This window comes from Amaranthus tricolor, chromosome 13 (assembly GCF_026212465.1).
Source record: "Amaranthus tricolor cultivar Red isolate AtriRed21 chromosome 13, ASM2621246v1, whole genome shotgun sequence".
Lineage (NCBI taxonomy): Eukaryota > Viridiplantae > Streptophyta > Magnoliopsida > Caryophyllales > Amaranthaceae > Amaranthus > Amaranthus tricolor.
In genome coordinates this window covers 7,030,691-7,173,426 of record NC_080059.1, presented here as the reverse complement: position 1 = coordinate 7,173,426, position 142,736 = coordinate 7,030,691, and the positions used below count along the sequence as shown (strand labels likewise).

At 31.3% G+C, this 142,736-nt stretch overlaps 15 protein-coding genes across 35 annotated transcripts; 6 read left to right on the top strand and 9 right to left on the bottom strand.

The window, feature by feature from the left end:
* The first annotated feature begins 2,334 nt into the window (after positions 1-2,334).
* LOC130797620 (F-box protein CPR1-like) lies at positions 2,335-9,168 on the top strand. Of its 15 annotated transcripts, none has more exons than XR_009038913.1 (5): positions 2,336-4,477; positions 4,712-4,796; positions 6,990-7,074; positions 7,241-7,275; positions 8,972-9,168. XR_009038913.1 is itself a non-coding variant. In XM_057660282.1 (4 exons), exons 1-3 carry the CDS (start codon positions 2,532-2,534, stop codon positions 7,244-7,246), a joined length of 1,281 nt encoding a protein of 426 aa, XP_057516265.1. In that variant the 5' UTR covers positions 2,335-2,531; the 3' UTR covers positions 7,247-7,275; positions 8,972-9,168. The 15 variants fall into 15 exon arrangements, 2 of the variants coding, with proteins under 2 accessions (XP_057516265.1, XP_057516264.1); XR_009038910.1 differs by having other exon boundaries at positions 2,337-3,721; positions 7,050-7,074; XR_009038909.1 differs by having other exon boundaries at positions 2,337-3,721; positions 7,050-7,115.
* Positions 9,169-10,775: 1,607 nt separating this feature from the next.
* On the top strand, positions 10,776-12,279 carry LOC130797938 (basic blue protein). The gene is made up of 2 exons (XM_057660737.1): positions 10,776-11,065; positions 11,703-12,279. Exons 1-2 carry the CDS (start codon positions 10,894-10,896, stop codon positions 12,065-12,067), a joined length of 537 nt encoding a protein of 178 aa, XP_057516720.1. The 5' UTR covers positions 10,776-10,893; the 3' UTR covers positions 12,068-12,279.
* A 6,917-nt stretch (positions 12,280-19,196) lies between these two features.
* Positions 19,197-22,463, bottom strand: LOC130798331 (heavy metal-associated isoprenylated plant protein 7-like). The gene is made up of 5 exons (XM_057661267.1): positions 22,131-22,463; positions 21,760-22,021; positions 21,477-21,685; positions 20,450-20,537; positions 19,197-19,737 (listed from the first exon to the last, which is right to left on the bottom strand). Exons 1-5 carry the CDS (start codon positions 22,137-22,139, stop codon positions 19,271-19,273), a joined length of 1,035 nt encoding a protein of 344 aa, XP_057517250.1. The 5' UTR covers positions 22,140-22,463; the 3' UTR covers positions 19,197-19,270.
* A 13,955-nt stretch (positions 22,464-36,418) lies between these two features.
* LOC130798316 (DEK domain-containing chromatin-associated protein 1-like) lies at positions 36,419-47,200 on the bottom strand. Of its 3 annotated transcripts, none has more exons than XM_057661251.1 (11): positions 46,240-47,200; positions 46,095-46,128; positions 45,774-45,853; positions 45,583-45,642; positions 44,332-44,442; positions 44,171-44,251; positions 44,007-44,078; positions 40,961-41,417; positions 40,313-40,410; positions 40,193-40,223; positions 36,419-36,832 (listed from the first exon to the last, which is right to left on the bottom strand). In XM_057661251.1, exons 1-11 carry the CDS (start codon positions 46,897-46,899, stop codon positions 36,696-36,698), a joined length of 1,821 nt encoding a protein of 606 aa, XP_057517234.1. In that variant the 5' UTR covers positions 46,900-47,200; the 3' UTR covers positions 36,419-36,695. The 3 variants fall into 3 exon arrangements, with proteins under 3 accessions (XP_057517234.1, XP_057517235.1, XP_057517236.1); XM_057661252.1 differs by having other exon boundaries at positions 40,961-41,414; positions 46,240-47,199; XM_057661253.1 differs by lacking the exon at positions 45,583-45,642.
* Positions 47,201-52,307: 5,107 nt separating this feature from the next.
* Positions 52,308-56,085, top strand: LOC130798634 (omega-hydroxypalmitate O-feruloyl transferase-like). Its single transcript, XM_057661701.1, has 3 exons — positions 52,308-52,403; positions 53,191-53,660; positions 54,885-56,085. The coding sequence occupies exons 2-3, from the start codon at positions 53,217-53,219 to the stop codon at positions 55,746-55,748; spliced, it is 1,308 nt and encodes a 435-aa protein (XP_057517684.1). The 5' UTR covers positions 52,308-52,403; positions 53,191-53,216; the 3' UTR covers positions 55,749-56,085.
* On the bottom strand, positions 55,977-57,752 carry LOC130798635 (auxin-responsive protein SAUR72-like). The gene has a single exon (XM_057661702.1). The coding sequence runs from the start codon at positions 57,420-57,422 to the stop codon at positions 56,937-56,939; it is 486 nt and encodes a 161-aa protein (XP_057517685.1). The 5' UTR covers positions 57,423-57,752; the 3' UTR covers positions 55,977-56,936.
* Positions 57,753-63,284: 5,532 nt separating this feature from the next.
* On the top strand, positions 63,285-77,406 carry LOC130797854 (protein MICRORCHIDIA 7-like). The gene is made up of 20 exons (XM_057660640.1): positions 63,285-63,722; positions 64,552-64,626; positions 64,960-64,994; positions 65,104-65,182; positions 65,680-65,772; positions 65,875-65,959; positions 67,214-67,289; positions 70,038-70,166; positions 70,627-70,725; positions 70,816-70,917; positions 71,608-71,769; positions 71,845-71,940; positions 72,067-72,118; positions 72,199-72,310; positions 72,393-72,463; positions 73,353-73,777; positions 75,891-76,084; positions 76,340-76,427; positions 76,606-76,728; positions 76,827-77,406. The coding sequence occupies exons 1-20, from the start codon at positions 63,365-63,367 to the stop codon at positions 76,908-76,910; spliced, it is 2,538 nt and encodes an 845-aa protein (XP_057516623.1). The 5' UTR covers positions 63,285-63,364; the 3' UTR covers positions 76,911-77,406.
* A 396-nt stretch (positions 77,407-77,802) lies between these two features.
* On the bottom strand, positions 77,803-82,432 carry LOC130797855 (TPD1 protein homolog 1-like). 2 transcript variants are annotated; one of them, XM_057660641.1, is made up of 4 exons: positions 82,257-82,432; positions 81,545-81,739; positions 81,232-81,324; positions 77,803-79,148 (listed from the first exon to the last, which is right to left on the bottom strand). In XM_057660641.1, the coding sequence occupies exons 2-4, from the start codon at positions 81,648-81,650 to the stop codon at positions 78,793-78,795; spliced, it is 555 nt and encodes a 184-aa protein (XP_057516624.1). In that variant the 5' UTR covers positions 81,651-81,739; positions 82,257-82,432; the 3' UTR covers positions 77,803-78,792. The 2 variants fall into 2 exon arrangements, with proteins under 2 accessions (XP_057516624.1, XP_057516625.1); XM_057660642.1 differs by lacking the exon at positions 81,545-81,739.
* A 1,151-nt stretch (positions 82,433-83,583) lies between these two features.
* LOC130798760 (uncharacterized) lies at positions 83,584-86,939 on the bottom strand. The gene is made up of 3 exons (XM_057661859.1): positions 86,327-86,939; positions 85,122-85,458; positions 83,584-83,614 (listed from the first exon to the last, which is right to left on the bottom strand). The coding sequence occupies exons 1-3, from the start codon at positions 86,937-86,939 to the stop codon at positions 83,584-83,586; spliced, it is 981 nt and encodes a 326-aa protein (XP_057517842.1).
* A 1,208-nt stretch (positions 86,940-88,147) lies between these two features.
* On the bottom strand, positions 88,148-92,871 carry LOC130798288 (membrane-anchored ubiquitin-fold protein 3-like). Of its 2 annotated transcripts, XM_057661211.1 has the most exons (4): positions 92,545-92,866; positions 92,229-92,443; positions 89,535-89,705; positions 88,148-88,490 (listed from the first exon to the last, which is right to left on the bottom strand). In XM_057661211.1, exons 2-4 carry the CDS (start codon positions 92,356-92,358, stop codon positions 88,438-88,440), a joined length of 354 nt encoding a protein of 117 aa, XP_057517194.1. In that variant the 5' UTR covers positions 92,359-92,443; positions 92,545-92,866; the 3' UTR covers positions 88,148-88,437. The 2 variants fall into 2 exon arrangements, with proteins under 2 accessions (XP_057517194.1, XP_057517193.1); XM_057661210.1 differs by having other exon boundaries at positions 88,148-89,705; positions 92,545-92,871.
* Positions 92,872-93,699: 828 nt separating this feature from the next.
* LOC130797652 (RNA pseudouridine synthase 7) lies at positions 93,700-102,400 on the top strand. Of its 3 annotated transcripts, XM_057660350.1 has the most exons (12): positions 93,700-93,999; positions 94,090-94,133; positions 94,243-94,320; positions 95,571-95,671; positions 95,907-95,994; positions 96,323-96,401; positions 96,664-96,746; positions 97,651-97,716; positions 98,663-98,716; positions 100,527-100,652; positions 101,170-101,405; positions 102,056-102,400. In XM_057660350.1, the coding sequence occupies exons 1-12, from the start codon at positions 93,843-93,845 to the stop codon at positions 102,156-102,158; spliced, it is 1,215 nt and encodes a 404-aa protein (XP_057516333.1). In that variant the 5' UTR covers positions 93,700-93,842; the 3' UTR covers positions 102,159-102,400. The 3 variants fall into 3 exon arrangements, with proteins under 3 accessions (XP_057516333.1, XP_057516334.1, XP_057516335.1); XM_057660351.1 differs by lacking the exon at positions 97,651-97,716 and having other exon boundaries at positions 93,723-93,999; XM_057660352.1 differs by lacking the exons at positions 96,323-96,401; positions 96,664-96,746; positions 97,651-97,716 and having other exon boundaries at positions 93,723-93,999.
* A 982-nt stretch (positions 102,401-103,382) lies between these two features.
* LOC130798338 (pentatricopeptide repeat-containing protein At2g17033) lies at positions 103,383-106,232 on the bottom strand. Its single transcript, XM_057661276.1, has 2 exons — positions 105,804-106,232; positions 103,383-105,012 (listed from the first exon to the last, which is right to left on the bottom strand). The coding sequence occupies exons 1-2, from the start codon at positions 106,110-106,112 to the stop codon at positions 103,942-103,944; spliced, it is 1,380 nt and encodes a 459-aa protein (XP_057517259.1). The 5' UTR covers positions 106,113-106,232; the 3' UTR covers positions 103,383-103,941.
* Positions 106,233-117,464: 11,232 nt separating this feature from the next.
* Positions 117,465-120,032, bottom strand: LOC130798358 (bidirectional sugar transporter SWEET13-like). The gene is made up of 6 exons (XM_057661299.1): positions 119,770-120,032; positions 119,247-119,283; positions 118,941-119,151; positions 118,579-118,743; positions 118,314-118,433; positions 117,465-118,042 (listed from the first exon to the last, which is right to left on the bottom strand). The coding sequence occupies exons 1-6, from the start codon at positions 119,825-119,827 to the stop codon at positions 117,719-117,721; spliced, it is 915 nt and encodes a 304-aa protein (XP_057517282.1). The 5' UTR covers positions 119,828-120,032; the 3' UTR covers positions 117,465-117,718.
* A 2,501-nt stretch (positions 120,033-122,533) lies between these two features.
* On the top strand, positions 122,534-123,060 carry LOC130798759 (uncharacterized mitochondrial protein AtMg00810-like). Its single transcript, XM_057661858.1, has 2 exons — positions 122,534-122,537; positions 122,726-123,060. Exons 1-2 carry the CDS (start codon positions 122,534-122,536, stop codon positions 123,058-123,060), a joined length of 339 nt encoding a protein of 112 aa, XP_057517841.1.
* A 13,079-nt stretch (positions 123,061-136,139) lies between these two features.
* Positions 136,140-141,911, bottom strand: LOC130798340 (bidirectional sugar transporter N3-like). The gene is made up of 6 exons (XM_057661277.1): positions 141,646-141,911; positions 140,823-140,859; positions 140,518-140,728; positions 139,260-139,421; positions 138,105-138,224; positions 136,140-136,830 (listed from the first exon to the last, which is right to left on the bottom strand). The coding sequence occupies exons 1-6, from the start codon at positions 141,689-141,691 to the stop codon at positions 136,444-136,446; spliced, it is 963 nt and encodes a 320-aa protein (XP_057517260.1). The 5' UTR covers positions 141,692-141,911; the 3' UTR covers positions 136,140-136,443.
* Between the last annotated feature and the right edge of the window lie 825 nt (positions 141,912-142,736).

Sequence of the window (142,736 nt, the reverse complement as noted above, 5' to 3'; positions counted from 1 at the left end):
ATTTATTTAATATTAGTAAAGGATTGTTTTCCTATAGTCCCGATGGATCGTTATTATTTGTCTACCCTTGATCTTGAGTTAAGTGATTTACTTTTTACTTTACGGAAGTAATATTCTTTTTAGAAAGTAGAATAATTTTAAGAAACTTAATTATTATTTTTGAATAATGTTTACTTAGATCGACGTTAGTAGTAGCCTAGTAGGTGTTGTTGTTTAGTTATTTTATTATAATTTCGGATTCTAAAATTAATTTATGCTTTTTTGGGAATAATGATTTCATTTGAAAATACAGATTTGACAAATAAAAAAATTTAAATTTAGATTTAAGTTAAATTCACCATTGTTATAAAAGTGGTTAAAGATGAGAATTTAAAAATGATTTTCAAAACTTTATCATTCTCAAATTCTTCATTAATTGATTTCGTAATTGAAATTTATAATTTGAAATAAAATATTTATCTACAAACACAACCTTATGAAATTCTGTATTCTTTCCCTTTCTTTGAGCCCAATTCTGAGGCCATGAAGCAAGAGCACCCTTCATTCCAACACAACTTCTAGAATAGGTAACTGGGATACACGACCCCCTTTGCCTTTCTATGAGTATGTTGATACAGTTTTTTTTTAGAGAAACTATAGATCCCGCCTTTTATTTGTTGTTGCTTTTTTCAATATATTGTCACCAAGGGTGAATTTAGGATTCAAGAGATAGGGTTGCGCAATTTAAATTAATAAACGTTTTAATATTTTCTTAATTGGAATTTTTATTTACTCCTTTTGTTTTTTTTTTTTTCTTCCTATCTACTTTTTATACAGTTTTTAATGTAAATTTTAAACCTTAATATCTCTAAATATACATAATAAAACATTATAAAAAATACATAATTAAAAAGTATATATTAAGACGAATCTAACGAGATCTCACATAGATATATTTTATCTTCTAAATATGTATAAAAAATATTAATTAAATTTATTTTTCTTTAAAATGGAATATTCCAAATATAAAAAACATTAAAGAACGGAAAAGGGTATGTTTCACCCAATTTTTATTGAAACAAAACAAAGGTTAAATTCCCTTTAACATATTACAATGAGCATCTTAAACGAAAGCAAGTGTAGAGTTTTAGTCTTGATATGAACATCTCAAATTTCGATTTAAGAATTTTGTCCTTCTTTTTAAAAAATAATGTAAAGTTAAATTCAATATTTCATTCACTATATTCTTTAAGTGCATAGTTATGAACTACAGTAAATCAATTATCTATTAATGGTGTTGGCATTGAGAAAACCAAAAAATAATTACAAAAATGATGGAATACGAAGCATTTTGATGATTAACTACTAGAATTGTTATATATATGTGTTGGACTTAATTGCTATCAAACGTGTCTTTAATTTATTCAATTTTCATGCAATTAAAGTTTTTGAAATTATATTATACTTGGTTGTATTTAAGGTTATGCATACATATTAAATTAATAACTAGCATATATGGTTTAATGCAATTTGCTCATCAAATGATAAATCCATAATATTATGAAGTTAGATTGACCATAATTAATTTGGAAACCATAAAAATAACTTTATAGTGGTATTAATAAATATTAATATTCTAATATCATATATAGTAAAGTAAAATTATGATGGTTGTAATTTATTTGTCGATTAAACTTGGACCTTTATAATTAATATAAATGTTTATTTATTGGAGAAAACTTATGATTTTTTGTATATTTATTTTCTTATTAATTTAGATTTGGTTTTAAAAGTTTTATTATTAGTGGATAAACAACTTTTAACATATTACCAAAAAAATCATAAATGTTGCTCTTTAAAAGGTACCAACTTAATTTTTTCCACATATTACGTTTGGTCAACTTTTATTCGTATTGGGTCCAATTTGATTTGGGTTATTTTCTATTTCATTCGATTTGGATATACTCAACAAGTCAAGGGTTTTTAATAAATATTTACTTATCACATTTTTTAATATTTTATTTGTTTTTTATTTTTCATAAAAAGGCCTAATACCACTTTTAGGCTCCTACAAATAAAATATATTACAAAATGACTAGATATAAGGATATTGTGGAACTCAAACAATGGCAAACTTTAGAAACGAATTAAAATAATTGGGTTTTAGTTACCATCGAATTCGGGTTTTTCAATTTTACGGTTTTGATCATTTTTGGTATCAAAATTTAAAGGTTATAACCGATGATACTCAGTTGAACACACGGATTTTTAGTCAATTTTAAGTCGAATAAAAAATTAATAAATGTAATGAGCCTATATCTATTTTTAGGCGAGTATCTCACTTTGCGCTTTTTCATTCTCTCTAAAGGAAAGTATGAATATGATATGTTTGTTACCCACCTTCTTCCTCAGACCTAAGACTTGTGAGTTGTGGAATACTGGATTCATCATTATCATTATGATTAATTAGTAAGCCTACATATTTTAATTTTTTAATTTCACTCATATAATTTTCATTACTCGAAAGATAAGAGGTGTGAGCTTGAGAAAAAATGGCGGCTCTCCCCAAAGAAATAATCACTGAAATACTCTCTCGACTACCAGTTAAATCCCTTCTTCGCTTTACATCAGTTTGCAAATCCTGGTATTTCTTAATCAAAAACCCTAATTTTGCTAAACTTCATCTTAATCAATCCCTGATTTCCCAATCTAATCGTCATCTCATCCTTTTTCATCACTCTCTTTACTTTTCCCAAATTGATCTCGACTCTAATCATCTCTCTTTCTTGAAGATCAATCACCCTTTAGATCACCAAAAAACAATAGTTCTAGGTTCCTGTAATGGCGTCACTTGCATCTCCAATTTCTCTAAATCCGAATTTTTCTTATTCAATCCCCTTACTAAATCACATCGTAAACTCCCCAGTATTCCAATTCAAGATCCGAAAGATGAGGTTATATTTGGATTTGGGTATGATAGCAAGAATGACGATTACAAGGTTTTGAGGATGCTAGAGGGTTATAATTATAAAACTGACGAGATTTTTTACAATGAGGCAAAAGTTTATAGCCTCAACAATCACTCATGGAAAACGGTTGATGCTCTCCCGTATTATCTGTTTTACAAAAATTTTTATGGTGCTCTTGTTAATGAGAATCTGCATTACAGTGTATTAGTTGAACAGATATTGGATTCTGAATATATGTCTATTGCTAGGTTTGATCTTCAGACTGAAAGGTTCTCACTTATGAGCTATCCAATTGATATTTATGGTGATATATTTAAGAGCGGTTTGATGCTTGTTTTGGGTCAATTAGATGGTTGTTTGTGTTTAATGGTTAATTATCAAACCATTGATCTTGGTGGTCTTCTTCCATTGCCTACTAATGAGGTACAAGGTCCTTTACTCAAACGGGTCGATTTGTGGGTGATGAAGGAGTATGGAAAGGAAGATTCATGGGTTAGATTGTTTAGTATATGCCAACCTGAATCTATTGGGTGTTATATACATGTTCTCCCTCTTGTTTATTCTGGGGATGGGAGAAGAATTTTGTTAGATCTTGATGCTCTAAGATTTGGGTGGTATGATTTGGTGTCAAATAGTGTTGACGAAATAATAGCTGATGGGTTGCCCTTGGGATATTTGGAATCAAGTTTCTTTGTTGGCAGCCTTGTTTGTGTTTCACTTCAAGATAAGCTGTCTCTTAAAAAGAAAACCTTGCCAAAGAAGAACAAAAAGAAGTATTTTCTTTTACCATCATCTTGATTGCCTTTCATTTCTCCAAATACAAATACATATGTTTTGCTCATTATGTGTATCTTTGTGTGGCTGGTTTGGTTTATGTCAGGAGTGTATATTATTGTTGAGATACTTGTTAAACTTTTATTAATGCATTTCAACTGCAATAATAGTGTTTTATTTACATTGTTTAAATGTGAGTTATGTTTTCCGGCAAAGACTATCACCAATGTTGCCTCAGTTTCAGCTAAGTGGAGATTTATTTTTGTTGAATGTTGTTCAGGCTATGATCATATAGTCACTTTATCTAGGGTATGATAGTATATCTTTATTGAAGATTGAGTGTTTGGACACTTAGTTGGGCAAGCAATGGCTTGCATTGATGAAGGCTTGAATGGACAAGTAAAGGCTACTTGAGCCATGATGATGAAACTGACAAGCACGATGCTTGCAGAGATGTGGGCAAGTGCATGGGCGAGAAAGGGCATAATATGATGAGGGAGCTCTGCTTGGGGGTGAGCATTTAAGTAGAACTAAGGCAGTAGCTGCATGTGGTGACTGCTAGCAGATAAAAGCGAGCACTTGGGAGAGCTTCTCGCTTGCTCAGAGAGCATGTTGTGTCAGGACCTCATTTTGGCGATTTACAGGCCAATGATTTTGGGACTCCGAAGTTTTGCAAGGGGAAGAGTACAAACATTCTCATATTGGTTGTTTAACAATATACATAGAGAGCTTGTATTGCAAGAAAACTTCATTTGGTATGCCACCAAAGTCCAAACACTTAAAGAGTGTGTTTATGAGTGAATACTTAACATAATTTATTGAATTATAATTGAGTAATATAAATCATTTATTTTTGTGTTTGTGTGTGTTGGCTTTATATCTTCAACCTCTCCATCTTCCTTGGTCTTGAAAACACCATTTTGCGTATGTAATGGAGGTAGTGTGAACTCTAAACTATTGAGTGCTAAAGATATACCTTCTTTTTTTAGGAATGATTTGGACCATTTTCTTTCTGTGGGGTTCAAGCTGAGGTTGTGATCTTATGACCAGTCTTGAAGCTGCTACTTTTGCATCGTAAGTTGCTTTAATAAACTATACAGGATTGTGCTTACCTTATTTCTTCACCTTATTTCTTCAAAATCATACGTATTAACTCTTCCTTTTAAAAAACTTTGTTGTCTTTTGCTGCTTTTTGCCCTCTTGATCTGAGAGAATACCTCTGTGGTTATGATGTTAACAATTTTAAACTGTGCATCTTCAATTATTTAAAGCAATTTAATAACGATTATAAGCTACTATCCGTTGCCCTCCCCTCGACACGTCCCTTAATAATGTACAAAAAGAAAAGAAATTACACAGAGAAGAAGAATTTGGGGGGGATCAGACTAATAGTCATAGTGAAATGAGGATGGGAAGATAGTTAAGAATCATATTCTGTAGAGAAGGAAGACTGTGGTTTTTAAAATTGTTCAAGAGATGCATTGCAAGGGTTTCTATCCTAGTTTTTTATATTTCAATAGTAATCAATGTTTCTTGTAAATCCTATTTATCATCAAATCGTGCTTGCCACGTGACCTGTTGAAGTATAGTAGATTGACTCAAATCGTGCTTGCCACGTGACCTGTTGATGAAATTATAGTAGATTGATTCAAATCGTGCTTGCCATGTGACCTGTTGTAATTATAGTAGATTGACTGACAATTATTGTGTCTGTTTTGCTTACGCTCTAAGGTTTGATGTGCTTGACTTGATTGTCTTACTAGTTAGTAGCACATCGTAGTGATTAATGTATGCATATGATGCTTTCTTGCTGAACCAGTATGTATACGAAGTGTTTATGAATGTGTTTAAGTGTATAAAATGTGTGTTTTCGTGTTGTTTCATGCTTAGGACTTGGGGATCCACTAGCTGTACAGCTTGTAATGAAGAAAATTATAGTTATCCAGGAGTTAAGCTGTATTTTATTGCTCGAGGGAAGTTAACCTTATGCTAGGTGATAATGATTAGGTCACTAGTAAAAAAAAGGTCATTTGCAACGCCCTATTAGTATTGGTTTTTAATACAAAAGATACAAATAAGACTTTTTGTATCATTGGTTTTAACTGAAAGATACAAATAATGGTCATTTGTATCTTGTGTTTAAACAAACGATACAAATACTAGTTATTTGTATCATGTGTTTAAACCCTCGATACATATACTAGTTATTTGTATCTTGTGTTTCAACCCACAATACAAATACTGCTTTCACTAAAACATATTGTTCAGTCAGCCCAAAAGTCTTCATTGAAAAACCTAATCCAAACCAATCGCCAAACCCTTTCTCCTTCTCTGATCCTCTCACCACCCACAATCCTTCAGTGATCCTTTCACTGAAATCTTCAAATTTGTTTAAGAAGAACAACCCATGGCCATGGCGTGGAATCGTCATCCTACTGGTGGGTTTCATACCCTCGTTGATTTGAATCGTCGCTCGAGCCCTAATTCTAATAATGACTCTGATAATGCTCCTCAGTGATATTAAAATAGTGGCGAGAAAAGGTTCTCTTTTTCATTTTTTTTGCTTTTTATTTGTGAACACATGACATTTTATTGTCTAACTTTGATTTTTTGGTTATGATTTTCATATACTTTGGGGTTTTAAGGATTGCCCATTTTGATTAATCTCATTTTGTGGTGATTTAGTTGTGAAAATTATAGCCCTTTTGTGAGTTTTGTGATTGTTCCATTGAATTTTGATGTAGATTTTGGTGATTCAGATCTTATTATTTAGGGAAAATTGTTAAAATAAACCAATCTTTACTCGATCTACTAAAAATAAACCCAACTATTGATTATTTTTAGATAAATCCACCTATTTAGTATAATTGCTGAAAATAAACTCAACTATTGTTTATTCATAATTGCTTGATCACAAAGAAACTTTGAAGATGCTTATAAACGATAGATGAGTTTTAGCAAATATATCTAATAGGTGGGTTTATTTAAAACTAAATAATATGTGAGTTTATTTTCAGCGGATCAAGCAAAGGTTGGTTTATTATTAACAATTTTCTCTATTATTTAATACTAATTTTTTTTGCCAAATTGAAGATTGGAAATTTAGGAATTGGTGTGATAATAGTTGGAAAATTGTTTAAAAGCAACAAATCAATTAGTATGACCATTTTTTCGCCATCTTATTCATCCATTTGCTTACGATTTTCCTCTTTACTCGAGGATTTCTTCTCACTCGAAGTGAACTTCCTCATTTTACCAAATGTTCAGATGTTTCTCAGGCTCCTTGATTTATTACTTCATCAGCATTTTCTTTGAATTCTTTGCAAGGAAAAATTCAGCTTGTTGGGCTAAGGTAATGGATTGACTTGTTATTATTGCTTTTGATGCATTAAGGTAATTTATTGACTAATTTGTAGTGTTATTATCTTTATAGAACTTAGAAGCTAAGTATTTGAATTTATGGCCTTGCCAAAGTTTTGATTTTGGAGAACAATTTTCTTTGTTTTGATTGGTTTCAGGTTTGATTTTGCAGCTCCAAGTAGCTTCTTTTTAGGTTAGTAGTTTATGATTGTAATTTCAGTAAGGATGCAAGATTTGAATGGATATTGATACTAATATGAACTCATTAAAACTCAACTGATTAGAAGTGAGCATAATTGAACGAACTAAACTTGTTAAAATGGAGATGAAGTGAACGTATTAGACTTAAACTGGACTTATTAGATTAGAACCAATATGAATTGAACTTATTGGAATTAAATTGTAGTGTAAGTTTAGAATATATTTAAAGTAAAGTGAAGTGAATTTATTAGAATTAAGCTGAGTTGTACTTATTTTCTCCCTTACCTCACCTCCAACACGGTACACTTCCGAGTGTCTATTTTCGCTAAAAAATAAGACGATTTTGGTCCAAAATAAAGTGTTCAAGTGTCTAACCATGTACAAGTGACAAGTATGCGACACAATTGATGTAAAATGGAAGTGTCAACCATGTTCAAGTGTCTAACCATGGATGGATAGATTACCAGTACCACAAAAGTTGGCAGCTGATTAGTGTTTCTAATCTGATGATATGATGCAATCATATATAAGGAGCACAGAGTACCTTATATAATTAGGAGTTCTATAAAATATTAATTACCATGTCTCTGTACATTATAATGTAAGGTTAGTATAACTTGTATCTTTGGTTTACAAAAGATACAAATAATGTGTTATTACAAATTGTTGTGAGAGACGCACTATATATAGGGTAAGTAGCCCAATTAATACAAATTAAAGAGGAAATAAGAATGTGGGCTTCTTATTTTGAGGTCGTCTCTCTGAGAGACGGTCTCTCACAAGAATAACTGATGTGTTATTTGTAACTCTCTTATTAGTAACCCCAATACAAGATACAAATAACCTTAAAACCAAGATACTAATAAGGATTATTCTACTAGTGGGTCTTGTTAAGAGTGTTTATAGCTTAAGAAATGAACTTTGATAGTGAAAGTGTGGATATGACATAGTTCTATAACATGAATATAAGTGAATGACAAGATACCTTAAATCAATATATATGCTGTTCTCAAACAGATTAAATTAGAAATGAGATACAAATGGCTTACCATACAGACAAAAGTAAAAACTTAAAAAGTTATGCAAGATAAATGATCTTTCTAGATTAGTGTCATGAAATCAAACATTTAAACTATATGAAAATGTATTAAAGTTTTTAGCTGAGAAGGTAGCCTGACTTTTTGTAAACTGGTGAGGTAACGAACAGTTCCCTTAGGACGGAATATTCCTTAGAGTTTCCGTTGGGAGTATTGATTGTGTATCAGAAAGTAGTTTTGAAAAATCTGGCCCAAAAGTAAAATAATAACCCCCGCAATCAAAGATAAAGGCTATATGGTTCTTCTGTGTTATCTTTTTGAATCAGTGTAACATAATTCGTCAGCTAATTCGCTTTTTAAATTCGCGATTCACTCAAAATCACCTTAAAATAGCCCAAAACAGACCATGATTCGCTATTTTGATTTGCAGTTCGCATGATTAGTGAATCATGTGACAGTGTTTTGAATGCTTTATTAACGTTTGTGAATATTTTTCATGTATTTGTGTGTTGTCGATGTTATTGGACAGACAAATTGATTTTATTTGAGAACAGTTTATTATTTTTTAAGTAAATGGATACTTTGCTACTTTTTATTATATGAATCGATTCTTAATGAGGATCATATCGGTTATATACTTCTACAATGCAGGTAAAAAGATGGAAGGGGTTAGCTTTTGAAGATGTACCTTGTTCGTGTTATGTGTGTGTATGTAAAATAGCACGAGAACTTATGTAAAGTGTGCATGTACTACACCTACATGATTGTATTTTTGTAATTACAAGAACTTAGCACTTGTAATGGAATACAGAATACTAGATTGGGTATTGTATTGAGGTTTGGTTTAATTATCTTGTCTTTCGTTGGATATTTTCTAGTTTACATTTGAAGATATGATGATTAAACAGGTGAAATAGGCAAGGGCTTTTTCGAGGGTCAAATCTAGTCCAAACGGGTCTGGCTTTATATAAGCTCTTATTTTCATAAATAGGGTAAATGTGATGTACAAAATCGACATGCTTTAAAAAAGGCTTTAGCTTATTGTGGAGAAGTAGATGTACACGGTTTGGGCAGGATTTGGTTTGGTTCAATGAATCTTGGATTTGTCATGATCGATTTTGGAACAGATTCACCGAATCTAGTAATAAACACTAACTTTTTCATCCTTCGGATTTGGGTGTTTTGTTCTCAATCGGTTCAGGTTTGATAGTAATAGTCTTATCTCTTATACGGTTATGGATTAGAATTAGGATTAGGAATGAGACATTAAAGGTATAGTACGGTGTGTCCTTTCTTTGAGACTGGTAGATAAAGATGCAAGTGCCCTAGGGCTTGCATGTGTCATGGCCTACCATTACTGAGAGAATGTAAAGGCGGATTTTGGGCGGACCATGAACAACAAATTTGGAATAAGGGCAAGCCATGATCAATGGCACGAAAATAACTTGTGAACAATCATGCGGGTTGCCTCACTTCAACACGACCTGTGGGCTGTGGCACAAATTAGCCCATGATTTGGCTCATGTTTCACTATTTCTAAATTTTTATATCATTATGAGGTATATGCTAATATTGAATTTGTAAACGTCAACAAGAATGAAACTGAGACAGGACTTCGGTTTTTGAATTAGTTCTTGCTTATTAATATTTTTCAAAGCAAATTTCCATTTATAATAAATAAATAAATCAATAAGTCTTGTATGAGACTATTTCACCATGAAACAATCTCATATAATTAGTTAATTTCTCTAATTGATCACTTTATGATTGTAAGTAATCAATTATTTACAATAAGACTGAACTTAAAATAACACCAGTAGTAAAATTTAGCGAGAATTCATTTGCTAAGGCCTAATTACTTAAGATTGTAAGATGAATAGTGTGGTGTTAAAATAAGAGTCTAAATTTTAATACTTTGTTCATGATCTCTAAAATGTCAAAAACAACATTAGATGTACTCATATGTTGGAATAGTTTATCTCGTACCGACAAATAAAAGATGTTGTCCTGTGCATACTTTACAAGTTATCGGAGCCCTTCTTCTCATTGCCATATGTTTTATTAGGCTGGACTTGTTATGAATGTCAGCATATTAACAAGGAAACCCGATGTGAACACACTTCATAAGCTAAGGATATACATCATCTCAAAACCATATGGCAATGAAAAGAAGGGTTCTAATAATTTATAAAGTATGCACACCATCTTTAATTTATCGGTATCGGATAAACTATCCCAACATCATAAAATTAAAAGCAGCAACTTCAACCCAGAAAGTTCATACGAACAACCAGTGACAGAGACCGAGTACCCAAGTTTCCGCAAGTATAGTCAATATCTTTAATAATATAGGAGTATAATACCAAAAGTATGTTAAAGTTACTATTCAAAGATGTAATTATCACAGCAACAAATAAAATCCCTTTGTTGCAAAGCAAAGCTTTTAGCCACCTGTGTTGTTGTAACTTGAGGAACACTAAATGTTTTCTTGAGTGCTATAAATAGCATGGAAACTAAAAAGTGGGAAGTGGGTACCAACTAAATTTAAGCTATAGCTGGTAGAAGAAGTAACAATGGAAGTTTCAAAGAGAAGATTGTTGGCAATGGTGGTGGTTTTAATGGTTTGCAACATTAAAGAAGGGTCTGCAACCAAACATATTGTAGGTGGAAGTGATGGATGGGATGAGTCTACTGATTATGATTCATGGGCTAAAACCCAAACTTTTGCTGTTGGTGATACACTTGGTAATACCCTCTTATTGTTTTACTTTTATTTAATGAAATTTTTTATAATGCGGTTTGTTAGTTGTAGGCGCCTTTGCGAGCAAAATGTATGTTACTAACTTTTTCTTTGTAGAGTCCATTCCTTTGGAGATTATTTGAGCGTATGCATTTCTCTTTGCCCTCTTCTTAGAGAAAGTAGGAGTATCGGGTATTTGGATGTTGGCTTTTACATTGACTTTATGGTTGATTTTTATCTTCTTGGTTGGTTAAATAGCCAAAGAAAATGTTTGGCAAATGACTTAAGCCAAAATAAAAAAGCTACTCCAATTAGCTTTTTTGTTGGCTTTCGGTTTCCACTTTCTTTTTAATAAACAGTTAACAAACATCTCCATAAATAGCTTGCTTTTTTAGCTAGCTTATAAGCCAACAAAAAAGCCAATATTTTCAACTAGTCAAACAAGCCAACGAAAAAGACCAACGACCAACAGACGACAGTCAATTGGCAAACACCCCTGTAATATGTCCGATACCTTCTTCGACTTGTATAATATAGTGGGTTGATGATTATGACAATAACTAATAACATTTTTTTTACCACAATCAGACCTCACCCATGAATTTAGTAAACTAAAATGATATAATTTATTTCACTTGTCAGTGTTCAAATACACACCAGGACTACACAATGTGGCAGAACTTGGAAGTGAAAATGAATACAAATCATGTGACACAAGCAATGCAGCAAATTCAATGAGCACAGGCAATGATGTTGTAAAGCTAGATAAAGTTGGGACTCGTTATTTTGCTTGTGGAACTTCTGGACATTGCAGTGCAGGAATGAAACTCAAGGTTAATGTTGTTGCTGCCGATAAACAATCTTCATCATCGTCTCCAACTTCAGATTCATCGTCATCTTCTTCTTCTTCTTCGCCTACGTCTTCATCTTCGACTTTTGGTGTTCTTTCTGGTCTTTATTTCTTTCCGTTAATTGTTTCTGCTGTTTTGCCAATGTTTGGCCTGTAAATTGCTTCTTTTACAAGAGCCTTTTTTTTGGAGTTCTATGTATGTTGCTTTGTACTACTATTTGTTATTCATTTTATAAATTTTGAATATTACCCATTTACTAACCCGGGGTCTTTTGAGGGTGATCGACTGTACATGACCTCTTTTTCTCCCTATATGAAGAGTTTATAAAAATAAATATGTTAAATTATTAATAAAATAAATATATTTACTATAAATAAAACACAAAATAATAATTTCGTGCAAACCTTTAAATTTTTCAAGACGGCTCTGTTACTAACTAGATTACTATTTATCAAAACATTGCTTTGGTTGTTGAGAAGTGGAATATAATACAATAATAGTCGGTAAATGATAAAGATCAAAAACAAAATCAAACTCCAAACATTAACAATCTTCTTCTAAAGATGATAGTTCAACCCTGAAATTCCTAAATTTTTTGACAAAATCCTAAAATTGAATTTGGAAAGTTACTCCTAAACATGGTAGTACTAATAGGAGTTGCGGCTGTGGTGATCGAAAGGGGTGCGGTGACGCGGTTACGAATCAATTGTCACAACTATGGGGTTTTCAAGTGGCGGACCTTTATTTTGAGCCCTTAGTCAGGTCGTTTTTACACGGGTTTTGTGATTGTCGTGTCGAAATGGGCTCTACTATAATTAAAATGAAGCGAGTTAAAAAAGGTCAATAAAAGTTGAACACAGGCCTATTTAAATAATATAATTAACGTATAATTTAAATATTATAAATGACAATTTCAATCCAGATTCAGATTATTAAAATAATTTTTAGTAATAAAAATGAGATAGGTTAGGGCAGGCCGAACTTTTTAAAGCTCTAAGATTAAAAAGTTCTCATTCAATCCGATCTATATATTTACTTAAGCCCAGTCTAACCGTTATCTAACCTATTCAACACCTCTAAAACAAACTCATAATAACCAATGGCTATAGACCTATAGTAACAAAAACTAAAGTGTGCTATGAGGAGCAAAAGGGCCTAAAGGGGTATTTATTGTGTATCGGAAAGTATTTTCGAAAAATCCGACCTTAAAAAAAGATAATCTACTACTACTTATTCTATGAACCGATTCTCATTGAGGATTGAGGAGCAGATGGATTACAAACTTCTACAATGCAGGTAAGAAATAGGTGCCGAAAATTTGAAATAAGTAAGCAAAAGTATATAAAAAAAATTATATTATAGTCAATGTTTAAACTATTTTTCAAGTTAAACATATTTTTCCAGACCTAAAGTTTGGGGCTGTTCGCACTTAATAACAGCGAACAAAGACAAAGGGTTAAAGAAAAGCAAAGGGTGTATTTGCTGTTACTAACAACGAACAAAGTTAAAACCTGGTCAAACTGGGGCATCTGTTGTTTTTAGCTCGCACCTGTAACAGCGAACAAAGACTTTGACAATTTTTGACCTCCAGTCTTTGTTCGCTGTTACTAATAGTAATAGGGAACAGTCCCAAACCATAGCTTTAGGAAAAAATTACTTATCTTGAAAATTATTTTGCAAAGTTTGCTATTGTATGAATTTTTTATATTTTTTTGCTCACCTATTTAAATTTTTCATTGATGCCCACGGTTTGGGCCGCTTTTGGTTTAGTTCAATGAATCTTGAATTTGTCATGATTGATATTGGAATGGATTCATCAAATTTAGAAATATAAATTCTTGTGAGAGACGGTTTTTTTGAAAGACAACCTCTAAATGGGTCAGCCCATTATATGTTTTTTTGAAATATTGTAAGTAGGCTTTAAAAATAATGCAAGTAGACATTTAAGATATTGTAAGTAAACATCAAGGATATGATAAATAGGCATCAAAAATAATGTAAGTAGGCATTAAAAATACGATAAGTAGAAATTAAGTTTTAACGGGCTGGGACTTAAGAGACGTCTCTCAAAAAAGGGTCTCTCAAGAAACTAGCTGATTTAGAAATAGTACTAGTTCCACGTACCTTTTTTGGGTTACAATAATTCGGTCAATTTCTTATTAAGCTTTATTTTTTATTTCTAGAAAATTTTAGTTGTAATATAATAGTATTGGTGCAAGTATTAGTATAGCTACTAACAATAGTATCACTGACTCACAGTATCATTAGTAATGGTAATAGTAATAGTAATATATCATTACTAGAATTAAATAGCTACTAATATAAAGAATCTAAATTTAATTAATGATGAAATTTTGTATTATCGTTATCTTATTTAAATGGTTTTTTTATTATTAATCAACAAATAACCATGTATGTAATTCAATCAAGATAAATTTTGAATACTATGTCTGCAAAAAATTCAAAGTGCTGATTTTTTTTACCATTTATTGCAAATTAATACTCCCTCCTATTCAGCCTAATTGTCCCATTTATTTTTGGGCACTATCCACTTATCACTCTTAATTTGTATTTTACTCTTAATCTATAAGCTAAAACATGGTCACGTGAGATCTTGTATGATTTGTCTCAATACAAGGAAGATTAATATTAAATTTTTATAATTTTTAGTTAAAAATAATTTGAGATATTAAAGACTATAATGTTGTCTCGGCAAGTGTGAAAAACTAAATGGGATAAGTAGGCGAGGTAGTATTAAATTACAAAATTATTGTTGGATTTTAATGCATCAATTACAAAATTTTTTCAAATCCATCATATAATTTCCTTATTTAATGTACAATTATTCCTGGATTTTAATGTATCAATTACAAAATTATTAGTATCTCCTTATTTAATGTAAGATTACATTTTATTTTTAAATTGCTAAGTCAACAACCTATTCCACACAAAAATCTAAATATTAGAATTATTTTTATCGCAATATTTATCATTTTGTTTCAGCTTTATGATGGCGGAGTTAGAAATGAGACATTTAATATTTAGTACGGTATGCCCTTCCTATTGAGACTTGTAATTAAAGATGGAAGTGGGCTAGAGTTGGCATATGTCTTGCTCAGCATGACTCGAGAGTCGAGAACATAAAGGTGGACTTTAGGCGGACCATGGACAATTAAATTAACGAAATCCTTAAATATTGCTATTTTTTTTATTTTATCGCCACTTCTCAAATAAAATTATGAATTTGTCCCTAGATTTTAAAAAATCATTATTTTGTCACTGAACTTAAAATTTCCTATATATACTCCAATCTCACTAAATAACTCTCTTATCACACTCAAAAAACAAAATTACAACATAAAATTTTTGGAGCAAAAAACTAAGAAATTCAATCCGCAAACAATTAATCGAGGTAATTTTTTTTCGAATCATATTATTTTAAATTTAAAAAAAATTATAGGGAGTCGCAGGAAAACCGCGAGCCAACCGCGGTTCAGTCGCAGGTAAACCGCGGCTGGAAATTATAATTTACTTAAATAATTAATATTAATATAATAACAATACAAAAAATATAATAAAATAATTGTAATAATAATAAAACAAATTAATATTAAATAATAAGAAAATAATAATAATAACATATAATTATAAATTATTTAAAAAATAATAAAAAAATAATAGAAATGTTAATAATATAAATTACTTACATTAATAATAATAATAATAATAATAATAATAATAATAATAATAATAACAAAAATTAATAATAATAATAATAATAATAATAATAAAATTAATAATAATATTAATAATAATATTAATAATAATATTAATAATAATAATCTAAATAATAATGTAAATTAAATTAAAAATAATTATAAATAAATAAACCAGTCGTACAAAACGTGCGACTGGACCACCTTACCATATGGTAATTGGAGAATTAGAGTTGAAAATGTGTAAAATCTTGCCATGTGAACTCCTTACAAAGAAATTTTAAAAAAAATTCTAAAACTTCTTGAAACTAAAATAGTTATGATTATTAGTGTTTGGCTAAGCTTTTATAACAAATTCTGCAACAGAATAGCCAAAATTTAACCAAACACTGTGTTTTTTAGAAGTTAAAATTTTTTTGAAAAAAGCTAAAAATAACTTCTACAAGGGGTCAAGAGAAGAAGTTACAAACTTCTCAAAGAGCTCTATACTTTTCTCATTTTATGTTAAAAAAATTCCTATATTTTCTCCAACTAAATATGAAAATTTTTTTCATTGCCTTTTCTTTCTTTCCCCATATATTCCTCCAAAATTCAAAATTTTCTACTTCATTGCATAATTATTCATTTGTTATCACAACCAACATCCCAATTATTTTAAGTAACTCCATGCTTATTGAATATTATGCGATCAAATTACATCAAAATTTCATATATGTTTAATCTTTAAATTTATTAACACATTTATATATGTTTTTCTATATTGTAAATTGTCAAATTTGGGATTTATTTTCATTTTCAATTACTTTAGTGTATTTGAATGTTTTTATTCTAACATTATAGTGATTATTTTTTAATGTATGCAGTATGCTATATGTTTTTCCATCATATAACAACACTAACTTTAGGTAAACATAAGGAAAAAAAGGCCAAACACACAAATTGTTTTTGTTTTCCAAAAGCTCTTTTAAAAAATATGAGGTCAAACACATTTGTTTCTAAAAAGTGTCTCTTGCAATAATTTCTACAGAATTACTTTTGGGGAACAAAAGTTGATTTCCAAAAGTTAGGCCAAACATAATTATATAATAAACACATTCTAATTAAATGTCCAAAACTTCCCTAGGAAGCTAATTAAAATACTTCTGGTTATTAATTAAGTATTTTATTAAACACATTTTATTTTATACAAAAATTACTAAATACTTTATCATCTTTTAAATCAATTTATTAATATTTATTTCTCATTTTCGCGGTTCAAACATACAATTTTTCATTTCTTATGTATATATATTCAACGACTTTGCACAAGAATTTGAATCGACAACATTGTTGCTAAATTCAAAACAGGATAGAGTTATTTAGATATTATATCGTTTACAATATACTAGAATTTTACTTATGATTCATGTGGGATTTATACCAAATTATCAATAACTTATAATATAATATTTAATATCTACTTTGATTCAGTTTGTGATTTTTTTTTAATATGATGATTTAATGTATTTCTTTATCTGTATAATTATTAATTGCGCTAAAAAAACATTATCAAAATAGTTAATTACTATATATATGAAAATTTTAAAAATCACGTGAATTGCATGGGCATTACACTGGTACTGAAATAAATAATAAATCTACAAGTGTAGTATGAGAGCGTATCATCATGAGATGAGCCCATACAATTAGCCCATTTTTCTAATTGATCACTTTAAGTTTATAAGTCATCATTTTAAGGTTATAAGTCATCACTTTAACTATGAAAAGTAAGTAACCATTTTAAGGTATCAATGAGTTTCATGGGAGACGGTCTAAGTTAAGCGACTGGTACAAGGCAAGTAAAAAAATTATTAATTTTTAAAATTCTGACCAATTTCATGACTTAAAAGTCAAAGTTTAAAGTTTTTAATACCAATTTTAATACCTCCTCCTATTCACCTTAGGTGTCCCATTTACTTTTGAGACACTATTTATTTATCACTCTTAAATTGCATTTTATTATTAATCTATAAGTTAAAACATAATCATGTGGGATCTTATTTGATTCGTTTTGATGTAAAGATTATAAATATCAACTTTTTATAATTTTTAATTATATATAACTCGATATATTAAGGATTAAATAAGTACATTGGATAGAATGTATAAAATAAATGGGACACTTAAGATGAATAGGGGGAGTATTTAAGTCATTTTACTTTAAAATTGTAATGAGAATCTTAAACCAAGAATTAATATTTTAAGCTAGTCTTAATGGAGTTTTTTGAGTTGAATTTAGAATTGATTTTATAAAATTTTAAAATTATTTTTTTTAAGCTTTACTTTTTAACCTTAAAAAAAATTATATCGGTCTAGTAATAAATGAAAAAATAAAGGTAGGCACTAGGCAGTTGCGACTTGCGAACCTAGGTACGATTTGACCCCACTACGCTACCACAAATTTAATTCTCAAAGAATTTTTTCACTCCAAAAATTAACTTAACTAAAACCAACGGCTATCCTAATGCTTAGGATTCCTAATAGTCACCAAATTAGGATTCCTCTGTGCTTACTGCTCTATGTATCATTGCTTCCGCTTACTTATGTTTCAGATCACAATGGGTCAAACTCGAATCTAATTATACATATTTTGAGACTTCATAAAATCTTATACTAGAAAAATTTGCATTATATAAAATATAAAAATTTATATAAAATAAACTGTATAATTAAATATTAGGACAAAGTCAGTGTTGAATGTCAGGTCCAATCAGAGTTACGGTAGGATCGAAGTAGATTTCGAGTCAGATTTTCCGGCAATCCACCTCCGATCTGACTCAGATCGGAAGTCGAATTATATTGTCAAATTCTTCATCGTCGGATTTGAATCTAACTTTCATTCTATTTGCCGGTGCATGCAATTAATAGAAGAGTTTTTAAATCATATAATTATCGTAGACTCGCAGTAGAAGAGTATAATAACAAATTCAACAAGTAGTAGAAGAGATATATAATCATTCTCAAATCACATAGAAAGTTCAAAATTGATTTAGATATTCATTTCTTTTGTGTCTATTTAATTTACTTTATTTTTTTTACATTTTGTTCATGAAATAAAGACCTAAAGTATTTAAATCATTATACACAACTTTTTGTGAATGTCCAATTGATAATGAAGACAAAAAATAAAGTTGGCAAAAACAAAAAATGTGGGCTTCAAAGTTCAAAGTATTAGCACTATAATATATATTTATATATACTTAATTATTAATTCTACATGATTATTCCCTAATAGTTTATTGTTTCTACCCTGCCAAAAGTACTACTACAAAACTATAACAAAAAGGTAATTAGATCCTCACCAAAATTTTTATTCTAGCTAGGACTTCTCTGCATGGATTTTATAGTAAACTAACCAAAGAGCACATGTAAAGAGACAAAAAGAAAAGCAATATATGATTGACATAATTACCCTTCCTAGAACTCCTTCCCGCTCCTTGAAAAGGGTACGGGTATGATTTGCCTGCCATCCTTCTTCCCCGAACTCTAACTTGTGCGGAATAATGAGTTGCTGACTTTGACCCTTTCTAATAGAACAATTATACAACTAATAAAATAAACCAAATATATTTTTTTGTCCCCACAAATGTTTTAAAGTAAAAATTTACATGATAGAACAAGCATTAGGATTCTCATCACTAAAGATTTGAGGAGGATATGCATACATTTCCATTGCATACCTAGGAGGGTAATAGTAAAACTCATTTCTCTTTATTTCTACTATCTTAGGTCCCTCCTCCACCGTTGTTGCTGCCCCGTCGCCACTTTCAATAGCGGGTTTTCCTTCTTGCCCTCCGCCTCCACCACCGCCTTCCTCTTTTTTGTCGCTCTTTCCTTCCTCCCCTTTTTGTTCAGCCTTTTTCCCTTCTTGATCTCCAGCTGCTTCTTCTTTCTTATCCTCTTTTCCTTCTTTACCTGCTTCCTCTTTTTTCTCCTCAGGGGGATCTTGTTGAATTATGGTTGCATGTTTTCCGGTGCGTTTGTATACATATTCTACTAGTTTTGTTGGGGAAAATGTTCCCTTCACTGTCACTTGTGAGTTCTTTAGATCTGGCATTGCTTCTTCCACCTCTGAAAATTAATTAAGTCTTGTAATTATTGTGATTTAGAAGAAACAATTTGAACTAATCATAAAAAAGGAACATGGGTGGGGGAATCTAAGTCCAAATCGGCCTGTCTTTTGAGATACGCCTCTCAGGCCCATCCCATTAAAACTTAATGCCTACTTTTACGTTACATTTCCTTTATGGACAACCCAATTATTTGATTAAAAATCCGATTAATATTGAATTGGGTAACATATAACACAAAAAATGATGGACACACGATAAACGGGGAATCTAAGCTCGAGGTTGCCTAGGTCATGGCACGATTCATTTGATCAAAAACCAAATCCATACATGACAAACATGTAAAGATGAATATTCGCCCTGTATTTTAGTGTCCTTTAGGAAGATGAGTTTAGTTGGGAGAATTAAGTATGAAACTTTTTCAACTACCATGAAGTTGATGGATTAGTTATAGTTCTACTAAAATAATACTTGTTCGAATGAAGAATGTCCTGATTTTGATGAACAGAATAGAAAATCACATCATTACCCCATTGAGAAACATGGAAATTTATTTTATATTTAATACACTTCATTTAGAAAATTTATTATAGCCCAACAACAAAAAGTAGACTAGACTAGGAATATGCTTAAAAAAATTTATATTTATAATTAAATATACTGAAAATTTGAAAATAATAAAAAAAAAGATAATTAAAGAAAAAGAGAATTACCTTTAATTCTCTCGATGCGTTTTTTGATCTCTAAAGAACATGCCTCACAATGCATGTGAACTTTGAGCACCACAGTAATGACTTTTGGCTGCATAATTACAAATTTATACACTTTCAAATAACAAATTAATTTAAAACAAAAGTAGTATGAACAACACAAAAGTCATTTATAACGGTTCATCATACTCCCTCCATTTCTTACATTTTTAACATTTTTTTTTTACGGTAATTAGACATTTCAATTGAGTTAGACCAAAACTATTACAAATAAAAAAACTACTTTATGAGAAAATCACAAAACACACTTTATTCAAGATTTTAAATTAAAATTCAAGATTATTCAACTATTTTTTTAATTTATATTTTATTTTAATCTATAAAATAAACATAATCATATAAAGATCTATTGAATATACTTCTCTATTTTATTGTATTTATTATACTTGTTATGATACTAATATTGAAAAATAAACATGTCACTTTAATGTCACTAATGAAGTATTTCAAACGGAGGAGGTATGCATTAACAAATGTCTAATAAAGATCAAATTGAAGAATAAATGTTCTTAAATTTATACTCTTGTTATATTCATTATAGAGACGGAATAAAATTAAATTGGGACCCAGAAAAATAGAAAAACTAAACACAAAAACTTGGACAAGACTGTCCTAAGTTAAGATGAAGTCCTAAGTTAAGATAAAGTGTGAGTTGGCCTACAACAACTAGGTATCAATTAATTTTGAAAATTAGAAGTTAAAATTAATATCTTTAACATCAAAATTGAAAAATATTCAAAAAAAAATAAAAAAAATGCCTAGAAATTGAGCCGGCTCAAATTAACAGCCGTCTTGTACAAGATTAGACTCGCTGAAAACTAAATTCAATTTTAAGAATCTCAGCTTTAAATTGTGGGCTTATAATTTTCCATCTTTCTTTTATATAAAAAATAATCCAAACATCGGATTTTTCTCATATTAAAAAAAGAAAATCACCACATAAAAGAAAAAAAAAAGAAAAGAAAAACACCTCTTCTTTAATCTCTTCTGGTTTAGGGGGCTGTTTTTCCTCCGATTTAACAGCTTCTTCTGCAGCCGGAGGTTTAGGGATTGGAGAGAGTAATTCAACTTGACGATGTGTTTTTTTCTGAAGCCTATCCAACACTTTCAACGGATCTGCTTTCTCTCCTTTCACCACTACTTTATGCGTTTTGCAATCTGTCATTACATCTTCCACACCTGTAAATCCATTCATTTCAGTCATTATTATACAGTGCAAATTCAAATATTACTAAAATACCAGAAAAACTTACCGTTAAAACCTTTAAGAGATCTTCTAACTTTACGAGCACATCCTTCACAATGCATGAAAACTCGCAAGATTATCTCCTGCGGTGGTGGTGGAGGCGGCGGCGCCTGTTCTACTTTTGATTCTTTCTTATTCTCCTCTGATTTATTTTCCTCAACTTTTGGTTTCTCGCCTTCTGCTGGTTTTTCAACTTTCTCTGTTTCTGGGTTTTTAGCTTCTGTTTTTTTCTCCTCAGATTTCTTCTCACCTTCTGGTTTTTTCTTCTCCTAAAAAATAAATAAAAACAACAAAAATTAGCATAAAAAATCAACAAAAGATTGAAATAAAAAATGGGTTTTGCTGAAGATGAATCAAGAAGAGAAGATTAGTGGAGACCTCTCCCATTTTTAAGTGGGTTTTTTTCTCTCTCCTAATTTAGGTAGATGGGTAGTAATTTTGTTGTGAGTGGAGTATAGGAAAGAAGGGAGATAATGAGATTTGTGAGTCAGTTTTTAGTGACACAGTGTGCGGCTCACTTCTCAAGACTGAAGGGGTGAGTGAGTGAGTAAGCAGAAATCAGAATAGAGTAGAGAGGCAGATCTGTAGCCACTCATCCTCATCATCATCAGCCTCCAATGACGTGGCTTTTTATAGGAGAGCACGTGCACTGCAGGTTGGGACCCACACTTGACACATGCTCCACCTTATTCCCTCTCCCAACCCCACTTTGGCTTATTTCTTCCTACAATCCACCTTCCTCATATAACCATTAATTGCCTATTGGTACTAATACTATTACATGGTGGGTAATGGGTATTAGGGTATACCCAAAGTCTCAGCTAGACATGGGCAACGGGCCATACCGTGCTGCCGCTGGTCATGTCTGTGGGCCGGTTGAGTGGTGAGTGTGTCTAAGTGGAATAATATGAGCGTCAAGGTACGAGTATGCATGCCAACAGACTATATTGGTCTGTCATTGTTGAAAAAATTATGAACATGCTACGCCTGTAACCGGTGTGACGATTGAAAGCTTATGCTCGTGGGTCTTGTCTAACCTCAATGTTATATACTTTTGATGATTTATGTCAAGGAATCAAAAATCTAAGTTGACTAAGAGCTCAAGATATACAATATAAATTATTTTTGTATTTGGTGTTAAATATTTAACTTAAAACTAGAAATGTAAAGAGTCTCATCTATAGTATTTTCATCATATTGGTTCTAATAGATACTTCTATTTTGTCAATATACCAACAAACTATTGACTTAAATGTTAGTTTGATCATTATTATTTTATTTATTTACATGTAATTAAAAAGACGATAAAGAAATTTACATTAAATTAAAGCATTGAATTCAATATTACTAAAGATGACTATGATTAAATTTTTCAAGTTTGATGAGACACATAATTAGTGTTTAAATAGTGAAACGTTGAAGATCAATTAAAATTTAAGACAAAAATAAAGATAATGATCTCACAGTGTAATCATCTAATATAATAATTTGTATTTTTTAATTTGCACACAACTTGTACTTAGGTTAAATTTTATGAGATTGAGGAGTCTAAACCATTAATAATTCAAAGTAAAGTATTTTTCAATAAATTTTATAAAATCCCTATAAGATAGTTGTAGATAGACTAGAGATTTGACCTATAAGATAGTTGTAGATAGACTAGAGATTTGAGAAGCGATAGGGATGAATTTTGCTGTAGTTAGAAAGTACCAAAAATGAATGCAGTACTCTTGCTGTGGCGGTTCTGGAGCCATCTGAGGTGTTCAATCGTACAGAGCTTCAAATTTAAAGGGCCATATATTAAAAATTTATATTAAAATAACATACTATTGTAGTAGAGTTGTTGATAAGAGTTTTACTTAATATGTTCAAAACCTATTGATTATATTTTTTCTCTCCTTTTATATCTCTTTTCAAAATAACTGTTTATCTTTCAAATATTTTTCTTACCTCATTTAATGTTTGCACATTTATCAAATATCAATTATCACTAACTTAATTCATAAAAATAATCAAAAATTTATTTTAAAATTTTTCAACCCTTTAAACTTTTACTCTTTCTATTATTGGTCATCAATCTATTACTATTTTTTCTCTCTCATTTTAACATTAAAAAAAAATTTAATTTTTAACAACTTAATTTAAGTTTAAAATAATCTTTTTTTATTTTAAATATAAAAGGCCCAATTTAAAAACTTTATGAAAAATAAACAGTTTCAAAATTACTTACTCCACTCTTGTTATCTTGTTGCAGCCTAACTTTGAAAAGCCATTCGGAAAAGCCATTTACAGATGGGAATTAAAGGACCATCAAGGCCTTCTTGAAATTTGTTTCTTTTATTGTAATTTTTGATCTCTTTAAAATTGCTACTAATAATATTAAAATAAAAATATTCACGTAATTAAATGTACGGTGTACCCAAACCCAGCTAAGATAGAGTATTGTTTATTTTTTTTAATGAAAATGGCCGTAAAATTATAAATTTTCTGTTTCATGTACTGACATTTAAATTGAATGCCATGTGTGTGATGAAAACTGTATTCATCTTACAACCAGAAAATTACGTGTCAGTCGGCATTATCTCATCTTCATCGAATCCCCTAATTGCAACTTTGTAATCATGCAAACGTAAACTTCTTTGGGGTAATTTTATCAAGATTCAACATTTGCCTATGCTATACTATATATATAGGATGGTTTATAGTTCGTCTTGAATCAGATTATACATGTTCTGGTTGAGGGTGTTTTGCAAATTAACTTATTGAGTAATTTTAGTTTATTTTGATATTAATAGAGGATTGGGTGGTCAAACCAGCAAACGCTAATGTTTGGTGAAATAGCTAGTTGAGACAGCTTATTGATACAAAAAAGCTGTTTTTGAACAAACTACTTATAGCAGCAGGTTTAAAATCAGCTGGTCAAACAAGTCAATAAAATCAGCTGATCAAATCAGCCTCTATAATCAGCTATCAGTTATTTACCAAACACCTTTAAAATTTTGAATAAAAGTGGGATTTTAAATTCACATCAGACTCGAATCTGAATTTTATATCCACTAATTTTGCTCAGACTCAAGTTCTCAGACCTCTATTAATTGTTGTAATACTTGATAGATCGAACTTGATCAACTATATAAGAGTCTATAATCTACTCACTTATTAATAGGGGAGACTTAATAAAATCATATAATAAAAATTTGCTTAACATAAGTGCATTAATATGTCTCTATCAATATTAAAATATAAATTTGTATAAGATAAACTATACACTCGTATATTGCAACAAAGTTGGAGTCGGAATGGGAGTCGGACGTCGGGTCAAGTCGAAGTCTGAATAGGGTCATAGTCGAATTCGAGTCGGATTATTGAATTATCTTTGAGATCAACCTAGATTAGGGATCAGATCTGAACCTGATTCAGGTGGACCCAAATTCAAATCTATTTTCTAAGGAAGGACGAAGATTTAGATTCGGATCTTAGGTCTAAATTATAAGGATTCAAATCTGTATCCATGGATTTTACAAATTCATGTTCGGATCCTAATAAGTGCAACTTATTTTCATGATTTATACATTTTTATGATAGTGGTTGTTAGTCATTTTGTGTATATATTGGAAGAAGTATGCGATTTTAATTATTTTGATTATTTATGCTAATTTTTGAGAGGTTTTAGGTATAATTTCTTCATATAATTTGTTTCTTATCGCGCAACAATTAAAATAAGCAAATCATAATAAATTAGCTTTTTTAAGACGACCCATAAATTAAACTTTCACCATACGCTTGCAGTTAAATAAAAATCCATATAAGACCTCAAAGATATCAATTTTTTTTTTCATTTATCTTGTGTATGTAAACTGTACATACCTTCTATAAGTATGTGGTCTATAGTGATTATATTGTTTTCTTTGCTTTACTAATAACTTGATAAATATTGATAAGATAATTTTGATTTTGAGATAATTGACGATAAAACTTAAATTTTTATTAATTTATGTTAAAAACTAATATTTTTACAAGTCATCTGTTTTTTTAATATTTTAAATATATTTTAATTATTTTTAATTTTAATCAGTAAAAAATAAAACAAAGACTCAGATTTTATACTAGAAAAATTAGTATTTGAGATTTTATACTACTATAAATTGCTGAATCACCCTATTCAATAGGAGTACTCACTTATCCTAGTGTTTACTAAATAATAATGAATTACATACGTATTAAAGAGGAATTTCGTTGTTAAGTATAAATAAAAAAAAAATTTAATAGTATATATAGATAATCTTAAAAGAGAGATATAGGGATATAATGCTTGAGAAACAAAAGTTTAAATATTTATCTTAAAAAAAAAAATTAAAATATTTGAACTTTTATACTTAGAGTGTTTGGTAAATAATTTGGTGTGATAAGGGATTTTTAGCTTGTTAGTCGATCAAAAACTAAAAAATTATTTAATAAATAACTTGTAAAACAAAATATAAAAAACTACTTTAATTTACTTAATCTAATGATTTTTTTTTTAATTACTACTTCTCAACATGATACTAACATTAATTGTAGCAAAAATAAAAAAAATCAGAATCAACAACTCAACATCCCATACAATAACACAAGTTAGAGTATGGAGAGACATATACACAAGTTAGAGTATGGAGAGACATATTATATCATACCAAAAAAAATGATGATTCGTTAGCATAAGTAGAAGCAAATTGCTTAAATAAATGGTAGGCAGACGATTGGTTACAAAACACAGCTTACTCTATCTTTTTGGCATAGTCAATAATTTATCATTCGATATGTCTTAGAAAAGCCTATCGTCTATAGAAGTCTATGTGTTTGGCAATGAATGTGAACATGGATTAATTGTATACTTCTATATGAATACCCTACTCTTCATTGCTTTTCTTTCTTCCTCATTTTCATTTTTAAGCTTCTCAAAAATTTGATTTATTTCATTTGAATATGAATTATTTTTCTAAAAAAAATGTTTAAAATTTAGTTTTTCGCTCCTCAGTCTACTATATCCTAATTAAAATAATTTAATTGTTATGCAACAGCGAAAGCAAGGTCGATAAACAATAATGAAACAATAAGAAATTCAATGCAAACAATAAGAAAATGGTACAAGAGATTTAACGTAGTTCACTATCAATGTGATAGCTACGTCCACCGATACCGAGATAAAATAATTTTACTATGATCGCAAAGAATTTACAAGATGAATTACAATTACACTCACAAATTATAATGGTTCTCTTGTGATCTCTCTCAATTTGTGAATCATCATGTATTTACCCTAAAATGGAAGTTTATATACTAATGCCCAATAAAAGGAAGTAATTACATAATAAACACAAAGTAACCGGCCCTAAAGACACCTCCCCTGAAAAGAAACCGCCATTTCGCGAGCCGTGTACAACTATGCGAGCTGTGAAATGAAGACAAAACGCACTCCGCGACCCCGGACCTGGACAGCAGCCCCTCCGTGCCCCGCGGACTACCTTTTTGACCCATATTCATTTTTCAATGGTGCTTGCTAGTTTGAGTCACCATTAACGACATTAATTTAGAGCTTAGACAAACATCTCACATAGGCTCAACTTTAACCTTATTCCGGTTCAACCACTAAATAATAGTTCTCCATAGAACCAGCCACTACCCCTTAAACCCCACATAAATGCCGCAAAACCCTTCCTAGCCTTAAAAACACCTCAACCCTCTAAATGGCCCAAAAACCTAAATTACTCCTATAATTCAATATCTTGGTATGGGTTGATTTTATAGGTTGTGAGAGTGATTATTGATCTACAGACTACAATAACTTATGAGTTTAGAGAAGTCTTTTGCGCTTCAGAGAAATACTTGTGAATGATATGACATGTGATGGGTATGCATTTTTTGTAGATGAAAAATGTTGAATTAAAAAAAAAAAAAAAAAAAAAAAGAAACTTAATATAAAGTATATTTTCTATCGAAAATTTATATATTCTCATAACTTATTTTTTGGTAGGAAACCCTTAGCTAAAGCAAGGTGTAATTAAGATCAATTATACGAAACAATCCCCTTGCAATCACTAGATGATTCTCAAGTCTTAACATACTCGGCCTTTTAGTAATATTTCTTCTATTTTTTTGAATTTGTACCATATAATTTAAATATGTGAAAGTTTTTAAATCAAATGGTGTAAACATAAGAAACAGAGGGAGTAATTACTGGTAAATTATCGGGTACTCCGATATATTATCGGTAAATATCTCTCAAAGTTTGAATTATTTATAATTAATTAATAATTGAGATTATTATATGAAAATGAAGTAAAAATTAAATTATTTACCTTCTTAATTTATATTCTTGCAGAACTATTTTACCTCTTTTTTTAATGGGTTTACAACCAATGGCAATGAGGGCCCAAATAATGTTTCATAACGCTCCAAGAACAGGATATGATCACTATGAAGATTAAGCAAGATGTGACAAAAGTAATTTTCATGGATTTGTGACCATTAAAGACCAAACCTCAAATAATACAAACAGGAATTTTATGGACCCTCCAATTTGCTGTATTTTTTAGTTTTGACATATTGAAGGTATTTGGCAAATCGTCGATTATTGATTAGAGTGGATAACTAAATTAATCAAATTAATTAACTGATGTTGAGCATGTTGGTAGGAGCAAATTGTTGTGAATTACTCCTTAATTCATGAAAAAAATTTATTTCATTTTGCTAATAGACCAAACACTAGCAATAGATGGTTTGACCACCAAAATATATAATTATATCTAAATAAGTTAAAATTGTCCAATAAACTATTCAGACGAACCTCATTTACATTCTTATTCTAAATGAGTACCTTAGTAATTGCTTGACTCTATATACTTTCTTCGTTTCAATTTACTTGCAACATTGAAAATATTTACACTATTCATTTAACTCCCTTAATTGGTGATTAATTTTTAATCTATAAGTTATAGCATAGTCAAGTGAGATCTTGCTTAATTTGTCTCGATGTAAATATTATTAATATCAAATTTTGATAATTTTTTATTATACATAATTAGAGATATTATAAATTGAATTAATGCATTGGATCGCATGAAAAAAAAAATATTCAAAATATTTTAGATTGTACAAGCTAAGATTATGGTCATACAAAAATTTTCACATAAAAATGATGATTTATATAGCATTATATTCCTCCAAACAATCAATCAATAGTCTCATATCAAGTCCATCATCTCATTAGTTGATACACCATTGGAGTTCCATATTCCATGTGCCTAAGTTCTTACACCCTATATTATCCTATTATTATAGTCTAAATTGATTTTGTTGTTGAACTTATATTTGTACATTTTTCAACTAGGAACATAATTGTTTTTATTTTCCAAACTTGGAGATCAATAATTTAAGTTGCAATCAAAATAATGTTTGGATCAATTATATGTTTAAAAAATTAAATATCTTATGAATTATATTTTATATTGATTTATGGTTAACAATCATATATATTATTAGGTATCTTTTGATTACGGCTTTTTACATTTCAAGTGTACAAAATCCACTTAAATGTATAGTCAATCTGTCCATAATTAGTTTTTATTACCTACAAAAATAATATATTAGCCAAAACTCAAATAATGCAAATTCTTTTTAATTAAACTCACATTCATATTCAAATAGTTTTTTTTTATTAATACTAATGATAAATAAATAAATAAGTATTACAAATATTCATAAATTAATTAGCTATGGAATATAAAAAAAAAATTAAAGAGCTTTAAAAGATTGATAGTACTATTTATATTAAGAAGATTTAATTGCTAAAAGCTCAAACAATTAGCATTTTTCGTGTAGAGAAGATCAAATAAGATCAATTGCTTTGTTCCATTGAGTTTGTTACACTCTATTATCTCTGTTATATTATTTTTACTTTTCTCCGCAAAAGTTTTCACATAGAGATAAATAATGTCGCAATCTCAATGAGACAAATAAATATCTTAAAAATCTCTTACTTCAATTTGTGTAAAATAAATGAGTAAATATTTATATTAGTAATTATTCAAAATACTTTATTTTTTAAGTGAAAATACTTGATACATCAACATTGATTCAGTCTAGTATATAACTGATAAAATAAGAACTACACTATAGTTATTCACACATACTACACTTTTCATTCTTTTGAATTAGCACTATATAACACAAAAATCTCTACCAACATGTACGATTCTATTTATGTTAACATTTACTAGGAGTAGTTTTCTTGTCTTTGATTTAAAATAAAAGTTTGAACAATTATTGAAATGGCAGTACTACAATTTATAATTATGCTCATTTTTTTGAAGTTGAAAGCACACACCATGACCACATCACAACATGACATTTATGAACCACAAGGTAACTATGTCCTTATTGTAGTGGTATTATTTCCCCTCTACCTCTTGTTTAATATTAATTCATGAATTAATTTAGAGAATAATACAAAAAATAAATATTTAACAAAAATGATTAGTTTAGACAGAAAGGAAATAAGTTTCTAAATAAAATTAGAAAAAAGAAAGTAAAACCATTATTAAAAAAAGAAAAAAAAATGAAAAATTAGTTGTACAAATAAAATGAAAAGCTGCTTAAACTAAGAGAGACAAAGTGAGTATTTACAAACACTGTAAAGGCCTCGCCCTCCCTCCTTAATATTAATTAGATCTTATTAGGAAAGTATAACATTAACAGACCATTTAATTTTCGGTAATAAATGATAAGAATGATAATAAAAAATTAATATAATTTTGTTGAAAAGTGTAATTTTTTTAGTTGAATATCATGTTACAAACATTTATTGAGTTGAACTTTAATGATCATTTCTTAATCAAAATTCAAAAGTTAAAAAGCCTTAAATTCAAGTATTCAGTAGTTATTCAGTTTATATAATCAACCTTGTACGCACAAAATAGGAATGAGTTGTTAATTGATATACTACTATATATTTTCCTCAACTATTAAGAAAATTTGAAATGCCTAAGCTAAAAAAAAATAATTAAATTAATTAAGAGTCAAAAAATTTCCAAAAGTAAGCGTGAAAATCTCAAATCTATGGTTTGGTGCTGTTCGCAGTTAGTAACTGCGAATAGCAAATAAGACAAAATAGCTGCTTGCAGTTAGTAACTGCGAACAGTTAATTTGTCTTATTTGCTGTTCGCAGTTACTAACTGCGAACAACTAATTAAATATTTTTTTCCTTTATTTTCTTGTTTTTTGTTGTATTTGCACTAGAGACATCAGAATAAGTCAAAGCTTGGAGGTTATGATAAAGTAATTAAATATATATATACAACAAAATATATACAAATGTTTGAAATATACAACTCAATAAAAATATATATATATATATATGTACATAGTCGATCCAAATACACAAAACTTAAACGTTAACGCTCACGACCCTCATCTACCCTATCCAACTAAGTTGGTCTCCTACGCCTCCTACGGTAGTAAGAGGCGTTCGGGTGTCGCTCTGGCAGTGGAGGGGACTGGTACTGTGATGGCTGTGATGGACCAGCCTGCGAGGTCTCCGCAACGTCAACGGGGTATGAATGGTCCATCTCCTCCAAATGGTAGTCATAAGCAGGAGATGAGACGTGCGTATGGGCGGTAGTCGATGAGGACTCTGCAGCGACTTCCGGTATGAAGTGCTGGACTGCGAGCCGACGAGCATGCCATGCGCAATCTCCCTCACCGGCTCCTCGTGGCTGTACCGCTTCACGTCTGTCGTACCTTGTGCCTGCAATTAATATTTAGTTAATGTAACATTATATTATTTAATCGGCAACTTAATCATATAAATGCAAATGAAGACTTACAAATTGGGTCATCACAGGCGCAGCAGGTGCATAATATGCTGCAGCGAAGATGACACGTGATGTCATCCATCGGCGCGTGATGGAGAGGAACCACGATATGGAGTCTAGTGTAGTAGGTGCGCCATGAACATCGATCGGCGCACCTTGTGCCAGCAGCTCAAGTCTACCATCCCAACGAGCGATGTGACGCCAGTTGATCTCCATCCAGTTTGCCCCAGTCTGATTTTTGCGCGAAATTAGGTGCAGTTGCGTTTCAATGTCACAAGGCGGTGGAATGCTCTGTACCAACCCATATTAGCGCATTACGCGCTCTGGTAGATGTACTTCGACAATGTCGAAGCAAATGAATGGCACAGATCCCTCCACGCACTTGAATGAATCCCCGAGTGTTCGGGTACAGCTGCGTAGGCTTCCACAGGGTATGGGTCCCACAAAAACTAAAATACATGTTATGAAAAGGTAAGTGATATGTTAATTAAATTGTACTAATGTTAATGAGTAGTAAAATGTTTACCTAGTTGGGTCATAGCAGGTCTAACTGATCTCGGTAGAATCTGAGACCGCTGTCAGTGTGCTTGCGCGTCCGGTGTGCAAAATTCCACCTTGAACCGTAACGCAACATCTGGTGGGGGTTGTGGTGGAGGAGCAATATCACCACGACCAACGGTTCTGTAAGGTTGGCCGATAAGAATATGCTCCCACGCCCACAGCTAACGATCGCAAATGTAATTAGTATGTAACTCACCAAATGTGGATTAGAATTAAATGTTATCGTTATTACCTGTAATATGACTAGTGGTCCTGCAATCTCTTTAACGTTCTTTTGGGCAACACCACATAGCCTCCTGTACAAGTATCCTAGGGCTGCAGAGCCCCAGCTATACTCGGCGATGCGCTCACACGGGTCGTCAAGTAAAGTTAAGCATAGGAGCTGTATTTGGTTGCTTGTTTTATCGGCAAACAAGACAGCTCCTATCAAATATAGGAGGTACGCCTTGGCGTACCTAGAAATGGTGCCTTCATAAGCACCTTCGGGGAGATGCGAGAAGGTATGAACCAACCATGTGCATCGCAACCCGCTCCCTCTGATCACTTCCAATGGAGGGCGCTCTCCCAATATGTGATACACATGAAAGGTGTCGTTTGATGCAAACAGCAAGTATATGTGAACAAGGAAGGTGGTATATCTCAAGTTTGTTACATGTGCACTTAATTTGATTCAAGTCAACATGTTGAATCTTACCCCCATTGGACGATCCTCTAGTACCCCTCCCAGTCTTAACTTCGAATACACCACTTCTGTAATCAAATGCGATTATATCAAGGAAATTTTTCTTCTCAGTATTTCTATTGATAATCCTAGTGGCATGCGCTGTGTACATGTGTCCTCCAAGTAACCATGCACTAGCACGTTCACGTCTTTGAACAAAGTAGTCGTTTACCCGATAGAAGGTGAATTCAACAAGTGTTGTCAAAGGTAAGAAACGTACACCCTTCATCACAAAGTTGAAAACTTCAGCTAAGTTCGTATTAGTAACGCCATACCTATGTCCTCCATCATGACACAACGACCACTTAGACATATCACCCACGTCATCAATCCAGAAAATTGCCTCTCGTTTTGCAGTCACAATTGCCTTTAAACCATTCATTACCTTAACTTGTTGTCTTTGCTCAGCTGTTTTACCAAACAACTTTTTTAACTGAACATTATCCATAGCATGATTGAAGTTGCTAAGCAAATGGCGTAAGCAAAACCTATGATAAGCATTAGGTGGTTGCTACTCCGGCTCTTCCATGGTTGCAAAAATACCAGCGTGTCTATCAGTATTAACGCATAAACCCATCCTCTGTGTGACATGCTTACGAATACAAGCCATGAACCAGGACCATGCACTTATATTCTCCTTCTCTACTAAGGCAAAGGCCAATGGAAAGATTACCTTATCACCATCTTGGGCAATGGCAGTCAATAAGGTATGACGATATTTACCATACAAGTGTGTGCTGTCAATGGCAATAAGAGGTTTACAATAATTGAAGCCTTCAATGCAAGGTTTAAAGGCTCAAAAGACACGTTGGAAGGTCCTAATATTAGGTCTCACATATACGCCCGTGTCATTGTCCTCCTTAAAATACCACTCAAGTGCTAACCCCGGATTGGAATGTTGCAACGCTTTTAAAAAGCGTGGAAGGAGTGAGTAAGAACCTTCCCAGGTCCCGTAAATGGACAACAATGCTTGTTGCTTTGTACACCACTCTCTCTTATAATTCACATCCACACCAAAACGATCTTTAACCATCTGCCGTACGACAAATACCTTAATGGATGGGTCTTTAGCAACATAATTTCTAATAACATTGTTAATGATAGAAGATGTCAGGTGAATGTGTCCAGCCGAAACAATGTCACTACCCAATACACAAGAACCATACTTACCCTTATAGGTAACAATACGCCATGAAGATAAATAAGAATCAAACGTAGCCCTAAGTTTCCATGAACAACCCCGCTTGCACTTCAAGGTAAGGACAGTTTGGTTCGAGGTCTCCGTTCTGTACTCCACATTTCTGCGAATTTGATACACTCTGATAGCTTCCAACAACGATTCCTTGCTATCAAACATCATACCCTTCTCAAACTCTCCCTCTTGGGTGTATATGGTATCACAAGTCCAAGTCCTCCATGAGTTGTCCTCCTCATTCTCGTCTAAAGGTGGACAGAGGGCATAAGGTGTAGGAGGAATGATTGTAGTTCTGCTAGCGCATCCTTATCAACATCCACATCGTCCTCAGAAGGATCGTCAATGAGCACATTACTCTCATTGAGTCATTTCCATCATCCAAAAGTCCCATCTCAGCAATTTCTCCAAAGTTAACCATTGAATCAATTGGAACTTGATTCGTAGGGGTTTGAGATAAAGTACAAAATGCAAAAGAAACGACGGGACTTACAGTTTCCTGAGTTAATATAGACATAGGGGTAGAAGTAGGATTAGAAGCAACTACATTCCCTAATGGTACTTCTTCTACGTATAACACCAAAGAGGGAATTTGGGTGGACTTTGAATGCTCCCACATGGCAGCTATAGCCTCATCATCCTCAACAGGAAAGGCAAGCAATTCTCCACTCATGTCATATTTAAAGCTTATATTTACGGTACTTCTAGTAGGGTCCAAACCAATCTTGGAACATATAAAATGTTTAAAGTGGTTCAAATCCATGTTCGAATTGCAAGCAAACAACTTACGTCTTCCCCCAACATAATGAACTTTGCCACTATTTTCTCGAATACAACCATTCCAAAAACATACTATAGTTACGCGAAATGATACCATTTTCTACAGTAATACAAAGAAAATCAACATCAACATCAACTCATGGTCATACAAGTACATTACATTCATTCGATTATAATCTTTTTTGATCTAAAAATTATTAAAATTCAAAATATAACTAAGCTCATACATATATAATACACATAAAATCTAAATAATTAATCAATTCATAAGTAATATTTCTAATACCAACATTTCTAATAATATTATCAACATTGAATTCCACTAATTCACAAACATTGATTCATAAAACAACATAAAGCTATAAAAACAATTAAAAATTACCTTCAATACTTATGGATGATTAAGAATAGTTTTGATTTAACAACTAGTAACCTAAATTTGAAATAATAAACAAATTTGGTTAAAACCCTAAAAAACTACATATACACCAAAAAAACACAAAAAAATTTACCTTTGAGCAAGCTAGAGTATCCCACACTAATTTTGAAGTGTCAAATCGAAAGAGGAATGCAAAACTTGATGGATTGAATCAATGGTTTTTGTAATACACTAAATTTAGCTTGAAAAAGAATTAGTAGACTACTCATACCAACAAGATGAATCTTTTTTTCTAGGGAGCCCATTTGCTAAGAACTCCACAGTTAAGCGTGCTTGGTGGGGAGCAATCTTAGGATGGGTGACCTCCTAGGAAGTGTTCTCGGGTGCGCACGAGTGAGGCTAAAGTGCGCTGGAAAGACTTGTGTTGGTTTGTGGGGCCAGTCTACAGTCTCCATGAGTAATCACCAGCGATCCGAGGGGCCGGGGTGTTACAAATGGCATGAGAGCAATCCTGCGACCGTGACTGATAGTGCTCAGTGCACCTAGCGAGGGAAAAGATCCGAAGTTACGGTCCCACGAGGACGTTGTATTCTTAAGTTGGGGTGAGTGTAATACCCTAGATTTAGCTTGAAAAAGGATTGATAGACTACTCATACCAACAAGATGTATCTTTTTTTCTAAGGAGCCTATTTGCTAAGAAGTCCACAGTTAAGCGTGCTTAGTGAGGAGCAATTTTAGGATGGGTGACCTCCTGGGAAGTGTTCCCGGGTGCGCACGAGTGAAGCTAAAGTTCCCTGGAAAGACTTGTGTTGGTTTATGGGGCCAGTCTACAGTCTCTATGAGTAGTCACCAGCGATCCTAGGGGCCGGGATGTTACAATTTTAGAGGGAGAATGTCGAATGAAGTTAGGGTTTTAAGAAATTAGGTAAAATGCGAAAAACAGAAACTGACTTGCGTTTTTGTAGAGCAGTTCTGTTCGCAGTTAGTAACAGCAAACAGCCCCAAACCATAAGTTTAAGATTTTCACGCTTACTTATGAAAATTTTGTAAAACTTAATTTATTTAATTAATTTTTTTTTTTTAGCTTAGGTATTTCAAATTTTCAACTATTAAAGTATGAATGAATTCATCGTGCAAATCTACTTCAAAACCTAGCTATCAAGTTCCAATAAACACTCAGTATAACTGCAAAACTCCATTCAAACTGAGCTACTTAGTCATCCTACAAAACTGTGCTTGTCAAATACAAAAATAGGATGTTAAGAGACACCCTAATCCTAATATTGAGTAAAAAAGAGTTATTTATGACTATAATACACAAAGATCAGAAATATTTATGGCGCAGACTCTTTAATTTACAAGTCTACAACCTCTTATGGTATTAAGAATAGAACTTCACAATTAAAACGCTTTAATCAAACCCAATTGTAAAATAAGCCGAAGCCAAGAACATCCTTATTTAATCCTTTCCAGAGTCCTCTGCATCCTCACCATTATCATTGTCAACTTCCTCATTGGCCATATTTTCAATTAATTCAATAATAAGGGCTTTAAACTCTACCTTCCTATGCATCAAGTCCATGCCAAAGTGAGTACCTGAAAACACATTACAACCATATTACTAAAATGCATCAATAGAATGACACCAGCATTCACGATTGCTTTTAAAATAAGTGACTGCAAAGTGCAGATGCATAGTCCTGAATAAAAATAGTGTCTGATGCTAAAAGGTTAGTATGCATATTTTAGTTGCGTATCCAATGAATCCAATTCATCCTAACTTAATAACCAACAATGCTTGAACAATCCAATTTATTCAGTAAAAACTGTGACGTCATTCTTTCAGCATATGTTAATTTAAAAAGCAAACGAAGTTTCTACTTCTAGGGTAAAGCACAATGCATCAGAACAGTATTTTCTTATCATTGTTCATAACTCACCCTAATCCTTATTCTTTGCTGTGTCCCTGCAAAATATGGCATAAATCTGCATACCTTCTGTGTGCTTACAAAGGATGAACACAATAATATTTGAGCTTTGAAATAAATAAGAGTTGTTAGGTGTCCCCTAATTTGGTACGCAAACATACTGATCACCTAGCATCTTTTATTCCCGTCTCTAAGCAAACCTGATACCACCTATCACAGTATAAAAAGTTGCAAAAAACACCAAGGTGATTACGGTCACATCATTTATGTCCCTGAATTTTCTTTCCCCATAATCCAACCTGCAATTAGCGAAATGTTGGTTTATCTTTGCCTCCAAAATCCCAAGCACCATATACGCCCCCAAACAAATAACTCTATGACCTAGTACTAAAACAAAAGTGAAGTCCTAATATTGCGGTCATTCAAATCCTGGCTTTACAACAAAAATCATAAATGAAAATTAGTCCCGTATCCCTTAAGCATAAGTTTAGATAGAATCTTCAAAGAGAAGGGGAACGGAGGGTAAGGGAGGAAATCAAGTTTACTATTGCTTTGTTAGAGAAGAGGGAAGGGAGACAGGACAATTATACAGCCGCATACACTATCCTAACAAACGCTCCACCTGCTACTGTTGCAAAATTAAAATCCACAAAATAAAGGAAGTAATGAGGGACCACCTATGGGAATATGAGAGGGAGAGAGAAAAGAATGAGGGGAAATAAAGTGAGGTTAAGAAAAACAGAGAGGAGAGAAAAATATGAACTGAATGTAATGAAGATAAAAGGGTGAAAGAAAGAAAAAAGAGCCATGAGCCTATGTCAAACAATATTTAGGGGAAAGGAGGGTGTGGAACCATAAAATAGAGATTAAGCAATGATAAATGTGTTATCAAATCAAAGGAAAACATACCTCTCATTTACATATACTCATGCTGCCATTTGAGTTGGACCTCTTAGAGAAAAAATATCTCCCAAAAAAGTGGGAGTAAAACTCAAAGGGGCAAGAGAATAAGCTGTAAATGTTTTCACATTTGGATAGAATGTTTTACTTATTAAAGGCTGTTAAGAAAATAGAAATATGACATTTAATTAAAGAAAAAATAACCAAGAGCCATTTTGGAGTTGAAGAGACATGTTGCAAGGGAGTATAGGGATAAAAAAAATTTTTACATGAAACAGAAGTGTGAAAATAATATTGGTACCTTACAGGAAAGCATGTAAACATCGAGGAATAAATATAACAGAAAGCTTTAATCAGTGTCAAATAAAACAGCTCCTACTTCATATGATAACGTAAATCAAGATGATCTTCTGTTATGATCTAAACAGATAGAAGTGAAGAAGAGGTCCAATGACGATCAATCAAAGAGAGAATGAGATATGTAGACGACAGAAAATAAACAAATGTAATATTCATTGGATAGTACAGTACAGTGTAACATAATTTGCTCGCTAATTTGCTTTTTGAATTCACAACTCGCTGAAACTTGCCCAATAATAGCCCAATACCGAACATAATTCGCTATTTTCAATTCGCGAGGAAACTAGAGAATCATTTGACATTGTTACAGTACATCACTGATCACTCTAACCAATAGTTATACATAACAGAAAAAACAAGAACAAACCCATAACAGCATTTCCTGCCAAAACAAACAAGATAGCAGTACTATTTTGACTAGTATTGGCCTCTATATCATCCTATGACCTGAAGTATGTCCTTTCTAGTTCTTTTAAAGATAAACTCACTTCTAATGTATCGGATTGTTATTGTATGCTCCTGGGCCCTATGGATCTAGGCCCCTTATTAGATGCTTAGCAAAAAGATCATCTTCAATATTGTAAAGATGTAGAATTAAATGCATGGGCGTCCAGAACAGTACAGCATAATAGGAATGGTAGCTTGTGTGAAAGAACAAAGGCATACTTTTTCAGAAAAAGTGTAGTAACTTCCACAAAATGGGCGAAAGATTAACTATGTACTAAATGTCCTACTGCACATCCAATGAGAAGTTATCACGTCAAAAAAACAGCTTATTCTACTCAGAAAGCTAAAGAAAAGGTGTAAACCACATAGAACGAACTAACAGTACACATGAAGATCAAAAAGGACATTACTTAGTGATTTGAAATCAACTCCTACTCACTTATTACGCTCAATCATAGGATAACTATTCCCTCTCTTAGCATTTACCCTCATGATAAATAATATTAATCAAGGCCTCACACAACAAGGAAACCGTAGCTAAGTTCCTCCAAGCTAAAGTGACAGTGCACTTGAGATTGAGCTTCCTAATCCCAGGTACTCCTTTTACATAATAATTGGCTTGAGCGTCGAAGCAAATCGCCAGAGGCAACCTATGGGCCCCTCTAAAAATTTAATCATAATTTATACTCTAAGCTATTTCCTTCCCTTCAAATTCAAAATATTTAGTTTCCCTGTGAACTTTAGAGAATAATGGAACAACGTTAAAAAAGACCGCAGGTATCCTATAGAGACCAAGCCTTTACAACATATATAGGCCACAAAAATACTGAATTGCAAGTCCTTGTAATTCCTTCCATACTCATCAGAGGTTGAGACCCATGCATGGACTGTTGCATAGCTAAGGTGCAGAAACTGCCATCACATTTCCATCACTGTTCCCAACATTGAGTTCAATTCTCTTATAACCTTTGCTACAGCCAAGCAAAGTGCATAGCTAAGGTTGAGACCCATCCTTGAATTTAATGTTTTTTATTTAGTAGCAGCTAAGCTACAGCCAAGCCAAATTGATCTTAACAAAAATGTATTATTAAGTATATACTGATGATTGATGGGTGAGCTTAAGGTTTTCTTTTTTGATAAAAAAGCATAGAATGCTATTTTACGAACCTTGGTCTCATTTCCCTAAAAGAATTATCTAAAACAAGCAAGTTCATATACAAGCACTTGTGGGCTTGATCACTAGTAACCAAGGGAACAATCAATAATGCATCAAAAATCACAAGACGAGATTGAAACTAGAAAAGAGTTAAAGGTAGCATACCAAGACGTTGAAGTATATCTGATAGGGTTGCCTACAGATAAATTTTAAATAAGGCAGAAGGTTAATAAACTATTTAAAAAAAAGACTTATTACAGAACCATAGAGATCAAGATTTCTTACAGTATCAAAGTCCACTTCTTTCAGAAGAATTTCTGTCTGAGCACGTATTTCATCATTTGTTGGCTCTGATTTTGCTTCTTCCTTTGATTTTCCTTTACCTATAAGGCAGAAAGCAAAAGAAAATAAATAAATGTCAACACACTGCTATAATAGAATAATGAATACATGGATGAGAAATCACAAGAAGGAAATGTTTTAAAATACTCAGAATAGCTTAAGAAAGCCAACCAAACAGTTGAAATATACTAATTGGGCTGCCATTGGGTGGATCAGGTTCATTTCAGGTGTACATTATGTACAAGTCCTACAGTTGATGAAAAACTGGGTTATAACGGTTTAGGTTCTCTCATCTTGGCTCTGAATTGATCTTGGGCTTCTTTGAATTGGCATTATTACGAATAGTCAAGCATTTAATTTTGGGTTCAGAAAATACCACTCTAGTAATTCAAATAATTTACAGAATCTGTCATCTTCATTCTAGGCAAAAATCAGGTCAGTATAAATCAGCACTAATACACTCATGTTATCTAAGAACATTTCACAAATAATCAAGGAGGTTAGGCCCTTACGTAGCCACTATCCAGTAACAAGCAAAAGACACTCTAAACTCTCAAAATATACATTTGAAGATAATACAGTTAAATTTACCTTGATCTTTGATAGCAGATTTAGCTGCGGAATTACTTCTTTGTTTCTTGCCGGAGGACTTATCCTCAACTGGAATAGGCTTCTCTTTATTGGTTTCCTCCTCAACCTGTTTCTTCTTACTTGAAGATCCCTTTGCTTTGAAGCATGAGGCAGAGGCTCCAGCAGCAGCCAAGGATTTATCTGGTGCACTTGTGGTTTTCTTGGCAGATTTTGCAGGTCTTTTGGTCGTTTTCTCAGACCTACTCCTTTTAGTCTTTGTAGACTTATTCCCATCTTCAGCTTCAGAGTTACCCTTGGTCAAACTACCTTCGTTAATCATCATTTCTATAGCGCCCTCTTCCTCTTGGTCTGAATCAATATCCTGACCACTATCCTCATTATCATCTATGTCATCAGCATCAACATATTCATCCTCTTTTTCCCTCCTTTTCCATTTTTTCCCAGTTAGAGTATTCTGCTTTGGAAATTTAGATGTAAGATTTGTTAGGCAGTGTATGAGGAGAGATAATCATGTCATTAAAACTTCAACAAAACTGCAAAAGAAAATTAGTAATCTATATTTGAGAAATAATTAACAATGGTATTAACACTCCATCTTGATCAAACACTCCATCTATAGACCCTGGAGTCTCTTTTACTAAAAAAAAGGGTTTACCATTAGCAATTTCAAAAAATTTCCAACCCCCAATGAAAGCCTTACTTTTTTTTTTGAAGTGCAAACTTGTTTTTTTTTTTTTTAGTTTACCAAAAATGAACTGAATATTAAAACTTTCCATTAAACTACTAGAATTTCATTATCGTAAATCCATTACCGTCTAGCCTCAGTAAATTGGCCCAACAATCTGATCTTCACTTTGTACTTTATATCTTAAAATTTTGGATCTAGGGTTTAATCTCTATAAATTTCCATTAAATGTAGCATTTCTTTTTCCTGGCAAAAGATCAAACTGTGGTTTAAAATTTACACCTAGCATCTAATTTCATCATTGCAGTTTCTGCACTATGAAAAAACACTAACAAACCACAGTTTGGAACAGATATCATGGAGATGTGAAAGAAAACTAGACAGCAGTATCACCAACTATGTGAAGTTTAATAAATCGGTCTTGCAAAAATATACTGATAGCTTTGTCAAAACCAATAGGATCAAACAAACGGCAGCCAGACCTAGCCAATATTTGTCATAAGGCATGTTCACTAACAGGCCCAAACCACCTTACCAGTCCTTTCTTTAAAATTGAACCATAAGAGAAGATAGAAATAATCGATGGACATGACCACACCTTACCGAGTCTAGGCCACCATGATCCTATCTAACACCCAAACCCCCTCAAGATCAAATTTGGTCATGGCATTGAAGACCTTACAATGCAGCGCATTGGCTTTGTCCTAACTGATACAATTTTTTCTTGTTAACAAAGCTTGGAAAAGCATTTTAAATGAGACTATTAAGTATCTTCTTAATCAAAGAGAACAAAAGGGTATATTTCTTCCAACAGAACTAGGAATAATGTCAAATATATATGAAGTTCAATGAAAATGAACTATCTTTTAAAAGGAGTAAAATTATGATTAAAAGTTGATTATTACATTGCTTTACTATCTTATCTATTGGTTTGATGTGATGTCGAAGATGATAAGACTCTAGAAAAAGGAAAAAAAAATTGGCCAGTGGTCTAGGATTGAGCATTTCACAATTCAACAGAGCTCAAATAAGCAAGCTTAGTGCTCCAACAAGCAACCAAGAAGAGGTGAGGTAGATATGCTGGAGGACAGGCTATGCTCAAACAAGCACACCCCGTCCTTAGATGAGTAGTCCTCAAATGAGCACCCTACAACTCAAACGAGCAATTTGTGTGAGGCCTTTGCCTTGTTTTGGTGCTCGTACAAGCAAATAAGATACTTGTCTAAGCATGTGCATTTGTGGGAAATATGAAAAGGATTTGTCAAAAAATCTAGTCATTGAGAGGCCTAAAGAAGGCTAAGTGTAGAGAGAAATGGTGGATTATTGGCCATCTCAACACTTTTTGGACAAAGCATAAAGAAAGGACTATGACTATAGAGATTTGAGAGTAGCTCACATAAGAGCTAGTTGAATGATTGAAATCGTGAGGATTAAAAATAGCAAACAACGAAGTACTAAGTGAGCTTAAAAACAAAAAATAGTGTTTGCAATATTAATGGTGAATGTAAATTTTGAATTACATCAATAAGTTATATTAGTTGAGCAATGATAACAAAGTTAATCATAATTTTGGTCTGTAAATGTTGTGGTAGACATTTTACTACTACTCTAATTGTTGTTAATGTGTGTTCCCTCTCAACCCTAATTTTTCTCCAATTTTATACCACACAGAAAAGAAAAGAAAAGAAAAAGGAAAAAAAACAACTTTAATTATAATTCAACATTAATTCAATGTTTTTTACTAGTTAAACAATCAAAGAATGAGAAACTAATGCTTAATATGTGATTCTAGCAACAATACTTTTATAAGGATTGTCGCTAAAGCTTTAAAGGTATTTCAAAATGACATTTTTTTACATAGGTAGCAATTGGTCTCCTTATCACCCTATAATAAGTTCTTCTAACTGCCATTCCACATTTGTTTCATCAAGCATTACAAACCTTACACAGTAGATATCAAGAAAGAATCAATGATGAGTTTTTGAAGAGCTTTGGAATATGACGTCCTATCCAAATTCAACTACAAAAACATTCATACGCAACTATGTATAATAAGCAAATAAGAAAAGAGTCTTCGAACAACAGTGCAAAAACAAGGTCGCACCATATCGTAATTGTAGAGTTTTTCAAATTAACCAAATTAATGTCACTAAAAACTCTTCTAATTCATCTATGGCCAGGGATAATTGTGGCATATGAGCACATTGGTATCATCACTAGACACCATATGTTAACAAAAGCACAAGGCTAATTCCCTTATATTTAGTGAAATTTACCTGACCAAAATACTATGGACACTTATCCAAGCATTATTTCAGAGAAAGTTAAGCAGATTAGATGGTCAAGAAAGGTACAACAAACCTTAGCAGAGTTTTTAGCAAAAGAAGCTTTTGAACTCTCAGGTGTTGCCTTTTTTTTCTTCTTTTTTGTGTCCTACAAATCACGGAAAAACATTAAACCAAGTTTTTCAGTAAAGCTAAACATAAAAATACCTCATGTAAAAGAATAAAGAGGTTACTAAAGACCTGCTCTTTATCAGCAAGCAAAACATCAGTTGTAGCTTGTGGTGACTCCAAAAATTCCAACAGCTTCACAGATAGATATTCCTAAGAGATAATTAAGATGAAAAATAATTTCAAACTCAAAAAACAATGGAATGGAAAGATTTTTCTATACTAATATCTACCTTTTTAGTAGAAGATTTATTTATAGGAATATTGAGCAGGTCACAAAAATCCAACAATTTTTCTTTGACGCATTTGTCAAGCTTCTCCTTTGTTTTAGCTCGTTGCTTTTCCTGCCAACATGGAAACAATTATTTGTTGATAAACATCAGGAGAAATAAATAAAGGCTCTCATACTTTTATAAGATTCAAAGACACTACAACCAATACTAATCATTTGGGACAAACTCAAGGGAGCATTGTGGGTAGCAAATGTCAAAAGACATATAAAGAAGCAATTCAAACCAATAAATTTGTAACACTTGTTCAAGACACATTATCACTCTTTTCCAACCATACACCACAAAACCGACAAGAATGGTATAATGGAAAGAGATAAATAAAGGTCCTATTCTTTGCAACTTATTAAAACTATTTGAACTATATTGAAATTACTGGAATTGAAGTGAACATAAAAATGTGAGTAGGAAAGTAATAGATATACCTAACATTAACCAGATTAAAATAATAAGAAAAATGAAAGTAAGGGAACAAGTTTAATCCTCTTCAAATTTTAAGAAAAAGAACATAAATTAGCTCTAGGACCTTAGCTAGACAATTGCATTTTTGTCCCCATAAAAATCTTGACGCATTCAAAGAATTTTTGCTCTTGAAATTTATAATCGACAATAGCTATATGCAACATAAAACTCCATCAACAAAAATGTTTACATAGATCTTGTTCAATTGCTTTTCAAGTAAAGTGAAAGAAGAAACACAAAATCAATCAATATCACGAGCACAACAATGCTCAATTAAGGAACCTACGAGCCCCCTTCCCTTTGACCAAAAAAAAAAAAGATAATTCACTTTGCCAGCCAAAACATATCCTTGACATAACACCTTTTTATTGAATCTTGACATAATACCTTAACATTACAAGTTTGTAAACAAATCATACTTACTCTTTCAAAAACCTCAAGACACATGAAACATAACTCTCAACAAATTGAGAGTTATTGTTCATGTGTCTTACTATTGATTTCTAATCAAAAACTAATCTTGATCTACTTATAGAAACACCAAACTTCATTCATTGTATATGTACAACATCAACAACCAAGAGATGATGGAAAGGTCCATGAGTGTTCTTAGTTCTAGAAGTTGTTGATCGGTTTACTTCTCAAATAACTACATAAAGTTATCACTTCCTGGCAAACAAAAAAAATGATAATATGATTGACTTTCAGCAAAAAAAAACATTAACAGCCTACCTCATTGTCAACCCACACAAAACCTGAAAATTGACCAATATCTTTCTTCAGATTATGTGCCTACAAAAGGCAAATGGAATTAACCTAAATGCTTATCAGATTCATAATTACCTTCCTAAGACATGAATAGACATTTTTAAATATTTTGTTGGGAAAAATTTCACAAACAATAAAAAAAGAATGCAGCAAACCTTTGCTTTCTTTCCAAAAAGAATCGTGTGCAGCATTTGCAGATTGTCATCAGGTTTCCTCTTTGAGAGCTTATAAGCCACTGGAATAGTTCAAAATCAATGATAAAGCACATTTGCAAAATGAATCTATGATTAATGACACTATGAACAGCAGAGGTAGTTGCTCGATCCATCAGGCAAAAACTTCGCCCCTAGTAGTGCAGCAGCACCTTAACACATCTCCAAATAAATTGAAACTTACTCAAAACCCTTAAGACACAACAAGATGAACATATTTGCAAAATGAAAACAAGATAGATAAAAAGAAAAATAAACACAAACCATTAGGAATATCCTTGAGATGCCTTCCACTGCCCTAAAATTTGTCAAAAAACCTAAATTTAGAACAAAAATTAAACATATCTCCATACACGAACAACAAATCTTTGCTTAAATTACTGAAAGAATAATAACAACAAAAACTCACCTTAGCAATAGACAATGGTGTAACAGGAGAACGACTAAGAGGAGCACTTAAATACCTATCAACAGATTTTCGCTCTCTTGTTGGCCTATCAACTATGGGCGTAGTAGCTTCTTTGGGACCAGACGGAGGAGTTGGCTTCATCTTCTTCGAGAACTTTTTTTCCTCACGATCTTCTTGTTCTTGAACTTCCAGTTCTTCATCAGCTTTTTTGCGATCTCTCTTACCATTATTAACCTTCTTCTCTTCCTCTTCGTCTTCTTTATCCTCAATCTTTTCCTTCACATCATCTTTATCCTTATTCTCTTTCTTCACATCATCTTTACCCTTTTTCTCTTCCTTCGCATCATCTTTCACCTCAACATCTTTCTTGCAGTCTACTTGTTGCTTTTGTTCTTCACCTTTAATTTCTTCTTCAAGTTCTTTTCCTCCTCCACTTTCCAACTCGTTTTCCGGCTTCTCGTCGTCTACTTCATCCTCCTGTTCTTTGCCTTTAACTTTCTCTTCAAGTTCTTTCCCTCCTCCACTTTCCAGCTCGTTTTCCGGCTTCTCGTCGTCTACTTGTTCCTGTTGCTCTTTACCTAAAACATCCTCTTCAAGTTCCTTCACTCCTCCACTTTCCAGCTCGTTTTCCGGTTGCTTGTCTACATCTTCCGTAGCCATTGATGATTTTAGCAGAACTGGAGTTGAATTTTAAAGGAAAAAACCCTAGCGAAGCAGAAAATGGAAACCGTAAAAACAATGGAAATGGAAGTATTGATCGGACAGCAAAAGAAGGGAGAATAGATTCGGTGCGAAAAAAGTTTGATGAAGGAAAATTGAGGAAAAGAGTTATTTTGGAAATTTGAGAAGGAATTGTGATTTTTGGGACTCAATTTGTTAGCGAAGGGCGGGCTGTGTTTTTTGATTTTGCGGGTTCAAATGTTTCGTAGAACTCCACTTCGCGGGTACTGACCTAACGGGTATTCCTAGTTTTCCTTATTTCTCGCGGTTGCGTGATTTTTGCTGATTTTAACGATCCCACCCCGAAGCTTTGTTCTTGAAAGTAGGATCGTTGGGATCGTTACTCCAGCCGATCCTAGTCAACAATTCCACTTGATTTCCATTCCATTAACGATTCTAGTCATTGAATCCTAGAATTATACGAATTTACGATCCAAATCGGTGATTTTAACAATAATGGTTGTAGTAGACAAGTAGTCCCTTCGTCTCTTTTATTTTGCAAAAGTTATAAAAAGTGGGAATTAAATTGAAGAATAAAACAAAAAAAAAAGTAAATGATTAACATAGGAAAATATTAGTTTGTGGATAAGATTAAAAAAAGAAAATGTGACTATTGTCGACAAAGAAAATGATGCAAATTGAGAATGACAATTGACTAATAACTTGTATTTTTAGTATAAAAAATGTGATTTTAAATAAAAATAAAAGATTGAATTGTGTTGATGATATTAATTAAAAGTAGATAATAAAGTTTAATTTCAAATAAGAAAAGAATGCAAATTAAGACAATCCGAAATAGATTTAGGATTCTAGTAATGCAAAAAGAGATAATAAATTTAAAATTGTAAATGATCTTTAAAATTATAAGTGTATATATAGTCTCATCGTAAAACTGTTTCATTTGAGAATTTATCGATTAATTAAAACTCCATCAATTTTTTAAATAGGTACTCCCAAAATCTTAATCAAGGCTCCAACGTCTTTCATTAATTTCCAAAATCAAATAGGCTATACAATAGACTATGCTAAATGAAGTGACTCGTGGAATTTAGCTTATCTTCTCTGCAAGCAAATAAATGACTAGTAATATCACAAATTTAAGGAGATGCATCAATTTTACTACATATTTCAAAATAAGATAATAGAGCAAATAACTCGAACAAAATATATAGAAATTACAACAAAATATATAGATACAGGTAAAAAAAAGTGATGTTAATATTTTAAAATAAAAAATTATAATCACCATTGAATAAAATTAAAGCAAAACGCGCTTCATAAGTTTTAAAATTTAAACCCTAATCACTCATGTGGAAAATAATACATTAACTAGTTCATATAAGATATATTTACATATATTACATGATGTTATTTTGAATTTAAGTGATGTCAACTAAATTCTATAACTACATGATAGCCGGGTTTCTAGCACGTTGTTAATACTAAAAGCCTAGTTATACAAACAATATTTATAATCACCCTGATACTTCTACAACGAGTGTAATGGTAAGTCAGGGGTCGAACCACAAGGACAAGGGATACTACACTAAAGACTTGGTGTGGGAAGGTTATATGGAAGGTTGGTTGGTGGGTGAACTTAACTAATAACAAGAATAAGAAGCGAAACTCAACAATGAAAGACAAGCGGGGAGTAGACTACGTCCACCCTAGGATGTTCTATTAGAAATAAAGATAAGTTAGGTCAAGGGAGTTCGAATGATAATCAATCAAGACATTCTAGGTATCGAGAGGAAGTTGGTAACGCGAACAACCTTTAATCGCCCTATGTCTCTCTAAGAGTGGCAGGACAAGATTCGAATCGAATATCTATCAATAAACATCATCAACCTCAACCCTAATCCTAAACATTGAAGACAAGACCAAACCTAGGGTTTCTCTAACCTAAAACCCCTAAGGAAACTACTCTAACATACTAGAGACAAAAGCAATGAACAAAGAAAGCATTAAAGGAATTGAAGAACATGAAAGCATTAAATCTAAACTAAGAAAGCATTAAATCTAAACTAAGAAAGCATTAAATGAAAGCATTAAAGAAAAGCAATAGAGGAAAGCAATAGAGACATCAAAGCATTAATGAAATAAACTTACATAAATGAAGTGACATGAAAGTAGATAGAGACATAAATGAAGAACAATAAATCTACATTAGGGCAAAAAGTAAAGAAGAGCAATGAAAGAATGATGTTATAGAGTGAGGCACAAAGGCACTCATACTAGGCATCCCCCCATGCATTCTCGGGGTTTTACAGAAATGAGGGGTATTTATAAACTATGAAACAAATGGGGTAAAAAGCCCTAAAAACCCTCGAAGTTTGGTTTGCGAAGAAAAGAAGTCGCACAGTCAAGGGCTTGAATTCGGCCGAATTGAAGGTGCATTCGCCCGAATGGGCACCCATTCGACCGAATGGGGCACCATTCGAGATTTCCAGCAAGTCCAAGCACATTTCCATGGAGTTTTGAAGCCATTCGCCTGAATGTGCTTATGGTTCGCCCGAATGGAGCAAGCATTCGACCGAATGCTTTCCTTCTTGGCCTGTTTTCGTCTTTTGAAGCTTTAGATGCCTTCCGGAATTTGCGGGGACCTTGAGGAAGACTTGGAATGCTTGGGAAAGCTTTGGTACGCGTGGCTAATCTTCGATCAAAGCATCTAAGTCTCGTACGCAATGTAAAATACCTTTAAATCTCCGAAAATACCTGAAATTACCTCAAAACACCAAGGAGTCAAGAACAAGGTAAAATCATGCGTAAAGTGTGTAAAAAGCATTCTAAAACGCGAGACTCGACACTACAATAATGAGATAAATGTACTCTAAAAACGAGCACATCACTACACCGTACCCTAGAATTTACATATATAAGATCCGCCATTGGTGTTACAAAACATAGTTGTTAAAGTATTCTAATATACGAATGATTGAATATGAAATGATTAACAGCTTTTCAATTAAATTTAAAGTACGTATAATTTAATGAATTGATTAATTTAATATAATCCATATTAATTACCATAAACCAAACAATTGTAAGATGTTGGAGATAATGGACAACAAAGGGTGTATTTGATGTTACACAAGTCAATAACTTGTGATCAAAAATAGGTTCTCTAATATTAAAATTAATCACTTATTTGATGAAATTGAATAAGCATGCATATGATTGCTCAGATGATGTTAAAACTTGTTGGCAACTATTAAACTGTCCAATTACTTAATTAATCATATAGCGGTGCTCATTTTAGAGCTTTCTTAGTAATGATCTAATTTTAAAGTCCATCACAATTATTTATGAGTTGTTCATCTTTCAACCTATCATTATAACGATATCTTTTAAAAATTCATCATCGGCTCTTATTCTTTTTCTACTCCATCATAATTTATCTCTCATTTACTAAGACTTATCGTGTGTTGCCTCCTATCACCGTTTTTTTTATTGTAAGTTAAAATAATATGGTTCTCTTAGACTATTATTTAAAATTTGTGATTTGAAATTTTAGATCAATATGTAAATTATTATTTGATCTGGTGGCTTTCAAACCTATAGCAAAAAAAATTCTTAACATCACCTATGCAAAAAGTGTTGTATATAACAATCCGCCCATAAAGAAATGGGCCACTTACATCAAATATTGTCTTTTAAGCTGAATTAGTTCTCAGTGAGATGAAAATCAGAGTTCTTAATAAGATGACCTTGAAGCACATATAATAGTGACGGACTAATATAATAGTTTATGAAAAGAAATTGCAGATTTGCACTCTTTCTTGAACCTATCCTTAGAGCCTAGAGATAGCTAGATTTGCTTAGGAATTATATGTATTTTGGTGAAAATAATATAAATCATAATATAGCAAAAAATGTATTATAATGTGAAAAAAGCAGGATAGTATAATTTCACTATCAGCTATAGGGTGTAATGCCACTTAAACCATTTATGTGGGCAACTTCACACATGCCAAGACAAATTGTACATGAAGCAAAGCAATGCAATGTCAAACTGCTCAATACAAGTAACTACCACTCCTACATGAGCTATAGTAAAGATTAGGTAGGGAACACAACTATATAGTATAACAATATGGTTGTTTAATATTGTTCAACAAAATCATATCTTCAGACCCAAATTATTAATATTTTTTATATTACATCTTAAAACAAGTACGGTTATCCAACACATAGTAATCTATATACCATGCATAAAATGTATAAATTTGTTGGGTCGATTTTTGTTGGTTTATGTGTTGAGTATTAGAAATGTCAACGGATGTTAAACAGGATGATTAGGATTGAATATAAACCTAATAAAATACACAATACAATTTTGAGCTTATTTTACATGATATTTTTCAAAACTTTTGAGCCTAGAACAAGTAATTGAATAAAAAATAAAGTCTAAATAAAAGATAACAATTATGAATAAGAGCCAATAAATTCAAATAAGGTTAAATAAGAAATTTAAATGATGTACTGATATCACATATTGATATATTAACTTATTTATGATTAATAGTTCACACAAGTTCAATTCAAGGCTAAAGTGTTTAAATAAAAGCTAATGGTATTGAATTAGAACTATTAAATTTAAGTAAGTTCAGATAAATTATATACGATCAATTATTAAAAGTGGCTATACCCCATTGCTTGGGTTTTGGCATTCATGGCAATATACCCTTTTATTTGGTAGGTTAAGGGAAGAAAAAGGTTAGATTAGCATCAAGAAAGCAAAATTAGAATCGAACGCAAAATTTTTACTGAAAAGTAATACTTACTTTCCAACTGAAATAACATATGATTGGCGATGACAATTAGCAGTTTAGCAATTAGCACATATATCCGGATGAGATTTGGGGTTGTTTTGTTGGTTGGATTGCTTCATAAAACCTGTCCAAAAGTTTGGTCCAAAGGTGCAACTAATGTGTATCACTACGTGCCATTAACTCTAACTGGCGTTGAACTAAGTTTTAAGTTGTAGGTAACCTATGCAAGCCTACATTGAGCGACGTCTAATACATATACTAATACTTTCCCCTTTTTAAATGTCTGTCACCTTTTTATTATATCATTACCTTTTTTTAAATGAAATTATAAAAACAATCTCAAATCTATTTTTAATTATAAAATAAAAAATTATTATTATTAAACTTAAATTATCAATAATAATTAAATTAATAAATAAATAAATAAAAAGAACATTGACCTGCTCCGTTAGTAAAGAGGTTTCTTGCAAGACTGCAAGCAGAGAGCAATTACTGCACAACGCGTGTGCTATTTCAGCTACTACCATTACCTGCTGCTGTTCTCTCTATATAAACATCACAATTCACCTAATACTCATATTTAGCTCCATTTGTTCATGCATATCAAAGCTTACTTTTATGTATCTTATGTTAATATTTTCAAGATTTAAGTCTTAAATCCTACTTATTAAGGTACCACTTTTCTGCATTTCATGCATATTTTATTTCATAATATGATACGGGATATAACTTTCGATGTAAAACTTTTTGTTGAAATTCCGAACAAATGTTACTAGCTTGAATTTCTCATTCACCCTTATTTGAAGTGAAATTTTAGCTCAGTGTATGTAGTGCATTTACTCTTTAAACTTAAATAGGGACAGGGCAAAAAGTAATAAATATTTTTATGAGCATACACGCTTTTTTATATTTGAGGTTATATACTGTTTATTTTCATACCTTGTACCATCCGCTTTATCTTAATACATACGAGCATCCTATCACCTATATATCTTTTAATGTCAAAGCTCTTATTTTTTGGCCCTGAGGTATATTCAAATGTTGAATATGTCCAAAACCTCTAGGAAGCCCAAAGAACTCTCAAAGAAGCATGGTGCAAAAACATGGTAACAATCGCGTTTTCAATAACGGACACAATAATACAGTAATGGGATGTTACGGTTATTTTGTTGCCGGCCAAAACAATAAAATATCGCTTGACATGGCCTAAAATGTGGTATATTTACTCCTTCACGATACAAATATTATCAATTCGGTAGATTTAAAAATCTAAACAATACGGCCTTATTTTAGACTATGTAAGAAAGTGTGATATGATATCGGAGTATTTATAAGGGGCTAAAACCTTCAACATAATATACTTAATTGAGTTGATTATATTAACTATTTATATGTATTCTGATGAATTATGAAACTGATGTTATCGTACATTTTTTCCTTCAAAATGCATGAAACACAGGTACGTGACCCATAAATAGCAACAAAATGGATCAGACTGCATGTAATGGTAAGTTAAAGCTAGAACTAAAGCAAAAGGACCCAATAAGAGTGGCACCAGAGGAGGAAACAGAGAAGGGGCATTACTTGTTATGCAATTTGGATCAAAACATAGCTGTTATCATGAGGACAATATACTTATACAAGTCACAGCAGAAAGGGAATGAAGATGCTGTAAAAGTTGTAAAAGAATCATTGGCTAAGGTTCTGGTGCCCTTTTATCCTCTTGCCGGGAGGTTGACTATTAGTCCAGAGGGAAAGTTGATTGTTGATTGCACAGGAGAAGGGCCTTTGTTTGTTGAGGCAGAGAATAATTGCTCCTTGTTGCAGATACTTGGCTTAGCTAGTGCTGATCCTATGGTGCTCAAGAACCTTGTTTATGATTTCCCTGGTGCCAAAAATATCATTGAGACTCCTCTTTTTACTGTTCAGGTATCATTACTGATAGATTTTATAGTGGAGTATGTCAATGAACCAACTCAATCAAAGGTTAAGCTGATGGTTGAGGCCTCAGTGTGGGTGGTTGAGATCGAGCCAATGACCATTGTCATGCTTGCTCAGATACCATGTCATGAACCAACTCAATCATTAGCTTAAGCTTATGGTTGAGGTCCCAGGATATGCGATATACTCTAACAGAGTACACAAGCTTAATCATTGTCTATAATAGGAGTAATCTATCAAGTTTATATGTTAGTCGACCTCTTTTTAACTCTTTGCGGTGTAATCACATGTTATGTGGGTTATGTTACTGTGACACTTGATGGTTATTTTACTAGATTTAGGCCATGTTCACCTGAATTAACATGATAGTATTTAGTATTTACGACCCTATGACAAGGTTGTTTGATCATGCTTTGCCCTAATCATTTTTGTCTCACAAATTTTATTTCGATTTATTATTAAATGGGAGACACATGTTTGAAGATGTTCGTTAACATTTTATGAAAATCACTAAAACTCATTATCGATTCCAATGTTTATGACTGAATATCAAATGAAGCCTTGACAATAATCAGTTTGATCAGTAAAGATTATAAGTTTTAACTTGCAATGAAGATATTAAACATGAATAAATTTTATTGTAAAAATCAATTTTAGCCGGTTTAAATATATAATTTGAAATTTAAGCAATAGCACCAGAATTCGTTTTATCTATTTCCCAAAAACGTGCAGGGGAAGTCAAAAGATGAGATATTCATATTAGTGTCATGTCCTTAAAAATTTTTTAATTAATGAGATGACAAGTATTTTCAAAATGTTGATTAAAATGGAAGATTATGTTTCTAGTAGAGTAGGCTTACCTACTAGTCTTGACTTGAGTGCTTCATTTTCATTGTTTATGCCACCAAAGATTTTTAGTTCTTTAGTTCTTTAGTTCTGGATTATAATAGATCATAGTAAAATGACTCACTAAATCATGTTCACTATCCATGTATAGCTGCACATGATATCTGTTGGATCAATTGAAAATAACCTCTTTGTTATCACTAACAAGAATAAGGTTGCGTACATCTAATCCTTCAAACCACGTTTAGATGCGAGGCAATTAATCTCATTTGGGTAATGAAATGTTGAATCATGATAGGTTTGTAACTATGAATGTAAACAGATGATAAAGATATTCCTGTGTTTTTCATGTTTTCCAAAAAACAGGTCACAAAATTCAGCTGTGGAGCCTTTGCAGTAGGTATAGCCATGAACCACTGCATGGCAGATGGGTTATCAGCAGTAGAGTTCATGAATTCATGGGGCGAAACAGCGCGAGGATTACCCCTAAGCATCCCTCCCTACATAGACCGAACACTCCTCAAGGCACGCGATCCACCCATAATCGAATTCCCTCACAACGAGTTTCTTGATATACCGGACATATCAAACACCCACGAGCTGTACGAGGAAGAAGAAATGGTGTACCGATCATTCTATTTCAACACAGAGAAGCTAGGACGATTGAAGAATACATCATTGGTAGACGGAGGTTTAACCAAGTGCACTACTTTTGAGTCTTTAACCGCCTTGGTTTGGAGATCTCGATGCAAAGCCTTGAGAATGCATCCTGATCAACAAACAAAGCTACTCTTTGCAGTTGATGGACGGTCTAGATTTGATCCGAATTTGCCCAAGGGATTCTTTGGAAACGGAATTGTTCTGACTAACGCACTTAGCACAGCAGGCGAGCTTCTTGAGAACCCTTTATCATACGCGGTGGAGTTAGTTCAAGGAGCGATTAAGTTGGTTACCGACAGTTACATGAGATCGGCTATAGACTACTTTGAAGTGACTAGAGCTAGGCCTTCTCTGAATGGTACACTATTGGTAACAGCTTGGTCTAGGTTGCCGTTTCATTCCCCCGATTTTGGATGGGGAGAAACGATTTACACTGGCCCTGTGGGCTTGCCGGAGAAAGAGGTTGCGTTGTTTCTCCCTGGAGGAGACGATAGGAAAGGCATAAATGTTCATCTTGGAATGCCGGTCTCAGCAATGAAAATCTTCGAGGAAGAAATCGAGCAAATATAACAAGCACAACAAATATCGGTCTATAGTGTCTAGTCTCCGACTACAAAGGAGGGGAGCTTTCGAGTTGTTTTCCTTCGTGTCGGTCTATCAGTTCTGCCTTACTGTTTGGATTTGAGATTGAAGATGAAGTATTAAACTTGGATGAAATGTACGTTTATGTTGTGAATTAATTGTGGAAGAAATAAAAATGAAATTCATGTTGATATACCAAGTATATATTGACATATCATTGTGGTAATAGTTGTTGCTCTAGATCACTTAAGAGTATCTAACTGTCTATGACTTAGTTTTTCTACTAAGAAACACAGGTGAATCCTAAACTGACCTTACCCCTCAATCCAACTTTGTGATTAGCATTTTGCATACTTTACTCGAACACTTTCACTTTATCTCAAATACTCGTGTCAGATCCTTGACACTTAAGTATGTGAACGACACATAGATACTTCAATGTTGGTTCAAAATATTGAAACTTTTTCTTGAAACAGTCAAGTCTGACGCTTAGATATGTATATGATAGGGTATATAATATAATTGTTAATGAATCCACACAACTAAAAGCTTAAGCTAATAGTTTATGTCCCATTATATGTTATATATCACAAATTTTTGTCTGAGATAGTATCATTGTGAGACGTTCTCCATATATGTGTTGTATAGCCCAATTAATATTCTACCATTCCCCTCACACGAGAGCCTTTTGGGCTAGAAGTGTGGATGCGGCGCGGGTCCTCCTCATCCTGACACTCACGAGAGCATTTGGGCTAGAAGTGTGGATGCATCACTTATCTATGTCCATCCAAAAGCTAAATATCCTACTTTAAATGAGGGGTAGTGGAGATTTGAGGTCATGACGTCTTGTCACATTGACTTCTAATACCATGTCAAGAAACCAACTCAACCAAAAGCTTAAGCAAATAATCGAGACCCTAGAATATATCATATACTCTAACAATACCTAATAAAGTTTGTAACTCCAAGATATATTATATACTCTATCAATACATGAGTTAGACATATCCAATTTACTAAACCACACAAAATTATAGGTACATTCAATCCAAACCCCAAGTAACATCAAAAAATGTAAATTTTAAACACAATACTTCAAGACTAATAACTTCTAAACCAAATCAACTTACAAAACTGCAAACAAACCAAATCAGCTGATATACATATATAAACTTCTTAAAATTGGTTCATCTTAAGCAATTTAGAAGGACTAAGAAGAGAATAAGACCCATATGAACCACACCCATAAGAATGAATAATATGATCAGTACTATCACAATCCATCTCAGCCAACACTTTATAAAACAAATCAACATCACAAGGAAGCAAAATAGGCCCTTCACTACTATACCCATATTGCTGTTCAGCATCATCCAACAACATCTTAAACAAAGGATGGTTAACATACTTAGTCTTGATCACAAACCTCTGTCTTTCTGTTCCTACATACACTGAAAAACACCCTCCTGGTGTCATCGGTCGCTTCGCCTTTGCCTTTGTAGATGGGGATGATGGGCTAGGACTAGGACTACACCATGGTGGTGGGTATGACTTGCATTTTGGCAATGTGTTGAGGTTGTTGCTTATTGTTTTTTGGGGTTTTTCTTTGGTTGACTTGCATCTTGTTAGTATGTTCTTCTTCCATTTTTTGAACATATCCATTTTTGATCTTTTCTTCTTAGTCTAAGACTAGAAGGGTGTTGAGAATCATGAGCATGTAACACTAAATTTCCCGAGTGAGGTCCAGAGTTCTATTCTCTCTAAAGACTAGATGATTAATGGATTAACCATGGGTTTAGTTTCCATTATTAATAGAATGAAGAATAGGTTTAAAGGAAATTGTTTGATGTTGATTCATGATAATGGGTTTTAATCAGAAATTTGAAGTCAATGTATTGAACTAGTTTTGATTTGAGGAAGTTGGTAATTGGATCAGAGCAGATTTGATGGTCATAGATGAAGCCTATAGGGATTTTTATTTATTTTTTCTTTTCCCCTCTAATCATCCTATTATTGCATTTTTCAAACTCCTTTTTTTTATTAATTTGTTATTGATATTGTACACAATAAGACCCACATATGAGCAGAGTATTAATTATTAGAGTATTAATTCTAAAACCAATTGGTATTAGGAGGAGTAGTCTAGTAAGTATATATGTTAGTTAACCCCTTTCTAATTTTTTGATGTGAGATCAAATGTGAATTATTTTTAAATAGTTTTAGGCATGTGGTAGGTATTTGACTGTACACGACTCTTATATTAAAAACTTCATATATTAGTTTAAAGTTATTACATTATTTTAGTTTAAGTATTCGTTTTTAGGCACCAGTAAAATAAATACGATTTAAAATAAAATATTATTATGTATTTTTAATGTTCGTCAATAATATTTGAGAGGTTGTTTTTGAGTGCCTGTAACATGTTTGGGCTGATTGGGTGCAGGCTTAATTGTTTTAATAGCTGGCTTTGGTAGATTTGAAAAATCTGGAAATTTATTACTTCTAACAAATGGCCAAATGGCCAAATGGGTTTAAGAATATGAAATGGGATTTAAATGATTTTAAATGAGAGCCTTAAAAAGTCAAGCATTGGCGAGAGTTTTTCGTGAGAAAATTAATTAGAGTAAAAATTTTGTACAAATTCAATTTACCCTGTTTAACAACTTAAAACTAATAAATATTTTACAATAATTATACTTGTATAGTGGAAAAACATACTAATTTTATGTCTTCAAATACTGATATAAATTATATTAATGTAGATTAAATTTATACAATACTTTTTCTCTTTATAAGATTGCTAAGTTAGAACTTATTTTTCTTCTTTTAAAAGTAGCCAATTTTATCAATTATTACAAACCAACAATTTTTACCTTAGTAATGGCTACTTTATGAGCCGTTGCAATTGCAACAACAAAAAAAAAGTATAGCTCAACATAAAACATGAAAAACATGTCTTCATCGACCTTAGTTGACCATTAGAGAAGATGCTATTGTATAAGATGTTATTGTATAAACATTAAATACAGAGTAGTATCAATGATTTATTGTAGTGACGAGATTAATGAAGATGTAATGCACATAATTTAAGTTGAGTGACTTAAATAAAAAACAAACACTAATTCAAATTTTAAATATTACATTTAAAATTAAAAGGCCAAACAATTCGATACAGGTCTTTAAACGAAAAATCTAATGTTACTCTAGAAACATTTAGGGTTTTATTTTAAAAACAAAACAAAAATTGCGGAGGAAGCATGTACTAGGAGGGCCCAAATCCAAGTCTAGCGTGTGAACTAGTGAAATCTACCTAGCTTTCTTGCAACTGTAGATGCTTTACAATATTTAAGCGATGTTTTAGTTGTCAAGGACAAACAACTCAAAATATCTGATCCATGTAAATCTCTACTTCTAATAGATTATAAAGGCATGTGAGGTATTATTATATTAATTTGTGAGACTATTTTGTGTGTTTCGACCTATATTAATCTGGATTCATATAACTAACTTAGTAAGACTAAATATTAGTCATAATCTTGGATTTTAAATACTCCCTCCGATCTTATGAATTAGTCCCATTTGCTTGGGCACGGATATTAAGGATTGTGTGGGGTCCATTAAAAAGGGTAAATAGTAAAGGGTAAGTAGTGAAGGATAAATAGTGAAGGGTAGTTGGGTAAGTAAGGTATATGGGGGTATATTCGTAATACTTGTGTGAACTAAGGGTATTTAAGTAAAAAAGGATTACCAAAAATAAAAATGGGACTAATTCAAAGGTTTTGCCAAATAAGGAAATGAGACTAATTCATAAGATCGGAGGGAGTAATAGTTATATTAATTTGTTTAAAATAGTAGTGTAATTCTTACATTTATTATGGCTTATTATGTGGTGAGCTTAATAAGGGCATTAATTCTCATGTTGTAACTTTAAGATTGAAAATATGAATAGTCATATTTTTCGTTATCATGGTATTATTGCATTGGTCATAAAAACAAAATGTTGTTAACTTGTTATATATAGTTGGTGAAAAAAAGGGGATGTGCATACATGAGACATGTGATTACATATTTTACTTAGATTCTGCGCGCTCATGCATACAAAATACTTGTTATATTTTTCTACCAATATCTCTTTGAGTGACGTATTTTAAGTCCAGTCCAATAAATGATTAATATCTATTTACGTATTCTTAATACTACTTACATTATCCATAATGCTTAGTTACCATATCTTTAATGCTTACTTTTAATATCTTAAATATCTACTTATATTATTTTTAATGTCTACTTACAATATTTTTAAAAATTTATAATAGATTGGCCCAATTATAAATAGTATCTCAAAAAGACCGTCTCTCACGAAAATTTGTGATATTTTTCATCATAGCTTTTCAATTTTAAGTCTCGAAAAACTTACGTGGTGTTAGCAAAGTATTATTGACGTGAAGTATAATAGTTGTATTGCATACAATTAGTTTAAGAAAGATTCTTAAACGGAGTATTAGGATAGGGAGTCTTATAAGATAATGTTAGTGTACTTCATCGTATCAACAACTTCATTTGCGATTCTTATCTAGTGATTATATTTTAATCAAACAAATATGTCTATTATATTATACTTCTATCACTTAAGTTTTAAGAGAATTATAGTAGTGTAAGTTATTTTAACTAACTCTAGTAAACAAAATCAATTAAAATTCATATACTTAATTCATAAAAGAAAACTAAAATTAGTCTTCTCTCTCAAAAAAAAAAAAAATGTTTTGTCAAACACAAAAACTTACAAACTCTCATCAAAGGCTATTAAATTAGGATGAGAGAGGATTAAAACTTAAAAACAAAGTTTCACTATTGCAACCTAAAGACTTTCATCAACTATTCTTTTTTTCTCCCTTTGGCATTGCTTTGTATTTGTTCTTTGGCATTCAAAGTCTTAACAGACTTTCATCAATAAAAGCTTTTTCATTTTTTTACTGCATTATGACGTACAACTTTTCCTTTTTCTATCATCAATTTGATGAGCTTTTCAATTTTGAAAGGACACACAAAGTTAATCCTCCTTGATTGAATGCAAAGTAATTCTCCTTTATTGAATGCTTTGATTAATTGTAATAGTTTAAAATATCACCTACAATCTCTTAATATATAAAGCACACATCATTTTATTTGCTCAATCAAACAAACAATGGCTAATCACTACAATTTACTCGATGTACTAGCTACAGCTGATGATATCGGATTTCTGAAAATAAAGTGTCAAGTGATCTACAGAAAGAATGAAAATGATCAACAAAAGAGTTCAATTCATTTGATTTTAATGGATGAAACTTTATAATGTAATTATATAATATCACTTTTTATAAAATACTAACTTTAAACATATTGTTTGCAGTCAAGTACTATCATATATATATATATATTGGGAATGATTTATATACTTGGACATTTTATATTTTATGAAAACAACAGGGATTACCAAAGCAACATTCCACAAATTAAATTCAACATTTTATAATTCAACCACACGATTGAATGCTTTGATAATTGAAACCTTTGATATGTTTTCAACAATATTTAAAGTCCTAAATGAATTTTATTTTCATGTTCATCATACAATTGTAAATTGTGTTTGATTCCATTAAAATACTTTACATAGTTACATTACATTCAAAATTTTAAAACATTGGTTAATAAATTAAAATTACTAACATTAAACTTTTATTGTATATAATATTTTTCAAGGTAAAAAATTACATATTTTGTGCATAGTACGGGTAAATAACTAGTTTTGCATAATTGAAAACAATAAACTTGGTAATTTGCATTGATGAGGGCATTTGATCAATAAAAGAAAAAGATAGTAAATTCAATTGAAAATACCAAATACTATGTTATCTTAATTTTCTATGGTTTCTATTTTTACTTATCCCAATCAAATTCATACATTTTACACAGAAAAACGACCTTCTCTGTTCTCAATTCTCTCAGGATATTTTTCTCACTTTTAAGACTCACCATTTAAATTTTTTATCAACAAATCTGGAGTACTGCTGGCATCTTTTTTTTGGTTGATCTTTAAAAATTAAAATCATCAACTTATTAAAAAGACTATAATATGACAAATATCATTCTCACAATAACCCTGCTAAATGGATTGATTTTATTGATATGTATGCCCACTAGACGATATTTTTGCTTACATGGCGATATTTTTGCCAATATGATAATTTTTACACTAAATTAAGCGATCATACACCCTGAATTAAGCAATAAATATTGATTGAAATATTAATATATTGATGAACTATTGATTTCTATTATTAGTCCTTGATTGATGCTATAATATGGTAAATAATAAATCATCTATTTTACATTCAAGAATAATATCTTGATTTATATGATTCCTCATTGATAGATAGTAAAAATATGGTAGATAATATTGATTGAGATATTAATATATAAATAAACTACTAATTTATATTAATTTGCCTTAACTAATGCAATAATATGATAAATAATGATCTGATTTTCATTAAAAAAAAATAGTATTTTGATTTATATAATTCAACATTGATTGCAAAAGTATGTTATATAATATATCATATAATTTCCATTTAAAAAATAATATTTCAATTTTCATCAAGTTGCCTTACTTGATGCAATATTATTGATTTACATATTTATATAATTTTGCCATGATTAATGTAATATTTTGGTAAATAATCAATCAACCTAAAAAATTATATTATTTATATTAATTCGTACTAGAAAAATTTCGTACCAGTTTATATACTAGTGTTCTATAAACTTTCAAGACTACGATACATTTGGCCCTTAAAAAGATTCGCCAATGCAAAAAATGTCAATATCTTTAAATTTTAATATCAATTACTTTTTCCATTCCTTAATGAAGTTTTTACAAGAAATGTTCACAAAAATTAAGAATAATAGAATCTTTTAGATAAAGGATATATTTTTTATTAAATTATAATTTTGATGGAGGAAAAGTGGTGACTATAAACATTAAAAAAATATTAATAGAAAGTTAGTGAAAAAAATATAAAGACCACAACTAATTAAAAATTATTTTATAAACTTAGTGGGAAACATTTAGAAATAATAAGAAACATAAAAATATTAAATGAAGATCGTATAATTATATAGAGATCATAAACATTATTAAAATATTAAAATGAGAATGAATAATGTTAATTTTATTCAAAATTAATGATACAAATAAAATATTTTTCGTAAGAACAACAAGTAATTTATATGGAAATAAAGTAACTTCCGTAAAATTTAAATGACAAATGACACACCAGACAAATGAAAGTCTGAATGCAAGAGTATAATTTTTATGTGCTACCAAAATTACACATCTACCCTTACTAAGAATTTATATATGGAAATAAAGTAACTTCCATAAAATTTAAAATTTACATGGAAATTTACTTAATTACACATCTACCCTTATTAGTAATAACACCTTTTTTTTTTTTTTTTTTTTTTTTTTCCATCTTCCTTCTCTTCAATTATAGAAATATTTTGTCAGACAGCTCCTTTTTTTTCTCTCCCTCTTTTGATCTCACCTTTTTATTTTCTCCATGCAAACTAATTCAGCCATGGAAAAGGTATCAGTGAAGCTAGAATTCGAGGAAACCCTACTGCCCAGAAGATTAGGATGTTTCACCAATGCAACTCCACCTTCACCTAGTGATTTGATTGAACTAAGCGATACTGACGATGATGAAGATGAAGATTATTTTAGGGCTAAGAAGCAGAAATTTAATGGTTCTATTCCACCAGGGTTTCTGGACCCGATTCCGCCATTGCCGGATTCTTCTTTGCTTTTACCTCCACCGTCGTCTTCTACTGCTATTGCTAGTGTTCCGGGTTCTAAACAGTTTTGGAAGGCCGGCGATTATGAGGGTGCTCCCTGTGGAAATTGGGAAAACTATACAGGTTTTTTTTTTTTTTTTTCATATTTATTGTGGGGTTTTTTAATTCGTGTCTAGAATATAATTTATTTGTTAGTGGATTTTAATTTTTATTAGTGTTGCCCTTTTTTTTGAGTGAATTGATGTGTAGATGTTGGTAATTATAACTTGAGTTTGTGGCCGTTGGGTGAATGTTTTTAGTGAGATTGGTAGTGGGAAGTTAATTGATTTTCTGATTTCATATCTGCATTGTGTTTTAAAGGAATTTAAAGTACAAAAAAATATGGTAATGGGCTCTCATTTTGAACATGTGTTTATCTTCACAATTTTCCATTAAGGCCTAATAACATAAGCTACATTTGATAATGAATTGATTTGTAGTTTGTGATTGTAGTGGAACTTAAGCTTTTGACATTGTTTTTGATGACGTTTGTAGGGTTGTTTGATGGTAAATTCGATGAGAGCTTATCAAATTTGTAATAGAAAGGTTTTGCTTTAGTTATATGGTGAAAGAAATCTAATCTACAATAGAAGATTGAGCTTGTAAATTCTGCAAACTTCTTTGGCACCTATTGCTTAATTAGTGGTGTTTTATTCTAAATATTGGGCAAGGGAAAAGAAAGATGTTTCTTGTGGCATAATGTTAGGTAGCCACATGCTCCCATTAGTGATGGAGTGTGAGGTTTGAAGTTGTGAGTTGTGACGAGACATGTTTGAGCGGGTGGATGAGGTGCTTGTTGAAAAGTATTGTTCAACAGAAGTCATCATAGATCTTTGCATTTTCTATTAAACTTGTCTTTTAATAGTTTGATTATGTGCTGTGTATGATCACATTCTGTTTGTATCTTTTGCAGGTGGAATGGACCATGTTAGGGTTCATCCCAAGTTTCTGCATTCTAATGCCACAAGTCATAAATGGGCTCTTGGAGGTTAGACCATGTTTTTCACCCAAAAATACTCCCTCTGATCTTTGACAACATCTCTATCTTAATATGTCCCTTTTACTTTGCAACATTTTTATTTTGGGTACTGTCCCCACAACTTTCTTTGATTTTATCTGCGCATCTTCTCTCATTTTCTCTCATATTTTAACTCTCACCACCATTTTCATAATTCTCGTGCAATTGTGGGATGTTGCAAACTCATGGGACTGTGGGAGTATGTTAATTCTATCTATGCATTTGCCTTAAAATTTTTTTTTCAAGCTGCTGTACCTTTTTCTGCTAGTCCTAATATGTAGCATTGTTTTATTGTCTATGCAGCTTTTGCGGAGCTCCTGGACAATTCATTGGATGAGGTACTTGACATCTTCTGTGCATCATTTCCCAGTGAAGCTTTGTCTCATTTTCTGAATATTATTTTATCTTAATCTGCAATGTGATCAAGACTGATATTGTCGATATTAGGTTTTCAATGGAGCAACCTATGTCAACATAGATATGCTTGTAAACAAGAAAGATCAGAGTAAAATGTTGTTGATAGAAGGTACTGATCATGTGAACTGCATTCATTTTTTAAGTTTAAGTTGTTGTATGCTGTTTTGTCTATAATTATTAATGTTTCTTCAGTCTTCATCAAGTGTGAGGCATAAACCAAATATTACTTTTACCTCTTCATAGTTTGAAACAGTTTTCTGTTTTCTGTACTCCAAACTTACTACTATTACTTTTTTTTCCTGCATGTCTTAAAATCTGAATTTCTGAACCATCACATTCTATAAAACAAAATAGTGCACATAGATCGAAGGGCGTTCAGAATCCTATCCTATAGAGTAAACAGTGTCCTTTGGCCCCATACAATATTGTTATTAACCTAGAACTTTTCTGGCATGTAATTGTTATGAAGTGTGAGGAACCTTCATTGCCTTTCTTTTGTGGTAAATAATAAATTTTAGTTGAATAAAATAATTGTGTTTTTTATTTCATTGCAAAGGATTCTACTATCAAATGTCTTAAAATTTTTTTGATAACATTTTCATCTAGATAATGGTGGTGGTATGAATCCTGACAAGATGCGTCAATGCATGTCCTTGGGGTACTCTGCAAAGAGCAAATTAGCGAATACCATTGGGCAGTGTAAGTTTTCAACTGTTATATGTTTAGTTTCCATTTATTGTCGATTTCTCCTTCCTTTGAAATTAAATTTTGATTGTGCACATCTTTTTTGTTATTTTAAAGATGGAAATGGTTTTAAAACAAGTACGATGAGGCTTGGAGCAGATGTTATTGTCTTCTCTCGTTATCGTGGAAAAGATGGTAAAAGGTTTGTAATTTTATTATTGTGAATCTATCTTGTGTGGTGTTTCTTTTTCGTGTCGTGGATTCTGTTATTAAGTGTTGAACAAAGATGCATTTGCCAAGCTATGGAAGTAGTTGACTCTTTATGTTATAACCCATGCTCGAGTCAAATCAAATAAACCCGAGCCAAATCATTACCAGATTTGATTCGAAATTGATTAGAATCCAAAGTCCTAAGCTAAATGAGAAACTATAAGCTACCACTCTAATAGTCTGATGTCACCAAAAAATTGAAATTTCTACATTCTAGTCTAATATGATATGACCTTACTCGAACTTCAGTGGCGAAGTAGAAATCCTAGACCCAACCCTAGCGACCCAATTGCATCGTCTAGGCGAAAGTGCTTGTCAACTTAGTATGATAGATTCTTTCCTTATAAGATATGCACTAAAATAGACAGGAAGCCCGACTACAATTTAAAATTTCTTTTTTATATAATACAAGTCTATGGTTATAAGTAGGGGTGTGCATAATAATCTGATTTAAACTATCTGATCCGGTTTCAATAACTGATAATTTATCGGGCTTTTGAAAACCAGATAGTTAGGATTTGATATTCGGTTTATAAACTTCATATTGATTCCCAAATCCAGAACACTATTTTTTTGAAACCATATTGCCAAAATAAATTTTTTTTTTTTCAAATCATAAAAATAATTTTGATTAAAGAAAGATATAATTAATTTACGCTTAAAATATTTTGATGTACACACAAACATTTGAAATTGGTGATTAAGATTTTCTTTAAACAATAGATAAATAAATAAATAATAAAATCGAATATCTGTTATGCGATGTGAGGTAAACTTAATATTCGGTTTATCCGGATCTTGATTTGACTATCAAAAAAATCAAATATCTAGATTTCCGAATTCGTATAGATCAATATCCATTTTTGAACACCCTTAATTTTTTTGCTTTTTGCCTATTGGTATTTAAATGTACAATTGTAAATAATCAAATGCCTATACTCCAAATGTTGGAAACTTTGAACGGTCAAGGATTTCTGAATGGTGTAGTAAATGAGATTATTGATGAATTTCCTTGCCCGAGGCTTGTGCTGATGGGATGTATTATGTATTCTACTAAAATGATTTAGACTAAGTCATCTTAGGGTGTGAGCATTGGATTTCTGATGGATGTATAATGTATTCTACTAAGATGATTTAAATGTACAAGAAAATGACGCCTTCTAATTTTAGTTCTTCTTCATTTCAGCGTCACACAAAGTATTGGATTATTGTCATACACATTTTTGAGGAGCACCGCGAAAGAAGACATCGTAGTTCCTATTGTAATGTCAAGATTCTCTTGCTCTTTATGTCAAATTATATCATCATGCTCAATTTGTTGCTCCTTTGGCTTTGATGATGTTATAATCTAAAGATGCATAATGAGCGATTATTTGATTATGAATTTACCCATGATCTACTTGAGATATTTTCTTGTTTTATGTTTGTTTTATTGACTTTTTGGTGCATGCTAGGCACAGTGTGTGCGTGTGTGTTGATATTGAAATCTTCCTAAGTTCATATGTAGTGTGAGAAAGTGGTATTCATACATATCTAATAACATGAAGCATGCAACACATTTTTATAACATGTGAGCTTTTGGGAGGAAGGTTTGCATAATTTTAGTATTAAGTGACAAAGGAAGTATAATTTTTCATTTTATTAGTCCGATGTCCGGAGGGCGCTGGCTATAATCTGAATAATCTATTGTCCATATAGCTCAAGAATCAGTGCTGTGGGTTAGCCAGCATGAAAGCCTCAGGAATCTAAGGTTTTGAAATTAATCTTACAGTCATATCCTGTTGCTGCTTACCCTTTGTGGTTTTGCTTGGAATTGAAAGAAATCCGTAGTTTACCTATAGTGTAACTGTAAGATCATGAATTTCAATGTGCATTGCGCTAGTGAGAGCTGAGTGCTTCCTGAATTCCATGGTACTCAATGTTTTTTTCTTGTGTGACTTGTTCTTTTGATTATCAAAATGTGATCTAACTCGAAATCTACTTGAATCCTGATCGGAAATTAATGGGTCTTAAATCCAGAAATTTTGATTCATAACTTGAAAATGACCCAACCCGAAAATGCCGGGAAAACTAGGTGAAACCCAACCAAAACTCAAACTCAACTGTTTTGACCCATTTTCAGTTTCACGTCATCAATTTTAGTTATATGTCATCATTTTTAGTCGAGACCTACTATATTTATAGTAAATTTTAATATTTTGAGTGAACATCTCTTTATCGTTAAAGTTTTCTTCAAAATAACAAATTATTATGTATTGAAATGAATATTAATGATTAAATATTTTTTTTAAAATCCTTGACTGTTGGTTCGACCCAAACTCAGGTTTGGTCAAGATAGGTTGAGAGAGGGGAAGTGCTAGGTAAGAATTGAACCAAGGAACTTACCTCAGAAAGTGGTACTTGCTCTCCGATTGAGATAAAATCCGATTTTTAGTTTTTTATTGTTTTATATAGAATTTAATCTGCTATCATCAACTTGGAGCACTTTTATTCTTCATATTATATCCAATGTTTGAAAATTTTGGTTAGAGATGGATGCATTAATATGTGAAAGCAGGTAGTGGCTGTGGAGGGAAAGCTCTTGATTGAATAAACATTTGCTGCAAATAATTGAAATGATTCTTTTTTGATTGGACAGGATTCAAGTAAAAAGCTTATTAGATAGTAGTACCCCTTTTTAGAATTGCCTTTGATGGGACCGTTCTTTCTCCACATTGATATGAATAGAACCTTTCAGTTACACAACCATTGCTAGACACATCATAGGTGCTGAAATACTTTTATTAACATGCTAAATGAACATAAAAACAACATTCTATTACTCCTATGACATTGGGTGAGAGAGAATCAAATGTACCCAACCTTACCTTTATTAGTGATAGCAAAATGCTTGTTTCCGATTGACCATTAATAGCAAACATCATTATTTGCAAACGTTAATAAGAAGTCCATATGATTTATTGAACTATTTTAATATAGTCCATTATAATTCAAAACCAAAGAACTAGAAATCTTTGGCCCTATCTAAATAAGGGAAATGATGTATGACCAAAAGAGTTTTAATTTTTGAGTTTTGAAAGAATTGACTTTATGGAGTCTTCGTGTCTGATAGTTGTGGTGAGGCTCTACTTCACCTATCTATAAAAAATATGTTTGGATGAGGGTTGATTAGGCCACTAAACTCATATAATTCTAATAAAGGATGCAGAGTTAAATCAACAACTCAGGTAAGTTTTGATTAGCTATAGAGATCACATGCTTGGTATCTTCTTGATTAAATTTTTCATTTTTTCTTTTTGTTTATTTTGAGGTTGTGCTTTTGTTGTTAAGCGAATCCAGTGTGCTGCTCCCTGAACTATTTTTTCATTGCCATATTTTTAGTATGGATTTATGCCTACTTTAATACATTGTCCTGTATGTGAGATATGTAGTCTTGAAATATCTCTGACCCTTGTCTAAGAAATCTTGTGTTTTTCCACCTTAGTTTTTTTTTTAATATGTACTAGAAGACTAACCAAAACTTTGTCAGACTGCCATTTCATTCTCTAAATAAATGTAGCACTTGCTTTTCAGTTTAGTCTGAAAAAGAAAAATGGTGAGTGAAGGATAGTACTATTTTTTCATTTCCCTATCTCCCTCCACTCCCCTACCAAGCAAGAAATGTAAGCAGTTGAACCATGTTTAGGGCTTTGGTTAATCGTTAATCGTTAATCGTTGTGATTGTAGTTGTTTTTTAAATATTTGTTATTAGAAAGAGACACATATTCATTTGACACTTTTATCAAATATTTATTGATTGTTTTCCTTGACACATAGTTTTAGAATCCTTAACCGGAGGAAGTATTTAAAGCAGCTGATGCCTGATAATGTTTCCGTTGCTAGTTCTAGAATACGTGAAATCTGTTCATGATGTTGCTTTCCCGAAATCGAATAAAATATGATCTGTTATTGTTGTCCATGTGTTATGATTATGACTTTTGTCCGTCGCTGCTTTTCTGTTGGATTTGAAGCTCGACTATGAATTGAGGGAGAAGGAATGGTGTAAGCTGATGCGATCCTCTGCTAACGATTGGAGTAGAAACGTTGATACAATTATAAACTGGTCACCTTATGCAAGTGAAACTGAACTTCTCCAACAGGTATTCTTTTGCTATTTTTGCAATGAGAATCTTAAGGTTGCATTTTGATTATGGAGTGTTTTTTGGCTCTCATACTTGTTGGGTTCAACACCATATAGGATATGCCCTCACAATTAATTTTTGGAGTAATATAATTTAATACATTCTTTATAATTGTTGTGTCTCTGATTCCATATCCTCATTTAGGACACTTTAAAATGAGTCCTTGAGTCCTAAAAATAAAAATTAGGACATAATGATCCAACACTCATATCCATACCCGAGCATTACACCTGTACCTGAGGTTGAGCATCACAAGTTTAGAACCCCTCATTTATTTCCATCTAAAGATCCATAGGCCAATTATATTCTATATTTATCCATCAGCAGTTTTGCTTTACCTTGATCCTCTAGGTAGATAGCTATTTTGAACTTCTTACATCTTAATCTTCATTGCACTTTATACCTTTTGTTGTTGCAGTTTAATCTAATGAAAGATCATGGTACACGTATAGTCATTTACAACCTCTGGGAAGATGATCAAGGACAATTAGAACTTGATTTCAGCTCTGATCGACATGTGGGTTTCTTATTTCATTAAGTTCTTTCTTCCTAGAAACTTTTCCTATTTGCTTGCTACAGTTATGAACTAGTATTGATGTGATGACAGGACATTCAAATTAGGGGTGTTAACAGAGATGAAAAGAACATTCAAATGGCAAAGGAGTATCCTAATTCTAGACATTTTTTGACTTACCGGCATTCACTGAGGGTAACAAACTGCTTTTGATATTTATTTAGGGGTCAATGTTTATGTGATTGCCCATTTCTTAAGAGTAGTTTTCTGATCTTAGTGATTAATTTGAACATTCTCATAGGTTTTTATGTGAAAGCATGGGATGTGAAAGTTGAATGTGGATAATTGAAGTGAATCATGTTACTTTCTGTAACATTTGATTCTATTATTGCTTGTATTATGCGCTTGTTTATCTTTTATCTGTTGGAATTGGCTTTTGGAGGATGATATAAGCTACCTTCATCTCTCCACAAGATATCTGAAAGTGTGTTTCTGCATTGACATTGTTTTATGTGTTACGAAATGGTTCAATATAATGTTTTGTAATGTGGAGATATATTTCTCCTCTATCCTTGCATGTCTCTGCTGTGCTATCAGCTATGTGTTGTTTATGCAACTTTTGTCCTTGTGATGATTGGGTGAATAAGAAAGGAGCTAGGGGGTGGAGCTTCTTGTTTTTATATGACTTTTACCCTTGTGGTGTAGCTAATTTGGTTAGTTATTATGTAAGTCTTTACATGTTTTTAGATTTCCTTTCTATTCATGATGTTCTAGGTTTACTTTTTTGATTCCCCTTCAAATGGATTAATCAGTTATGTGAATTTTTGGTGATCTTAGAATGCTAGTTAATCCCTTCTGACTACACATCTGATTTTTAATTTTCAGAGCTATGCATCTATTCTATATCTTAGACTTCCACCTCGTTTTCGGATTATCCTTCGTGGAAAAGATGTTGAACACCACAATGTTGTAAATGACATGATGATGAGACAGGAGGTCACGTACCGTCCCCAGCCTGGAGCTGATGGTATTCCCAGGAATTCTGAGGTAATCATTGCATAACTTTTTTTCCTTCTATTTTTAATGTTAGCTAATGTTAATTAACTTCATGTGTCATTGCAGATGATTGCTATTGTCACTATTGGATTTGTGAAAGATGCGACCGCTCATATTGATGTTCAGGGATTTAATGTTTATCACAAGAATCGTCTTATCAAAGTTAGTTTCATACATGTTCGTCTCCCCTAATTTTTTATGAATTTGGGTGTTGAGTATAGCCGTTGATTCATAAATACAATATCAGCATTTGATGTGAGCTTTCTCTTGGTAACTTTGTTGCATTAGCCTTTCTGGAGAGTCTGGAATGCTGCAGGAAGTGATGGTCGAGGCGTCATAGGTGCTTCTTTTTGTTTGATTACTATATTTTTAACACAAGTTGATCTAGCACAAGATGATGACCCTTGGTTTGTCTTATAGGTGTGCTAGAAGCAAATTTTGTAGAGCCAGCTCATGATAAACAGGGGTTTGAGCGAACGACAGTTCTTGCCAGACTAGAAAGCAAACTGGTGAACATGCAGAAAAACTATTGGTGTGTTATCTTGCCAACACTCGCTTATTCCTTGAAATTTGCATTACTATAGTTGGGTTTAAAATGATCTTCTATTCTTCAGGTCTTCAAACTGTCATTTGATCGGCTATGCACCTAGACGGAACAAGAAACAATTTGAATCCAGGGATAGAGGTATCTGATTTTCATACAATATGATGTGAATGCAAGTGAATATAGATGGATTATAGTTTCTGGTTATGAGGGGATTGCTTTCCTTCTGTTACTTATGTTTAGCATTTGAGTGAGTGTAAATCCTGAAATTATCACAGCAATTACTCATTCTCATTTGATGCTTGTAGGGTATGATTTTTAACTTTCTCTTTTGGTGTATTCTTGCAGTTTTTCTGCCTTCTCAGGGTAGTGCAATTACCTGTTATCTTTTTAATGTGTGTGTGTGTATGCATACATATATACATGTCAACTATTTTGTCCCAATGGGTTTGCATCAATGTGGTATTTCCACTTTTTAGTTTTGGTATTAAATTAAGAGAGAGATTGTATTGTGTGGATGGTATCAAAAGAGAGTTGAAATGTGTAGATGAGATTAAATGAAAGTGGGGGGTTCATTTCCAATTAAGGAGAGTTTGCTTGAGATCTACTCCACTTTTGCTAAGTACAATTTGTGAGCAACCCAAGGCAAGAGAGGAAAATATATACTCCATATTTTATGGAAGTGGAAGAAATTTGAGGATGAGATTAAAAGGTAAGTTAAGTTAAATCTGTGGATGAGAATTGAAGAAAAAGTGTATAAAGGAAAATGTAGCAAAACCCCACACGGGGAGTAATATTACTTTGCCTTCCTATTGGATCCCAGATATACTACTACTACCCTTCCTATTGGATTCCTTATATATTATTACTACTACTGCTGCTATTTAGTATCTTTTTGATACACTTTGCCTGATTACATTCCCTCATCTCGCGCGCACACACACACACAAACTGTTCTTAGACAATACTAAACGAAGGGTTAGCTTGAGTTCTGATATTTATCTTCCTTCTTTTGAACTGCTATCTGCAGATTCTTCCCCTGAGTATACTCCGACACCATCACGTGCTAAAAGCAAAGGAAAAGGATCAGATTATGATAAGTTCAACTCTCTTTCATCGGCCAAGCATGGAGGGAAACCAGTAGGAAAATATACTTTGCTAAATGATAATTTTGGGAATGGCCACACACACAATGATAGAGTTAGAGAAAATTCTGACAATGTTGGGGTTAGAGGAAATTCTGACACTGTTCATGTGAGAGGAAATACCGACTATGCTAGATTTAGAGACAGTTCTGAAGAGCCATTATCACAATCTGCAGAAGATACATCTGATGAGCAATATACGGTGCATAAGAAAAGAGTCAATGGCACTACTCATTCTATACCAAAGACCTCTGGCAAAGCCCAGCAAGAAAAAGCTCCTCCTGGAAAACCAAGTAGTACGATGATACAGGTATCTTCACTTTAAAATACAATTTATCAGATCTTTGAATAATTCTCCTTAAATGCATGCTACGTTTGTTGTATTTACAAATAGATAATTTTAAATGTTAGGAGTATACCATGGCTATTATCATTCATTTTTTTCGAACTCTTATTGTTTTTGATACTATTGTTAAATTGAAAGCTCTGTCAAAGTTTTCCCTCCATTCTCTAATGTTTTTTTCATTTAGAGTATTTCACCTTAAGAATAGATAAATCTAAATAAGGTTTTGGAGAGAATTATTATCATCATCATCTTACTCAGTGTATCCCGCTCATAGGAATATGAACAGGGTTTGGGGAGGAAAGGACTGTGGCAATGCATACCTATAAAGGATAGCGCTGCCAAAGAAGTCTCTCGGCTCGAGAAAGACAAAGAGACGTAACTACACGGGAAAGATAAATTAAATGTTAAGTACAACCAACTACAAAATAAAAGAAAACAAAAAACTAATAAAAAAAGAAACGAGAAAAGCAAGAGGGCAAGAACACCAAAAGGTAATCTAAGAGAACATCAGTAGTTTAAAACACGGATATGGCGCCTCCAACTACCCCTATTCCTTATCAGGCCCTTAGAGAGGTTTAAGCTTTTATTTGCTCATCCCAAGTTCTCCTGGGTCTTCCTCGACTCCTCTTACCCTCTACTATAATGTTTTCGACCCTCCTCACAAGGGTGTCGAAAGTCTTTCTCTGCACATGTCCAAACCACCTTAATTTATTTTCGCGCATTTTTCCAGAAATAAGGGGCTACCCTTAGTTTCTCCCTAAACTCTTGGTTTATCCATCAATGTGTGCCCACACATCCTCCTCAGCATATGCATTTCTGTAACTTCCATCTTTTGTTCAAAAGTCTTCTTTACAGGCCAACATTCGGTCTCATATAGCAGAGCAGGTCTGATTGCCGCCTGGTAGAATTTTCCTTTTAACTTGCTTGGGACTTTCCTATCACATAGCACTGTGTTGGCTACACGCCACTTGAGCCAACCCGCATATATACGATGATTTACATCTCCGTCTATCTCTCCATGCCTTTGAATGATCGATCCAAAATACTTGTACTTGGTCGTACTTTTAACAACTGCTTCATCAAATGGACATCTCTGGTTCACCTATCGCAAATACTCGGTTTTCGTATGACTAATGCGCAACCCTTTACCTTCTAATTCAATTTATTACTAACCTCAACTTGCTTGGGACTTTCCTATCACATAGCACTGTGTTGGCTACACGCCACTTGAGCCAACCCGCATATATACGATGATTTACATCTCCGTCTATCTCTCCATGCCTTTGAATGATCGATCCAAAATACTTGTACTTGGTCGTACTTTTAACAACTGCTTCATCAAATGGACATCTCTGGTTCACCTATCGCAAATACTCGGTTTTCGTATGACTAATGCACAACCCTTTACCTTCTAATTCAATTTATTACTAACCTCCTCTCTAGTTTCTGCTACCAGCACTATGTCGTCAGCGAATAGCATGCACTACGGTACCGTCTCCCAAATAGATTTAGAAATCTCTTTCATAATGGCAGTAAAAATAAAAGGGCTTAGAGCCTCTCTAGTTTCTACTACCAGCACTATGTCGTCAGCGAATAGCATGCACTACAGTACCGTCTCCCAAATAGATTTAGAAATCTCTTTCATAATGGCAGTAAAAATAAAAGGGCTTAGAGCCGATCTCTGATGTAGTCCAACTTTAACCGGAAAAGGCTTTATTATCCTCTTTGGAGAGAATTATGAGGTAAAATATATCCATATGAGATTTATTAGATACGTATCATGTATAGTTTTTTATTTTTACACTTTTCAAAAATAAAAGAGATATAAAAGTGAAAATTGTGCTATAAGTAAAAGAGAAGAACAAAAAAGAACGGAGGGAGTAATCTGACTTATAACTAATTGAAAGTAAGAATGTTAATTTTTCTAGAAGATGAGACTTGCCATGAGAACTATGTTGGTTAGGAGCTCTTAGTTTTTGTTATCATGTTAAGCCTGAGCTACAAAGAGTTGTTTTTTCCATGTTAAAAGATTGCCTCTCTAATGTGTTTTCTTCTCTTTTTCGAATTACTTTGATAGGAAACAAGTGCAAGTGATGGTATGGAATCCCCTTCCGCAAATTTGCAAGCTTTGGATCGGTTAAGAAAGGAGAATCTTGTATTGAAAGAGAGGTTGGAGGCTCTGAAAAATTTGAAAGACGAGAATCGTTTATTGAAAGAAAAGTTGCAAGGTCTGGATCAGTTGAAAGACGAGAATCGTTTATTGAAAGAAAGGTAGGAAAGATCATGGAAAACTTGGCTACCATTCCGGATCTTCGATCTCATGTGATGCTCATGTGTCGTCTTTTGTCATTCCACACCACAACTATTGTGTTAGTGTTGCCGTAATTGGTGGGAGGTTGCAACGTCATATGAGACACCAAATGGGATGGAAGATCCTTAGTGTTACTCAATATTGTTTACAAGCTTCATTTTTTGCTTATAAATACCCAGTTCCTTAATTTGGACGTTCTATGTTATTTTCCTTAGGTTGAAGGCAAGGAATGATGAGAAGTTGGATACTATGGAACGTGACCTCCAACTCGAAAGAGACAAATGCAAATCACTTGAGACAAAGGTAATATTAATTCTAGTTGGTGGAACCTGTTTTTTCTTTCAACTTGTTGCAGCTCATTTAATGTTTTTAATATTAGATCCCGTTGAGTTTCCTTGTATTGTTTCCCTTGTATTTGATTTTGTTGCCACACAATAAGTTCAATTTTTATTTTTTTTTTACTTTATGGTACTTTCGACAGCTCCTTGAAGCCAAAAGTAAAATCGAAGAACTTAACAAGGAACAGGAGAGTTTAATTGACATTTTTTCAGAAGAGCGAGACAGACGAGACGGTGAAGAAGAAAACCTGAGAAAGAGACTACGGGTATGTTCATTTACTAATCAGGCTTGTTCTTTAACTTTTTTTTACTGCATGTCAATGCATTAACTAAGCCATGCAAAATTGCTCGTTAACCCTGGCAGGATGCTTCCAACACAATCGAAGAGTTGCGAGAAAGAGTGATGGCACTGGACAAAATGACTTCTTCTAATGGCAGGCGTAGATAATTTGCTGCAATCATAATCTTGTAATAGTCTGATGAAGGAGAAGTATCTGTCGGTTTGTGGGATTTTATTCAGCCACCACTATGTATATGTTGAAAGAACCTTGACCGGAAACTGTAGCTCATTTCGTCTGGCCTGTAAATTTGTGTTGAAGAGTCTTGCTAAGCAACTTGTAGGTAGCAGTGTAAGATAGATGGTGAATGAGTAGGGGTTGCTTATGCCTGTATTTTAGAATTTGTTTTCACTACTAAATCTAACCTTTGAGCATAAAATCTAGTGGTATCTAGACTAGGAGAATCATGCATGAAATCCTCATTGTTGCTAGGAATTTGGGACGAAAATAAAGTTTAAAAAGAGTACCTCAGTCGTGCCATGCCTGGCGTCCAGCCTAGGCATGCACGCTGTGTGTCAAGTTATGCTTGCCTCGTCTTGCTCTCATGGATTTACCATTGATTTATTTTGATAAAGGTTGTGATTGCCTAGGGCCTGTTTGTTATTGTTTTTTGTTTTCTTCCAAACTAAAATTAGGAAATCAAAATATGTGATTTTCATTAATTTTCAAATCTTCATGTTCTTACATTTGACTAATTTTATATTCATTGCAGAATATATACTATAAGATTTTCAAATCTTCATGTTAATCGTACATTTGACTAATTTTATATTCATTGATTGTTTATTGTAATATATTGATTTTTAGTTTGTTAGTTGATCAAAATATTTAAAATATAACTTTTAAACTAAAATAAGTAAAGCTTTTAGCTAATTTAAAAGTTAACAAAAAAAAAAATAGGAAGATGGTGAAACAAAGTGACTATAAGAGCAAACTAAGTTAAGACCATTTGGTATAAACACCATAAAAACGAAAGTAGGAGTAGATGATTAGTGAGCAAGCTTAAGGACGGTGAAACAAAAGTCAGTGAGAGGTTAAGAGACAATGAGACATAAACAGAAAAAGAGAATTAGACAAACATGTTGGGAGTTTCTTCCACTGCGCCTGGCGGCGATAGAATGAGTAATGACAGTATGACAATGATACAAACCCCAATACTTAAGACTTTATTAAGCCTACCCAAACACCCTCACCCTTTACTGTCCCCTCCTACTCTACTCTCCATTCTCTACCTACCAAAGAATCAGTATTCAGTAACGGCTTGAAGTTAGCCTTTTTTTAGATCCCCAATCTCATTCAAAATACTCATAATTATAAATAAACAATTAGGAAGGCTAATTTATTAACAACTAGTATCCTGCCATGTGGAAAGAGAGTAGAAGTAAGAAACTAGGATGAGTCGTATGAAATTTTAGGGTTCTTTACCAAATACCTTAGTTTTTTCAAGGAAGTAGGCTTCGATCGTCAAGAAAGTTCTTGCAATTTTTATTGGTTTTTAAGTTAACTGTATAAGTCTGTTATTTAAGGAAATTTCTAACAAGCAATATTAAAAAAAATCATAGAATAGCTAAATTTTTCTTAATTAATTCATGCGATTTTAAAAATAAAAGTCCAAAAAGACGAATAAAACTGCCATTCATACTTCATTTCAATACTCAATAGTATAGTAGGATTCAATTGGCTTTACAATATGAAGTAATACTTTTTACTCCATTTTTAGAGTGTGTCAGTGTGTGCTCGCAAAAATTTCATTAGAATACTACTCGTATATACATCAACATGAATACTAGGCCAAGATTCAACTCACCTCTAGTCTAATTACACCACCAAATCCCCAAAACTCTCTTTGACTTCACGCAAATCCTAATCCTAGCTCGAATTTCAAAACTATACCAAAATGAACGCTTCCAAACCTAGATCAAAATATACCCGGCCTATAAAACTAGGTGCTAATTAAACACCTAAAAGTCCAAAAACTGTATCAAAATCTACCTAGAAGCTGCATCTCATGGAAAAAACTGAAAGAGGGTAACTGTATGAGTTTGCATACTGAAACGAAATGGACGTCCCATGCTTCAGTGTTCCGCCACCATTTAGGAGGCAGTCATTGAATCGGACCCGCATGAAGATCAGTGGGTCAATGGTGTGGGCAGAGCTGAACCATCCACAGCGAATGTGAATGTGGGAGATGTCACAACCCGAGAGACAGGCATTTGCGATTTCAACTGTGTAAGTGGGTATACCTGAGGGCAAAGGTGCACCTGGTCCTTGGTTAATCTGAATATCGGATTCAGTGCACTTGTTAGTGTCATCCCAGAATCTGGTAGGCTTGTCAACACTCTTTGAAGCTGTCAAAAAGTAGAAGCCAAAAACAAGGGTTTGATTAGCGGAGACAAAAAGGTGCATGTAATCAATTTATATCTACTGCACTTCGTAAACCCTCAGTATTAATTAGTATGTTAAACTACATACAACAATGAGAAAGCAATTAAGCTTTAGTGTAGCAATCTTAATGAAACAGCGAGGATTTATCAATAATGCTAAACAGAATCAACTATGCAACAAGTAAACAGAAGTAAGGCACCAGAGACAAATTAAACTTATTCTGAATGTGAACCGCAAAGATGGGTAAGAGACCTGAATGTGGGGGCTAAAAGCCAAGTAGCCAACATAAAAGTGTACAAGGATTCAATAAGGTCCCATAATTCATGAGAACTGAGAGGAGGTCCCTCCCTTCATCTAGTTTATAAGGAAGTGCTTGACCTAAAATAGGCTATAGCTAGGCATCTTTTTCCATAATGTGGGAAACTCGGTTCAAATCCATAAATTATTACTGCTAATCCTAGACTACTAGTTAGTTATGGAGTACTACAAAATTGCAAACTACCACAGGAGTATATTTGTAAAGTAGCAGAGATGAACAATCCACCGCCCCCTTCCAAAGGATAACCCAGTGTGAAATGTTTGGACTTGGCTAACAGCTCACTAATAAAATAGAAGTGCCGAATCAAGCATGTATAATCCACGTGTAACATTTGTCCATTTAAGCTAAGCAAAACAGCAGTTAGACCATATGTTAAATAACAAGTTCACCAAGTACATTAAAACACTAATACACATCCAATTATTCAAACAATCAATTCAGGCAGAGCCAACGGACGTAAATGGCCAACAAAGATAGAGATAATGTCTTTTGTTGGAAAATAAATGAAATTTTTACAATTGTGTAGTAGTAGTTAAAACCCTAAATAGCTAACAATATTAGTCTTTCTAAACTCAAAATGGATAAATAAATCAAATATCTATTGAGAAATTAAAAGTCTAGGCAAATTTGAAAATTTTTTAAAAACGGTTGGGAAAAAATTCACTATAGGAGAGTAAAATTGTTCATGATTGAGAATTAGAAGAAAGCTGAAGCTAAATCAACAAAAAAACTGCATTTGCTAGGCAATTAAGCACTAACAAGCACACACCCTGCCGGCAACAAGTGTGCGCACTTCACAATTGCCCATTAAAAACGACTCATGTGGTCCCCTACTCGAAATTTTGTTTTTCAAACCCATATTGAAAAGAAATAAATCTGAACGTAGAAGAAAAATTGCAAAACAAAAACAAAAATCAGTTCTTAAAAAGGCAAATGATGAAATATTCCATCCTATCTGGCAAATGTAACATTTGTTTGGACTTATAATCCATGCTAAATACATGGAGGAGTAAATTCAACAATGCCAAAAAATAATAGTCTTTACGGCTTGATATCTTTGTCTTTATACCTTTTTTATAACTGTGTTTTAATATCTTTACAAATATTTCGTTAGAAATTATAAAAACTAAATAATAAAATTATTTACAGTAAGATAAATCTAGTAAGAACTACTCCTACTACATTACATATATATATATATATATATATATATATATATATATATATATATATATATATTTTTACTCATATCTTACCAAAAAATCATATTTAATAAGTTTCTCTTTAAATAAAATATTTAAATATAGATAAACTTCTATAGAGTATAGTTAAGTACATAATTGTAAAAATATATAGGAAATCATGTCTAAACAGGCAAATTATGAATCATCCTATACAAGGCGGCAAATGTTGGCATGAAAGTAGAAACGATCACAAAATAATTGAAAATCTGAAAAAAAAAAAAAGAAGATATTAAGCAAAAAATTAAGAATTATCCCTTTTTAAAGGAAAAATTATCCAAAATTAGTTGGTGCATGTTAAGATTTCTTAACACACAAAAACACTTCCTGAAAAAAACATTTAATTAAATGTGACAAAAAAACTGTACTCGATCTGAACAGCATCATTTATATGCGTTTCCACTACCTATTAGCAAATACCCCCATTTTCAGGCCTTAAACCAACAGACATTTAGTGACATAGGAGTACCGTTAGGGAGAGATTACCTAAGAGCTTGCGGTGAGGTGAAGGAAGGACTTCGTTAACGGCGGAAGAAATCAAGCTCTCCAATCGAAAACCATGAATTTTGGACAGCATTCCTTCAAATAAAAAGTAACCAAAAAATTAGTTAAAATTTGCAATAATCATATTTCTCTACGAGCATACAAAAAACGGAACGTACGACTGATAGATATTTATATGTTGCAAAGAGAAACGGAAAACTCATAATAACCAAAAATAACAAGTAAAAAGTTTTCATGATGAACTAAATGTAGACTATTTCATAAATGAATCTATGATCAAAAAGAGAAAAAGTACCAGTACGAGGTAGAACCATGATCAAAACAAGAATCCAAAAAAACGCCACTAAAACCGCGATTCTCCGTCTCACAGCAGAAAATGAAGTAGACGTCGTGGTACACATCGTTGATGTAGTAGTGCGAAAGCAGAGAACATCAACAACCAAATGAACGAACAACTCGTATCTCGGATCGAGTTAACTCAGCAAAAAACCTTCAAAAAGGGAGAAAAGCTTGATGAGTAAAGAAGCGACGATGATGGAGAAAGAAAGTAGACATAAGTACAGAGGGAAAAAAAGGAGAGGTTGAAATGAATATATAAAACCTCGAAAAAATAAAAGCAAAGCAATGAAGATTTGTAATACTCCTACCTCGAGAAACGAGGTCGGAAATCACATCAAAAATTTACTGTAGAAAAAAATGATTTGACTTAAGACGAAGTACGAAAAATCTCACAATCGACGGCGTATTTTTGGAAAACTAAAAGTTGAAAACAGAAAAACAACAAAGTTCAACACCTCATGGAAGACAGCAACAAATCAACGAATACAGAAAGTTTACGAAACCCTAAACAAGAGAAAAAAAGGATTTCATCGAGATTTTTGAATACTCTAAAAACATAAAGCTAACGTCAAAAAGTAAGGTAAAAACGAAGAAAACAAAAGCAATTTTGGAAACAGAAATGCGATTATGCCATGCTTAAATCAGAAAAACCTCAAAGAAGGACATACCCGACAATACAATGCAGAGGGTGAGACTGAGTTGCAGAAGCAGTAGCAAAAAAGAGGGTAAGAATCAAGGGAGAAAGACAAGTATATAAGAAAGTTGTTTTTGCAGATGATTTGTTTGTGTTTCTAGAGAGAATAAATTCTAGCAAGCCATAAATGCAGAAAGAGAGAGATAAGTATGGTTTATAGATGGAGAGTTACACGGACAATATGAAATAATGAATACCCAAGAATTTTGTTTTTATTTGTCCATACTACACCTTTTAAATTTTAAGTTTAATATCTGTAAGTAGGTATTATAAAAAATTGTAAAAAGAATTTTTTGTATTTAGATAAATCTAACAAGATTTTATATGAATATATTTTTATTTCATTATACACTCCAAAAATTAAATTTAAATTTATGTCTTCAAAAATGAAAAACTTAAAATGAACAAATAAAAAGAAAGGAATAAATTGATTGATTATTATAATAATAATTATTATTCTTTATTCGTTCTGAAATACTCAGTACACTAGACTTAAGAGTACATTAATTTTTCAAGCTTATTTTATATATAACGGTTTAGATGTAAGAAAAGATATAATATAACAAATATAATAAAACATATACCTCCTATTTAGCTTAAATGTCCTATTTGATTTTTGGCACTATTCACTTATCACTCTTAATTCGTATTTTACTTTTAATCTATAAGTTAAAACATAGTCATGTGGGATCTTGTTTGATTCGTCTCAATATAAGGATTATTAATATCAACTTTTTATAATTTTTAGTTAAGAATAATTTAAGATATTAAGGGTTAAAATATTACCTCGACAAGTGTGAAAAGTCAAATGGGACATTTAAGCTGAATAGGAGGGAGTAACAAATATAATGAAACAATAACTTTGTTTATGGATTTGATTTATTTAATTTGATTGGAAAGAGATAGCAAAATGCCTAAAAAGATTTAGAAATGATTGATGATTGCGCCATTTTACTCGCTTTTTCATTCTCTTATTTTATTTACTGGATTGTTTAATGTTACACGTGGGTCATCTACTTCTATTAATACTACTTCACGAAGTAAATTTATATTTTGCTCAGTGTAATGAAAAACAATAGTCATCTATCTCAATCATTTTGCTCCATATATTTGGAGATAAAGGGGCATTATTATTTTACCATATTTTTTCATTGTTATGTAACTTTTTTTTTTTCTAAATTTTTAATTTACTTATATCTCATAAAAAAAATCTCTAAATTCAATTATTTTTTCAAATCTAACAAATAAACGCTTATCTTACGTAAACGCAATATATAAGTTTTTGTTTTTATTAATTTTGATTAACGAAAACGAATAGAAGTCAAATATAAACTGTCAATTTATTTATTTCATTTTATATTACTTAAATAAATAATTATATGTAATTAAATTTCGTTTTAGTTAAGTTCAACACAATCTAAATACAAATTTGAAACGTCCATCAAATTAAATTTCAATCAATTATTAAAAAAGATTAATTTTGGTTAAATCAATGTAAGCGCATTATTAAAAAAGCTGAAATCGATCGATTGATTTTAAATTATTTAAAAAATAAATTAATATAACTTGTTTTTAATTAACGTTATCGCAATGTAAGAGCAACTATATAAATGTTGACTTATTTAATTTTAAATTAACTTTGAAAAATTAAAATAGTAAAATGGCTATGTCAAAACAACATGAAGACTTGGCCAATTTTTTAAAAAAATATTCAAAATTAAAACAATCGACATTTTTAAATTTATGACTAAATTGCGATTCTGTTAAATAAAAATAGATCAGTATTTTTCAATTTTTTAAATAAGTTAAAACATAGTTATGCAGAATATTTCTTTTTCATCTCAATGTAAATTTGATTAATATTATCAACTTTTAATAATTTTTTATTCAGTCTTTCCTCACATTGTGATTGAAATTGCAATTCCAATATGCTATCCTACGATCTAAAAATAAACGATCGATCTGAATTATAAGTGGAATTGTAAATTTGTTTGAAAATCTATGATTTTAATTAGTATAAAATTATAGGTAGAATTATAACCCATTTTACGATTTTATGAAAAATCCAATTATACAATTCCTGGATTTTAACTAATAATTAAAAATTTCCTATTTCATTCTTAAAATTAAAGTCAAAAGTTGTTTAAAACATTAAAATACTTTTCTATTGTTTTATCATGGTTTTAGAGCCATAAAGTTTCTATTTGATTTCTTTCTTAAAAAGACAAAATCCCCTTTTAGGCTTAATCATTTATCTAGATTCTCACCGAAAAAGGTAAATTGTAGACGATTTTTCCTTAGCAACTAAACCAAATGCTTAAGCTAATGGTTGAGGCTCTAGGATATACTATATACTCTAACATGCCCCTCACACGAAAGCCACTTAGGCCAGAAGTGTGGATATAGCCGCGATTTTTCTGCAACTGAACCGCAGTTGGCTCGCGGTTTTTCCTGCGGCTGGGTATTTTTTTTTCTTTTTTTTAAAATTATTATTAATTTTATTTATATTATTATTGTTATTATTATTATTATTATTATTATTATTATTGTGATTGTTATTATTATTATTATTAAATTTTTATTTTTGTTTTAATTATTATATTTAATTTATATTTTGAAATATTATTATTATTATTATTATTATTATTATTAGTATAAATAAGAAATTTTAAGGGGTGGCAAAGTTGTAATTTTTTAAAGTCCAGGGGCAAATTCGTAATTTTATTTGAAGGGTGGCGATAAAATGAAAAAGATAGCGAAGGATTGGGTTTTCTTTTTATTGTCTAATGCATGAAACAAAGGTGTAAATCCCTTATTATCCTCCATTAACCATGGATACATGATGTCTTCTAAGGTTCTTGACATTTGTGATGATTCTACTTCTTGTTTGCAAGTCTCTATAAGAAGTTTGGCTATTTCTACATTTTCTTCACTTGAGCTATCTTGTACGGCCAATATATGAAGAGGGGTGAACCCATTTTTATCATCAATTGAAGACATTAAGTCTACAAATATTTTCCTTACATTAGGAACAATGTCATCGCTCCTTAGGAGTACTTCAAAAGGCCACAACTTATTTTGTATTGCCCAATAATGAAGCACTGGAAATTTGTCTATGGTTTTTTGTGTAATTTGCTCTGGATCTCTTTCAAGCAATCTTCTACATATTTCTTCCTCTGAAATCAAGAAAATATTTGCATCATGTTCTTTTTTGTTAACAATCTCTACTGATAAATTTGTTATTGGACTTATATACAACAAGATACGCATAAGAGAAGAGTTAATTGCACACCCATCAAATTTATATGTTAATTAATATCTTTCTAATTCTTCGATGTGAGATCATATGTAAGTTATGTTTCCAACGTATAATACTTTGTATTCTAACTATTTTTTGGAAAATAGGAAGTGAAATTATTATAATTATTATTTTTAAACTTAAATTCTTTAATGCTATGCTTGGGAATGATTGATTTTATTTGAAAATTTAGAATTGACCCAAATTTAATGTTTGGCAAATCAATGAAATTCAATTTTGGATTTGAACTAATTCTTAAAATAAATATTATTAAAGAACAATAAAATCAATATCATCATCGTCATCATAATTAGTGTATCCTGGTCATAGGATTAGTTATGATCAGGGTCTGGGGAAGGAAGAACGACGACAGCTCATACCCATAAAGGTGAGGGCGGCCAAAGAGTTCTTCGTCTCGAGAAAGATTCATAGATGGCTCCTCAGAAAAAAAAAGGAAAAAAACCTCAACAGATAAAAACACCCCTATAACTAAACAAAAACATACAAATAAATACAAACAATAAAATCAATATGGTTCTTATAATTTGGCACGGAGGACGCATTAATTCGGGTATCAAAGTCATAGGTGGTTGCATACAGTGAAACATAATTCGCTAGTTAATTTGCCTTTTGAGTTCGCAAGTCACTCAAAATGGCTCAAAAATAACCTAAAACCAACCATAATTCACTTTTCTCAATTCACAATTCGTGAGATGATTAGCAAATCATGTGACATTAAGACATACTTGATCCTGATGAGCAATGTGCAACATAATGCAAAGCAGTGTACCCATTAGAATGTGTACATCTAACACAAAAGGGAGACCTCAACATCTCCAAAGCCATTTTAGTAAACCCTTTTTCAACAGCATGCCCAAGCAAAGATGACCCATCATTAACCAGAATGTCCGAAAGATTCTCCATATCCATCCTCCAAATCTCCAACCCACAAGCCTCATGACCCAGCCCAATAGCAAAATGACATGGGCTGGCCCCATCAACAGTCTTAGCTAACCATGGCCTTTCAGGAATATCTGGTAATGGTGGGGATAGTCTGTACACATCTAAAATCAGCTTTACAATCTCAATATTGCCTGTCACAGCAGCAAAATGAAGAGGGTTCATTTCTTGTTCATTGGATTGATCCAAGAAGATATTTTGTATGGTTTTAAAAGGTAATATTTTGATTGCTTCTTTTATGAAATCTAGTCTGTTTGAACATACAGCAAGGTGGAATATGTTGCTTTTTTCCTTTGTTAGTTTGAAGTAGTGTTCATTGGGTTTATTAGAAGCTACACAATTTCTCAAAAACTCTAAATCTCCATTTTGGACTGCATATGTAAGCTCTTCTGAAGACATTATGGCTTGTGGAACTGGAAATTACAAGAAGAAAGGGATTATAATGCAAGGTCAAGTATTTCTTTTGTGTTAACATCTGAATTTGACTCTTATTTGATGAAATCATGGAATGAGTTGTACAAGATATTAAGATTTCTATTGTCTTAAACTTCAACTAATTATGTTTCTCAATTAAAAAAAAAAATCTAATCATACTCTTTAAAAAAGTCAATCTTTACGGCTAAGTACTCCTTTTATCTCCAAATAATAGCCTGATTTTAACTTAAAATGTTATCGTAATTTGCAGGTGTCTTTTCAGACATATTGTTACTTTCTCCTTATTTTTACAGGAACTTATCTTTGTGAGATTATTTGCATGCGCACATTTCTCCTTGCCCTCTCCTTGAAGGAACAAGGGTATGTATGCCCTCACGGAGACCAAAAAGTGTTTGTGGCTTAATAAATAGAACATCTGTGAGGTATGGTTTGTCTGCCTCTTTCAGAAAACGAAAACCCCTATTCGAATCCTACCTTATGCGAAATACTAGAATTATCCTTTATTTTTATCTTTTTCTCCCCTCACAAAGCCTAACTTATTTGAAATATTAAATTAATGACTATAAATAACTTGAAATGTTTGCACACATATTGGTCAAATAAAGCTATTTTTTTAGAGAAGGATGGGGTATCAAGAAAAGAAGTGGACAAGTACTTTTAGACCACCAATTAGTCTTATTATTACCCATTTCTTTATTTATAACAATAACAACCCACAATCATAGGTGCTATGCCTATAATGTTTCAATGTTTTAACAAGGTTTTTTCCAATATTTTGCAGATAGTGAAGTGATGAGCTTATCAAAAGCTCCCTTTGGAATCAAACACGTCTTAGAAAAGCCAACAACCAATAGCCAAAATTTTCAATATCGACATCACAAAACGATTATCACTGATAATGGAACAAGACTTGAGGTCTGTCTGGCTTGCAAAAGGGGAAGGAAAGGACTAAAAAGAGATAAAATGAAACAAGAGAAATTGTACAACACTTTCAATTTGGCTTTTCATGTTAACAAAGCTCTTCAACTCTCGCCCCTCACCAGCCAGTATCACCACTCGTAATCTCAGTTCCGTAGTCTCGACAACTAACTGACATCTCCTTTATAAGGTGTATAGAATCAAATGAATCTGTAAACTCAATTTTTTGTTCCCCAAAACGAAAAATAACACGGTTTTATCATAGAATCAGTCACACAAACAGTGGGCATATATTCTTCAGTTGATTGTGGTTTTCCATTACAGCAAATAGCTCTATACAGCTTCGTGTTACTCATACATCAAAAAAGAAAAAAAACGTTCCAAGAAATTAGGAGGCCAGAGCGGTATAAAACTTGCTGTGATAAAGCTCAATCTGAATTCCGACACAGCATAAAAAAGAAAGGATGGCTTTTTAAATAAGCTTCTGCAAACTCCAGCTTCCAATTCTTAATGCACAATATCCACCTATTTGATGGTACTGGGTCTACATAATCGAGCAAGAGCAAACAAATTTCTTCGACTCTTCAATCTTCTTTTCTGCTCAGAACAATAATAGATGATGAACTCGATGTTAAGGATATAGCAAATTCAGATAAAAGACTCTCAAGACTGATCCACCGAAGGAATAAAGTTAACTATATTTGTGCATCTGATGCATGCCAGAAGACAAAAAATCTTTAAATAGACATGTTACGACTTACACATCTTGAGGCTTAACCATTCAATGTCAACAATCATGATTCAGAGTAAAAGCTACAAAAATGAGAACTTGGGTTCTGTTCAATACTAGAGAATAAAGAACACTTGTTGCTTTATTTAGTCGTATGGGGCATGCGTTAAACAACTGCAGCACCGCAGTTCAGGCAGGCAATACTCCATAGATCTTGCAATTTGCACTACCAAATAAACGACGTGTTCTAACATCATTCACATGCCCTACAAGACATCCCACCCCTAATAAAAAGGCTTACCCGAGTTTAAAATCAAAACACAAATTATATCACTAGACGTAATAATAGACATAAGATAATAATCTCAACTAAACATACTAATAAATTTGGAATTTTCTCATCAAGCATAACTCAACAGCATAAAATTTTAAAAAACATGTTTCAAGTTAGCAGTTTTTTTTCTATTAGAGCAAAAGGTAGCGCATAAGAGAGATAGGTAAGTGCTCTATTGGAAGAATGGGAAGTGTAGGAGAGTTGAAAAAAAATGACATTCAAGTGATGGAATGTTGTTCTTCAAATAGCAACTAGTTAGAGGGAAATAATGTGGGGAAAATGGAGGATGCCGTTTCCTTCCTTTGGATATAAGGGAAAGAAAATAGTGCCCAAAGGGTAAATATTATTTGCCAGAACAAGAAAACATCATATAACAATTACGAAAACACATATTTCCGTTTCAATAGATGGCAACAATCTCATCTGGTGGAACTCATGCAAATTATCTTATATATCAGATTTTAAGACATTATGGCATGCAGTATCTTATGCAGACAATAAGATCTCCAGGAAACATAAAATCATACATCAACAGCAAACCAAACCATCATAAACAAAACCAAAAAAATGTAAATACCTGCTTTAGTTTTTGCTTGAGATGGCTGTACGACAACATGCATAACCATGGCTCCTCCAGCAAGCTCACCAAAAGGTGCCCGGCACTGGCCAACAGTTCTATTGTTCTCCAATATCTTACCATAGTTTATCAATTTGATTTCATTTGCTACTTTTGGTAAAACAGTTTTTCCTAAGCAATGTTACAAAGGAACATAAATACTTTAGACTACACAAACAGAAAACCTACTAGCTACACCAAGAAAAGAAGAATTCAAAAACACAATCAATAACCATACAAGGCTACGACAAATGTTGCTAAACTACATCTCCTAAACAGAATTAATGCCTGTTCAATCCTAGCAACTTCCCAAATAGAAACAGTTTTAGACAGAAAAGGTTGCATAAATTAATCCACATATGCAAAAACAAAGTTAAATTCTAAACATGGTGCACAAGGGGTGAGGACTACATGCTTAGTTTTAAAAAAGTGCGCCTCCAAGAGAGGTTCCTGAAAATTGCTTCGCTTGACTAGGCAAGATATGTGCGATTTTTGTACTTCAGGCTAATTCGAGGATACAACTTTTCTAATTATGTAACTGAAAAATTAGACAAAAAAGAGTTGTCTTATTCACATAAAGAATAAAAGGGAAAAGGAATTTTCTCTTGTTTTTGAAAAGGAGAAAGAGAAGAAATATATTTGCTTTGAGTCCCAAAGAAGCGGACTTCTCTCTAAGTGCCTTCACCAACATTAGATAGCTTTTTTTTTTTTTTCCTCTTCTTCTGTCTTCTTTGTTGTGCATATCTTCTTTGCTTTTCTTCTAGGTTTTTAATCATTTCTATTTTCTTCCTTTGGTTTCTTCAATATTGAAAAAGCTCAAAAAATGTCTTATTATAGTCCCTAGAAAATGTTCAACTCTCTACCTAACTAAGCTAAAACAAATTCCCGAACCCCTCTTTTGATATCTTGTCTAAATTGTGCAAATAAGGGGACGAATAGTATGAATGAAACTACGCAAGCTGCTATGAACAAGCATTGATCAAGAAAAAACATCCTTCCAAATATTTGCACCCATATACTTGTAAATGAATACTCCCTCCGTCCCGCTTATTTTGCATCAATAGTCATTTTGATCCGTCCCACTTGTTTTGCATCATTTCTATTTTTAGATAATGGCCCACTACTTTCTTTTAATCTCATCCATACATTTAACTCTCTTTTAATTTCATCAACACAATTCATTTTCTCTCTTCATTTATTACCAATATCAACTTTTTTCTTCAAAAACTCCCACTTTCTCTTTGCAAAAATTCAAACCGGACATAGGGAGTAGTTAGCTTCCATTTGATGCAAAACCAACAAACTAATGCTGCAAGTAGCAATCAAAATAATCAACAACGGCAACAAGCAAATTTGATTTATCCAAAAACATACTGGAAATATAGTTAAATAGTTCAAAAAACTACAACGCGGAAAAAACCCCAAAATTTATTCCTATATAACTGGGTAATAAAAATGCATTCTCCTATACACCAACATGAGAAACTAAATCACTCTATTCAGTGTAAGTCTAAAATGGAATTGTCTACATTATTTTTAGTGTGCACCCTTCTTAAATCATCCATTCACAAGTTCACCCTCCTCACCTCCACTCCACCTAATTACACTCCTTAAGTCACACTCCTTTAATTTTAGGTTGGTGCACACTATTTTAGTATGCACTTAATCCATGCAAGACCAACTCCTCTATTAAAATATAATTCAATAGCAAAAATACTTCAAATATACATGTAATTTAATGCTACAAAATAAATGTGTCTTTAATCTTACAAACTTCCAAAAAGGGATAGAAACTTAATTTTAGAGAGAAAGGCTGCATCTCAAATTCTAAATATGCAAAACAAGGTCAATTTCTAACAAGGTGCACAAGGGTAGGGGGGAGGGAGGAGTACAGTTCAAAACAACAAAAGAACTCGTAAAAATGTTCATCCCTCTTCATATCTAAGCTAAAACAAATGGCTGAACTATTCTTTCCCCATCTTGTCCAACTTGTACACATAAGATCACAGAAAATATGAATGGAAGCTTCTACGAACAATCACTATTCACTCATCAATAAGGAATGTCATTGCAATCGTTTGTCCCCATATACTTGTAAAAGGATTGCTAATTATCGAAATTATGCTTCTCTTCAATACAAAGCTAAAAAACTAATGCTACTAATATTAAACAACCATATATTCAACAACTGCAAGTCTGCAATAATCAAACTTGAATTATCCAAAAACCTATTGTAAATATAATTGTATAGTTTAGAAACTAGAAAATGGAAACCCCAAAATTCAGTCCACTACCCTTGTGAACATCCGGATATGAACAAGGTTTGCGAGTACACAGGCCACCTAAATCGAGGGCCTCAAATATTATTTCCCATTACTTTGCTTTAGTCTAATTACTTGTTTTAGGCCCCAAAAGGCCTGAAAAATGATCTTGTATTTTAGCTCCACCCCCTGCTGCCCCTCATAAACCGGGCAATAAAAGTTCATACTTCTATACACCTACTCGAGAAACTAAGTCTCTATATTCGCCTATAACTCTACAACAAAAATACTCCAAATATACGGGTAATTTGAGTGAGATGTACCATCTCCACATTAAGAAAACATAATAATAAATAATTATGACTAAAAGCAGGACAATTAATAGAAGACAAACCTTTAGGCCACTCAGAGACAATTCTTTCTTTCAACATCTCAATAGTGGAAGTAGATGAGTAACGAAACGGACCAATATCTGATCCATCGTACAACCTGAACTTTATATCCACCAGATCTTCTTCCGGCATTTGAATTGAAATTGACTTCAATCTTACAATTATCAAAAACCAAAAATTGATGGGCCAATTTGAATTGAACCCAGAATGATCCTAACTGGGGTTGACCCACCAATCAAAAGTGCAAAAAAATCATATAAATTCTTACACATATCAATTTATCGAAATTGAAACAATTGAATTAAGTGAAGAAATTACCTGAATTACAAAAAATAAAGTTTTTGGATCTGGAGAAGTGATCTTCTAAAGAAGGACTGATACCGTAGAAAGAAAAAAAAAGTATGTGATTCTCTGTTGTTTGTTGAACAAGAGGAAGTAATATTTGAGAAGAAATTGGGAATTGAAAGAGAGAAAAGGTTGAGTGGGAGAATTAAGGAAGATCTAGGAAGAATTTAGGGAGATTGAAGAAGAAAAATGATGGAAAGAGGAAAGTTTCCAAGTTAGTTCTAGGGAGTTGGGGGAGGAAGAAGGGTTGAGCTTGTGGGTGACCTCATTTTGATGTTAAACACTCATGTTTTGTTAAATAAATTGTATCCAAGAAATGAAAGAATTGGTGGGGTGGGGTGGGTGCTACAGTTGGGCTATGGATGGCATGGAGACGACTCACTCTTGGTTCGGGGCAACCCGCATGACCCATGACAAAACATGACGTGCAAGTCAGCGACCTACTTTTGACACGAAGGCACTACATAAGCTACTCCACATAATTTTTTCTAATTAATTTCTTATTATTACTTCTTATTATTACATAACTTACTTGACTAATAAAAAATAACTATTTTTATTCCTTTTTTAAAAAATAACTATAATTTCTTTTAAGGATAATGATATATACATTAATAAGGGTTATATACTTTTGTTTTGGAAACATAAAAGTTAAATTATATTTTATTAGTTTACTATTTATTCTTTATTGGAAAGTTAAGATAATTATATAAAATATTAATTGTTTTTCAATTTTTAGATTAAATTCTAAATGTAAAGTAATGAATGATAAAGAAAATTTGTTAATTTTAATTAAACTCTAAAGCTGTAATGATCATTACCTTCTTTTCATTTTATGAATTATTTATTAAATTTAATCTTAAAGTTAAGTTATTTATAAAGTATAACGTAAAATTAAGTATAAATATTATACTCCTTTCGTTTCAATGACTTTGTTCCATTTTATTTGGAAAAGTTTACTAAGACATATATTAAAGTCTTAATATCTCTAACAGTGCAACACTAAAAATTACAAAAAAATAATACTAATAATCCTTATGTCATAATAAATCAAATAAGATCTCATCTGATTATATTTTGAATTATAAATTATAAACCGTGCATATTAAAAAAATCAAATGAGATTATCAATCAAATTGCAACTTTAACCGGAATTTATTAAGTGATACTAGGGCAACCGAGAATAGACCTAATTCTCTCGGTTCTAGCATCTAAGTAGTTGAGCATTCGACAAATATGGTGATTGCAGTACGATATCTAATGGGTGGAAAATGAAGAGGAAAAGAGAAGAAACACAAATCGACTCGGTTGAAGCCATAGCTACCCCTTGTATCACCACTACTGATACTGATAACAACATCACCATGGACATTGTTTGGCAAACGCCTGCTAATCCTCCTCATCGTGACGATTACATTTTTCATAAAGGTTAATTTTACATCTTTTAATCCTAATTTCTTTTGATTTTCTGTTAAACAATCATCTTTGTTTGGTGATTCAAAGTCTTTTGTTTTGCAGGGAGGCGCCATGTTAAACCTTATTACTTTGAGTTTATTTGTCATGTTAGTTAATTTTATCTCAGATTCTCTTATTGTCTTGTAAAAATCTCTATTATTTTGGGGGTTTTCGACTGAATTTGTTATTTGGTTTTTGTCGTTATGAATTATTTAGGTAAAAAATCGTTGGGCTGGGAAAACTATAGTTGATATGTTCACTGAGGAATTTAAAGGGCGACCTCAGGATTACTATGTAAGTTTTTCAGTCTCTTTCTTTTGGGTTGTCTGTATTTTGTTATTAGATATATGGGGTTTTAGGGGGTGTTTGGTTTGGAGTTCGGTTATTTAGTTTGATCAAGACATAAAATGGTAAATTGGGTTTCACTTGGAAAACATTTTGCTTCAAAATTAGAAGGAACCAGTTTTCCTGCGAGTTGGTCTTCTATGGACTTACTATACTCTAAAATAGTGTGTATTAACTTTAGACTTAGGGAGTATGGTTTAGAGAGGGTGTGTTAGTGGAGTGGAGAGTGAAAAATGTAAGCTAGTGATGAGGCAAGTGAGGAGTGGTGCACAATAGTAATATTAGACTTATTCTTTTCGTACACTTTTTCCACCCCGACACTTTCATTTCCCAGATGACTCGTTTGATTGTTGTATTAAATAGTGATTATGAGAACTAGTTATAGTCTTTTTTACATGAAATGTGTACGAGTTTTACATCAAACCAAACAAAAGAATAATTATTATCTTTCGCACTTTCCATAGAAAAGTAGTTTTCATTGAAAGCCGAATTCCATGGAAAATGTTTTCACCAAAACCAAATTTCCTCTTATTGACTGCCCTGAAGTACCTATCGAATGGTGTTCTGCTGTGTTTTGTTGCTTTTAGTCGTTACATTGCTTGAAGCCTTGAACTCTGCTACATTGCTTCGATTACTTGAAGAATGAATTGCGGTATTACGTGAGTAACGAATTTGTTCTTGACAAGGATGGAAGTGTCCAAGTGTGTCTCTATTTAGTGTTTTTCTAAGTGATTGCTAACAAAGGATTTGCAGGCCTCTGTTGCTAATTTTATTCCCTTTTCCAGATTTAGTAACTAATATCTCAATTTTCTTTACATTATATTTGAATGCTATTTTACTACTGTATGTGTATGTCTAGTTTGAAACAGAAAAAACATACATACTTTTATAGACTAACAACATGATTGAATCAGGGAGTTAAGGGGAAGGGAAAGTGGAGGGAATGGGAGAGATTCATTTTTTTTTCATATGGGGAAAATGTGGAGTGTATATTTTATTAACCCTGATTTAGAATTCGCCAACGACCAGATTTGCACTGGTGTTTGCTGGATTTTGTGTGTTCTTTATTGCTATCCTCCATTTTCAAACAATAGCACTAAGACCAAGAGGATGTCATAGACTGGTTGTTTTTCAAGTGTGTGTTTATATTGTATGCGTTGAATTATTATACTTACTGGGCTAAATATTGGGTTCTTCAGGTTAGAGCTGTTAAATGTGGACGAATTCAGGTTGAAGGAAAAAATGTCTCAATTTACTATAGAGTCAAACCGTCAGAGAAGATCAGCCACTTTGTGCACAGGTTAGGTATTATTGTGTAGTATTTTCTTATTCAGAGACTTGCTCTAAATCACATGTGATGTTGCTCTTAGAATATTTATCTTGAACAACCTGATTTATTTTATTGATGTAGAAATTCCACAACTGTGTACAGTGGTCATAGTTCTTAGTAGTGGACACCATTTTTCATGTTTGCCATTTTTTGTGATGGTTTAATATTAGATGCTACTTTGTAATTAATACGACTAAAACTTTAGGCATGAACCACCGGTTATGGCCTGGGATGTCTCAGTTCTGAAGGAAGAGGAAGATGTGTTAACTGTCTGCAAACCTGCTTCTGTCCCTGTAAGGCTTTGTTTTTATGTAGTTTTAATTTTATTTATTAAATAACACTTCTTTATCGTAGGCCTAAGGCAGTCTGACTCAACATTTATCATTATCTTGTTTGAAAGAATGAGAGTTTTTAACATTGTAGGACTTGGTAATTGCTATATATTCTTTTAAATTTTTAAATGACCATCTTGAAATATGCACCGCCGTCCAATAACTGAGATTTGAGGCATCAATGTTGGCCAAGGATTGTTTCTGAGAGCAATGCTTTTCTCATTTTACACCCCGACTTCATATCAATGATGTAGTGCTCAAAATAATGCTTTTCTTGCTTACGACACAGGTTCATCCCTGTGGTCAATATCGGAAGAATACAATAGTTGGAATTCTTGAAGCAGAACAGGGTTTAGCCCCATTATTCCGTATCCTGATTTGAGATTCATTTTCTCTCTTTTTATTCAAATTAATAAATTGAAAGATGGCTTGTTGCTGCTTTTAATAGGAATGTTACCTAATTTGCTATATAAATTGCTGTTTGATTTTGTAATACACCCAAATTAAGCCGGTATGGCCAAAATTCATAATATGTAGTGGAATTAGTAAATCAGGTAACACTGGTTATGTGTATCTCTGTGAATATGTGTGTTAACGTTACCATTTACAAGGCTTGACTGTAAAGTCCAGCAATACATAGGTTGGATCGCCTAGTCTCTGGACTTCTGATATTAGCTAGGAGCTCTTCTAAGGCTGACACTTTCAGACAGCAGGTAAGTTATGATTTATGTTAGTTTGGTTAGGACCTTTATACTTTGCCATAATTATGACTTTCATTCAGTAGAAATAGAGTCAATATCTGAAATGAAGTTCAAATGTCAATAGAAAGGGTTGTGTTCCAGGATCTTTTGCAAGGTAGTGTATATGAGGAGTTATACTAAGGAAATACAGATTCAACCCAGAAGATGAAGTGTCAGTCCTTTAGCTGGTTTTGTTTGCTTATGGTTTGCAATTGTTCTATAAAATTGTGAATCAACTTATAAAAAATAGCTAGCTTTTGAACTTAGTTGTGATAGAGTTTTATTTAATCTATATTTTGTCAAATAATTAACTACTCATCAAGATAAAACCAAACCTATAGTAAGGTTGCAGATGATATTTGTTACCAAGGGTGAATCAAAAACACTTGTCATGACTCGGGTCCAAGGGCATTATCGACATTTCATATTAATTAGTCATTGTACTTTGTAGTTAGAATAGTGTTATCTTTTAATTGTCTTTTGGGGGCTTAGGCTATATATAGAGCCACCCTTGTAATAATTCATTAGTTTTGGATTAATTGAAAAATAAGGAAAAGTCCTTTTGGGAGTCAAGAGCAGACTCGAATTGCTCATATCTCGTGTTCACTAATCGGTTTCGGTAACGGGTCCGGCTGATCTATTACAACACCCTCTTTGTTATCACTAACAAGGGCGAGGTTGCATGCATCTGACCTTTACCTTGCAAGCCATGAGATTCTTAAACAAGGGAGATTATCTACAATATTGTGAAATAGGTATGTAGTACATACATACCAAAAAAAAGTTACTTGACCTTGTTATGGCTTGTCAATATAAGGCACTTTTTTGAATATATGTTTCATTTACTGACATTTGACCTTGTTATTATACTACTAAGATTGAAGCAGGGCTTGTGCATAAACAGTATATTGCAAAGGTTGTAGGGGTATTTCCAGAGGGTGAGGTACTCCTTAGATCAATTTCTTGCAAACATAACATATATTTGTTTTCTCTTTCTGATGTTTATTGTTGAAAGGAGTCTTTTGAAGTGTGTCATAGATCCATTCATGTACATGATTCAGGGGATTAGATGTCATTTAGCAAAGTAAAGAGAGCTAATGATTATCTAACGGTGATAGATTTGCTTTTTAGCAACAATAGTGAGGCAATTTGTCTCTCCTCAACTTTTGGCTGCTCTGATAGAGGGGTGCGATATTGGAGTAAAGTGGTATTATATGTACATCTGGAATCATTTTGAGAAAAAACCTCATTGATTTAATGTACTCACATTCATGTCGATACATTCAAATTATTCTTCAATCAAATATTAGCTTATTTTTTCTCCAAGTCTAGATAACATAGGTTGTCGGATGCTTAATAGGTTCTTCTAGTCTCCTTTTCTTTTCTTAGAACTTATTTATTGAGAGGCTGTTGTTTACTTTGAACAATTGGATTGTCTCAGTGGTTGCGCCTAAACTCATGCTTGTGTATCCCACAGTGTAACATAATTCGCTTGAATTCGCGATTCGCTCAAATTTGCCCAAGAATGGCCCAAAACCGACCATAATTTGCGTTTTTTGATTCGCGATTCGCGAGGAGACTAACGAATCATGTGACACTGGTATCCCAACATATGCTCCTTAGTCCATTGAGTTTTCTTCTCCCACTTATGAGCACGTGGGAGCTTTTTGCTCCTAGTATAGATGGGATAGAGTGAGTATTGTAACACATCAACCCATGTTTGAAGTGATCATGTTCCTGCTTTGTTTAGGGATTAAGATCAGTTGTCTTTTGAATTTTTTTATTGAGCATTGTGTATAAACCTTTTCTGTCTGTTGTCTTGGTATTTGGTGATGATAATAAACATTTATTTTAATTTAATTCGGAGCATTTGCTTTTCCCTTTTGCAGCAAGTTGATGCAAATGTAAATTATGATGCTCGTGAAGGAAGAAGTTATGTGGAGGTCAGACCTTTTCTATAAATACATGGATGTGTATAACAACAAATTATAGAAGTTATGGGTATCTTGGATTGGTTGGATTTCATTGCTTTTTTTGGAGTTTAAATGAAATGGATCTACTGTTGGAGACTTGAGTTAAGAAAGTATTAGACTCCCTATACAAAATGAACGAATTTTTTAAAATTGTATCAATTTGGGAAATGGGTGATCGTGTTATCAATATTTTTTAATTTTGACTTCTAATAATTTGCAACCCCGATGAAGACTGGCTATAGCATTTTTCTAAGTTTTGTGGCATATGGCCGCATGAGAAATAGTCAGTTCTTAAGGCCTTGAATCTTGATAGTGCAATTCTTATTATAGAGATAAAGCTAATGCTTTAATATCAACGAAATAAAGGTTGGACATAAGGAGACCTATTGGAACTTATAAGCATACAAGTATGTGAAAGACCTTTATGCGGAATTGCAGAGTTGTCTGGCCATTTTTTTGGTCATGGTAAGCTCAGAGACTGCAATCTTTACTACGGTCGCAATATGGTGATGTGGGCAATAGTTTGCGCTATGGTTAAATTCTAAATTCTTTTTTTCTACTAATTATGAAGTGGAGTTTAGCGTTTTTGACTACAGTAAACTCAAATGGATGATTGAAAATAGCCTTTCGGTATTTGGAACTAGGGGATGGATTTATGCAATACTCATTGCCTCTAGTTGGTTTGTAGGATTTCTAGAGGTGTCAGGTAAAGTTGATCTCGGTACTTATTAGAATGATAAAATAATTTATCTAAACAAGCATTCATATCTGTTAGAAACTTCCTAAATGTAACTCAATTGAAAGGAAGTTGGTCTTGACAGTAATGGAATATCTAAACAAGCATTCATATCTGTTAGAAACTTCCTAAGACATAATAACCAACTCATTCAGTTGAGAAGGGCTAGAGTTTTTAAGCTGAGTTAGCCTTGTACCTCTTTTTGGCGTTGAAATGCTATATTCTAGTTTAATAATGTTTCATCTTATGCTTCATTCGTTTCATAAACCTGTTTACCGAAATAGGCCATTACCAAAAACTTTAATTGATCAGAATTTTCTTCTTCATCATGCTCCCGTGATAATTCCGGTCAAAGGGTCCAAGGGCATTATCATCTTTTCACTATTATTAGTCTTTGTATTGTGCCAATTAGATTAGTTATTTTTTGTAGTTGTCTCATGGGGCTTAGGCCATATAAAGAGCCACCCTTTGTAATAATAATTAGCTTTGGGAAATAATAAGAATAAGGAAAATTCTTTTAGGAGTCATTGGGCAGACTCGAATTGTCCAAACTATCAGTTTCGGCAACGCGTCCAGCTGATGTGTTACAGCTCCATCACGTAAGAATCAAGGCTTTAGCATTATTGTTGACTTGTATCATGTTTTTATCATTTTTTGGTTTTAAAGTTTCTTTTCTTAATTCCTGGAATCCTTTTTGGTTTACCTTTTGATGTCTAAAGTGAAGAAAAGATATTTAAAAAATTTTAGTTTACAATTTTATTATGTAGGGTGTATTAGTTAATTTTTTGTTTTAAATCTTGGTTGGAAGTTGCTTGTATTCTCTGCTTGAGATTCTACTGTGGCTCTGCTGCTCTATACTACTGTTCTTAGAAAAACTTCATTTTTTCTGTTAGTGTCCTTTTCTTGATAGTGTTGCTATTTGAATATTCGATATTTCAACTCATTCAAATGTTACTTTTTGTTGCTAATCGAATCTGGAACCCTTGTTTTGATCTTTTGCTAGTGGTTTAACTTTACATTTTTTGAATCTCTTTGCTGATGTAGGTTGGTGATGGTTCTTCCGATATAAAGCTGAAGGGGAAGGCTGCTTGTACAAAATTCAAAAGAATAAAAACCGATGGAAAATACAGCGTTGTTTTATGTGAACCTATCACTGGACGAACTCATCAGGTATAAATAAGCATTACAATATCGCAGTCCTACTTCATGCTGTATCTTGTTTGGTTTAACGACAACTTTTACTAAGCTCAAGCCTGTCATCTGTTGTTGGTTTCATTTATGATCAATTTTTGTTATTAGCTGAAAGTGAAACATATTACTGTCAGTAAGATTAATTTCATTGCTTTGTCGGACGTTTGGAATCAGGCCCTCTTCTGATATGTATGTGCAATGAACAAGGGTGTCATGCACTGTGTATCATAATAAACGATAATAAAGTAGGCCAGTACGGATCATAAAGATTTAAGGATTTTACGTGGTTGTTTGGTGAAAAAAATGACCCTTGTTTAGCCATTTGAGCCTGTGGTGCCGCAGGAACTCTTTTTTTCTTTCTAACTACTGCCAAAGTTGATCTACCGGTACATTAAAATACACTTCATTCCTAGCCTTTTAATTATGCTGGTTCTTTTCATCAGAAACAGAAATGAATGTTCTTGTTAATTCTGTTTCTTTTATATATCTTTGTCAGATAAGAGTTCATCTACAGTATACTGGTCATCCAATTGCCAATGATATGCTCTATCTTGATGAATCAGCTGGTAGGCGCTCTACTGCAGGAACAGGTGTTGATAGAGCTGCTGCTAGATTGAGGGATTCTCTTTCATGGGAAATATCCGGAAATAACGAGGATTCAGAAGAGGAATCCGTCAATAACTTTAGCAAGGATCCTATGTGTACTCATTGCCCAAGTTTGGCTCCTAATGGGTAAGGATTTGTTCTTGTCTGTGATATTTACGATAAATCGAATTATGAAATATGCTGCTAAATGAAGCACATAAGACATCAATACATGTGTTCTTATCTAAGGTTAAAACTGCTATTAAACAATTTGATTAAGCTATAAGTTCTTGCACCCATTATAAACTCGGTTGACAATGTTATTTAGAATATCTTGATCAATCACCGGTGGTGCTTGTTTTCCGTTGGTGGTGTTGTATTGTCGTGTTGTTTGTTAATTTAGAAATGAAAGTTTTGTACTTTTACGTAGAAGTCCACTTGTGAATGTCATAAGGTAATGCATCTTTACTTGCAGAGTTACGTGCTCGCTTTCATACCACCAACAGGCAACAACTGTGTGAAAGTGGTAATGAAAATTAAGGAAGATTTTTGCACATAGAGATGCATTGTGTTTCATGTTGAAACTTCTCGTGAAATAATAAATAACGAAATTTCAACATATATTTCTGTACCGAATGATGTTTTGTTTGTTTTTACATCTGCTTGTATATTTTCTTTTTTTCCTACTTACATGCTTTCCTCATTGCGAAACAAGAATCATATTTTCATTTCTACTGTAATTTTTTGACTTCAGTCCAGATGCTGTAGCTTATTCTAATTCGTATTTCTATTTGCAGGTATGATGGGTGTGAGGAAGGTTTATGGCTACATTGTATAAAATACACAGGTCCCGATTGGACATACGAGTGCCCATACCCAGATTGGGCTTCACTTGATTGATGCAAAGTTTAGTTCTGGTTTCAGAATTATTCTCCTGCTCCAATTCTCAGGGTCGGGCAACTTCCTGTTAGAACATATCAAGCTCATATTTGTTGCAGTTAGGATTATACTCTTGATACATTAGATTGAATTCCTAATTTATAACGAAACTTGATTAATTTGATGTATGTTTTTTATCCACTTTCTACTATATGCAGAACATTTTTGGTAATTAATCTCTATTTAGTTTTCTGATTGATACACTGGGAACAAGTTTTCATTACGTACAAGAATGGTGCATTTCTATTATGGTATTTGACTATTTGTCTTTGTCTTGCACATATTGAAACAACTTTACTGAACGTGAAATTTTACATGCGTCGGTTCTTTGTTATGACCTGGCTACTTGAATTAAATAGTAAATTTGGGAATGAAATATTAAAAGGACAAAAGCAAAATGATATTATAATAATGATGAACCAAGAAAGATTATAGCCCTAGAAATGGAAAAAAAAAAAAGATAAATCAAGCACTTTTAGAAGCTTAAGGTCTCCTAAAAATGAGTATAAACTTACCCACAATTTGCTTACTAATTTCTTGATTGTAATGTCCCTCTAATTCCTCTTTTTTATAGTAAAGCTACCACTTAAAACTAACTTATTCCCCAAGTTACTCCTAAATAACAGGTCATTGCATTCTTTTTAGTCTTTTTTCTTCACAATGTTTTATATTATTAAATACTTTGTCCGTAACACGCATTTTGCATAAATTGTCATTTTGACATGTCCTACTTATTTTGCATTAGTTTTATTTTTGACAATGATCCACCATTTTCTTTTAGTCTTATCCACATATTCTAAACTTTTAATTTCACCTCACACTTTATCATTTATTACCAATATTCACTTTTTCTCTGTTCCAAATCCATCTGACAGTAGGAGTAGTTTTTAGAATCACGAGGTAGCCTTATAGTTGAATATTTTCTCTTTTATCCTTGTGATAGGAGTTTATTTTTCACCCCTACTTAATTTTTTCTCTTTCTTTATCTGTAGCTTGTATGGATTCTCTAGTCTTATTATCAAATCAAACAAACAAAAAAGATTGGAATTTTTTTGAAACAACAAAAATTTAAACATTTGATAGTTTCTAGATTTTTGGCCTTCCCTTTTTGTTATAGAAAATACTTCTAGTCCTTTTTACTTGTGACATGAGCGTACTAATTTTTTTTCGAAAATTTGAAATGAATAAGAAAAAAATATAAAAATTTACATAATAGCTAAAATTTCAAACTATTTCTCAAGATAAGCAGTTTTTTTTTACAAATCTGTAACTTGGAGCTGTTCGCTGTTAGTAACAGCGAACAAAAACCGAAGGTTAAAATTAGTCAAAGTCTTTATTCGCTGTTCCAGTATGAAATGGCCATCATAAAAGGCAAGCTCCAATCGGAAAACCTAGAGTTTCTTCTAAAGGATCAACAAATATAAAGTCGAGAGGATACAGCATCGTAAGTACCAAATGGATCTCGATCTTAACCTGGACGCTTGTAGATGAGCTGACCCACTGATGGAGATCAAGAGATGTATGCAATACCATTTCCCAAATCCCAGCAACATTGCTTTGCTGATGGGCTGGTGGTGGCTAGTATTGATTACATAGCTTCGAGATTCGACAGATTATTTGTTCACAAGTCACAAAAAGTCGAGAACCTTCCTAGTCGATGAACAAACGCCTCATCATCTTCAAAGAGTGGCACAGCTTCATGCATCATACGTCTGCTTGGACTGATGGCTAGAAACTCGAAATCCTACTGATTTATACACAACCACTCCTTGACAGATCGCCCTTTGGCAACGAAACAACCGATGTTCTTTCGATCAACCCTAAGAGGACTCCTCGTACGAACAACTATCTCTTTCACGAGTGTTTTCACAGGCGATTCACCTCTTACACTGCTACGCTTCCCCATTCCACAAACAACCGTTATCTCTGCAGGAACTTCATACTCCCCGGAAGTAAATCTTTTACGCAGCGCCTCCATCCATTGAAGCATTATTATATACGATGTACTCAAGTGCATTCCGTGCATATCCAACTTCGACTCAAACCGATCCCACGCAATGATCTCATCTACGAGCAATGACTGAGCCAATTCTTGTACCAATAAACCTTCACCACCCTCCAACACTCGAATTAACTCGTGTAGTGAAACGGGCACAGTTTTAATATCTCGCAACAATGAAATCACAGTCGGGCAGGAGTTTAGAACGGAATTATATGTTCGTACTGAAAGTCGAATGCCTAAACCTTTCGCTTTTTGCAGCCACCAAACCATCCGCGGAAGCTCATTATGCAGACCGTACGATAACAGCACCATGTTTAAAGAGATCATATCTAATGCAAAGCCATTTTTCTCCATATCAGAAAGACTTTGCAACATTTCATCAAATAATGCTATTCTTCCATACCCTTCAACTATTGACCTAAACTCAAAAACTGATGGTCTTATACCCATCTGTTTCATTTCAGCAATCAAGTTACGAGCTTCGTGGGGACGGCCCATGACACAGAGTCCACCAACCATGGCTGCATAGGCTCTTTTTCTTACATAGGTAGATGTCGATTTCGATGCGATCTCTTTCAAGTGTGCTAATGTATTACAAAACCCATTTTCTGATTTCAATTTGGCATGAGAATCTATCAAATTGCAGTAAAAGGCGACGAGATCTCTCTCTTTGGAACAGAAACTTGAAATGTTTTCTGCAATGAGAAGTTCAGCTTGTTCTATTTGGCCTTGTTTGTATAGAAATGCAATAACACTGGCTACTAGTTTGGAGTTCCATGAAAACCAAGATACTTGTGTAATTTTCATGTAAAGCTGTAATAGCAGACAGATAAATGCAATTTCACATATCACAAATCATCAAAAAACTTCAACAAATTCCTAATATGGGAAATGGGATTCAAGTAGCTAACATCATCCAAACAAGCAATAAGCTTAAATATAACTAACAAGAGAATTAACAACTATGATGACATATTAACACAAGATGAACAACAATGCCATTGGTAGCTCCCACCTATTGCTCCGACAACGGATGTTTACTTCGTTAGCAATAACAAAGAGGTGGTTTCAAATTGATCTTGACAGAAAACATTAAATGCAACCTCAAATAACTAAATCGAGCACATAATTTAATAACCCATTTCAATATAATAATTTATTATAATTCGAAACTAAATAATTGTTAAGTCTTGTCCCTATTGAGAGGAGATTCTAGACTACCAATGCCATGATGCGGGTTATTTGATTAAAAACCATTAATATTAAATTGCATAATCAAGACTATCCTTGAGATTTAAGACGCTTGGCGAGAAACATTAATTATGGGGTCCTAATTAATAAATATACTACTTACATAAGTCTGTAACTTATGAAATATTAAAATATAATTTTTTAAATTTTTGGATGGGCTCAAAGCACAAACACTTCTTGCCGTCTTATAGAGCCGGCCCTATGCACAACAGATGTTAAATCCTGGATTGGCTCATCAATAACAATAGCAATGACAGAGCTTTAATCCCAAAAGATAAAAATTGACTAATGAGAATGCTAAATTGACACAAGATGAGAACATCATGAAGTTGGAAGTAATAGAAATGACTTACAGGAAGTACGATGAAGAAAAGGCGAGAATGAGCAGAACGTGGAGAAATAAGATGATTGAGAGTGGTAAGACTCACTGATTTTGAAGAAGTTGATACAAATTTGTGAATTAAGCGGTGAGTTGGAGATGGGTCAATTGAATAAGATAAGGTTGAACTTGAAATTGAAGTCAGAAAACGATTACCCTGTTTGGTTAATGCACATTTTATCACTTTTAATTTGGGATTATAGTTATGAGAAATCAGATTTTGGGTTTGTGGGAAGTTATGGTGGACAAAGCCATGGCTCAAAAAACTGGCACTTCCGACCATGGTTGTAAGTTGTATGTTAACTCTTTACTTCATCTTTTGCAGCATTTTGGTGGTCTATGGCATTCACATCGGCTGCACAAGTGAATGACAGCTAGAGCCTACGATGGGTCGATGGATATGTGCCTACTTGCAATATTAGAAATTGAGGTATTTATTTTGGGTTATCGAGTTGATTTTGGGTCAGATTAAAATTAATCTTGTGTTTATATTGATTTTTACATTATTTTAAATTCATTTTGAAGTCGAATCAAGTTGGGTTCGGTTATAAGCTCGGGTAAATATCAGGTCATCGGATCTATTTTTAAAACTTCTAACTAGAAATATTGCATCGTTTATTCATCATTTGTAATTTGTGATTAATGGTAATTTATAAGTTAAAACACAGTCAAAAGTGAAACTTATTTGATACGTCTCAATGTAAAGATTATTTATATTAATTTTTTATAATATAATAATAATAATTATTATTATACTGATATAATTAAAAAATATCAAGAATTAAATTAGTATATTAAACTGCATGAAAAAGTTAAATGTTACAATTATTTTAAAGCGCAAAACATATTTATCTAATTGGATCAAAAATCTTAATAAATTCGTTTGTTTCATGTAGAACCCGTTCCACTTTCTCCTTAAAATGAGTTGATTCTTTTACTTGTGCTCTCCTATCACTTGTTATCAATTCTTTTGTGCAAACACATATTTAAATAATATGAGGAGTAAGATGAGATTTTTTTGTGCACACCTATAAGCTTTGTTTCAATGCCTTTTGTAAACACATTCTTAGATAGAATGTGGAGCAATGTAAATTTCATCGGGCACTTTTCTGCTTGTACTAAAAGAGGCTTCAATGTAACAATGAAGACCAAAATTACAAGAGTATTCTTTATAAGATCAAAAACGAAATTTTAGGGCTTTTCTCGTTACCATTATAAGATATTAAAGCCCTCGTGAGAAATTTTCAAAATGATGCACTACTTAATTATCGACTAAGACATGTGAAGAAAAAGGAAAAAAAATCAACTTGCATTAACTATCAAATAAATCTGCAATCACGGGATGAATTGCAATGAGACGTACTATGCGAGATTCCAAAATTATATGCAGAAATATAATAGTTATATAAAAGAAACACTCTTAGAAATTAGTCAAGTACATAGCAAACTTGACTTTTTGTTAAAATGTACATAGAACAAATTTATTTGTTGTATCTACAATAAAATTCATTTAATATTCCGTTAGTGTGGTCATATGCAAGATCATGTTGTTTATTTGACTTCTAAAAGCACATTTAAACACTAAAATAAATTTTTACCAAATCAAATCAACCCAAACTTTAATTTCAATCACTCATAAGTAGAGCTGCTCAACATGTCGAGTTGGATCAAACTCTAAAATAAATTTGGTAGAGGAGGAAAAGTAATAACCGAGTGTAGTAGCCGTGTATATAATTAAAACTTTGTATTATTAATTGTTATGACTCTCTAATAACCTTTTTAAGACCCTTTATAGTAAAGCCCAATATTAATCCGACCCGTTAATAACCCACCATGTTAATAATTCGTTAAAATTAACTCGATTCTTAACCCATTAAATCGATCCGCCCCGTTCAACAGCTCTATTCCTGAGTCATTGTAAATTGTTGTAAAGCAAATTCCTCCCATTGTAAACGTGAGTTATTGTTGCAATTAATCAATTTTTGACTTTCTTCACGTTAGGTGGACGCCTGAAGGTGAATGCTTCTTCTTTCCGTCAATTAACTTAATTTCACTTTATGAATGTGACTACGTATTCATTGATCATTGTCTTTGTCTAGCTAATAGCCTATTACTTGTCATTAATTACAAATTTCGATGATTTGTTTCAGATATTCTAATAAAATCATAAGTATCCAAATTTATATATATATATATAAATTTTTCTTTTAAAATAACATCAAAATAACAACTTTCAAGTATCCAAAATAATTAGTGGATATCAAGAAATCAAATTAAATCAGTGGAGATGTGTATTAAGTTATTTATTTGGACAAGATCAATTGCCGTTTGGTTTGGTTGAGATTCAGATCGATAGAATTACGAGTTTAATCATTTAAAGTCGACTTGAATTAAAGTCGATTACAATTAGAGCATTGCAGAAATTCAATTTGCTAACTTATTGGGTAGGAGTCATATCTGACTTGATTCAAGATCAAGTTGGACAAGATTCAATTTCGGATTTGCATTAGTTGTTTATATCAAACTGAATATCAGTTTAAATGAGATACAGTTTAGGAGTAGCGTGTGGTTATAGTAAGTGGTTTATTGTTGTACTAGAATGCGTTATTAGCCGAATTCATTCTATGTAAAATATGGTTAAATAATAATTTGTGTTGATTTTAGATTAAAATTACTATTTTTTAGAAGATAAACTCAAAATATGAGAAGTAATACACGTCTTTATACATAATTAAAACATAAAAAATTATTGAAGTTACATACAATTCGATCAACACATGAAAAAAATAGTGTTTGACTGTATAAGATCTTAATACTTTAAGATCCTTAAATATTTGTTTGCATTTATTTATATTACTTTTACTTTAGTTTAGGACTTAAAATTTTAAAATAAATATAAAAAAAGCAAGGCCTAATTAGATTTTTAGAAGTAGTCAAATGGTGAATTAAAATTCGAGTCAAGTTCATTTTACCTCGCTCTAGCATTAGCATTATTAGTTGCACAAGAAAATGAATGTGTATCTTCTACAAAATTTGGCAAATAGGGCACCACAACTTTAGTTTTCCACATTCCTATTTGTACTACGTAATATATGCATGGTGGACCTTTATTGATATTTATCATCTCAATATTTTTGTTTTTCTTTGTCTAAAGACACGTCGGGCTTCTCAACTATTGTTTCCAAAGGATGACAACCCAAGCAAAAGAGAATTTAAAATATATTAATATAAATTAGTGGGCTCATCCCTCGTCTTTATATATAGGATTAACTTTATTGTTATTTTTCTAATTATATTATACAATTCAATCTCTCTAGAATCGGGGGACTTTTTTGACTGCGCTCTCCTTTATGGGTATGAGTTTTTGTTGTCCTTTCCTCCTTAGACTCTATCCATAGTTTTTCTATGAGCGGGATACATTGGGTATGATGATGAAGATGATGATTATACAATTCAATGTTAATTGAGTGGTTTATCAAATGACTTGAATTATAATCTAGATAAGTCTGAATCTAAACTTCCTTAGGTGCATATTTATGATTAGATACATAGTGTAAAAATATGTTAATGGTCGCGATCACAGTAACAAAGTGCTGATACGATTACGAGAGTGATACAATTATCGTAATGTCTAAATTAAATATCGGTTGAAACCATAAGATATCCTTTGATACAACCCAAACGTGATTTTATTACATCTTTACAACACGAAAAATATCAGTTCGTTTATTTTGAAAACATTTACAACGTGATCGATGAGATAAGATAAACCAAAAGTGTAAAAAAGCTTGATATTTTTCTCCCAATATAATAGGAAATAGTGGGTTAACTATACATACATATTTATGATTGAATTAAATGAAAAAATTAAAATAGTATAGTAGTGGCAACTAAGAAAAAGCTAGGAAGATAAAAAGTGTTAGATTAGCTAAGCAAAAATGATATCATATAAAAAAAAGTTATGTGAAGGCCATAAATGATGGGAACAAGATATGGTGATTGATTGAGGGCAAAAAAAGTTTTAAGGGTTGTGGATCAAATTTTAGCAACTATCTCTTGATTTTAATAATTGAATTGGATTCAAAGGCTGACAAATTAGAAATGATATGTAATTTTATGTTCAAATCAAAGTGGTTTTACTCCTTTTTTAAGGATAGGGATTGGGATTTTGTTTAATTTCTAGAAAAAAGAAAATCAATATAAAAGCAAATCCATTATTTGCTTATCATTGGCACTATTGTAACTTCACTTTTGCAATTTTATATGGGTATATATTTAGAATACATTTTTCTTGGTAATTTTATTAATGTTGATTTTTGTACTAGGTTTCTTTATCTAGAGAAAGAAAAAGGAAAAAAAAAAGGCTAATGGATCAACCATAGATACATGAATTTAAAGACCTTGATAACATTGTGATATATGGCTTGTGTAGTTCATTTTAAAAGATAATGTACTACAATAATCATAATTTTTTATTAAACATGAATAATTTCAACTATAAGGGGTGCTTGCTAAGAATGCACCAAGGTAACTTCTTATCTTAACAAGTCATTTTGCATAAAAGAATGTAAATACAAAATTAAACCGTAAAAAATTTGAAAAATCAAAAAAAAAAATAAATTAAAAAGAGAAATCAAGTAATTTATTTTTTGGATTTTCATCATTAACATCATCATACCCAATTTCCCGCTCAAAGGCTTATTATTTGATTTTAACTTTTAATTTTTAATATTTTTGATTTTTGATTTTATTTTTCTTATTTTTAGCAATTAACTTGTAAAAATAGGTCGCCATTTGAACAACAATAATTTATGATAAATTACCCTAAAATTAGAATTGTTTATATGGTTGATCAAAAGTTAAAATTGTAATTTAATACATTGTGAATATTCTAGGAAATATTGTGATTATATTGTTTCCATTTTTCCCTAGCTTACTTGTATTTCTATAATGAATAAGAAATCATTTGTAAAGCAAATCATTCTCATAGAAGACCTTACGAATTCTTTGATTTAGTTATCCTTATTCTAGGCTGTTGAGTATATATTGGTTATTTTTACCGCACTTGTGTCCAACATTTGCTAGGAGAAGGCCCAATTAATTCATCCATCAAAATATTGATTGGAGATTTAATTACCCTCATTTTAGACTGTTGAATATATATTGATTATTTTTACCGTAATTGTGTAAAACATTGACTAGGAGAAGGGCCTATTGGCCCATCCATCAAAGTATTCATCGGGAATTTTTATCCAAAATAACGAGCACCGTAATATAAATTGCCATTGAATCTTTGGTGAAAGATTCACAAACTATGTGATTTAATAGGGCCGTTTTTCAAGGTAGTTTTGAAGTGCAGCTGTTTAAGGTCAATTTGTAAATGGTTTAAATTGTCAAAAAGTACATAATAAAAAAAAATTTTCAAGAAATACCGAATAAAAAAATTTTGCAAAAAAATACCTAACAAAATTTTTTCTTTTCCAAAGAATACCAAATAATGTTTTCCTTCAGTTGACCGTCAAATATAATGGTTGACTGGTCAAAATCAAAATTTTTCTTCCTCATCTTTAATTTCTTTTTCAATTTAATTTCAATTTTGAGTAAAAAGTAGAGAAAGAAGATAGTGAGGAAATTAAATTGGAAAAGAAAATGTAGATAAGGAAGAAGAATTTTCGATTTTGACCGGTCAACCGTTATATTTGACGGTCAACTGAAGGAAAACGTTAATTGATACTCTTTGGAAAAGAAAATTTTTGTTAGGTATTTTTTGACAAGAAAATTTTTTATTAGAAATTTTTTGGAAAAAAAAAATTTATTAGTATTTTCTCACACTTTTCCCTTATTAAAAATGAGTTTTGTGCATAAGTCCTTACCATTTTATAATCTTAAATGCGTATATCTATTGGCATTGATGTGATGGAAATAGTTGGAAAAAAAGAACCGAATTTTGTTTATACAAAGACCCTTTTTTTATATTTTACCTAGGGCCCAAAAATTATCAGGATCGACACTGAATTTGATTTGTGTGATTTATACAAACCAAAAGATCTAAATCCTCTAGAGACTAAATCAAACATGATGCAAACGCATCCCACACTTCGTTACATTCTATGTTCATATACAAGTCTATTATGCAAGGTTAATAAAAGTCCGCTATCTTGATAGATAGTAGCTTTCTATCTATGGCTAACTCTCCATAAAAAAATTTAGATTGGGACATTTACGGATCAAGCATTGTCTATCTCGTCTAAAACCAGGCTCTATGGTCCAAAACCATTTTGTAGTTGAATGAAGATGTGGTGCAAGTAATCAAACATAGGCTAAATGAAAGTTAGACATTACCCTTGCGATATGAATTGGCCATGGATGGGTTGGAGTTGTAACATTTTTGAGTTGAGATCAGAAAGAAAATAAAATAAGCTTTAAAGGAATTGATAGTACTACTTATATCAATAAATTATGGAAGAATAAAGACTACAATTTTCAATGACCTACATCTTCCACTAACTATAACTATAACTTTAATAAAGAATTCAAGGCAGAAAATAATAAAGATCCCCTAATTTTAATTACAAGAGGGTTTTAATTAGTATGTCACTTATTAAAAAGAAATTAGGTTAACAATTACAAAGAAACCGACCCAAAAACTAAGTAACCATCAAAAGAACGTGCGAAAACTAAAAACCCGCAAAAAACTGCACAAGTCGCGGCTCGCGTACTAGGTTGCGGCCCATGACCTACCTGTTTTCCAAAACAATAGCTTTTCTTTCAGAAACTCGCGACACACGACCAAACGTACGGCCCGCGACCTAGGCGTCTTCCAATCCAGTAGCTACTCCGCGCCCCGTGTAGTACCCCGCACCCCGCGCACTTCGACTTATCTCTTGATTCATCTTAAAACTTGATCTTAGACTCGATTTGAGTCACAAAATCCCAACAAAATACATAGGATAAATAGCCTAATTAATAAAGTAGGTGATCAAAAATAAAAAAGGTGAATGAGCTAGACCAAGAAAAGCATAAAACGTGTAGATTTAAAGATATAAAGCGTGTAAAATTCAATGCTCATGCCTAGGTTTGAGGGGCCTATCAAAATGCTTCAAAGTGTAGGACTAGATTCTTAACACAAATTTTCCATTCATGTGAGACATGTCTTTAATTCGGTTTTAGTATAACCAATTATGAATTTTGTACACCAATCTAATATTAACGTTCTTAAAGAACCTAAATACAAAATAACTAGATTATATTTAACTAGAATATGATATAACTAATGAACCCAAACTAGAATAGTCTAACTTGTAGTTAATCATATAAATATTATAACCAATGTTCGAACCAATTGGTTTAACCTTAAGTATAACCAATTTAAACCCAAATCCATCATATCAATATGAAATAATATTATCGCGATTTGAATAGATTTAATTCAAAATTGACACGATGTGGTATCAAATTCGATCAATATTCAAACCAATTCGAATTAAAACATTGTCACGATGAGAAATTCGATAAAATTTTAATATGATAAAATATCTCATCCAAAACCGGACTAAATAACGAAACTTAAAACTCATAAACCGAAATGGTAAAAGTGGAGAAAAGTGTAGGTAAGCAACTCTATCGCACCGGCCGGCCCACATAAATATGTAGAAGTATAAGAATCTACTGCTTTTGGAAGAATGGTGAAGGGTTTGGTAAGCAAGGACAAGTGATGTCTGCCCATATTTCAGGTGGTGCAAACCTTAAAAACGGATAATGTACATTCTCTTTATTTATCCTCTTCCTTATTGTGTTATTATGACTATTGCATCTGTCTCGTGATTTTGATCGCAAGTACGATACTTGTAAAAATTAAAAAATAAAAGAAAAAAAGTAGATAAAAATATATGATTTATAATGAAGAGAAATATGTAAATAAAATTTACTGATGAGAATTAATAAAAAACGTATAGCAAAATTTTATATCAGAAATCAAAATGAAAAATACAACAAAAATTATAAAATAAAATGAGTATTAAAAAAGTTAATAGGCAGCTAGCTAGCATCTATTCACCACTCATCTAATAGTACTTCGCATATTCTTTGTTGCTGAATTTGTATAATATAAACTCCCAGATATTTTGGCTTTGCATTAGATTCTCTCCCATATTTTTTTTTAGTTCCTAAAATGCTAACTATATTTTTTATTTTTACTTCAGCCCTTTTATGGTGCTTCTACTTATTATGTAAATTCAGCGCTAATTAATTAATAACTAAACTTGTCTGCTAAACTAAACTAATTATATCTACTAAATTTTACTTTTTCTAGCTAAACTAAACTTAATATCATAAAATATTCACAACAAATAGAACATCAATATGCGACAAAGTGTTTTTATCGCTTATTTTGTCCCAAAAGATATTAGGCGACAAAATAAGCGACATATAGCTTTGTCGCCAAAAAAAAACTTGTCGCCTAATTTGTCGCTAACATTGATTACAGGTCATAAAAAAAATTGAATATTTGTCATTATTACTAAATAATAATAGTAATTACTACTATTATTTAACTATAACAACAAATATTTAATTTTTTTTAACAAATATACATTATTAAAGTAATATTTACACAACAAAACTGAACTAAATGAAATTTAATAAGTAAATTAAATTTTAACTAAAAAATAATTAGTAAAATGTTAACTAAAAAATAATTAGTAAAATGTTAATGGTTCTTTATTAGATTAATGATTCCCTAAAAAAAATTAATTATCCTTTCCAAATTCTAAAAAATAGATAAAATTCTAAAAATTCATAAATGGTCCAATAATGTGAAAGAACAAAAAGAACCCAGAATTGAAAAATAAATGAAGAACATAAACCAAAAAAAAAAAAACAAAGACCCAACACAAAAAATCTAAAAAAAAAAGGAACAAAAAACATGAAAAAAAATAAAGAACAAAAACATGAACAACAAAAACAAAAACTCAACAACTTAAAAATGAAAAAAAAAACGAAGAACAAAAACTTGAAAACAATGAAGAACAAAATCCAAGAACAACAACACTAAATCGAAGAAAAAAAACGAAGAACAATAATCCAGATCGAAGCATTCAAAATAAAATATTGGAAAGATTTTTTAAAAGGTTTGAGATTAGATAAAAGATAAGTGTTCTTTTCGAAGGAAGGAGAACGAAGGGTAGTAGCTTCCATTAATGAAGTGATTAAGCTTCTTGTAGAGATAAGTTTATCGGGATTTAAGGAAAGAGAAGAAATGTATAAGAGAAGGAAGATGGGAGAATATGGAGAGAGATATGGCACAAATGGAGTACTTAGCTTATAAAGAAAATGAATAAGTTTTAGTGACAAAATGTTTTGTTACATAATTTGTCACCAAAATTAAGAGAGATAAAATAACGACAAAGTAGGCGACAAAGAGTTTGTCGCAAAAAATTTTTTATTGTTCAATTAAACTTATTCTGCCCAATTACTAAAAAATAAACCGTTTAAAAATTTTAAACAACAATTTTGGTGACAAAAAATGTCTTTTTGTCGCTTAGTTTGTCGCCAAACTTGGAGACAAAAGCTTTTTTTTTTCGCCAAGCTTTTTTTTTTTTTTTTTGTAGTAACTTTAGGCATAATTATCGAAAACAATCCAACTTTTTATTCATTTAGTAGGAATGAACACACCTTTGGATTATTATCTAATAAATCAACTTTTGTTATGTATTTGCTCTTAGCATTTCTAATAATCATCCTCACACGGAATATACTGAGATCAAATACATATTAAATATGAGTTTGTTAGAAAATAATCAATAGGCGTGATTATATATTCATTGCGGATAAATAAAATGTCAACTAATAGTTGAATTTAGTTTAATTCTGCTTAGCATCATATTAATAACGTCATGTTCTATTGTCGTTATTTTTGGCTTTTTGCTATATACTAAACTTACTTTAATCTTTAACGAATAAAACATATTCCACTATTCTATAATTATAGACGATTAATGATACCAATTAAACTAAATCTATTTATTAAAATTTTTTTATATAATTATAGTTAAGAGAAAAGGTCCCACCCCACCACCACCCATCCTCTCCCCACCAGCCGTACTAGGCTCCCAAACCCTCCCTATCCTCCTGAAGTCACTGTCCGACCCACCCTCTTCTACCTCCGCAGACCCTAAACACCTCCCCCACCACTGAAAATGCCCTCTGAACACACACTTAAAAACCGTAAAACTGATGAATAATTACAAAGAAAAAATCATGTTTGAGAATGAACAAGGTAAATTAAAAAAAATTAATACTAAAATTCATTTTCAAAAGTAGGACTATAAATAGGTAAAAAAAAAAAAAAAAAAAAAAAAAAAAAAAAAAAAAAAAAACTACACTATTCAACAACCTTCTATTATGGGTAATAGAGGTCAAAATTAACACTACATGTCTATAATAATTAGTCCAATAATAGTCACCTAATCATCTATGAACATGATTATATTAAGAGACTTAGTGATAATGACAATATTATTTAAATACATGAAAGCTCTACACGTCTATGATAAATCCCACTAAATAAGCAATTAGAGTTACCTTTATTATTATACACTTTATGATCATGATCTATCATAACCATTGTTTTGCTACAATATAAAGAGGCGTTGCTTTTTCTATTAGCCAACTTATCACAACTTATCTTCTTAAAGTTGTATTGCGACTCATGTCAAGTTGCCCATTTTTCAGCTTAGTATGCTTATGATTAATGCACTAATCATCATCTAATTACGTCAATATCGTCACCTTCTACACCATGCAAACACTTTAATTAATTTGTACGTATGTGTGATTATTAATCATGTCAAAGTTGACTTGTAAATTTTTTATCTCGCTTCAAATTAATTGAACCCGACTCGATTCTCAATGACCAACTCGACTTCTCGATTCTCAATGACCAACTCGACTTCTTAATTCGGCCTATAAGTTGGTGATGTAATAATCCGAAACTAACCAATTGCTTCAACAAGATTAATTTGAATTAGTGCGGAAACTTAATACTTATATTGGGCTATTACGTCGATATGTAATCAATTACTCAACTATAAATATATTAACCACTATACATCTATTAAAGAATTTTAATATCAGAGTTTACAACATTTGAAAGATATAAAGAACTTACATTATAAGAAACATTTAAAACAATTTATAATACATAAATTTTTGCATAAAATCCGACAGAGTTTAAATCAGATAAACCAATTTTTTTTTTCTAACATAAAACTACTTCTTTCATCTATACCATTAATTAAATAAATACTTATCTTTGCTTATTGTTATTAATATTACTTAAATTATTATTATTATTATTATTATTATTATTATTATTATTATTATTATTTGAATTGAGATTCAATAAAATAACATTAGTTATACTCCCAAAAATTTTAAGTGTTACAGATTTATTGATTTTTGAGTATTATGTTAATATTTAATAGTAATAACCCAACTTCTTAATCTTTTTTGGTCAAATACAAAAGAAAAACTATTTTTTTCATTTTTACGGAAAAAAATTATATGACGTTTTATAGTTGATTTGGCATGTCTAGATTAAGATAAAAAAAATATTGAAGGTGCAAGACACCAAAAATAAATAGTACAATTGCATTAAGATTGGATATAAAATGGAGAATTACAAAGATTTTATTGACATTTTAATTATATGATTGCAACAAAATTACAAAGATTAAATTATGTCACGGGAATACAAAATAAAAAGAAAAACCAAATGGAAAAATAATTAAAATAGTAGACAAAGAAGCATATAGCCAGCTGTTCAAATCAACTGTTACGTACAATGCATGCCATGGTCCATGGATAATTCAAATTGGTTGATTAATTAATTTAAACCGCAACGGATATTTGAGGAGTATGATTGTTGAGACCAACATTCTTCATGGCTAGATCATCATTGTTGTTTTGGTGAAGATTAAGCATGTTTAGGTTAGGGATTTGAATTGCATAAACGTTGTCGTTTGGAGTAGTAGTAGTTGTAGTAGTCGTGGTCTTAGCTTGGCTTTTTATTGGTTCTTCTATTATGATATCATCACTTGAAGGTTCCTTAAATTTCCCAACTTCTATGTCCTTCTCATTTGGCTTTGAGTTACGGTACATCATGTATAGCACCATTTGTACAATTCCAAAGCTGAATCCCAACACATTTGGAATCTATATAAGAAAAAACAATTTAATACTATTAGGCTTACAAATTGAATTTTAATATTATAGTGTCGAAGCTTTAATTACAAAAAATTATGGCTATTTATATGTATAACTGATAAATCAGTTTTAGTTGTGTTCCACGTGAATTCTTATTTTCATTCATTTTGATTATCTTTCATCTAAATCTGTAAATTTTGATTTTTTTTTTTGCCATCATATTTTGTTATTTTCCTCTAAATTAATATTATTCGATACATGACAAGAAATAAAATCATACCGCGATGTAGTAGTCATGCTTGAGGAGACCAAAGAAGAACCATGCAACGGCACTTATGGTGAGGAAGAAAGAGAGGAAGAATGGCATGTACTCAACACTCTTGGTGCGGATAACTTTCCTCTGCGCGCAATAGTTTTTATACATGTTAATAAGCATTTGTTAAGGAATCAGCTTTATCAGAAATTTGAACCGATCATTTTATTAATTTCATAATATGTTATATAGTCTATCGAAATTAATTAGACCGAGTAAAAGTATTAGTTACCATGACACCGAGGGGTGCAACAAAGACGCACAATGAGAAAATGAGACAAATCCATCCAAGGATCAACAAACGAGTACGAGTAGTATGTGCAATCACCATAGTGATGAACACAATAGCTCCAAAGCCAAAAACATTGAACAAAGCTAAGTTCTTCAAGGTTGAGATCTGCAATATATTTTGTTTCATATATCAAATTACTGAACGTATTTGAAATTATATTTTTGTATGTACTATATTAAAATGCCCGATTAATAAAAATCATTTGAGCACTGATTATTTCTTTGTTATCAAGTTAAAAGTAAAATTGTGCAAATTATTTTATGACGTTGAAATAAGGAAAGTTGTAAAAATGAATTACATACCCTAGCTTTCTTGTTGGCATAGATGAGGAAAATAGTGAGATAAATGGTTTCAATGAAGACCCCAAAACAGTTAATAGTAACAAGAAAAAGAACATTTTTCTTGATGTATGCATAGAAGAGCCAAAGCAATGCACTAAAGAATGCAACCACATAAGGAATACTCTGAAATTCTTCAGTTGATTTCTTCTTATAAATCCGGTAAAATGTTGGACTGCAAATTAAATCCAGATTTAAGAAAATTAATTATTAAGTAATCAATTAAATATTTTAATTAAAAAAATTGATCCACTAATTATGAATACTTACATTGGAGAAAGAAAGACCATGAAGGAAATTGTGTTACCTGTGGGAAACCAAAAGTGTAATAAAGGAATCAATTACTGTTGGAATTTAACTTTATTTTCAGGTGCATTTTATGTTGTAACATGTAAACAAATTATTAAAAAGTGAGAATACATTATTATTATTATTAACATTATTATTATTGTTTTTGTGGTGCTTTAATGTTAGTGCATGTTAGACCTTTTGCCATGCACTAATGAACAACTCCATGATTAAAACTTTGCATTTCACAATAATTATGCATCTTTGGCTAATGGAATTAATATGTTATTAAAGCTATAATAATTTCTTCTGCTAAAATCGATATTATTAAATTCGAATAGAAATAAACATGTATAACAAAGAAATCGTAATTTATACATCATATGTAATCGTAGTATGTAATGGAATTAATATATGTAAATAAAGATATGTACGTAATATGTAATTATTTCAGCTTCTGCATGGTGATTGAGTTAGCAAAACTAATTGAGTATCGAAAAATTACCTAGGACACCAACGATGTTAACCCATGGGAGGTTCTCAAAGAAATGGGCAAAAGACATTTTTGTGTTCGGGTTTAGGGTATCGGGTTTTTCTGAAGTGTGTTAATTGTGAATGAGCTTAATAAAGAGATACTCTTTGTATGTATTTCTCTGAGTGCAATTGCTTGCTCTTGGACGAACTGGTAAGAGTATGGAAATCGGTTTATATAAGGGAAAAAAGTAAGTAGAAAAAGAGAAGTAACAATTTAAAAAAAACACAACTTTTGCATGCAATTATTATTATTATTATGTGTAGAAGGGAAGTAGCAATGAAACACTAGTCCTGTATATGATTTAGTTTTGTGGTGATAAATTAAAACTCTATCATCATCTTTTTTTTTTCTTTTTTGCTTTTTTATTTTTATTTTTATTTTTATTTTCTAAAGAATTTTAATATCTTTTCAAGTTGTTTCACCCATTTAGACTTTATACGTAATCCTCCCACTATCTAAAATCTCCTTCTGGCATGCACCTACATTCCTTGGTTCTTCCTGATCTACTCTTCTTTTTCAGTCATTTTTCTTAATTTGTTATAGTTTATTTTGTATAGTATTTTATGCCGAATTCAGGATACTGACATAAAATGTGTCGAAAACTCACCTTTTTATCTCTTTATGTGTGCTAAATCAATCCGGTTGTAATTCGTCTATATTATGTCCTGTAATTTAATGCTAATAGGTTTTTAGTTAAATACCAGACTAAACAGATAAGAACCTAAATTTCCGCTTATTGTATTAACTCATATTATAAGCTATTTTTGGTAATTGAAGCTATTAACCTTCTATTTGGTTGTCCTAGTAGTAAATACTTGTTGCTGATTAGGGTTATAGGACTTGGGAAATGGAAGACTCACAAATATATCTTTATGATGTGTCACCCACCAAGTGGTTTAAGGTTTACAACTCATAAAATTCAGTTTTTGAGAGGGGTTTGAATCCCCTCCCTCTAATGTCTTCAATTGGAAATTACTCATCCTTAATTTGATCAAGTTGTTGCACCTATTTTTCTCTTGATCCTAGTCACATTTTTTAATTGATTATGTTTTAGGAATGATATCTAAGATTTTATCCATATTAATTACTCTTCTCTCTGAAAAACATCATTTAACTTAAAGAACTCTTATACATTTTTGTAAATCTTTTACGTAAAACATGGCAAGATTTTGTAATTTATTGTATACGTTCACATACATGGAAATGATTTTAAGGGTAGAAAGAATTTATTTTTTTGAAATTTTTTTGTTTGAATTATTGACTAACGTGATTTTTTTAAAAATGTTATGATTGTTTTAATCTAATTAAGATCAATGTTGGATGTATTCTAATAGGTTGTGCAACAATGGCTTATTAATCACTCATATCTTTTTCTTGCAAACCTTTAACATTAGTGTATGCTTAAAATATTTGAATTATTTGTTCAATATAATTAAATATTGAGTGTCTTCAACTTTTCCGACAATTTTGTATCTTAAAATACTTAACATATACTACGTAACTTAATATTGAGTTTCTCTAATTTTTTAGGGCCCTACACGGTCGAACATATTGAACATGCTCAGAACCTCCGATCCCCTGCAGGAAAAGGCGGGGCATGAGAAAAACTTGAGCTAGTTTAATTAATCATTTTTATTAGTTTTATTAATTTTTATTCACACATTTAACTTACATTTTCATCTCATACACATTTTCTTCCACATCTACATAAAATATACTCGCTCCTATTCATCTGAAGTGTTCCATTTATTTTATGCACTCTATCCAATGCACTTATTCAATTTTTAATATATCTAATTATGTATAATTAAAAATTACAAAAGTTAATATTAATAAACTTTACATTAAAACAAATTAAATAAGATCCCATATGACTATGTTTTAACTTATAGATTAATAATAAAATACAATAGAAGAGTTAAAGATGAAGTGTCCCAAAAGTAAATGGGACATCTAAGATGAATAGAAAGGAGTATATATATATATATATATATATATATATATATATATATATATATATATATATTATCACATCTGCACATTTATATTTGAGGCTATTTTCGAATAACAAGAAGTATACGCACGTACGTGATAATGAATAAATAATGAGAGGATTCAGAATTTCAATATTTTTTAAAATCAAAGAAAATTGCATAATTCCTTGAACTATAAAATCTTTGTAAACCAGTTAGATTAAAAGCCATTTAAGCAAGGATATGTTCATGCAAGTGTCAAAACAAAAGTGAAGAACTTTATGTCATTCAACTTAATTTTAGGCTTGGATATGTCTCGATTAATTGAAACTCCATATAACTGATTGATATGAAAGAAGTGATTATTGGACTCTAATCTTATCTATATACTTTAATTTTGTACTTGCATCATTTTTAATATTTGATACTCCCTTGGTTTTTTATTTGATGTTCAGCTTTCCAATTGCAAAATTTACCATAAATAAATACAATTTTTTAATTTGTTTTTTACAATAATACTAATTATTGATTATCCATTAATAATATAAGTTACTCTCTAACATGTAACTTTATCTAAAACAAGTAAAATAGGTCTTTTATATGTTGATTGTAATGAAATATTTAGCTACGTGGTTAAATCTGCCACCACTAGGGCAGTTCTCAGCCTTGCTTTCTCTAAATCTTAATGTATTCATCAAATGTATGTTAAAAATGCTTTTTTACACGGTCTTCTCAATGAAATTGTTTACATACATCAACCAATGGGTATTTGTAACAAACAATATCTAGCTCATGTTTGTCTTCTTTAAAGTCTTTGTATGGTTTAAAACAGGCTCCTCGGGCTTGGTACCAAAGATTTGATGATTGTTTTTTTTGCTATCTTTAGGTTTTGTCACAATAAAGTCAGATCACTCTTGTTTATCTACAAAAATGATTCTGACATTGCATATCAGATCTGTTGTATGTGGATGACATTATTCTTACAGCCTCTTCTGATCGCCTTTATACTTACATTAAGACTCCTTTTGGTTCTGAATTTGCTATGAAGGTTCTTGGTCCACTGAGTTATTTTTGCATATTATTGTTACTCGTCATGACCATGGTCTCTTCTTATCTGAAAAATAATGAATATGCTGCTATGATTATTGAACGTGTCGGAATGTCTAATAGTCCATTAATGTTCACTAAATCCAAACTTAGTGCCACCACTAATAAGTATCGTAGTCTTGCAGATGCTCTTCAATATCTCACATTCACTCGGCTAGACATTTCTTATACTGTACAGTAAATCTGTCTTCATATACATGCTCTGACTAATGAGCATATAAGTGCCCTTAAGCGCATCATCCGCTATCTTCAGGGTGGTCTTTCTTTTGTTCTTCATTTGTACAAATATAGCATTGATCGTATTATCTCATATATAGATGCAGGTTAGGGCGGTTATCCAGACACTCGTCACTCTACCTCTGATTACTGTGTATTCCTTGTAGATAATTTAATTTCTTGATCCTTCAAATGCCAACCAACTTTTTCCCGTAGTAGTGTTGAGGCAGATACAAGGGTGTTGCTAATGTTATTTCTAATTCATGCAGGATCATAAATTTACTATTGCAGTTGCATTGTCCAAATCAAGCTACTCTAATTTATTGTGACAATGTAAGTGCAATTTACCTATCCGGTAATTCGGTTCTACATCAACACATTAAACACATTGAGATGGATATTCACTTCGTCTGAGAAAAAGTGGCACGTGGCAAAGTTCGTGTGTTATATGTCCCATCCCGTTACCAAATTGCTGATAATTTTACAAACAGACTTTCGCTGATTTTATTTAATGATTTCAGGGATAGTTTAAGCATACGAGAACTTCCAACTTCAGCTGTAGGAATGTGTTAGAAAATATATAATTTAGAAAATAATTAATTTGTATAGAATTAACTTTATTGTATATATTATTTCTTTGAAGTCAAATATTTAGCTAAGTTATAGCTATTTACCTTATTTCTAGCAATCATAGTACCTATATTGTAGCTTACTAGGAATAGAGTTGTATATTCTTCACTCAATTACTCAATGAAAGCCACAAAATTGATTGCCTTCATTAAGCATATGAGAATATTTTAGGCACCCTTAATAAACATAGCTTAATCTAGCTTGCTATAACAAGTCATTGACAAGAGGTACAAAAATCAATCGAAAATATGAAGAAGTAATTAATATAACCCTAAATATGTATTTGTAAATGTTTATAATACATAAAATGTTCAATAGAATTTAGGTGTAAAAGAAGTTAATTATCATCCAAAATTTGATAGCATTGCCTTTTAGTTATTGGTTGGTAGCATGCCACTCGTTATTGTCACACTAACAAGAAAAAATGGAAGAAGAAAAAGAAGGTGCACAAAATCAATAACAAAGGGAATGGATAATTGTACACTTCTTCCTCTAATAATTTTCCTCTCATCTTGGCTTTTTAGAGCACTATTGATTGAACCAGTGATGCTGCATACTGCTACAATAGATAGACTTCTCTGCACTTACAAAGTACAAAAGGCATGGGTTTATATATTACAATTCATTATCATTGCCAATTATTTAAGTGACATTTTTTTTTATTTCAACATTCAACATTTTATTTTTTTTGATGTTTTTTTTCGTTTTTGGCATAGATACGTTAATGTATTTCTAGCATAAGATATATTCTTAATCAGAAAAGAAAAAAATAGCGGCCACAATTTTTTTAGATTTAAGGAATGCGTAGTTTTTAAAGGCAAATTTAATCTGTCGCCTGCTCAAACCCACCCTAGAACATACCTCTACTTGACATTGTATTTGAAATCATTGTGAAAAAAATATGCCTTCATCCATAAATCTATCTCAAAAAGCTCTCGTATGACAAAATATATAAAATATATAAAATATCTAAACTATATAACATATCTAGGACTTAAAATAGTTATTCAAATTAAAATTTCAGATAAAAATGAATTTCATATGTGACTAGATATCAAAACAGAATAGCTATTTTCCCAAATCACATTAAAAGAAGAAGCCCTTAACTAATATTTTGTAGGGTCCTCTGCGCCAGATTGTAAGTTTGGGCCCTTTTAAAAATTATTAGACTTGTACAATATTAATGAACTCATAGCCTAATGTACGCAAGTCGCAAATACTCAAACCAGAATCAACGCAAAAAATTAATGACCTCTACCGATTAAATTACATATTTTCATGGATTCATCGAATAATTCACCTATCTACTCCTTTTTTATGTCATTTCAACTAAAAAAAATTACTCCATACACTACAACAAAATAAACTTAACTTTTCACGATCTAATATTTAGAGACATAAAAAAATATCACTGATTTATATTTTAGTGTAATAATTATTGGTTTTTATTTTAAGTTTCAATATAAAGTGATTTAGTGACACTTTATTTGACCTTTAGTGACATGTAATTGTTACTATAGTTTATAGTGACATTTATAAGAAATATCTCTAGATCCTTTGTTGTGAAAAGCTTTATTATGATTTTTTTTAATACTGCTAAAGGGTTTAATAAATATTACTAAACTAACTATATATACTATTAGAAATTTAAAATAGTTACAGTTAAATTAAATATCACTAAATATATTCAACTAAAAGTATGTTATAGTGATAAAATATTCAATTCAACAAAAGTACACAACAACAACAACAACAACAATAATAATAATAATAATAATAATAATAATAATATCCAAGTATAAGACAATTAACTGAAAAATGTAACAATTGAGAACCAATTATAATTGTTGTACTGAGATGTAAAATGATAATTTCCTTCCCAAAGCCTTAAGAATAACAACCCATCTTGTGAGACCGTCTCACGATGAGATGACCTCAAAATAAGAAGCTCATATGCTAAATTTTTTATTATTGCACTATTTAACTCTAATATGAGGCATGTTTCACAGTGAGACTGTCTCATACAAGAATTTGTGTAATAATATTTTTCATTTCCATAAATCGGTTTTCAATTTTCTTTGACACGTAGTTATTTATTGTTTTATGTATTTTTTATATGATTTATGGACTATAAAGAGGGTAATAAAATTTTTAAATTTGTTAGATGTTATATAATCTTAATCTTAGCTTTAAAGCATATTTCTTTTATTTTGATCGTGTTAAACTTATATATACTTGCAGTTTAATTTCAGTATTTATTGTCTGTAGATGTTAACTTGCAGTTTAATTTCAGTATTTATTGTCTGTAGGTGTTATATGACCATTTGTTATACGTTATTTTGAATTAATTTGTCTTTTACACTCTAAAAAGTGTTCACATAAAAATTAGAAAATTTACATTAATCTCCTAAAAGTAACTAGTATATAAAAAATAGCAAAAAAGTCTATTTAATTTTAAAGAACTAAAAAAACGTCCCGGGTTGCAACATATACATGTCTTCACGGTCAAAATTCAAAACCCTAAATTTAATAATGTACTCTTTTTAATTATGAGTTGGTTAATAAGAGTTCAATTTTTACTTCTATAATAGACCGAATAAAAAAATCAATATTAAAACAGCATGTTGTTAAGAAATAAATAAACACAAATTTAATGCATGAACTAGCTGTTATTAAAACAAGAGAAATTCTTGTGGGGATTAGCTGCCTACTATAATAGTGTGAATAAGTTTTAACACTTTTATTTCTACTCTCTTTATTCTTTATTACATATTTCAAAATAACTGAAATTTTTTTTTTGAAAAAAAAATTTAATTTTATTTTTTAAAATTTTAATTTTAATTTTCATTTTTTAAATTTTTAAAATTTTTATTTTTTTAATTTTTAAATTTTAAATTTTTTTTAATTTTAATGTTAACTTTGTTTTTTTGATTTTAATTTTTTTAATTGTAATTTTTTTTAGTTTTTAAAATTTTTTAAGGGTGAAAAAATGGAGTGGAGTGTAAGAGTATAAGAGTATAAGAGTAGAGTAGAGTAGAGTAAAGTGAATGGAGTTGGTTAAAGTGGAAGTAGGGATGCAGGCGGGGCGGGGATGGGTCCCGGTTTGATGGTCATGGGGCGGGTACGGGTATAAAATTCATACCCACCGCGGGGATGGGGATGGGGATGGGTTTTAGGTAATACCCGCCCCATCCCCGCCCCGCCCCGCCCCGCCTCACAAAATGTACAAATTTTGAGAATTGAAATACCCTAAATTATTTTTCAAATTTCTAAAAACCTTGAATTATTTTACACCTATAATTAAGTTTGGATATAAATTTATGTATTGTGGGTGATCATATTGTTATTAATTTCATATTTTCATGATGCTTCATTTGCTCACAAGGTTTTTTGGTAAAATGTTTGTTTTGTAATTTGATCGGATCTCTGGTTTCGTCAATAATATTTCATTATTCTGATATTATTAGCGGTTCATTTAGTTGAGTTAATGAGTGTTAATAAAAACATAATGTGATTCAGCCATGAATACTACTTCATAAGGTCTAAGATCATGTTTTTTAGAGTAAGGTTTATAATCATGTTTTTTCTATTTTTTATCCTTTTTTCTCAATAAAATTTGTTTATATTCATTACGAGTTGTGTAGAGGTAGGCGATATTAAGTGATGATTAGACGGGGATTTGAAAATAAATATGTGACACAGATGGGTATTAAGCGGGGATTTGACGGGTGGTGGGGCGGGTAAAATGGGTATTAGACGGGGATGGATACCCAGATGGGGATGGGGATGGGGATGGTATTAGGTACAAACCCATCGGGGCGGGGACGGGGAAAAAAATTATACCCGCCGCGGGGATGGGGATGGGGATGGGGATTGATTTACCAGATGGGGATGGGGATGGTAACGCCAATACCCGCCCCGCCCCGCCCCGTTTGCATCCCTGGAAGAGTATAAAAAATGGAGTGGAGGAGAGTATAAAATATTGGTCCATACTACTATTAGAATACACTAAGTCCATACTAGACTTTTTCATAAAACAAACACATATAATCTAAAGGAAAAATTATCCTGAATAATCCGACTTATTGTCAATTTGCTATGAATAATCCCTACTATTCATTATTTATAAATAATCCGACTTTTGAATTTTTTTTGCTCACATCACCCCTTTCCACATTTTAACCGACTACTATAGCTACTTACCACCAAAGAAGAGTTGGGATAGACCAACAAAGAAGCATAAGGAGGAAGAAGAAGTGAGAGTAACAGCTAGTGGGTACCTACAATAATCTGTTAAAATATAGCAAGAGATACTATCAGCAAAAAATATACAAAGGTTTAATTATTTAAAAATAATCAATAATTTGAGTTATTCACAGCAAATAAACAATACATAACATTATTCAAAGACAATTCCTAATCTAAATGATGCTAGTTTCCACTAATGCGGTGCATACCGTGCATTGAATATGTTAAATCTGATAATTGCCTTATTGGATTCATAAAAGGGCAATACTAATATCACAGTAAACTCTTACTAAACCTTTTTAATATTATAAACATAAAAATATAATTTATGTGGACTTTCATTTAGAAAGAAGTTACAGTAAGAATTGTCTTGGATTGAATAAAAATATTTAAAGGAGTAAAAGAGTCAAATTAATAAAATAAAAGTAAGTAAATATGCAAATGAAGTAATTAAAATAATTGTAAAAAAGGTAAAATGAAAATAAACTAATTAAGAAAGATGAATGAAAAAAGAGGACGATTTAATTTACTTACTCATTTGGAGGAAAGTATTCCCCATCCCCCCAGGGTAAATTTATACCCCAATATGAGGAAACTAATTATTATTTTAGATTACATCCTAATTAATTTTTCCCCCTCTCTAACAATCAAACTCCTTTAATCTTCTATCTAACTAACTTTGTTTTCTTACTTTGACTTTTATTCACCCTTTAAAAATTTACGCTCAATCTAAATGAGCCTTAAATAGTATAACATTATTCTGTAATAGTTGTTGGTTGTTGGTTGTTAGTTTTTGGCTAATTCAATTGGTTATAGCTTGTTTACCTTAAACAATTAATATTATTGACATTTGAACATTATTGTTACACCATGTTGTATAAAGCAATTTTTAACGAAGATGTTTGATAAAAATTGTTATACTTGTTGATTGTTACACTATGTTTATTATAGTAGAGTAGAAAATGAGAAGAATGAGCATTTGAATGGAAGATTATGAAAAAGTTAATGTACAATAAAAATAATATGGATTAAGTTGATATTAAAATTTTACATGATATATCAATAATGGAGAAGCTGACCAAGTTAAGTTTATTTATAAGGTCTATTTTGTAATTTTACAGAAGGATTACTTATCTGTTCTTTTTGATTTGTATCGAAGAGAAAGATGATAATTTTTTAGACAGTGGTAATAAATAAAGAGAGTGAATGAATTGTATGGATGGAGTTAAAAAAAAGTTAAAATGTATAGATGAAATTAAAAGAAAATGATGAATTATTGTTCAAATTTATAAATAATACAAATTAAGTGTGACGAACCAAAATAAAAAATATTGTACTAAAAATTTACATATTTATATATGTTCTTTTATTGAATCCTTGAATGATTTGAACCGCAGTGCTATTTAATTAAGACTCAACTATATATGTAGTCTTCTTTTGTTGTCTTTTAATTTATTAGATTTTTTTTCTTTAACATTATGTTTTTGTCCGATTTTGTTTTTATTTAGAACTGTCCATTTTAATAACGTGAACAAATAAAAAAAAAAAAAAGCAAAGGGCTCAAAGTAATTATAATACTCTAAGATTTTGCAAATCGATCACTTGATTTATATGTTTATATCAATAATAACTCAAATAAGAAAAATTATGAAACTATTAATCATATAACACAATTGGTAGAGGGAAAGAATTAGGTGGATTTTCTCTGCAGGCTCTTTTTATAATGCATTATTTTGTTTTTTTTTTTATTATAACCGTAGTGTTAGAGTATATAACATATCTTGGGGCCTCAACCATCAGCTTAAGCTCTGATACCATGTCAAGGAACCAACTCAACCAAAAGCTTAAGCTGATGGTTGAGGCCCTAAAATATGTTATATACTCTAACACGTAGATATACCGGAAAAGAGAAGGGCTACTTAAAAATTAAATAAAGTCAAAATCTTAATAAAATAAAATAATACTTATTGCAACTAAGATAAAAATTAATTAATTTTATTTTATTTTGGTTTTAAAGGCAATGATTTAAACTAAGACCCTCCTGTTCTTTTGGTATGCTCCTTGTTCTTTTAGCAGCTTTGCTTGGCTCTTTTTCTCTTTTCCATACCATTTGCACCCTTTTTGTTCGTGATGAGGTTAGATATTTAATGATGTCGCTTACTTTGTTCCTTTTAAAAGATTCAACTTGTATCCTTTTCTTTATATTTATGGATAATTCACATTTTTAGTTTTTATCTTAATTTAATTAACATACCTAAAGGTAACTAATAGTTGATTATCTTGATAAAATATATTAAAATGCATTATTTCATATTTTATTGATAAAATGAGCTGTGTTCATTCAGGTCATTTGTTTGGTTTTGATATGGTGTTTCGGGTAGAATTAAAATTGAATTATATGTTCACATTGTTTTTTACATCATGGTAAATTCATTTTTGAAGTTGGGTCAAAATCAGTTCGATGATACAAAGTCAGGTGAATATTGGGTGGAATTTGTTTTGAACACCTCTAGTCGATGCCTCTATGTTCTATAACAATTTGTCATGCCCCAATTTGTGATGCCCTCCTCACGCGAGAATCCCCTTCGAGTTAGAAGTGTGGATATAAGACTCTCACATACTTAACGTTAATAATTCCACTTGAAAAGATGATGAATGAGATTCAAACACATAACCTAATTAACTTCTAATAATACATCAAAGAATAAACTTAACCAAAATCTTAAGTTAATAGTTAAAACCTTGTCTATCAGTCTAATATATTGTTTTAACTTTTACATTTACCCGTGAACTCCATCAAATGTATTACATACTATTGCTACTCTAAGGTAGAAAAATGTTGCCCAAAGAAACAATGTGAAAGAACAAAAAATTTTAAAATAAAATAAAAATTATAAATACTAATAAAAATACTGAAAAATAGCAAATGTTATTCTTAGGGGCCTTAACAAACGAAATTATTTTAGTTAATGATAATTGCTTACGTTATAATACTTACTTTAGAATTTAATTATTTTTAAAATTAAAGCTGAATTAGGTAAGGTATTTATATAATTTCTTATAGCAATTCTATATATCTAAATTCTAACCTAATACATTCAATTAAATGACAAAGTGATGTATTCGATAAATAGTTTTAAAAAAATCAACATTAAATTTTTTGTTTGAAAAAAGTCATGTATTTTTTGAAGTTATATTTTTATATTTTTCATACTCATACATTCATATATTACACGTATTTATATAGTAGTCTTTAAATGAAGGACATGAAAATAAAATTCAGTCTATATAGGTATGAGGTTTTAACCGCACACTATGCCTCATACCTACCCGATTCGCCTACTCTTTATCCAGAATCAATGCTATTGTATTTATATATATTTCATTAAAACTTATTGACCAAAATTTAAGAATACTAATTTTTTCTAAAATGCTTTGATTAACATTACTCCATTTTTTTACCTGTAGATAAAACCTATCTCAAATATAAATTTTAAATATTAGTTTATAGATAGCATTATAATGAATTATAGACAATAAAATTTTGATTTTATCTCATCATATTGCTGCATGGTTTGAATAAAATTATATATTCAATTAATTTGTAAGGAATGAGGATTACATAGCACACATGTATATGAAGCGGATATGGGGTGAAAATGAGGTGGGTATAAGATAGATATAATCGAAATGGGTATACACAGTTGGCCAAAGTAGATGAGGATATGTTTGAATATGTACTCAAACAGATAAACGTGTGTATAAAAATTTTACCTATCATAAGATGGTGGGTGTAGATTAGATGTGTTCAAAACACATCCAATGATCTGAAATTGACTCGTCTTTGTTAATCAAATCCGATTTGACCCCATTTCAAAATTGATATACAATTATGTAAAAAGCAATATGGATACAAAATTCGATTTTAATCCGACTTAAAATATCTAACCCGTTATCAACTCGATAATCCAAATGAACACCCCTAGCATAAATAATATATATGAAAATTTTAGATGAGCATAAGCTAGAAAGATAGAATAGTGCACCCACTTGCCGATTTAAACATCCCTATAGTTGTTCCTATAAAGATGTGAATTAGTATTGTTGAATTGCTACTTTTACCAAGAGTTGCCACTAAAAAAGAGGTCCGATCCGTCCATAGAAAATAAAAGAAAGACAGCAATGGACCAAATTTGGTTACATGGTCTGAGTTTTATTAGACAATTACTTTTGCTTAAAACCACATGAACAGGAGTCTTTCGGATATGCCCAAGTCCACGCACTCCACTCACCCCTCACCACATACATTAATTAATACTTTCTCGTTCTATTATACTGTTATACTAAGATGTATATTACATTTTATGCAATTTAATACGTAATTTTGATTATTTATATCTTAAAATATTCTTAATTTAAAATTATAAACATTTGATGTAATAAAAGTATGCGATTACATGATTCAAACAAGATCAGATCTCACTTGACTATATTTCTTTTTACATATTAGCCGCAATATATAAATTAAGTTTGAAAGATGAATAGTACTTTTATACTAATGTAGCAAGTTTTTCGGTACGAATGAAGTATATCATAACTAATATATACTTTTTGGGTAAGTTACGCTGGAATCCGATATTATTAAATTATAGTATTTATTTAAGATTATTAATAGTTACTTAAAAATAGATATTAATTTTTGATAAAATATAAACATAATTTGTCAATTTATTTTAGAAATTATTTGCTATTTTAGATATAATCAAATAGTAAATACTTTTTAAAATAACAAGAAAATTATGAGTTTAAATTATTATATATTATGTAATAAAACAATCAACATTTAAGATGACATAATCATAATAATTGCCTATAAGCCTTTAATTAAACAATCACTCTATAATACCATCTTCATCATCATCATATTCAGTGTATTATACTCATAAAAATTATGAGTAGAGTCTGAGAACGAAAAAAAGACAGCAACCCATATTTATATCTTTTCATTAATTAATTAGTATTATTAAAATAACCTGGTACAACTAATCTTCGTTGTTTCATCTTTAATAATAATTCAGTTTTGTTTTTGTTCCAAAAAAAAGCAATTAAGGATCAGATCATTTTAATTTTTTTAGGTTATCTAAGTTTTCCACTCAGTGTTTATTTTTCTTATTTAAAATACTAATCGCTTTGCACTTGATAATGGATGTACAAAATCTCTTATCCTTTGGTGTAGCATCATCTAACTATTATCTATGTTCATATCTATATTTATATCTATTTACTATATTTTTTCCGTTTTTAGATGCACCAAACTGCAATTGCACAAATATTTAAATGACGGACAAAAATACGAAATAATAGTAGAAATCGCCCTTATTATTTAAGAGTACATGTAAAAAGCATATTTAATCTCTTAATACCATCTAAACACTTAATTGAATCAATTTTAAATTTTTAAATGAAAAATAGAGCAACAAACACACACAATAAAATTAATTGGATATATCTTAGATACCTACCCCTCTTGCAAAAGTGTATATTATTAATTTTATTGTGTGTTTGTTATATAAAAATGAGAATTTGAGGATAAAAATGTGAAATTGAAATTTGACTCTTAAGAATTTATATAATATATTTCCAATCCCTTGTTTGTTATGCTAATGGGAATAAAATCTTAGGTATTAAATCTTGTGAATTTTTTATAAGTAAGGGTATAAAAGTTTTTTCAAACAAAACCCTATTCCCATCCTCAAATACTTGCCCCCCTAGGTATTAAATCTTAGGAATTCATGGCAAAAGTTCCTATACCCAATCCCTAATTTTAATCCCAGTCCCACTTACGAAATATAAAATTTTATGATATTTGAGAATTAAATTTCGATTTCCATCCTAAATTCTCACGTACCAAACACCAACCTTAGTTAAAACTCACTCTAATACAAATTAAAGAAGAAATTCTAATGGCTATCTATCCAAGCTACCTTCTATGTATTATCATCTCTCAATACCCTTTAATCTGATTTAGGTCTCCTTATATAGCCCACATAACATTAAAGTAACCCTACAACAAGTACAAGACGTGTCCTCCAAGTATAGATCGAAATAGAAAAGCCCGCAAATGCCCTTGCAACAAACCACTCGAACGATTGCCTGCAAGAAGGCATTCACTAACTTCAAGTGCACTTATGCCTCGTTTAAAGGCACCTTTCTTCCTTCATCTTGCCTCCTTCAATTTATGAACCAAAATCTTTATTATCTTGCCTTGTTTAAGGCATTTTTTTTTTCTTATTCAAGACACTCCATTTTTCTCTCTTGATCACTTTATAGAGTGATCTAATCCTCAACTCCTCATATTCCATTGCATATGCATTGTTTTCCTTCAGAGTGCAAGACATGACATGAGTTATGAGATGATTAAAATCATGTCCTCCACTAAAAGAATTGACACTTATTCCAACATATAGGTTGTTTTCAACCCTATTGACAATTCAATAACTTAATTAAGTATGAGACTCGTATCTAGCTAGGCCAGGGTACGTGGGAGAAGTGCCTTGGGCCCCAATTTTTCAAGACCAGTTTCAATATTTTACATTCTAATTAAAAGAGAAAAACTAAAATTAAAGACTGATGCATTTAATGTCTAAAAAACTAATTTGTTTTTCTCAAAATTATTCTACTTGAAGAAATGAATGATATATAGACTATTCACTCTATTAGATAAAACAAATATATTGTAAAAAGTACTTTAAGTTTCTAGTATTACGAGATCCAACATATCTTATGCACAATTATGAATTACCTACTGGCTAATATATAAGGGCATATTTTATGGAAAATTTCGTTAAATGAGATATATATTTTAGATAAAGGAGTATAGGTATTTTTTGAGCTCTCACTTTTACAAATATTTACAAAAATGTTGTCGAAAATATGTACCCCACAAATTAAATATACACTCCTGAATTCAAAGTTACAATTATTTACAAATATACTACTAAAATATGTACTTCTAAATGCTGAATAAATCAATAATGAATATGTATCTTTTTTAATTTTCATCACTTAACATGATACTGATGTCCTGAGGGCTTAACTAGGAATAGGGATAGTTAGAGGCGCTATATCTATGTTTTAGACTACTGATGTGCTTATATATTATCTTTTGGTGTTGTTGCCATCTTGCTTCTCTCGTTTCTTTTATTATTAGTTTTTTGTTTTCTTATATTTTGTAGTTGGTTCTACTTATTTATTTTATTTATATGCATTTAATTTATCTTTTCCGTGTAGCTACGTCTCTTTATCTTTCTTGACCGGGGGACACTTTTGGCCGCGCTCTCCTTTATGGGTATGAGTTGTCGCCGTCCTTTCCTCCCCAGATCCTATCAATAGTTTTTTCTATGAACGGGATACACTGGATAGGATGATGATGACCACGATTTAACATGATACTCTTCTATAGTAAAGGGAATGCCATTATTTGTTCTAGTAAGCTAAAATAAATATTTGATCCTCTAATTTTAGGAAATATTATCTTGAATAATTTAACTTTTTTATGATTTTTCTACAATAATCCCACCTATGAATAATTTCAACTTAGGGTGTAATTTCCTAGAGTAAACTTGGGTAACGGATGACCTGCATAGGTTATTTACGAACAAATTAAATTGAAATTCAATGTAAATTTGAAAATTTACATAAAAAGTTATGAATGATAAAATATTAAAAAAATTTTTAACATCTTTTTACTATTTTTTCGACATTTTATTTTAATCTATCTTTTAAAAAAATAAATTTGTTATAACAAGTCATCCGGTTACCAGGTTTATTCTAGGGCTAATACACCTTAATGTTTAAATTATTCATGATTAATCAATATGTGAGATTATTTTAGGACAATCATAAAAAAATTAGATTATTCAAAATTATTTTTCCATTATTTTATCTCACTTCATTTATCACAAATAGTTATCTTCTTTCGTATAGCTTCAGTCTCCATCAATTAAAAAGAAAAATCAATCAAAGTTATAGATGGATACAGTACATTATTACTCGGATTATGTATTGAAGAATAAGATCATTATAATTATCTTGAAAATAAAAATAATTATAATTATTGTCCTTTGCAAAAAAAAAAAAAATTATAACCAAACAGTTGGAAGAGAATTTAGAAAAAAGCCAAATCTCAATTAATTGAGGGAAAAGACACATACATACATACTCAATAATAATTACTAATGAAAGGAGCCTTTTGGGAACAACTTTTAGAGGAACAAAATGTACAAAGAGAAATCATCCTCTAAAAGTGGACCATATCAAAAACCCCCTTTAAAATTTACATTAATTTTTAATTAATTACCCTTGCTTAACTTATTATAAAGGGATTAATTAGCAAAAGGATAATTAATTAAGATAATTAAACAAAATCCAAATTCCAAAACTTTTAGGTACTTGATCAATTTTCCCTTACTCAAACGGCACACTGAACCAATTGTACAGATGATGGGCCAGGGGGCCCACCAATAACCTTCTCAGCATCCACATTGCAGGTAGATGGACCTTGAGGAGGCCCATATAAGTTATCTTGATGGGCCATATTTGGGTGTTCTTCATCAAAATCTTTTGTAGCAATTAGAACCTCAATTTTTTGAGGATGTTCATGTGGAAGAATAATATCCTCATCCTCAGTATTGTTAGGAAGTGCATTAATTGAGGGTATATCAATTTCTTGTTTCTGTTTAACTGGACTTACAACTTCTGGTAACTTCTGTTTTTCTGTTGCTTTGTCATGTTTTCTGTAGATTGCATACAATACCATTTGTGCCACCCCAAACAGAAACCCCACTACATTTGGTAGCTGCATAATCAAACATTAACAATTTAATTTCATCTTATTTTGTTAAATAATCAATTTTACGCCAATTCTTAAATGAGACGGTCTTATGATGAAATGCGATAGTCTCATGGTGAGATCATTTCTATCGGGATGATCCATGTATTTTTAGTATGTTAAAGTTATCATTGATAATTTTAAAGTTATCAATTAGAGAAATATGCTAATTACATGGGTCTGTCTCATACAAGACGAGCTGTAAATTTTATAGTATACCCCCTTTGTTTCTTAAAAAGTTCTCATAAGAAATGTTTATGAAAATTAAGAAAAATACAATCTTTTAAATAGTGGAAGTATTATTTTATTAAATAATAAATTTGAAGTGGGAAAAGTGAGGACCACAAATATTAAAAAGTATTAAAAAAAGTTAGTGGAAAAAATATAGGACCCAACTAATAAAAAAATATTTTAGTAAAGTTAATAGAAAACATGTAGAGACCATAAGGAATATAAAAATATTAAAATGAAATTAGTGAAAGGTATGTGGGGACTATAAACATTATTAAAATATTAAAATGAGGATGAATAAGACTATTTTTGTCATAAATTTATGATATAATTAAAAAGATTCTTTTTAGAAACAACAACTGAAACACCACAAAACCCAAAATATGAACTTTTTTAACGAATGGGAGAGTAATATATTCTGAAATAAAAGTTTTATCATCATCATCATCCTACCCAGTGTATCCCGCTCATAGAAAAACTATGGACAGGGTATGGGGAGGGAAGGACGGCGGCAACTCATACCCATAAAGGAGAGCGCGGCCAAAGGAGTCCCCCGGCTCGAAAAAGATAAAGAGATATAACTACACGGCAAAGATAAATTAAATGCCTATAAATAAAATACAATAAATAAGTAGAACCAACTACAAATATTAAGAAAATGTAGGAACCACTTTAAATACGTAGGTGACATGTGATTTTAAGTACTGTAAATTGGTAATAAATTGCAGTTAATGGTTATTGTAGTTAATTAATTAATTTCAAAATACTTCATATCACAATTTATTGGTAAATAAATAGGTGACATGTGATTTCAAGAAACCAAGTCAGTCAATTAAATTTAAGCTAATAATTGTTATAGTTAATCTCGAAATATGTTAAATAGCTATCAAATATCATCTTAAAAAATTAACTCAAACAAAAATTTAGCTTTTTGATGTATTTTCGGAAAATGTTATACGGTAAATTATTTAATAATGAAAATATGTAGTAGTATATGATTGGAGTCTTACAGTGATATAGAGATCTTTCTGGACGAATCCGTATAAGAACCAAATGGTAGCTGTTAATGTTAGACAAACGGATAAGTTGAAAGGCAAGTACTCCACGCTTTTTGTTCGTATCACCGTTCTCTGTAATACCAATATTACAAAATCAATACAATCATTGTACCATTTAATTCTCATCTTAATTTGATGGATGGAAGTATATTATATTTTATTCAATTTAGATAAACTTCATGTAATCAAGATCATTAAAAGTGTTTAAAAGTTAATTTCATAGTGGAAAAGATATTTAAATACTAAACACTTTTTATCATGGGTTTGGTGCATTTTTCTTGATTCATAGTAGCTTTTTAGACGGTTTAGTACTCAACCTAGAATAGGGTAACTAAAAAAACATAATATATAATCTTTCTTTCCTGTCAGTTGTTCTATTTACTTTTGACACAGATACTAATGAGTTGGATATAATGAATGAAATTAGTTAGATATGTAAATTAAGAAAAAAATATAAAAAATATAAATGGTGGGGTTATATTCAAAAATAGAAATTCAACAAATTTATTAGGACGGATTAAAATAGAAATTAGGCAAATTAAATGAATGACATGAGTATATAATTTCATGTTGTGATGATATTCTATGATCATACTAGTTTAGAATTTTAATTTGTTTTTTTGATGAATTTCGATTTTATTGAATTGATATTATTTTTATTTAACTTAACTTATTTTGCAAGGAATAACTTTTTTTTTTTACTTTTATTGATAGTAATTTGTGTTATTTTAACTGAATCTATTTTTTTTTGGTTATTTTTGACTTAATCTATTTAACTCAATCATTTCTGTTTTATTTAACTAAACTAGTTTTAAGACAAAATGAAGAGTTTAAGATATATTTATCTTATACTCACCATATTATAGTAGAGGTAAAATTCTGATTATGTTTGTTTAAGTTATTACTTTAACTCGCTATTAAAAAATTAACCTAAATTTTATACAACTTTTTGCGGAATTATTATGTATATGTACATATAAATTATTACCATATATTTATTTAAATTAATTTCTAGCTACTAGTTTACACTTTTTACATATTAATATATATTAATAAGTCTTGATCTCTTTTTGTTCATCTTTGTCTAATAAAATTAGAGTGACTTACCATCACACTCAAGGGGGCTGCAAAAACGCTAATAGAGAAGGCGACACATATCCACCCATACACTTGAAGTCGAACTTCCCCTTTCACCAAGTAATGGCAAAATAGAACAATCGAACAAAACCCTCCAAAATTCAAGAATAGAAGTAGCTTGAGAGTTGAAATCTACAAAAGAAAAAAAAAAAATAAAAAAAAAAAAAAAAAGAACATAAAATAAAAAAAAAATCACATCATTGAAATTAATACGCAAAATACATAAGAAATTTTATATCCAAATTACTACGTTTTGATCATATAGTAAAATTAATCAATAGCTTAATTATGCTGATAGTTGAAGCATCCTTCATATTATATACATATATCATAATGTATAGAATCATAAATGTTTAAACATGTTATATCGTGATACCACATATGACATATGGTCTCAAAAATAGACTTAACCGATAGTTAAAGATTTCATATGTACATTTTTTGAGTCGTACATAAAATTGTTATTAGCATACGTATTTTCAAAGATCAATATGTTAAACTAATTAACAAAACAAGAATATGTGTTAAAAACAATTGGATGTAGTTGTAATCAAGTGTGAAGCCAGAATTTTGAGTTAGGGAAGCTAAATTATTGATATACTAGAAAATTATTTATCATATAAAACTAGTTAAATTATAAAAAAATTTAAATTATATAGACTGAAATGAACTTGAATTACAGCAAAAATTATTTTTAACAAATGGAGTTAAAGCTTCCCTATAATTACTTCTTTTGAAATAAAAACTAAGTGTTTGACTCTATATATTTGCTTACTAAGTCTCCAAAAAAATACTATTAATATTAAGATAGCAAAAATAACACATTCATAAGGGATGAATGTGAAATTATGAAGGATAAATAGTAATGACATTATAATATAAATTTATTACTCTATTAAAAATAATAGTTTAAATTTGGAATTGATCCCTTAACCTTAGATTACAAGTATATTAACCCAACAAAATTTTGTTATATTTAAGCACTCTTTAAATTATATCATATTAGTAGAGTTGGGGGGCAAAGCTAAAATTGCAAAGGATTGCATTCTTGACAAGCGGGGCCAGGGGAGTGGCTTCGCCCATGGTTTTAGTAGATAATAAAGATGAATAGATGTTCTTTTGAATTTGCACTATACAGCTCAAATATGTGAGAATTTTTTAAGCTATATGATATAAACTGAAATGGACTGATGGTGTATATGATATATATGATAATACTAGTACATACCCTGGCTTGCCTTGTAGCATAGGTAATGAATATAGCAACGTAAATGGTCTCAATAATGACTCCAGCAACATTGATAGTGATTAGAAGCATAGAATTTCCTTTGAGTAAAGCATAGTAGATCCATAACATGGCACTGAATATTGCCACTACATATGGAATTGATTGGAATCCTTCTGTTGATTTTTTCTTGTACACCCTTATAAATGTTGGCCTGTAATTAATTACATCAATTTTATTTCATTCTATTAATTTTATGTACGAAATTATTCACATTAAAATTATATTAATAAAGTATTAATACTTACAGTGGTGCAAGGAATACCATGAAAGAGATTATGTTTCCTGCAAACAAAAATAAATCACACAAGGTGATAAAAATGATTAGCTATTGACTATTTTCAGGCAAAATTTGTTCCACTAGTGAAGAGAATATCTTATTATATGTTTGATACTAAATAACTAATAAAATTCTCTTGTACTAGTATATAAATATATTTGATCTATTTGTTATTTCGTTATTTAACCATTTTTATAAATTATTGATTACAAATCCAACATACCTTCTACATAATTAGATCACATAGTACAAGCTATATATTATTATTTGATTGAAAAATTATTCCTTTTCATACCCTTGTATAATAGTACACTTTGTGATACTTCATATATGTTAAAAGTATATAACATATCATGTGACTTCAATTATAAGTTTAATGTTTTAGTTGAGTCAAGAAACCAATCTAACTAAAAACTTAAGTTGATGATTAAAACACTAAATATGTTATATGCTGTAACAATATAGTAGAAGCAACATACTATGAGTTAATTGAAAAAAAATCCTTTCCATATACCCTAGTAGAATAGTACACTTTGTAATACTTCATATGGTTATTTGCTAATTATTTTCATACTACAATATAGTAATAGAGTAAAATATGATTGATGGGAATAATTACAAAATAAACATTATTTAGAAAAAATACTAAATTTTCAAAATTGAAATATAGCAAATAAAATTCTTTTCCCTAAAATTGAAATTTTTTTGTTAGTAATAGAAGAGCATGGTAAAACATAAATAAAAATGAAACATGCATGGTGTATTAGTATTTAGAAGTATGTATGTACTACCTAATAAGCCAAAGGCAAAAACCCAAGGGTGGTGAATAGTAATCATAGTGGCTTTATAATTGATCTTCTTTGTTTTTGTTGGCTTTAAATGATCAAAAAATCTTAAACTTGGTTAATTAAAGCTCTTAATAAACTCTCTAATTACCCAATAATTATAATTAGTGGGGATTAATAAGAGAAGGTAATTAAGAGAGAAAGCAAGCTAAGAGTTGAAGAAAAGAGGATTATTGTAGTTTAATTAGTGATATGAGCAATAAAGAAGAATGGATTGTGGTGGTATATATAGGAAGATAAAGGAGCCATTTATTATGAAATTATTTATCTATTTATTAATTATTTTATGTTTTTGTTTCTATTTTTTGCTTGCTCATGACCATGAGTCTGGCATGCAACTGTGCGACGATAAAACGATGGGATGATTTTTATTAACTTGTCATTTTCATCTTCCTCCCACCTCATTGCTTTCCAAATTTTATTTATTCTATTAGACTACACGTACATAAAAAAAACCCTTTTCAAATCATATACTTATAACTCTAGGTTTTTTTTCCAATGATAAAAAATATTAGTTATGTTATATTTTACCAGATAGATTCTCGTGTGAAATACGAATGCTACAAATATTTACTGATATAATGATTATATTGTTTTATAAAATTAATTCATCTGCAACATAAACTTAACTATTAAATCTTTATATTTTTTATGATATATTCATTATCAAAGTGAATAAATAATTTATTATACAATAATATTAAAATATATATACTCATGGCAATTATTGATATTTGATACAAATAAATTTTAAAAAGTCTTCAACTATATGATGGATAGGAGGGAGGATTTTATAAAAAAACTAGCCAAATTAGTTAGCTTATTCATTTTATGATGATGATTTATTATCTAAATTGAAATAAAGATTTACATGTATTTTTATTTTTTTGGTTTATATAAGAAAATATAGTATTTCAATTGATCATCAAATATAGTTATAATCAATCAACTAATATTACATCATGTTTTGATGAGATAATTATTTTCCTAAATATCAAGTCAAATATTAAAATTTTACCTGTCAATAATAGAAAAAA

What these genes read in the sequence shown, in the direction of transcription:
- LOC130797620 (XM_057660281.1), top strand. Translation starts at nt 2,532, where the DNA reads ATGGCGGCTCTCCCCAAAGAAATAATCACTGAAATACTCTCTCGACTA. An exon ending in CCAAAGAAGAACAAAAAGAA is followed by an intron (nt 3,722 to 6,989) that starts GTATTTTCTTTT and finishes CCAAATGTTCAG; the next exon opens with ATGTTTCTCAGGCTCCTTGA.
- LOC130797938 (XM_057660737.1), top strand. Translation starts at nt 10,894, where the DNA reads ATGGAAGTTTCAAAGAGAAGATTGTTGGCAATGGTGGTGGTTTTAATG. An exon ending in TGCTGTTGGTGATACACTTG is followed by an intron (nt 11,066 to 11,702) that starts GTAATACCCTCT and finishes TTCACTTGTCAG; the next exon opens with TGTTCAAATACACACCAGGA.
- LOC130798331 (XM_057661267.1), bottom strand. An exon ending in CAGAAGAGATTAAAGAAGAG is followed by an intron (nt 20,538 to 21,476) that starts GTGTTTTTCTTT and finishes GTAATTATGCAG; the next exon opens with CCAAAAGTCATTACTGTGGT. An exon ending in ACGCATCGAGAGAATTAAAG is followed by an intron (nt 19,738 to 20,449) that starts GTAATTCTCTTT and finishes ATTAATTTTCAG; the next exon opens with AGGTGGAAGAAGCAATGCCA.
- LOC130798316 (XM_057661251.1), bottom strand. Translation starts at nt 46,899, where the DNA reads ATGGCTACGGAAGATGTAGACAAGCAACCGGAAAACGAGCTGGAAAGT. An exon ending in CACCATTGTCTATTGCTAAG is followed by an intron (nt 46,129 to 46,239) that starts GTGAGTTTTTGT and finishes GACAAATTTTAG; the next exon opens with GGCAGTGGAAGGCATCTCAA. An exon ending in AAGAAGTGGACTTTGATACT is followed by an intron (nt 40,224 to 40,312) that starts GTAAGAAATCTT and finishes ATTTATCTGTAG; the next exon opens with GCAACCCTATCAGATATACT.
- LOC130798634 (XM_057661701.1), top strand. Translation starts at nt 53,217, where the DNA reads ATGGATCAGACTGCATGTAATGGTAAGTTAAAGCTAGAACTAAAGCAA. An exon ending in CTCCTCTTTTTACTGTTCAG is followed by an intron (nt 53,661 to 54,884) that starts GTATCATTACTG and finishes TCCAAAAAACAG; the next exon opens with GTCACAAAATTCAGCTGTGG.
- LOC130798635 (XM_057661702.1), bottom strand. Translation starts at nt 57,422, where the DNA reads ATGGATATGTTCAAAAAATGGAAGAAGAACATACTAACAAGATGCAAG.
- LOC130797854 (XM_057660640.1), top strand. Translation starts at nt 63,365, where the DNA reads ATGCAAACTAATTCAGCCATGGAAAAGGTATCAGTGAAGCTAGAATTC. An exon ending in TGGACAATTCATTGGATGAG is followed by an intron (nt 64,995 to 65,103) that starts GTACTTGACATC and finishes TGTCGATATTAG; the next exon opens with GTTTTCAATGGAGCAACCTA. An exon ending in AAACTGAACTTCTCCAACAG is followed by an intron (nt 70,167 to 70,626) that starts GTATTCTTTTGC and finishes TTGTTGTTGCAG; the next exon opens with TTTAATCTAATGAAAGATCA.
- LOC130797855 (XM_057660641.1), bottom strand. Translation starts at nt 81,650, where the DNA reads ATGTGTACCACGACGTCTACTTCATTTTCTGCTGTGAGACGGAGAATC. An exon ending in CATGGTTCTACCTCGTACTG is followed by an intron (nt 81,325 to 81,544) that starts GTACTTTTTCTC and finishes TTTTATTTGAAG; the next exon opens with GAATGCTGTCCAAAATTCAT. An exon ending in ACCTCACCGCAAGCTCTTAG is followed by an intron (nt 79,149 to 81,231) that starts GTAATCTCTCCC and finishes ACTTTTTGACAG; the next exon opens with CTTCAAAGAGTGTTGACAAG.
- LOC130798760 (XM_057661859.1), bottom strand. Translation starts at nt 86,939, where the DNA reads ATGTCTTCAGAAGAGCTTACATATGCAGTCCAAAATGGAGATTTAGAG. An exon ending in ACATTGCTCATCAGGATCAA is followed by an intron (nt 85,459 to 86,326) that starts GTATGTCTTAAT and finishes TCTTGATTTCAG; the next exon opens with AGGAAGAAATATGTAGAAGA. An exon ending in AGAACCTTAGAAGACATCAT is followed by an intron (nt 83,615 to 85,121) that starts GTATCCATGGTT and finishes ATAAATTGACAG; the next exon opens with TTTATATTTGACTTCTATTC.
- LOC130798288 (XM_057661210.1), bottom strand. Translation starts at nt 92,358, where the DNA reads ATGCCGGAAGAAGATCTGGTGGATATAAAGTTCAGGTTGTACGATGGA. An exon ending in TGTCTCTGAGTGGCCTAAAG is followed by an intron (nt 89,706 to 92,228) that starts GTTTGTCTTCTA and finishes AACATTGCTTAG; the next exon opens with GAAAAACTGTTTTACCAAAA.
- LOC130797652 (XM_057660350.1), top strand. Translation starts at nt 93,843, where the DNA reads ATGAAGAGGAAAAGAGAAGAAACACAAATCGACTCGGTTGAAGCCATA. An exon ending in GCAAACCTGCTTCTGTCCCT is followed by an intron (nt 95,995 to 96,322) that starts GTAAGGCTTTGT and finishes CTTACGACACAG; the next exon opens with GTTCATCCCTGTGGTCAATA. An exon ending in GGGTTTAGCCCCATTATTCC is followed by an intron (nt 96,402 to 96,663) that starts GTATCCTGATTT and finishes TGTAAAGTCCAG; the next exon opens with CAATACATAGGTTGGATCGC.
- LOC130798338 (XM_057661276.1), bottom strand. Translation starts at nt 106,112, where the DNA reads ATGGTCGGAAGTGCCAGTTTTTTGAGCCATGGCTTTGTCCACCATAAC. An exon ending in TTTTCTTCATCGTACTTCCT is followed by an intron (nt 105,013 to 105,803) that starts GTAAGTCATTTC and finishes CTGCTATTACAG; the next exon opens with CTTTACATGAAAATTACACA.
- LOC130798358 (XM_057661299.1), bottom strand. Translation starts at nt 119,827, where the DNA reads ATGTCTTTTGCCCATTTCTTTGAGAACCTCCCATGGGTTAACATCGTT. An exon ending in ATGCCAACAAGAAAGCTAGG is followed by an intron (nt 118,744 to 118,940) that starts GTATGTAATTCA and finishes AATATATTGCAG; the next exon opens with ATCTCAACCTTGAAGAACTT. An exon ending in TTGCACCCCTCGGTGTCATG is followed by an intron (nt 118,434 to 118,578) that starts GTAACTAATACT and finishes TATTGCGCGCAG; the next exon opens with AGGAAAGTTATCCGCACCAA.
- LOC130798340 (XM_057661277.1), bottom strand. Translation starts at nt 141,691, where the DNA reads ATGATTACTATTCACCACCCTTGGGTTTTTGCCTTTGGCTTATTAG. An exon ending in ATGCTACAAGGCAAGCCAGG is followed by an intron (nt 139,422 to 140,517) that starts GTATGTACTAGT and finishes TTTCTTTTGTAG; the next exon opens with ATTTCAACTCTCAAGCTACT. An exon ending in CAGCCCCCTTGAGTGTGATG is followed by an intron (nt 138,225 to 139,259) that starts GTAAGTCACTCT and finishes TTGGTATTACAG; the next exon opens with AGAACGGTGATACGAACAAA.